This window comes from Oenanthe melanoleuca, chromosome 1 (assembly GCF_029582105.1).
Source record: "Oenanthe melanoleuca isolate GR-GAL-2019-014 chromosome 1, OMel1.0, whole genome shotgun sequence".
NCBI lineage: Eukaryota > Metazoa > Chordata > Aves > Passeriformes > Muscicapidae > Oenanthe > Oenanthe melanoleuca.
The window spans coordinates 81030510-81174688 of record NC_079333.1 but is presented as its reverse complement, the minus strand read 5'-3'; the positions used below and the strand labels follow the sequence as shown (position 1 = coordinate 81174688).

The 144179-nt window shown below is 39.9% G+C and overlaps 2 protein-coding genes across 2 annotated transcripts; both read right to left on the bottom strand.

The window, feature by feature from the left end:
• Positions 1–8678: 8678 nt before the first annotated feature.
• LOC130258513 (phospholipid-transporting ATPase VA-like) lies at positions 8679–17463 on the bottom strand. Its single transcript, XM_056501954.1, has 6 exons — positions 17316–17463; positions 13371–13571; positions 11154–11234; positions 10959–11063; positions 10423–10610; positions 8679–9778 (listed from the first exon to the last, which is right to left on the bottom strand). The coding sequence occupies exons 1-6, from the start codon at positions 17433–17435 to the stop codon at positions 9073–9075; spliced, it is 1401 nt and encodes a 466-aa protein (XP_056357929.1). The 5' UTR covers positions 17436–17463; the 3' UTR covers positions 8679–9072.
• Positions 17464–26387: 8924 nt separating this feature from the next.
• On the bottom strand, positions 26388–134422 carry ATP10A (ATPase phospholipid transporting 10A (putative)). The gene is made up of 21 exons (XM_056497369.1): positions 133793–134422; positions 92947–93151; positions 75633–75718; positions 69208–69314; positions 68972–69103; positions 66519–66652; positions 64684–64936; positions 54167–54384; positions 52507–52701; positions 50552–51113; positions 45218–45321; positions 44924–45050; positions 42549–42733; positions 40879–41200; positions 38492–38568; positions 35024–35149; positions 31079–31279; positions 28863–28943; positions 28668–28772; positions 28132–28319; positions 26388–27487 (listed from the first exon to the last, which is right to left on the bottom strand). The coding sequence occupies exons 1-21, from the start codon at positions 134233–134235 to the stop codon at positions 26782–26784; spliced, it is 4557 nt and encodes a 1518-aa protein (XP_056353344.1). The 5' UTR covers positions 134236–134422; the 3' UTR covers positions 26388–26781.
• Between the last annotated feature and the right edge of the window lie 9757 nt (positions 134423–144179).

Here is a 144179-nt window from a genome sequence, read left to right as displayed (position 1 = left end):
GGTCTGGGACAGTCCCCACTCCCACTGCGACCCCTTCCTGGGGACAGGGAGGGGCAGAGGTGTCCACTGAGCCCTCTCAGCATTTCCTGTGTCCCCAAAACCTCATGGCAGGAGTCACTGCTCGACTCCAGTCCCGGATGAGCAGGAGCCATCTGGCAAGGGGGTGGTGCTGGTGGGCTGCCACAGCAGCCAACTGAATGCAATAAAACCACATGGGGTATTTCTGGAAAAGCTGACATCCTTCTTTCTCTCTTTAGCACTGAATAATCCAAGAGCCTGGCTTCCTTGCACTGTGGGCCTTGCTGAAAGCAGCACTCAATGGGCAGGAAATGCTGCCACCTGTTTTTGATGGTTGCAGACACCACCAGTACATTTGGATATAAATGAATTAATTCACTCTTGATCTTCAAAACTCAGAAAATTTCAGATGAACTGCAGGTCTTGGTACCTAAAACTGATGGGTAATTTCCATGGGCCCTCAGGGGAGAGGAGTCTTTGCTGCAATGTCTCCCATGATGTCATTATTTGCCCTCAGTTTCCTGATGATGCCAACTCAAACTTTCCATCATCTTACAAGGAGCTTTTAGCTATAAGGGTTTTATTGAGTTCTTGAGTGTTAAGCAAAACAATCCAGCTATGAAGTTAATTGTGTCTGCAACATGACAGGGATCTTACAAACTGCAAACACCCAGCCCACTCAGGATAAAAATGGTTCATGCAGCTCTAACAGTACACACGGTTGATTGAGAGTTTGTTGGTAATTTGGGTTTTTAGTAAATATAACCCCCACATTTTCATCAGCAATTTGATTTAAATAAAAAAAAAAAAAAAAAAAAAAAAAAAAAGGAAGAGCTCTGCATTTTCAGGTTTTTAAAGTGAAAAGCTCAATATTCCCCTTCTTGCTCTCAAGTTTTGAAGCATTTGCACATAAAGAATAGGATAAGAGGCAGCACCAGGCCCTTCAGTGGGCAGTCGTGGGGGGTGTGAAGGATGTGTCAGCCAAAATTCTGCTTAAACAAGCGGCATCTCTGCTGTTTTCATTAGCACATTTCTGGTTTGTTTCTAGGCGTGCAAATGGTGAACAAGATCTCTGTTGTGGTTTGGGTTTCTAAAAGTCCAAGCAGATTTTTGTGGGCATTGTGTTTTGGGAAGGAAAGTGAAAAGGTAGGAATGACACCCAAGCAAGTTGGCTGTGGGGACAATTCAGTGCCTTCATGCACGTAAAATGGGTGGTCCAGGAATAAACTGGAGGCTTAAAAACCTGCAGCTTTGGGAAAATGTGGTGAACAAGCACCAGCAATATACCATGGGGAATTTTGGGCCAGGAAATGCTAATTTTAGCTGCAGTGCTGTGTTTAGGAGTTGTGGGGCCCAAGTGGGAGGTCCCTTGGTCCAGCTCTGAGTCAACACTGCCTCTGGAAACCTGCACCCTGTCCTGACAAGGGAAAGTGCCTGGATAATGAGGAGGAATTAAAGCCCCAGCAGCTCTCCCTGCAGGGGGAATGGACACTCCACCTGGTCTGAGCAGCTTTTATTTGCCTTGGCCATCTCTTCCCTGATACTTTTCCAAGTCCCTCAGAAGGCTCTTTTGAGCATTTTGTGTTCACTAACAGATAATTTCCATGCATTGGGTATTTCCATGCTGCAGCAGCAGCAGCCATGATCAAGCTAAATGCTGATGCCTTTCCCCTGCTTATAAGAAGGTTCTTGTTTAGTCATACCTTGCACAGGGCTACATCACAGACAGGCATTGTGCAACATGAACTGATGAAACAGGTCTTTTAGAGCTTTTATTTTTTTTATTGCTTTTTTTTTTTTTTTTGTTAGAGTTAGGATTAACTGTTCAAGAGATGGTATTTTTTGTTTGGACTCAGAGGTTTATTAATTCTTACTTACATTACAGTGAGTTTTACAGCACTTCTGGCTAACAAGCTAAAAATGGAGACATATTTCTCTCTTTACAAGGCCTTTTAAGGCCAAATTAAGAACAGATACTTTTTTTTTTTATTATTTTTAACTTAATAACTAATCACTCGTTACCTGCAATGTGGATTTTTTTATCTAATTGAACAAGATCACCCAAACTCATGAAGAAGATGGTGAAGAAGAAGGACAAAACTTCCATCCCAAAATTTTCATCTTGCTTTTTATATATTGCTATATTCTAAACCCTTAAATTCTCAGGTTTTTGCCATGTGATATTACACACCTTTATTCAAACTACACACTCGTGATCCCAGTTCTACCATTCAATTTTGGGAGCCTTCTCCACAGCCTCAGCTCAAATGCAGTTTTCTCCTGGGGATTAGTGCCCATCAGCACAGAAAGTCTAAAATTCTCAGTGACCAGGGTGCCAACACTGACCCAACTGAAGTCCTCCCAGCAGCAGAGCTGGCTGCAGGACCTGGCTGCCCTGGTGAGGATATGCTACACCTCATCTTGGAAGGGTTTATGTGGCATTGCACTTCAGGAATCAAGGGAGACATTACTGCACAGAGCAAACATCTGTACTTAAAGCTACATGGAAGCTGCTGCTCAGAATAGAGAATTCCTCATGCAGATATATAGGAAAATCTTCCTTAAAAGTCAGTCTTTTATTTTAACTGCTCTTTTTTAATGTAAATAAAGCATAGTCCTCATGGCATTGTTGCCATTTTCAACAGTGGCTTCTAATTCTAGATTTTGAGATTTAGGAATGGCCAGGCTCCCAGGAAACCACAGGAAGTTTTAAAGCACACAAAGCATCATGATCCCTTTGAGTGTGTGACACACTACAGGGTCTCACATCCCAGGACAGGTGGAAAATCCTTGTCTGGATATGGGTGTTCAGATCCAGAGACATTTGTAAATCTTTACCTGTTGAACCTCTTAGGCCAGGGCAAAACATTTTGTTGTTGTGTTTTCCAGCTGAAGATGCATGGGCTGTGACCTAATGGAGTCTTCTTCAGCAGAAAGGACCCTCATGAGAGGCACATGGGGTGACCAGTGGAGCTCTTGCTGCTGGCAAAGGTGCCTGTCATTCCTGGGGCACTGGCCTCAGTGCAGGTGCTTCAGGAGGCAGCAGAGGACTCCCCATAGCATCTTCCATTTCAGGAAAGGCAGCCATCCCATTTCTGATGGCCAGAATCCAAACTGGAGAGCATGGGAGAGAAACATGGAGGCCTTTATGCAATGGCACAGGAGATTCCTCATGAAGCAGGAAGTTTCTCTGACATATCTGTTACTTGCCCTCCTGGTCACTACCAGAACATTGCAGACAGATTTCTGGTCTCAGCCTAATAAGCAGTGGAGGGCTGCTTGCCCTGGGAGGGCACTGGGCTCCCTTTGCTATGGCTCCTGCCCTGGTTTTCAACACAGGGAGGAACAGTGGGACCAGTAGTGGGACCTGCCCTGGTCCTGGTTTGGGAGAGCTCCTGACAGGGCACAGCCAGCACATCCCTGTTTGCAAAGCAAGTGCCAACCTACCTCCAGTTGAGTCAGCATTAGTTCAGTTTCAACCCCTCATCCATTCTCAGCTGCAAGTAACAAACCAAATTCACTTGTGGCACAGCTCCAGTAAAATTTAAGCTTCATGAAGTCAAGTCCACCAGCAGCAATGTGCAGAACCTTTGCAAAGGCAAAAAAAAAGAGGCAGTTGGGAAGCTATGAAGATCCCCTTATGTCTACCAGCCATGGGACATCTGAACAGCATTCAGCAGTGCCTTTCCTTCCCCCACTTTGCTACACCTGCATGCCCTGCTTCCCATGGTTTCTGCAGTGCCTTTGACACTGTGCATGGCTTTATCAGCATTGTTTTCAGAACTGCCATGTGGCTGCACTTAATGCTGGACTGAAAAATGCCCAAGGCATAGATCAGTCTGGATCAAGAACCAGCTGCTACAAAGACATGAGACTTTAAAAAATATATTTATTTAGTTCAAGTTTTGATGCAGACTTATGTTTATGTTTTATAATTTCTCACTCCCAGATGATTCAAGCACACTCAGTTCTGACAGTTTATTTTAAGCTGAACATCTCCATTTACTGAAACCAGTATTCATGCAGAACCCTTTAATATGGGAACTTGAACAAGTAAACCTCCTCAAATCCTCCATATCTTGTGTGTGTGGATTGGGCAGTCAGTATGTTTTGGATGTATAAGCCTGGAGTGGAGCAAGAGGTGAGCATGACACTAGAAATGTGGCTCAGGGCACAACACAGCAGTGCTTGTTGATTAAGTGGGTAGAGCCTTCAGGAGCAAGCACAGACTGCTGCCCTGAGCTGTGAATTGGATGTGAATTAATGATAAGTCAAAGTTCATTGCAAGGTCATTGAGGTAGTCATGTAACAGAAGCAAGAACAGTCTCTGAATAATCTGAAAAGGTCTGAGGAAATCTCAGTCAGGGTGTATGGCTGTGGTTTCACAGCCAGTGCAGGAGGGTAGCAAGTGGATTCATGCTGGGCACACAGAACAGAGATGTACAGCTGAAAAAGCCTGGAAAAAACACTGGAAGGTTGTTTTGTTCCTGTTTTGACATTTATATGCCCAGTTCTAGTGTCCTGGCATATGTGTGAGATATAATTTCTGAGATTAGAGAGCCATCCTGATAGAACACTTCTGGCTGTTTTTAAAAGATCTTTATACATCCAGAAGGACTTTTTGAAATAGATAAATCACTGAGAAGTTGGTTCACATAAACAAGACTAAGAAGTATGGAACACTGTGATACTTAATTCACAACTCTCTTCTTCTCAGTCATTAATTTCATCAGGACTACTTCAGCCAGAAACATCAGACACTGAAGTGCTTGCAGAATTCAGTGCAAACATTTCAAACACTGTACAGGGAGCTGTTGTTGGTAAAAGACCACAAACATGGGTATTGTTTTAATTGCCTTGTGGAATCTTTTCATAAAGAGTTGCATGCTTTTTGTGGATTAGTCTCATGCATTTAAAGCTTTGTTTTGTCTGATATAACAACTGCTCAACTGCACCAACAGGAATAACTTTACAAGTTTATCCTATTTTATTAAAAGCAATTTATACAGCTCCAAAAGGAAATTAGTATTTATTTAGCTAAAATGTTTCAAATATTAATAGCAGCTTCAAAATGTTGACAAGTCCTAAAGCCCAGCAAGTAACATGCTTTGATGTGTTTGTCTTCTGGCAGTGAAGAGAGAACCGATTTAAAATGTAAATAATTAGTTTGCTTAATGTTTTCTTTCCAAATGTGAAATCTGCTTGGGCTTTTTCCCCCCCTCCAAACTGTGGTTTAAATAACACTTTATTGGTATTATTTTACAATGTATCTCCCAAAAGAAAATGGAGACAATTCACTTGCTGACACCCAACTGACTGGCTCTTGCCTTCAGATAACTCCCTGAGCAGGTTTGGCACATGTTGGTACATGTGGCACATCTTCCTTTCTATCTGTAGGCACAGCAGCAACCCTGATGAGGCCACTGCTCCATCCAGGTCAGCAGGATTATTTGGTTTATTTAAGATTAAATTAATACATTTTTGAAGGATTGCTGCCACAATAAAGATATTTTATCTTTTAGTACGAGGGGATTAAGTTACACCTGAGGTATTTAAAAATAAATCTCTAAGTTGTTTTTTTTTTTTTTTCCTGCAACACAATAGAGCAGTTATGGAGACCGGATTCCGAGCTGGGGTAAGTCAGCTTGCAGATATTGGAGATGCTATGATAGTTACAGCAGCTGAGGCTTGAGATCTACAGTCTCCCTAAATATATGATGCAGATGTACAAGTCACACCCCCAGTGGCAATTTAACACATCTATCTGGCAGTGCATGAGCACCTCTCAGTCCCAAAGGAACTCTTCTATCCCTTACCTATGGAAATAATCTTTGAAACACTGAAAGCACAACAACTAAACTGAATCTTATACTGCAGAGGCATGGCCAGAGAGGAATTTAGGTTCTTTTTGAAAAGAGTATAATGAAATGCAGTTCTGAGCCAAAGCCCAGTGTTGCTCCAGTCCTTTTTGCTGCCAGCAAATCCCACAAAGGCCTGTGGGACATCAATCCTGCTGTGAAAAAGAGGTGACTCCTACTGCAGAGGAGGCAATAAGCTCAGGAGATACTCACCTGGCTGTTAGGGCTGCTACTGTAAATGAGAGAGGGCACACACCTGCAACATCCCTGGCAAGCTCCTGCTATGACCCCGTGACACTCTTAGACTGAATTTAAGATCCTGCAAATCTCTAAACTCTACCCACCTGGCATCTGAGACAGTGTCCTTCTGTGAGATCCTGTTTTACGAGCAGATGAAGGTTTCTAACCAGATGGCAACATTTACACATTTCAAAGTGTCATTTGACTTCTCCTCTGACATTAAAAGACACTGCATCTCCACACAGATGAGTTATTTACAAGGGCAATCTCTGCACAGGATGTGTTAAATACAGCCAGCTAACCTTGTGTGCTGGTTTGAAAGCAAAATCAGTAAGAGAGTCCAAGTCAGAAATAAAATTCAGTAGGGAAAAAATAAAATACATGCAATAGTACAAAAGAAAAACCACTGAGAGTCAGAATGATATCCTGCTAGTTAGGGTGGTGGTAGCAGTCCAGATGAAGTGGTCTTGTTGAAGTAGTGATCCTGTAGAAAGGTCTGGTAGCTCTTGTCCTCTGGAAACCAGGGATAAAAGCTGCCTTGGTTTTCCAAATCTGTTTTTATCTAGGTAGGAAATGTTTGGTTCCTCCCCCTGGGTGGAGCATCTCACAACGGGATGATGGAATTTTATCAGTCATGCAGTGGGACTCAATGGCCCATTAACAGAAAATATCTTCCTGGAGGAAGGGTGGGTCTCAGGAAAGGTAAGAACATTGCCCCATCTGGTTTAACAGATGGCCCATTAGCAGAGGATATCTCCCACTGAGATAAGGATCACTGCCCCACCTGGTTTCAACAGTTCATGAAGATGGTGACAGAATACATATTTTTGGGCACATCTTTACATTGTAACCTAAGACTCCTTGCAAAAACCCACCTGCAAAGTCATCCCAACAGTTGCTACTATCAAAACCAAGCAGGCTGGTAGAACAAGCAGAGATACCTGACAGAGAGCTGTGTCCCCCAGCTAGAGATCTTTGCAAAGGAGGTTCCTAGAGCTGAGTCCTGCAGGCTCCCTTGGCAGTGAGTGGAGAGTGCTCTGAGGGCACAGCATCTGCCCTGCCTCAGAGGGGTATGCCAAGAGCCTCACTCCTGGCTCGTGTTGGCACTGACAGGGCAGATGCCCACCTGCCTCTGTGGAAACTGAGTGGCCACTCCAACTGCCCCATTTCTATCACAGTTTATATAGCAGAGGAATGCTAGCACGTTTCCAGCCAGTAACAAATGAGTCAATAGGTGTGCTTTCCTCCACCAAACCTGTACCTATAAACCAACATTCCTCTCTATCTCAAAGGTAAAAGGAAGAAGTTCAGCTTCAGGTGTGTTTTTTTCAAATCAATCATGTGCTAAAAGCTGTTCACAGGAGACTGCAATAGCGAGTCCCTTAGTGCCTTTCCCCTGTCCCTAGTCAATTCTAATCCCCAAATGCAGTTTAGCTACATGTGGATGTGTCATGTTTCATGAGGGTAACATATTTACAGGCTGACTGCTCTTATTTACATTGCTTTCATCTCTTCCTTTCATTGGCATTTTACAGTATCATATTATCAATTCAGCCTTTGGGAAAGAGGCCAGTGTATATAAATCTTTGAAAAAAAAGATCCTGAGTGAATTAGCAAGTGACAGATGGTAGGTAGAGTGTCTTACCACGCTGAGCCAATCCACATGGCAGGCAGGATGCCAGGCACAGAGCATGGCACGAACAAGTTGTGGCCTTAGAAAAACTGATGGCAAGCAATACAAAGGCCATGAAAACCTGTGATGAGGAAAAGAAGTGCAGCAGATAGTTCATATGTGGTCATGGTGACCAGGTGTGAAAGAACCAAGCAATGTGCCAGGCTAAAGCCCCTGGGATTCATCAGGCTGGCACAGGGCAGCTGCACACCCATGTACCAGGGGCAGTATGGGGTTTCAACCATGTGAGGTTGGCTCAGAGATAACCTCAGAAAGCAGTGCAGCTTCCCTTCTGGGGCTGGAGATAGCCTGCTTTACACCAGGCTCAAATCCCTCTGCTCTGCATGTACCCTCACAGCTGATCACTTGGCTTCACCATCCCCAAGGACTTGGTTTACCCTGGCTGAAACAACAGCAAAGGTTTCTCACAAAATTCCACTCTGCCAGTCCTTCACCCCAGTAGCAAGCAGAACAGACCTCTTCAGTAACAGTGGCTGTGGTAATGCTCCAGCACCCAAGATCACAGGCTTCCCAGCTCAAACCCTACAGCAGACATGAGGCACCAGTTCTTTGGCACCAAATCCTTCCTTACAAACAAGCAGCAAGCTTTCTGTACAGCATGGTGTAAGGCAAACACCAGCTCCTCCAAGGGAAGGGCTGAGTTACAATCAATGCCAGACTGGGAAGGCACTTTGCAATATGGATGGTCATTTATTTATTGTTTTATCACGACACATCAAATGCTATGGCTGCAATATCAGAACGTGGTGTCATTTATAAAATACCAGTTATTAATGTGCTGGTAAGATACTCTTAACATTTACAGAGAGGTGTGTAATAATTCCATAGCTTTGCCTCAGTGACAAAATAACTGGCAAGCAGATGATGGATGGAATATAGTGACTCTTTATTATCATGGTTTTTTCTCCTTGATTACTGAATGGCCTATAATGATATCAATAATTGTTGCTGAATCTAATCCTTTCAAATATGGTAGATAGATCCTTTGCTTTTACAGTATGTGTCAGAATAAAAGAGAAGCATTTGAAAAATAAAGAAAAGGCATTTCTTTACAAAATGAGATGAAAAAATAAAACAATATAAATGCAACTTTCAAGTGTTTCTTTTTATATTTAAAGCTCTTATTTCAATAAACTGTATTTAAACATTCTTAAATAATCATTCTGTACCTTTGATTTTCTGTTTCACCTTTGGAAACAAATAGAGCAATCTCACTATAAATGTGTGCAAATATAAAATATATAAATATATTTATGGCCCACGTCATAAAAAGGTGGTCTCAGAATTGTCATTTTTACAATGATCTGCTGGGGTTCCTTTCGTTTTGTCCTGCAAGTTATTTGAACTCTCTTCTTTTAAGCCTTTGAAGTCCACATGCAAAGAAGAGCCAAGCACACACATACTGTCCTGTGTTTCATTTTGTAAACTGCTTGATGACACCTGTAAAACAGTCCCAATGTGGCTGAACAGTGGAGTTGATGTGATCCACTTCAACAAACTGAAGTCTGCTTGGTCGACTGTTGAGCTCCAGGGGAATGTTGCTCCTACAGGCAATGACTCCACCTCTGAAGTGCCACATCGAACTTCATGAAGCCCCATGGACCTTTCCAGACTACTTGCTGACGAGGGGAGCTTGTTTTCCTCATACAACACAGCACCCTGGGGAGAGGCAGCTGCAGTCTGATCTGTTTTATGCTCTGGCTTTGCGTGCTCTCGGAAAAGGGACTCCCTTGTTTGAGGAGAGGTTGGCAAAGGTGTGCTTTGGTTATCAGCCTTGTAAGAATCACTAGCATTTGAGCCAAGGCTCGGGGAGAAGCTGTCTGCAAAGAGCCGTGTCTGACATGCTGTCTCCTTTACATTCAACTTGGTGAGCAGCTGGGAGCGAGTCTCTGGGGACAGTTTACTCAGCTGGCGTCCAAGCTGCAGCTGGGTTGGGAACAGTGTTCCCTGAAGGGTTCTGTACAGGAATCTGCAAGATGAGAATGGGCACGGGAGAAGGAAGGAAAGAAGGAAATACCCAATACGTTATTAAGGGAAAATATCCAAGACAAAAGCACAACATAGAAAAATAATGCTCTACAGAAGAAAGCTTGCAGATGGACAGCTCTGAATGCTGTGCTAATATTTTGATTAATAACTTAATTAGGCAGTGTAATAAATCTGTATCTTTAGCCAGTGATCCACCTTGTGATTACACACAGTCTTTCATCTTTCCTGACGAGGAAAGGCAATGGGGATAAGTCTGCAGGTCAAGCCTCCTACATCTACAAATAGGCAACATACTATCAGAATTTGGGTGCTGTGCATTTTATGTGAGGATGGACTGAATCTGGAAGCATCACAGAAAACCTCACAGGGTAGGAAACCTCTGCATGGTTTGACCAATCTACAATTATCCCATTCCTGTGGTCTTGGCCAGGAGTTTGGTCTGTTCCTGTGGTCAGGAGCACGTAACAGGTTAGACAAATGACTTCAAATGATCAGCTGCTGAAAGAAACCGAGTTGGCTGGCAGGCAAAACAAAAGACAGGGAGTGGGAAATGTTCTTGCTCTCCCAATCATATGCATAAAGTGCCTTTACATATAGGAAAAGATGTGAGAGAAGATACAATACCTGGGCAGCAATGCAACAACTGGTGATATAATGCAAGTGAAATAGAACATAGGGTCTCCCATCAGCCTTTCCATGGTCCAGTAGGGATTGGATGGAGGATGGCAGGCTGGGCAGGAAGCATTGTAAACCAGAGCCACAAAGAAGAATAAAATGATACTGAAGATGCAAGATGACCAGTGGAGAAAAGTCTAGAACAACAATAAAAAAAAAAACAACATAAGTATAATGATTCTTTATATTTCTGAGAAATTTGCTATGACTTAATTAAATCAAAACTTCTTAATTCCTGGAGTCAAATCCATGCACAGCAAAGAATTTAGAGCCTTGTATATTTAAAAATTCTTATTATAAATACAACACTACAAAGCTGTTTGCAGATCATATTTTAAAACCTTTTCCATGCTTTTTTAAAGTGCCTGCTAAAAATAGAATGTGCTGAGGGAAAGAAGCAACCATCTTATGTTTCTGAAAGGTGGCACTAAGAGAAGAATTATGTCTGTGCCAGTGAGTTTCTATGCAGGCTGTGGGTACCTTACCCAAGTTTTGGTTTCAATAGCCAAATGCAGGATGATGGTGAAAAGAGCTATTGTGGTGATGGGAGTTCCCCAAGAGAAGATATCCACCTCTGAATCATAGTAAGTCTGTAAGAAAGAAGACAGAATTTAGCCCAAGCTGTGTTGCCAGTACTCCTCCAAATGCTTGAAATAGAATGGCTTAAACCAAACACTTACAAAATAGGGGATGAAGAAGCAAACCAGGCTTTGATACATAGCATCAATCATGTTCATCCAAAACATGTGTGGTTGGTACTCCTGCGTCATTAAAAAAAAAAAAAAAAAAAAAAAGAAGAAAATCAGATCACAATGAAGATCCTATCTGCCAGGATGAGTATTTTGAGGGGCATATTTCAAGGGCAGTTTTAAGGGCTTGGGAAAATAGCTTAATAATTTTGCCAGTCATTTAGCTACCCTGGGGGGATGAAGCATGAAAAGCCTACCTGCAAGTCACTCTGTTCTGGGATGAAAGTATTTTGCCCTTTTTTTCCCCTGGCAGAGGGTATAATTTGAATCAGGAAACATTTATGAAGGTGCCCTATTTTATGCACTACAGTCAGACCACTAATGAAAATGAATAAATGGGTTCTACACCACATAAGCACAAGCACAGGATATTTATTAGCAGAAGAGAAAACAAAAAATGCACATGTACTTAGAGAAAATCCACAACAAAGGTCTTTAGTGGCAATTCATGCAGCAATATATGCTATAAATATGTATATGAAACATAGATATATATATAGACATATCTGTATGTGCATAAAATTGGTTGCTAAAACCAATATTAAACTAACATTTTGGTTTACAGAAATATACAATTGCAGGGGTATATAAGGTCATATAAGGGACCTAGATATAAGGAAAAATAGTTTATAAATGGCAAAATGTTTATATAATTTTGGTATATGTTCTAGATCTCCAACAACTGGGTTCATCAAGTCTTCTTTTGTGGAAATATCATTGCAGAGTAGAAATGACAATGGAAAGATGCTTAGAAAGAATTATGGTGCTACTTGACCTCCTGAACTAACATGGTTAATTACTGCATCAGGTTGCTTAGAGGGATTGTGGAATCTCCAGTGTTGGAGACATTCAAAACTGGACAAGCTAAAGACCTGAGAAACCTCATCCAGGTTTGAAGCTGTTTTGGCCAGGGGTCTGGATCAGATGGCCTCCAGAGCCATCTAAACTATTCTACAATACTGTGGGCCTTTTTTAAAAGAGATCCCACCTGAAACAGGATTTTACAGTTTTTTAAATGCCTTTTTAGGTAACTATAAAGAGAATACGATCAATAGATTAAAAAAAAACAAAAAACACAACAAAACAACTTAGAATGATCTCTGGGCTTCACTATGAGAAGTAACTGTTCTGTGAACCAGGGAGACTTCTCAGTTTTCCAGCTGAAGACAGGCAGACATAACCTCCCAACAAGCCCTAAGGCATTACAACATTTCTACCACCCTAAAAATGTGCAAGGGAGGAAGGTATTAATAGTACAGATCTTTCAAGTGTGATGCACTAAAACAGAAGAAATGTAGAAAACAGAAAACAACAGATGAAAAGGACAGAGCTTGGACTAATGGACTAAAATAAATTACACTCAAATTCTCCTTTCATCTTTCCAGGAGAGTATCTAGCAATGCCACTACATGTGTGGGGTACCAAATACAGGTGTACACTTGGAGGCAAAAACCACTTACTGTGTCCTCTCAGAGGACAGCTTTGTAAGACACTTTTAAAAAGGCTTTTGCCTTCAAAACATCCCCATATAGGTAATTTTGCCAAACAGCAAGATTTTCCCACAGTACACTGTACCTGCAATTACCAGGAATGGTTTGGCTCAAATTCCTCCTGCAATTCCTTCTGTTTTCATTGTGCAATTCAAGCAGATGGGGACAATGTGTTTTCATCAGATATTTCAGCTGAATCTGTCATCTGTGACTACCTCCCTCAGAGACTAAGTTTATTGTGCTTACTACCAAGGCCATCTTTCTCTTCCTTTTGTAAAAGGCTGGGAACTGAAGTTTTGAATAAGTACTGTGAGGTTGTTCTGTAAATGTCTGCACTAGCTACAAGGTGCAATCTGTTTTATTTTTGTGGTTATTTGTGAGCCTGAGCCATGAAGGAAGGAGATGTTCAGTTTAGGTTGAATTAAATCATCCAGCCTTCTCTCCTGACATGTATTTAAAATATGATCAGTTGGGGATTTGTTTGTTTGTTTGTCTTTTGTTCAGGTGTACTTTTGGCATTTTGACTCAGATAAGAAATATCACAAAGTAGTAACACTGACTTCTCATATAAATGCACTTTTGATGTATTTACCAGTCATCTACCCTTTGAAACTAAAGATGTTCAGGAAAGAAATTGCAGTAATCAAGAATTTTTTACCTCCATATTCTGTCCGCTTTTATAAAGCTGAGGTACAGCAATTAACACTTCAGCTGGTACATCCTTGTCCAGCACACCAGTAATGAGTTGTGGAAGGGAAGAGAAGAATAAATTAAAGAAGATCAGGTACCACTGATCAATCATTGATGAGCCAGAGAACCCACAGTAGAACTGGTACCAGAAGAGAAGGGCCACAAACATCTGAAACAGAACAAGCAATGCTGTAAATATAACAAGATGAGGAGCACCTTCATCCCACTTTGTTCTGAAACCATTCTGATTCCAGCTCTGCAAGGACTTATCTATGAATGCTGAACATGTGAGCAATCCTTGTGAGGATACCTACTCTGTAACTCAGTTCCTGGACCACTTGGCTAAGCTGCAAACATCTGGCACACCTGCAAATCTTTGTGCTGCTGGAACCTCAGATCTTGGGCATGACACAAAATTAACTTTCAGTTCAAGTGAAACACTGAGGTGCAATTTAACTAACTGTAAAAAGCTCTCCCAACCACTACTGACCTCTAGGTAAATGAGTACTGATGCCACAGCACTTACACAGCTACTGAAGCAACAAGAATTTCCACAATAATACCCTTTGCTGGCTGGAGATGTTCTGGGAGATTTTTGTGGTCTGCAACAGATAAATGCAGACCTTTTTTGCAAGACCAACATGAAACCAGCAGCAGTAAGGAAGGTGAAACTGTAAGGTCTAGAAAAGTTGTTTTAACTATCCATTCTTTGTTCTTTGACATCCAGCAAATTAGCAGTGCTGTAAAGATTCCTCAATATCCCTTCTTCAGCTCTATGAAGAAATCAGATGCATACACAGCTGCACAGGGGTTGTTCTTCTACTTGCATTGGAATCACCCAAAAAGAAACAAACCACACAACTCGTTTTTTCTACAATCTCTTCAGCATGGAGAATCCAGAGAGCTCAGGAAAGGTGCTGATTTCAAATGCTGATGAAGGATTTGAGGCCTAGGAAAAAATGGCCAGCTTCCTAGAGAAGGAAATAAATTCCCAGGTTTGGTTCTCCTAAAGTAAAATTTTTATTATTCTTTGTAAAGTGATTAAAACCAGAAAACTGATGAAAACTCTTGAGGATTTTCCTCCTTTTAATGATGAAGATGGGAAATGACATGACCTCTCCTTTCACCTCCTCTTCTTTTTGTATTCTGTTCTCAAAAAGCTTTCAGTCAGATGGAGAATGTTAATCCTTCATGAATTTTAGATATACAGAGGAAAATACAGATCTGTTCTATCTGTATGCCCAAATGTTATTTCTTTTCCACATCCAAAATCAAGCAAAATTTCTTGAGTAATTTCTCAAAAAGAAATTACAATAAATATGTGAATTAATGTACTTTTTTCCTCACTGTTTTAAAACAAAATGGAGTTTATCCTGGACATAGTACATTTTCTGTCTAGAGCCTTGCTAACCTGTCCTGGAAACAGTTTGTCTCTGGCAAAACCAGGTAGTTTGATGAAAATACAGTCAGCTGAAAATCTTCCTACCACCCTACCACCTCTTACTATGGGTCTTAATAGTGCTGCTGAAGAAAGCTATACAAATAAATGAGGCTTAAATCAGATTTTTCTCCTGAAATTTTATTTTGTATTAAACAAGTTTTTAATTTTATTTCAAATATTCTCTCTTGCCTCTGTGTATTATCTCTCTGAAAAAGACAAAACAAATTTACATAAAGATTTTAAATATAAAAGGTTTCCCTTCTTCCCTTGCCAGATGAAACTGTTTTATATGAATGTGGTCCCAGAGAGAATTTCTCGGTGAATGAAGTGTATGTCAAAAATTTTTCAGTGCTGTCTTGCAGAGACAATATATAAATGGGAAGAAGATGTGCAGGTAAAATTTTGTTCACATGAAATCCCTTTTCATCAAGCTCAGATATTTCCAGTCATGCTATGTTTTACTTTATATTTTATTTGTATTTTTATCATCTCCATAAAGCCAAACATCTTCTTGGATAAGTCATTTAAGTTTCCAAATGGCTTTTGCAGTGACGTGTGAAGTTTAAATTTCAAATTAGATAGGTTCTAGTGGAGAATGGAAAATTGCACAGTATGAAAAAATGGGGGACAAAAAACACTTGAGGAAACAGAAAACTTGCAGAACATCTGCAGTGTAGTTATCTTGACTCTGTGGAGAATCATCCAGAATAGTCACCTTGCAAAAGGTTCAGGTTCTCCTATCTTTCCATTTTAACAATCTTTCCTTAAGGGCAGACACTGTGTCAGATATTAATGTCTATATGCTGGATATCCAACTACTTTAGTTCAGAGTCAGAAGCAACAAGTATTTCTCAGAAAGCTTTGAAGGCTGCCAAAACACAGCCAACACAATGAAATCTCTTCAGTTATTTTCTAGCCTTGAGGCAGTAGCTTCTGAAAATGTCTTATTAAAAATGGCATGAGAAATAATACTTGTAATCAAGGGCAGTTGTACCAAAGAAAATTTACCCAAACTGAGCAAAAGGGTCAATATATAAACAGAATCTCTGGCTGCTGATTGCTGGAGTGTCTTATGTGCATTACTTCAGTGTTTATTTTTTTAATTTTTAATATAAGATGGCAATGCATACACCTCTTGGAAGTTCAGATTTGACACTGTCAATGGGTATCTTGGAAACATCCAGCACTGGGGGTGGGAGTACAGATGTTCAGCTTCATTCAGGATCAAGCCTTAAAGCTGATGCATCTGAACACCACCACATATTTCACTGCTGTACTTCAACAGGTGGCTCTCCACTCAGTGCAGCACTACTTAAATCTGCTTGCTATTTCTGACTCAAGCAGCAGCTCAGATCACTAAGTCCCTTCATTCTTCTGTGTCTGAAAGGGCACTGGCATGCAGTCCCTGCTCTGATCCCAGAATCTATTTTAACACACTTGTTTTAACAAAAAGACACTTCATTAATCCTTTAGCACCCTTAGGTATTCTGGTGATATTCAAAATTTTGAACAAATTATCTTTTTCTTCTGATAATAATCAAGGATTAGACTAAAATTGGAAAGCAACTTTTACAAAACTGAAAGACACTTTTTTTCTGATACTGAGGACAAAATCCAGTCTCCTGCACACAATTCATACATTGCCCTCTGAAACAGAGGTATGAGAGCTCTAGCTCTTCTCTTTTTCTTGCTTCTTCATATGCCTTGCTCCCAAGGCAATTTGTAGCTGCTTCAAGTGAGCAAATATATGTGCCTGCCAGTGACTCCCACCCAGCTGGTGGTATTCTTGGTTTCCTTGTTAGGCTGTTTTCAATCAATCATCTTTGTACTCTAAGATCAATGCAAAGGGCCTTTGTTGAGGCCAAGGAGTTGAGCTGCTTCTGGCTCGATGCCCAGTACTGGAGTGAGTCCTGTTTCATACACCAGGGAGGAAACACAGACCCGTCGTCTGTTCTTTACCACCCTGTGCTTCCTTTCAAATGAACTCTTTTGATTAGCTGGAAATCAAATAAATCAAGGAAAAAACCTTCCCAGTCTCCTCATCTGAGACACAGAGAGGACTCAAATTATCTCAAGTCACTAGGAAATATGTACAGTGATTCATAAACAACGATGAGATACAGTCAGGAAGAGAAAACACACCCAACTGCTACTTGGGGCCAATGCTGGATGGCTTTGGCATTGAAGACTCCTGTATCCAGCCAGCTAAATTCTGCAGAACTGCTCTGTAAAGAAACTTTTCTTCAGCAGTGCTTGTTATTTGTGTTACCTAATTTGCACATTCAGCAGCACACTGTAGCTGTTATGGAGTGGGTCCCGTATTTCTGCAAATGGCAGCCAGCTGTCTTTCAGCTCTGCAAATTTCTTTGCAGCTTATTTATAAACCATTTGAAGGCTGACCTAATGCTCACTTAGCACAAAATAAACCCTGGTAACATGTGGTGCCATAAAGCTGCCAAGTTAAACACTTACTGCATTTTTGTAGAAGAAATACAGCACCATGTTGGCGAGCCGGGAATAACACCAGTGGCCATGAACGAGCAAAAGCTTCTCCAAATGCCTGAACCTCGGGATTGCAAAGTCACTTGCCATCACAGCCTTTAATGAAACAAAGGTTGGAATCATTATTGTGAAGCACCACCTTCAACACTAACAATGAATCTAGTCATCTCCTCGACTCCTACAGTGTTGGAAGTTGTACTCATCAAGAATGAAATTCATGACAGCGCTTGTGAAATGCAGCTATTGCTGCATGGATTTGAAACACCCATTTGAAATACCCAAATGAAGCAGCTTGGCAGGACATGCAAGGTCAGAAGGTGCTCCATGCAGGGGAGAAGGTGAAGATTTGCCAGGGGCTGGGAGAGGTCTGGGACAGTCCCCACTCCCACTGCGACCCCTTCCTGGGGACAGGGAGGGGCAGAGGTGTCCACTGAGCCCTCTCAGCATTTCCTGTGTCCCCAAAACCTCATGGCAGGAGTCACTGCTCGACTCCAGTCCCGGATGAGCAGGAGCCATCTGGCAAGGGGGTGGTGCTGGTGGGCTGCCACAGCAGCCAACTGAATGCAATAAAACCACATGGGGTATTTCTGGAAAAGCTGACATCCTTCTTTCTCTCTTTAGCACTGAATAATCCAAGAGCCTGGCTTCCTTGCACTGTGGGCCTTGCTGAAAGCAGCACTCAATGGGCAGGAAATGCTGCCACCTGTTTTTGATGGTTGCAGACACCACCAGTACATTTGGATATAAATGAATTAATTCACTCTTGATCTTCAAAACTCAGAAAATTTCAGATGAACTGCAGGTCTTGGTACCTAAAACTGATGGGTAATTTCCATGGGCCCTCAGGGGAGAGGAGTCTTTGCTGCAATGTCTCCCATGATGTCATTATTTGCCCTCAGTTTCCTGATGATGCCAACTCAAACTTTCCATCATCTTACAAGGAGCTTTTAGCTATAAGGGTTTTATTGAGTTCTTGAGTGTTAAGCAAAACAATCCAGCTATGAAGTTAATTGTGTCTGCAACATGACAGGGATCTTACAAACTGCAAACACCCAGCCCACTCAGGATAAAAATGGTTCATGCAGCTCTAACAGTACACACGGTTGATTGAGAGTTTGTTGGTAATTTGGGTTTTTAGTAAATATAACCCCCACATTTTCATCAGCAATTTGATTTAAATAAAAAAAAAAAAAAAAAAAAAAAAAAAAAGGAAGAGCTCTGCATTTTCAGGTTTTTAAAGTGAAAAGCTCAATATTCCCCTTCTTGCTCTCAAGTTTTGAAGCATTTGCACATAAAGAATAGGATAAGAGGCAGCACCAGGCCCTTCAGTGGGCAGTCGTGGGGGGTGTGAAGGATGTGTCAGCCAAAATTCTGCTTAAACAAGCGGCATCTCTGCTGTTTTCATTAGCACATTTCTGGTTTGTTTCTAGGCGTGCAAATGGTGAACAAGATCTCTGTTGTGGTTTGGGTTTCTAAAAGTCCAAGCAGATTTTTGTGGGCATTGTGTTTTGGGAAGGAAAGTGAAAAGGTAGGAATGACACCCAAGCAAGTTGGCTGTGGGGACAATTCAGTGCCTTCATGCACGTAAAATGGGTGGTCCAGGAATAAACTGGAGGCTTAAAAACCTGCAGCTTTGGGAAAATGTGGTGAACAAGCACCAGCAATATACCATGGGGAATTTTGGGCCAGGAAATGCTAATTTTAGCTGCAGTGCTGTGTTTAGGAGTTGTGGGGCCCAAGTGGGAGGTCCCTTGGTCCAGCTCTGAGTCAACACTGCCTCTGGAAACCTGCACCCTGTCCTGACAAGGGAAAGTGCCTGGATAATGAGGAGGAATTAAAGCCCCAGCAGCTCTCCCTGCAGGGGGAATGGACACTCCACCTGGTCTGAGCAGCTTTTATTTGCCTTGGCCATCTCTTCCCTGATACTTTTCCAAGTCCCTCAGAAGGCTCTTTTGAGCATTTTGTGTTCACTAACAGATAATTTCCATGCATTGGGTATTTCCATGCTGCAGCAGCAGCAGCCATGATCAAGCTAAATGCTGATGCCTTTCCCCTGCTTATAAGAAGGTTCTTGTTTAGTCATACCTTGCACAGGGCTACATCACAGACAGGCATTGTGCAACATGAACTGATGAAACAGGTCTTTTAGAGCTTTTATTTTTTTTATTGCTTTTTTTTTTTTTTTTGTTAGAGTTAGGATTAACTGTTCAAGAGATGGTATTTTTTGTTTGGACTCAGAGGTTTATTAATTCTTACTTACATTACAGTGAGTTTTACAGCACTTCTGGCTAACAAGCTAAAAATGGAGACATATTTCTCTCTTTACAAGGCCTTTTAAGGCCAAATTAAGAACAGATACTTTTTTTTTTTATTATTTTTAACTTAATAACTAATCACTCGTTACCTGCAATGTGGATTTTTTTATCTAATTGAACAAGATCACCCAAACTCATGAAGAAGATGGTGAAGAAGAAGGACAAAACTTCCATCCCAAAATTTTCATCTTGCTTTTTATATATTGCTATATTCTAAACCCTTAAATTCTCAGGTTTTTGCCATGTGATATTACACACCTTTATTCAAACTACACACTCGTGATCCCAGTTCTACCATTCAATTTTGGGAGCCTTCTCCACAGCCTCAGCTCAAATGCAGTTTTCTCCTGGGGATTAGTGCCCATCAGCACAGAAAGTCTAAAATTCTCAGTGACCAGGGTGCCAACACTGACCCAACTGAAGTCCTCCCAGCAGCAGAGCTGGCTGCAGGACCTGGCTGCCCTGGTGAGGATATGCTACACCTCATCTTGGAAGGGTTTATGTGGCATTGCACTTCAGGAATCAAGGGAGACATTACTGCACAGAGCAAACATCTGTACTTAAAGCTACATGGAAGCTGCTGCTCAGAATAGAGAATTCCTCATGCAGATATATAGGAAAATCTTCCTTAAAAGTCAGTCTTTTATTTTAACTGCTCTTTTTTAATGTAAATAAAGCATAGTCCTCATGGCATTGTTGCCATTTTCAACAGTGGCTTCTAATTCTAGATTTTGAGATTTAGGAATGGCCAGGCTCCCAGGAAACCACAGGAAGTTTTAAAGCACACAAAGCATCATGATCCCTTTGAGTGTGTGACACACTACAGGGTCTCACATCCCAGGACAGGTGGAAAATCCTTGTCTGGATATGGGTGTTCAGATCCAGAGACATTTGTAAATCTTTACCTGTTGAACCTCTTAGGCCAGGGCAAAACATTTTGTTGTTGTGTTTTCCAGCTGAAGATGCATGGGCTGTGACCTAATGGAGTCTTCTTCAGCAGAAAGGACCCTCATGAGAGGCACATGGGGTGACCAGTGGAGCTCTTGCTGCTGGCAAAGGTGCCTGTCATTCCTGGGGCACTGGCCTCAGTGCAGGTGCTTCAGGAGGCAGCAGAGGACTCCCCATAGCATCTTCCATTTCAGGAAAGGCAGCCATCCCATTTCTGATGGCCAGAATCCAAACTGGAGAGCATGGGAGAGAAACATGGAGGCCTTTATGCAATGGCACAGGAGATTCCTCATGAAGCAGGAAGTTTCTCTGACATATCTGTTACTTGCCCTCCTGGTCACTACCAGAACATTGCAGACAGATTTCTGGTCTCAGCCTAATAAGCAGTGGAGGGCTGCTTGCCCTGGGAGGGCACTGGGCTCCCTTTGCTATGGCTCCTGCCCTGGTTTTCAACACAGGGAGGAACAGTGGGACCAGTAGTGGGACCTGCCCTGGTCCTGGTTTGGGAGAGCTCCTGACAGGGCACAGCCAGCACATCCCTGTTTGCAAAGCAAGTGCCAACCTACCTCCAGTTGAGTCAGCATTAGTTCAGTTTCAACCCCTCATCCATTCTCAGCTGCAAGTAACAAACCAAATTCACTTGTGGCACAGCTCCAGTAAAATTTAAGCTTCATGAAGTCAAGTCCACCAGCAGCAATGTGCAGAACCTTTGCAAAGGCAAAAAAAAAGAGGCAGTTGGGAAGCTATGAAGATCCCCTTATGTCTACCAGCCATGGGACATCTGAACAGCATTCAGCAGTGCCTTTCCTTCCCCCACTTTGCTACACCTGCATGCCCTGCTTCCCATGGTTTCTGCAGTGCCTTTGACACTGTGCATGGCTTTATCAGCATTGTTTTCAGAACTGCCATGTGGCTGCACTTAATGCTGGACTGAAAAATGCCCAAGGCATAGATCAGTCTGGATCAAGAACCAGCTGCTACAAAGACATGAGACTTTAAAAAATATATTTATTTAGTTCAAGTTTTGATGCAGACTTATGTTTATGTTTTATAATTTCTCACTCCCAGATGATTCAAGCACACTCAGTTCTGACAGTTTATTTTAAGCTGAACATCTCCATTTACTGAAACCAGTATTCATGCAGAACCCTTTAATATGGGAACTTGAACAAGTAAACCTCCTCAAATCCTCCATATCTTGTGTGTGTGGATTGGGCAGTCAGTATGTTTTGGATGTATAAGCCTGGAGTGGAGCAAGAGGTGAGCATGACACTAGAAATGTGGCTCAGGGCACAACACAGCAGTGCTTGTTGATTAAGTGGGTAGAGCCTTCAGGAGCAAGCACAGACTGCTGCCCTGAGCTGTGAATTGGATGTGAATTAATGATAAGTCAAAGTTCATTGCAAGGTCATTGAGGTAGTCATGTAACAGAAGCAAGAACAGTCTCTGAATAATCTGAAAAGGTCTGAGGAAATCTCAGTCAGGGTGTATGGCTGTGGTTTCACAGCCAGTGCAGGAGGGTAGCAAGTGGATTCATGCTGGGCACACAGAACAGAGATGTACAGCTGAAAAAGCCTGGAAAAAACACTGGAAGGTTGTTTTGTTCCTGTTTTGACATTTATATGCCCAGTTCTAGTGTCCTGGCATATGTGTGAGATATAATTTCTGAGATTAGAGAGCCATCCTGATAGAACACTTCTGGCTGTTTTTAAAAGATCTTTATACATCCAGAAGGACTTTTTGAAATAGATAAATCACTGAGAAGTTGGTTCACATAAACAAGACTAAGAAGTATGGAACACTGTGATACTTAATTCACAACTCTCTTCTTCTCAGTCATTAATTTCATCAGGACTACTTCAGCCAGAAACATCAGACACTGAAGTGCTTGCAGAATTCAGTGCAAACATTTCAAACACTGTACAGGGAGCTGTTGTTGGTAAAAGACCACAAACATGGGTATTGTTTTAATTGCCTTGTGGAATCTTTTCATAAAGAGTTGCATGCTTTTTGTGGATTAGTCTCATGCATTTAAAGCTTTGTTTTGTCTGATATAACAACTGCTCAACTGCACCAACAGGAATAACTTTACAAGTTTATCCTATTTTATTAAAAGCAATTTATACAGCTCCAAAAGGAAATTAGTATTTATTTAGCTAAAATGTTTCAAATATTAATAGCAGCTTCAAAATGTTGACAAGTCCTAAAGCCCAGCAAGTAACATGCTTTGATGTGTTTGTCTTCTGGCAGTGAAGAGAGAACCGATTTAAAATGTAAATAATTAGTTTGCTTAATGTTTTCTTTCCAAATGTGAAATCTGCTTGGGCTTTTTCCCCCCCTCCAAACTGTGGTTTAAATAACACTTTATTGGTATTATTTTACAATGTATCTCCCAAAAGAAAATGGAGACAATTCACTTGCTGACACCCAACTGACTGGCTCTTGCCTTCAGATAACTCCCTGAGCAGGTTTGGCACATGTTGGTACATGTGGCACATCTTCCTTTCTATCTGTAGGCACAGCAGCAACCCTGATGAGGCCACTGCTCCATCCAGGTCAGCAGGATTATTTGGTTTATTTAAGATTAAATTAATACATTTTTGAAGGATTGCTGCCACAATAAAGATATTTTATCTTTTAGTACGAGGGGATTAAGTTACACCTGAGGTATTTAAAAATAAATCTCTAAGTTGTTTTTTTTTTTTTTTCCTGCAACACAATAGAGCAGTTATGGAGACCGGATTCCGAGCTGGGGTAAGTCAGCTTGCAGATATTGGAGATGCTATGATAGTTACAGCAGCTGAGGCTTGAGATCTACAGTCTCCCTAAATATATGATGCAGATGTACAAGTCACACCCCCAGTGGCAATTTAACACATCTATCTGGCAGTGCATGAGCACCTCTCAGTCCCAAAGGAACTCTTCTATCCCTTACCTATGGAAATAATCTTTGAAACACTGAAAGCACAACAACTAAACTGAATCTTATACTGCAGAGGCATGGCCAGAGAGGAATTTAGGTTCTTTTTGAAAAGAGTATAATGAAATGCAGTTCTGAGCCAAAGCCCAGTGTTGCTCCAGTCCTTTTTGCTGCCAGCAAATCCCACAAAGGCCTGTGGGACATCAATCCTGCTGTGAAAAAGAGGTGACTCCTACTGCAGAGGAGGCAATAAGCTCAGGAGATACTCACCTGGCTGTTAGGGCTGCTACTGTAAATGAGAGAGGGCACACACCTGCAACATCCCTGGCAAGCTCCTGCTATGACCCCGTGACACTCTTAGACTGAATTTAAGATCCTGCAAATCTCTAAACTCTACCCACCTGGCATCTGAGACAGTGTCCTTCTGTGAGATCCTGTTTTACGAGCAGATGAAGGTTTCTAACCAGATGGCAACATTTACACATTTCAAAGTGTCATTTGACTTCTCCTCTGACATTAAAAGACACTGCATCTCCACACAGATGAGTTATTTACAAGGGCAATCTCTGCACAGGATGTGTTAAATACAGCCAGCTAACCTTGTGTGCTGGTTTGAAAGCAAAATCAGTAAGAGAGTCCAAGTCAGAAATAAAATTCAGTAGGGAAAAAATAAAATACATGCAATAGTACAAAAGAAAAACCACTGAGAGTCAGAATGATATCCTGCTAGTTAGGGTGGTGGTAGCAGTCCAGATGAAGTGGTCTTGTTGAAGTAGTGATCCTGTAGAAAGGTCTGGTAGCTCTTGTCCTCTGGAAACCAGGGATAAAAGCTGCCTTGGTTTTCCAAATCTGTTTTTATCTAGGTAGGAAATGTTTGGTTCCTCCCCCTGGGTGGAGCATCTCACAACGGGATGATGGAATTTTATCAGTCATGCAGTGGGACTCAATGGCCCATTAACAGAAAATATCTTCCTGGAGGAAGGGTGGGTCTCAGGAAAGGTAAGAACATTGCCCCATCTGGTTTAACAGATGGCCCATTAGCAGAGGATATCTCCCACTGAGATAAGGATCACTGCCCCACCTGGTTTCAACAGTTCATGAAGATGGTGACAGAATACATATTTTTGGGCACATCTTTACATTGTAACCTAAGACTCCTTGCAAAAACCCACCTGCAAAGTCATCCCAACAGTTGCTACTATCAAAACCAAGCAGGCTGGTAGAACAAGCAGAGATACCTGACAGAGAGCTGTGTCCCCCAGCTAGAGATCTTTGCAAAGGAGGTTCCTAGAGCTGAGTCCTGCAGGCTCCCTTGGCAGTGAGTGGAGAGTGCTCTGAGGGCACAGCATCTGCCCTGCCTCAGAGGGGTATGCCAAGAGCCTCACTCCTGGCTCGTGTTGGCACTGACAGGGCAGATGCCCACCTGCCTCTGTGGAAACTGAGTGGCCACTCCAACTGCCCCATTTCTATCACAGTTTATATAGCAGAGGAATGCTAGCACGTTTCCAGCCAGTAACAAATGAGTCAATAGGTGTGCTTTCCTCCACCAAACCTGTACCTATAAACCAACATTCCTCTCTATCTCAAAGGTAAAAGGAAGAAGTTCAGCTTCAGGTGTGTTTTTTTCAAATCAATCATGTGCTAAAAGCTGTTCACAGGAGACTGCAATAGCGAGTCCCTTAGTGCCTTTCCCCTGTCCCTAGTCAATTCTAATCCCCAAATGCAGTTTAGCTACATGTGGATGTGTCATGTTTCATGAGGGTAACATATTTACAGGCTGACTGCTCTTATTTACATTGCTTTCATCTCTTCCTTTCATTGGCATTTTACAGTATCATATTATCAATTCAGCCTTTGGGAAAGAGGCCAGTGTATATAAATCTTTGAAAAAAAAGATCCTGAGTGAATTAGCAAGTGACAGATGGTAGGTAGAGTGTCTTACCACGCTGAGCCAATCCACATGGCAGGCAGGATGCCAGGCACAGAGCATGGCACGAACAAGTTGTGGCCTTAGAAAAACTGATGGCAAGCAATACAAAGGCCATGAAAACCTGTGATGAGGAAAAGAAGTGCAGCAGATAGTTCATATGTGGTCATGGTGACCAGGTGTGAAAGAACCAAGCAATGTGCCAGGCTAAAGCCCCTGGGATTCATCAGGCTGGCACAGGGCAGCTGCACACCCATGTACCAGGGGCAGTATGGGGTTTCAACCATGTGAGGTTGGCTCAGAGATAACCTCAGAAAGCAGTGCAGCTTCCCTTCTGGGGCTGGAGATAGCCTGCTTTACACCAGGCTCAAATCCCTCTGCTCTGCATGTACCCTCACAGCTGATCACTTGGCTTCACCATCCCCAAGGACTTGGTTTACCCTGGCTGAAACAACAGCAAAGGTTTCTCACAAAATTCCACTCTGCCAGTCCTTCACCCCAGTAGCAAGCAGAACAGACCTCTTCAGTAACAGTGGCTGTGGTAATGCTCCAGCACCCAAGATCACAGGCTTCCCAGCTCAAACCCTACAGCAGACATGAGGCACCAGTTCTTTGGCACCAAATCCTTCCTTACAAACAAGCAGCAAGCTTTCTGTACAGCATGGTGTAAGGCAAACACCAGCTCCTCCAAGGGAAGGGCTGAGTTACAATCAATGCCAGACTGGGAAGGCACTTTGCAATATGGATGGTCATTTATTTATTGTTTTATCACGACACATCAAATGCTATGGCTGCAATATCAGAACGTGGTGTCATTTATAAAATACCAGTTATTAATGTGCTGGTAAGATACTCTTAACATTTACAGAGAGGTGTGTAATAATTCCATAGCTTTGCCTCAGTGACAAAATAACTGGCAAGCAGATGATGGATGGAATATAGTGACTCTTTATTATCATGGTTTTTTCTCCTTGATTACTGAATGGCCTATAATGATATCAATAATTGTTGCTGAATCTAATCCTTTCAAATATGGTAGATAGATCCTTTGCTTTTACAGTATGTGTCAGAATAAAAGAGAAGCATTTGAAAAATAAAGAAAAGGCATTTCTTTACAAAATGAGATGAAAAAATAAAACAATATAAATGCAACTTTCAAGTGTTTCTTTTTATATTTAAAGCTCTTATTTCAATAAACTGTATTTAAACATTCTTAAATAATCATTCTGTACCTTTGATTTTCTGTTTCACCTTTGGAAACAAATAGAGCAATCTCACTATAAATGTGTGCAAATATAAAATATATAAATATATTTATGGCCCACGTCATAAAAAGGTGGTCTCAGAATTGTCATTTTTACAATGATCTGCTGGGGTTCCTTTCGTTTTGTCCTGCAAGTTATTTGAACTCTCTTCTTTTAAGCCTTTGAAGTCCACATGCAAAGAAGAGCCAAGCACACACATACTGTCCTGTGTTTCATTTTGTAAACTGCTTGATGACACCTGTAAAACAGTCCCAATGTGGCTGAACAGTGGAGTTGATGTGATCCACTTCAACAAACTGAAGTCTGCTTGGTCGACTGTTGAGCTCCAGGGGAATGTTGCTCCTACAGGCAATGACTCCACCTCTGAAGTGCCACATCGAACTTCATGAAGCCCCATGGACCTTTCCAGACTACTTGCTGACGAGGGGAGCTTGTTTTCCTCATACAACACAGCACCCTGGGGAGAGGCAGCTGCAGTCTGATCTGTTTTATGCTCTGGCTTTGCGTGCTCTCGGAAAAGGGACTCCCTTGTTTGAGGAGAGGTTGGCAAAGGTGTGCTTTGGTTATCAGCCTTGTAAGAATCACTAGCATTTGAGCCAAGGCTCGGGGAGAAGCTGTCTGCAAAGAGCCGTGTCTGACATGCTGTCTCCTTTACATTCAACTTGGTGAGCAGCTGGGAGCGAGTCTCTGGGGACAGTTTACTCAGCTGGCGTCCAAGCTGCAGCTGGGTTGGGAACAGTGTTCCCTGAAGGGTTCTGTACAGGAATCTGCAAGATGAGAATGGGCACGGGAGAAGGAAGGAAAGAAGGAAATACCCAATACGTTATTAAGGGAAAATATCCAAGACAAAAGCACAACATAGAAAAATAATGCTCTACAGAAGAAAGCTTGCAGATGGACAGCTCTGAATGCTGTGCTAATATTTTGATTAATAACTTAATTAGGCAGTGTAATAAATCTGTATCTTTAGCCAGTGATCCACCTTGTGATTACACACAGTCTTTCATCTTTCCTGACGAGGAAAGGCAATGGGGATAAGTCTGCAGGTCAAGCCTCCTACATCTACAAATAGGCAACATACTATCAGAATTTGGGTGCTGTGCATTTTATGTGAGGATGGACTGAATCTGGAAGCATCACAGAAAACCTCACAGGGTAGGAAACCTCTGCATGGTTTGACCAATCTACAATTATCCCATTCCTGTGGTCTTGGCCAGGAGTTTGGTCTGTTCCTGTGGTCAGGAGCACGTAACAGGTTAGACAAATGACTTCAAATGATCAGCTGCTGAAAGAAACCGAGTTGGCTGGCAGGCAAAACAAAAGACAGGGAGTGGGAAATGTTCTTGCTCTCCCAATCATATGCATAAAGTGCCTTTACATATAGGAAAAGATGTGAGAGAAGATACAATACCTGGGCAGCAATGCAACAACTGGTGATATAATGCAAGTGAAATAGAACATAGGGTCTCCCATCAGCCTTTCCATGGTCCAGTAGGGATTGGATGGAGGATGGCAGGCTGGGCAGGAAGCATTGTAAACCAGAGCCACAAAGAAGAATAAAATGATACTGAAGATGCAAGATGACCAGTGGAGAAAAGTCTAGAACAACAATAAAAAAAAAAACAACATAAGTATAATGATTCTTTATATTTCTGAGAAATTTGCTATGACTTAATTAAATCAAAACTTCTTAATTCCTGGAGTCAAATCCATGCACAGCAAAGAATTTAGAGCCTTGTATATTTAAAAATTCTTATTATAAATACAACACTACAAAGCTGTTTGCAGATCATATTTTAAAACCTTTTCCATGCTTTTTTAAAGTGCCTGCTAAAAATAGAATGTGCTGAGGGAAAGAAGCAACCATCTTATGTTTCTGAAAGGTGGCACTAAGAGAAGAATTATGTCTGTGCCAGTGAGTTTCTATGCAGGCTGTGGGTACCTTACCCAAGTTTTGGTTTCAATAGCCAAATGCAGGATGATGGTGAAAAGAGCTATTGTGGTGATGGGAGTTCCCCAAGAGAAGATATCCACCTCTGAATCATAGTAAGTCTGTAAGAAAGAAGACAGAATTTAGCCCAAGCTGTGTTGCCAGTACTCCTCCAAATGCTTGAAATAGAATGGCTTAAACCAAACACTTACAAAATAGGGGATGAAGAAGCAAACCAGGCTTTGATACATAGCATCAATCATGTTCATCCAAAACATGTGTGGTTGGTACTCCTGCGTCATTAAAAAAAAAAAAAAAAAAAAAAGAAGAAAATCAGATCACAATGAAGATCCTATCTGCCAGGATGAGTATTTTGAGGGGCATATTTCAAGGGCAGTTTTAAGGGCTTGGGAAAATAGCTTAATAATTTTGCCAGTCATTTAGCTACCCTGGGGGGATGAAGCATGAAAAGCCTACCTGCAAGTCACTCTGTTCTGGGATGAAAGTATTTTGCCCTTTTTTTCCCCTGGCAGAGGGTATAATTTGAATCAGGAAACATTTATGAAGGTGCCCTATTTTATGCACTACAGTCAGACCACTAATGAAAATGAATAAATGGGTTCTACACCACATAAGCACAAGCACAGGATATTTATTAGCAGAAGAGAAAACAAAAAATGCACATGTACTTAGAGAAAATCCACAACAAAGGTCTTTAGTGGCAATTCATGCAGCAATATATGCTATAAATATGTATATGAAACATAGATATATATATAGACATATCTGTATGTGCATAAAATTGGTTGCTAAAACCAATATTAAACTAACATTTTGGTTTACAGAAATATACAATTGCAGGGGTATATAAGGTCATATAAGGGACCTAGATATAAGGAAAAATAGTTTATAAATGGCAAAATGTTTATATAATTTTGGTATATGTTCTAGATCTCCAACAACTGGGTTCATCAAGTCTTCTTTTGTGGAAATATCATTGCAGAGTAGAAATGACAATGGAAAGATGCTTAGAAAGAATTATGGTGCTACTTGACCTCCTGAACTAACATGGTTAATTACTGCATCAGGTTGCTTAGAGGGATTGTGGAATCTCCAGTGTTGGAGACATTCAAAACTGGACAAGCTAAAGACCTGAGAAACCTCATCCAGGTTTGAAGCTGTTTTGGCCAGGGGTCTGGATCAGATGGCCTCCAGAGCCATCTAAACTATTCTACAATACTGTGGGCCTTTTTTAAAAGAGATCCCACCTGAAACAGGATTTTACAGTTTTTTAAATGCCTTTTTAGGTAACTATAAAGAGAATACGATCAATAGATTAAAAAAAAACAAAAAACACAACAAAACAACTTAGAATGATCTCTGGGCTTCACTATGAGAAGTAACTGTTCTGTGAACCAGGGAGACTTCTCAGTTTTCCAGCTGAAGACAGGCAGACATAACCTCCCAACAAGCCCTAAGGCATTACAACATTTCTACCACCCTAAAAATGTGCAAGGGAGGAAGGTATTAATAGTACAGATCTTTCAAGTGTGATGCACTAAAACAGAAGAAATGTAGAAAACAGAAAACAACAGATGAAAAGGACAGAGCTTGGACTAATGGACTAAAATAAATTACACTCAAATTCTCCTTTCATCTTTCCAGGAGAGTATCTAGCAATGCCACTACATGTGTGGGGTACCAAATACAGGTGTACACTTGGAGGCAAAAACCACTTACTGTGTCCTCTCAGAGGACAGCTTTGTAAGACACTTTTAAAAAGGCTTTTGCCTTCAAAACATCCCCATATAGGTAATTTTGCCAAACAGCAAGATTTTCCCACAGTACACTGTACCTGCAATTACCAGGAATGGTTTGGCTCAAATTCCTCCTGCAATTCCTTCTGTTTTCATTGTGCAATTCAAGCAGATGGGGACAATGTGTTTTCATCAGATATTTCAGCTGAATCTGTCATCTGTGACTACCTCCCTCAGAGACTAAGTTTATTGTGCTTACTACCAAGGCCATCTTTCTCTTCCTTTTGTAAAAGGCTGGGAACTGAAGTTTTGAATAAGTACTGTGAGGTTGTTCTGTAAATGTCTGCACTAGCTACAAGGTGCAATCTGTTTTATTTTTGTGGTTATTTGTGAGCCTGAGCCATGAAGGAAGGAGATGTTCAGTTTAGGTTGAATTAAATCATCCAGCCTTCTCTCCTGACATGTATTTAAAATATGATCAGTTGGGGATTTGTTTGTTTGTTTGTCTTTTGTTCAGGTGTACTTTTGGCATTTTGACTCAGATAAGAAATATCACAAAGTAGTAACACTGACTTCTCATATAAATGCACTTTTGATGTATTTACCAGTCATCTACCCTTTGAAACTAAAGATGTTCAGGAAAGAAATTGCAGTAATCAAGAATTTTTTACCTCCATATTCTGTCCGCTTTTATAAAGCTGAGGTACAGCAATTAACACTTCAGCTGGTACATCCTTGTCCAGCACACCAGTAATGAGTTGTGGAAGGGAAGAGAAGAATAAATTAAAGAAGATCAGGTACCACTGATCAATCATTGATGAGCCAGAGAACCCACAGTAGAACTGGTACCAGAAGAGAAGGGCCACAAACATCTGAAACAGAACAAGCAATGCTGTAAATATAACAAGATGAGGAGCACCTTCATCCCACTTTGTTCTGAAACCATTCTGATTCCAGCTCTGCAAGGACTTATCTATGAATGCTGAACATGTGAGCAATCCTTGTGAGGATACCTACTCTGTAACTCAGTTCCTGGACCACTTGGCTAAGCTGCAAACATCTGGCACACCTGCAAATCTTTGTGCTGCTGGAACCTCAGATCTTGGGCATGACACAAAATTAACTTTCAGTTCAAGTGAAACACTGAGGTGCAATTTAACTAACTGTAAAAAGCTCTCCCAACCACTACTGACCTCTAGGTAAATGAGTACTGATGCCACAGCACTTACACAGCTACTGAAGCAACAAGAATTTCCACAATAATACCCTTTGCTGGCTGGAGATGTTCTGGGAGATTTTTGTGGTCTGCAACAGATAAATGCAGACCTTTTTTGCAAGACCAACATGAAACCAGCAGCAGTAAGGAAGGTGAAACTGTAAGGTCTAGAAAAGTTGTTTTAACTATCCATTCTTTGTTCTTTGACATCCAGCAAATTAGCAGTGCTGTAAAGATTCCTCAATATCCCTTCTTCAGCTCTATGAAGAAATCAGATGCATACACAGCTGCACAGGGGTTGTTCTTCTACTTGCATTGGAATCACCCAAAAAGAAACAAACCACACAACTCGTTTTTTCTACAATCTCTTCAGCATGGAGAATCCAGAGAGCTCAGGAAAGGTGCTGATTTCAAATGCTGATGAAGGATTTGAGGCCTAGGAAAAAATGGCCAGCTTCCTAGAGAAGGAAATAAATTCCCAGGTTTGGTTCTCCTAAAGTAAAATTTTTATTATTCTTTGTAAAGTGATTAAAACCAGAAAACTGATGAAAACTCTTGAGGATTTTCCTCCTTTTAATGATGAAGATGGGAAATGACATGACCTCTCCTTTCACCTCCTCTTCTTTTTGTATTCTGTTCTCAAAAAGCTTTCAGTCAGATGGAGAATGTTAATCCTTCATGAATTTTAGATATACAGAGGAAAATACAGATCTGTTCTATCTGTATGCCCAAATGTTATTTCTTTTCCACATCCAAAATCAAGCAAAATTTCTTGAGTAATTTCTCAAAAAGAAATTACAATAAATATGTGAATTAATGTACTTTTTTCCTCACTGTTTTAAAACAAAATGGAGTTTATCCTGGACATAGTACATTTTCTGTCTAGAGCCTTGCTAACCTGTCCTGGAAACAGTTTGTCTCTGGCAAAACCAGGTAGTTTGATGAAAATACAGTCAGCTGAAAATCTTCCTACCACCCTACCACCTCTTACTATGGGTCTTAATAGTGCTGCTGAAGAAAGCTATACAAATAAATGAGGCTTAAATCAGATTTTTCTCCTGAAATTTTATTTTGTATTAAACAAGTTTTTAATTTTATTTCAAATATTCTCTCTTGCCTCTGTGTATTATCTCTCTGAAAAAGACAAAACAAATTTACATAAAGATTTTAAATATAAAAGGTTTCCCTTCTTCCCTTGCCAGATGAAACTGTTTTATATGAATGTGGTCCCAGAGAGAATTTCTCGGTGAATGAAGTGTATGTCAAAAATTTTTCAGTGCTGTCTTGCAGAGACAATATATAAATGGGAAGAAGATGTGCAGGTAAAATTTTGTTCACATGAAATCCCTTTTCATCAAGCTCAGATATTTCCAGTCATGCTATGTTTTACTTTATATTTTATTTGTATTTTTATCATCTCCATAAAGCCAAACATCTTCTTGGATAAGTCATTTAAGTTTCCAAATGGCTTTTGCAGTGACGTGTGAAGTTTAAATTTCAAATTAGATAGGTTCTAGTGGAGAATGGAAAATTGCACAGTATGAAAAAATGGGGGACAAAAAACACTTGAGGAAACAGAAAACTTGCAGAACATCTGCAGTGTAGTTATCTTGACTCTGTGGAGAATCATCCAGAATAGTCACCTTGCAAAAGGTTCAGGTTCTCCTATCTTTCCATTTTAACAATCTTTCCTTAAGGGCAGACACTGTGTCAGATATTAATGTCTATATGCTGGATATCCAACTACTTTAGTTCAGAGTCAGAAGCAACAAGTATTTCTCAGAAAGCTTTGAAGGCTGCCAAAACACAGCCAACACAATGAAATCTCTTCAGTTATTTTCTAGCCTTGAGGCAGTAGCTTCTGAAAATGTCTTATTAAAAATGGCATGAGAAATAATACTTGTAATCAAGGGCAGTTGTACCAAAGAAAATTTACCCAAACTGAGCAAAAGGGTCAATATATAAACAGAATCTCTGGCTGCTGATTGCTGGAGTGTCTTATGTGCATTACTTCAGTGTTTATTTTTTTAATTTTTAATATAAGATGGCAATGCATACACCTCTTGGAAGTTCAGATTTGACACTGTCAATGGGTATCTTGGAAACATCCAGCACTGGGGGTGGGAGTACAGATGTTCAGCTTCATTCAGGATCAAGCCTTAAAGCTGATGCATCTGAACACCACCACATATTTCACTGCTGTACTTCAACAGGTGGCTCTCCACTCAGTGCAGCACTACTTAAATCTGCTTGCTATTTCTGACTCAAGCAGCAGCTCAGATCACTAAGTCCCTTCATTCTTCTGTGTCTGAAAGGGCACTGGCATGCAGTCCCTGCTCTGATCCCAGAATCTATTTTAACACACTTGTTTTAACAAAAAGACACTTCATTAATCCTTTAGCACCCTTAGGTATTCTGGTGATATTCAAAATTTTGAACAAATTATCTTTTTCTTCTGATAATAATCAAGGATTAGACTAAAATTGGAAAGCAACTTTTACAAAACTGAAAGACACTTTTTTTCTGATACTGAGGACAAAATCCAGTCTCCTGCACACAATTCATACATTGCCCTCTGAAACAGAGGTATGAGAGCTCTAGCTCTTCTCTTTTTCTTGCTTCTTCATATGCCTTGCTCCCAAGGCAATTTGTAGCTGCTTCAAGTGAGCAAATATATGTGCCTGCCAGTGACTCCCACCCAGCTGGTGGTATTCTTGGTTTCCTTGTTAGGCTGTTTTCAATCAATCATCTTTGTACTCTAAGATCAATGCAAAGGGCCTTTGTTGAGGCCAAGGAGTTGAGCTGCTTCTGGCTCGATGCCCAGTACTGGAGTGAGTCCTGTTTCATACACCAGGGAGGAAACACAGACCCGTCGTCTGTTCTTTACCACCCTGTGCTTCCTTTCAAATGAACTCTTTTGATTAGCTGGAAATCAAATAAATCAAGGAAAAAACCTTCCCAGTCTCCTCATCTGAGACACAGAGAGGACTCAAATTATCTCAAGTCACTAGGAAATATGTACAGTGATTCATAAACAACGATGAGATACAGTCAGGAAGAGAAAACACACCCAACTGCTACTTGGGGCCAATGCTGGATGGCTTTGGCATTGAAGACTCCTGTATCCAGCCAGCTAAATTCTGCAGAACTGCTCTGTAAAGAAACTTTTCTTCAGCAGTGCTTGTTATTTGTGTTACCTAATTTGCACATTCAGCAGCACACTGTAGCTGTTATGGAGTGGGTCCCGTATTTCTGCAAATGGCAGCCAGCTGTCTTTCAGCTCTGCAAATTTCTTTGCAGCTTATTTATAAACCATTTGAAGGCTGACCTAATGCTCACTTAGCACAAAATAAACCCTGGTAACATGTGGTGCCATAAAGCTGCCAAGTTAAACACTTACTGCATTTTTGTAGAAGAAATACAGCACCATGTTGGCGAGCCGGGAATAACACCAGTGGCCATGAACGAGCAAAAGCTTCTCCAAATGCCTGAACCTCGGGATTGCAAAGTCACTTGCCATCACAGCCTTTAATGAAACAAAGGTTGGAATCATTATTGTGAAGCACCACCTTCAACACTAACAATGAATCTAGTCATCTCCTCGACTCCTACAGTGTTGGAAGTTGTACTCATCAAGAATGAAATTCATGACAGCGCTTGTGAAATGCAGCTATTGCTGCATGGATTTGAAACACCCATTTGAAATACCCAAATGAAGCAGCTTGGCAGGACATGCAAGGCATCCCAGTCCTCACCAAGAAGAGATTACAGCCCACATTGCAGATGGTGACAAACAACAACAAAAAGCAAGAAGTGGGAGAATGGCTGGCAATTGCAGCTGCATGAGCATGAGGGCTCAGACTTCATGGGTGAAGACCTTGGTGGCTGTATCTTTCTCTGCAAAAACTATAGGGCAAAATGAATTTCCAGAGAATAAGATAAGAACAGCACAACTTAAGTGGTTGCATCATAATGATTTGACTTTAAAAGAAAAACCAATAAAAATATTAGCTCTAATTTAATTTGCAGACCTGGTTTATACAGTTTACATGGCTGTTCAGAGGTATCAGTATTTTGAAGGATTTTTAAAATCACACATTTTCTGTAACTGTATGATAAAACAATCACACTAGATGAGAGTCCTCTGGGACTGTGCAGACTGTCAGATAACATTGACAAAATGAATCACAGTTTCTCTCTAATTCTGACTAAATTTCAGGGTACTGTACATCTAGATGAGACCTACTTGTGTTATCATGGTTGTTTTATGATTTTCCTTATCCCTAGGATCACACTAATATTAATTTAAAATTATTTTACATTTCATTTTCAATTTTGGTATCACATTTCTTCTCACAATTCAGTTCAGCAAAATCAGGAGGAAAGGTGAAAACCTCCAAAGGAGTGATATCTTCCTTATACTTTGCTGGGTATATTTTGGCTGTATATTTTAATAAGAGACATATTTCCTTTCAAGTTTTCCTAATTCTCTTTCTTGGTAAAACATCAAAAGGTCTCAGTTTTCCCAAGTAGGTGCTTGTAGAAGCTATTAAAATAAACTCTAAAACAGTATGCAAGAGAAGGTGTAAGAATGCATTGCAATTTAAACAGAAGATATATATATAAGCACCGAAGCACTTTTTAATATGTTGACACATCCTAGGATTTCTCAGGTACTGAGACACACTTGTTATAACCTCCCTGCACAGAAGTCTGATTTGTCTTGCAGACACACAGCTAGCTTGCAGGAGAACACAGCTATGCTATGTCTGCTTCCTTGTCCTCCACCCATCTCAGCCTATTCCAATGTCAAAACAAAACTGTTAGCTTCATTTGTGCTTCTAACATAATACTTCTCAGCAGACTGTGAGAAGTGTCACGATTTTTTCTCTTTTTTATTCCATTTTTACTATGGTGAGGAACACAGAGAGAAAGATATGTTATCCAATTACATTTGCACGTTTACTTAGGCTCAGAATACCCACTTGATTTTCACATTTTATTTTTTTTTCTCCCAGCTCCACATGCTTACACAGAATGTGGAAAGAAAATAAATCAGAAAGTATTGCTGCCTTAGGCATCGAAATGCTCAACGCCTTCTGAGTACCTGCGTGTGTACAATTCTGACAGTTGTTTATAGTGAAGAGATCTGTGTGGTTCCTTGGGACTTGCAGTAAGGGAAGGGATCTATAAACATTTTCCAGTCTGCTGAACTTTCCTTTAGAAATAAAACCAGGTAATGAGTTAATGAGAAAATAGCTCTCAGCCCTGGATGCACTGCAAAAGCCAGGGGGATTTGAGGACTGGTTATTGTAAGTGTATGAGCTCAACTGAAAGTGGTGTAAAGGGGCAAGGAGTCAAAAAACTGCATGAGCAGTCTATGTCTGCATTAGGAAGAAAAGTGAATTAACACATAGATGACAGAGCTTATTGGCAAGGTCATAAGAGGTGGTAAAGAAAAAGGTTTGCAGCAGACGTTTTTGAATTGACAGGTTTGGAAGGGAGCCCACAAACCCAGCCTTCTCTGAGCTGTCTGGAGCTTGGACTGTCTTGCAGAGTGATACTGCAGAAGTTATGCAGGATTTGAAGATGCATTGAAAAGTATATGAAGAATAAGAAAAGCATCTACTGACTTTTCTCCAGTGACCTGTCCTAGCTTCTACTGATCTGGAGTCAGAAAATGCATAAAGTTGATACCCTAGTTCATAGCTCACCTAAATTTTTGTTTCATAAGTTTGTGTGTTGACCCAAATAAATTAGAGCATTCATGAAACCCCATGAAATAAAACTCTGTAGCCAGCTTGAGCACAGTGTGAAGGAGGCCTCTCTTCCCTTTTGAGCAAAACATCCAGCCAATGTTGCAAAAAATGCAATTTGGGTCAGAGAACCACCCACTGGTAACTAAGTTAAGGAGCATGCTCATCTGCTCAGGTCCTCAGGATGGAAACACTTCCCACTTTCCCTGTAGAGCTATTTGACATATACTCAGCTACTCTGTTTTCTCATGCAATCAGTCTGCCCAAATTCAAGGCAGGTTGTGGAAATGAAGTATGCTCCTCATTCTCTGTGTCTTACTGCCACGCCTGGTCCTAATACTGCAAGTGATCTGCACTAGCACTAGAGAGACTGAGATAATATATACATCCTATACATTTACATCCTCTCTTCTGGGGATGAGAGAAGTGCCTCTTACACACTGGTAAATGCAGTAATCATAGGTGGAACACATCCAGAAGACTACAAGGCAAGGACCTTCATCCTTCTATTCCCTGTGACTGGAAATGTGGCCAAACCAAGACTTGCTATAAGGTGTAAAGAGCAGTGGTTCTGCAAAGGGCCACAATTTCTACTTTCTTTACTGTTTTGCTGTCTGAATAAGCTGAGTGAGTGAGATATGTGAGTGGCTGGGCTAAGGGTCTCTACCAGACCACAGAAGTAACCTACAACAGTTGTGCAGCCACTCCATAGAAGAAGTATACCCAAGCAATAGGACAGAGGAGAATAAAAGCCAGAATAAGATAAATCTTTATTTCCTAAAGAATGCATAGCTGAGCATTGGAGCATTTTTTTCCCCTTTAAACAATTATTTAGCTAAGTATTTCTTTAATCATATTGCTTAGAGGGATCTGGTAAGTTCAATTTTCTGAGAAGGCAGAGTGTGTGTAAACTCATCACAAATCTCAGAACAAGTCTGAGCTCAAATTCAAGCTGAAAGAACCCTTAAAAGACACAACTTGCACTCAGCACAACTTGCTGCTTTTTCTTTATTTGTGCTGAATATCCAGAAGCAGTCTGAACAACCTGACCTATAGAAAGTGGCTGTTTCATGCCCTCATGGGAGTGCTTTCCATTGGATGAGCAACATTACCTGCATGCCTTCTTGACCAGAGATCCCCACACCAACATCTGCCACTTGGATCATGCTGACATCATTAGCACCATCACCTAAAGACGACAAAATGCAGTTTTGTTGTCACTAGCAGACCAACAACATCTGACAGCAACAAAACAAAGAAAAAACCAGTTGTTACTGAGTGTTGGTTGAGTATAGTTAAGAGACACATTTACTAAGTGTTGGTTGGGTATAGTAAGGGAAATGTGTGGTAGAAAAAGATATACCTTTAGAATATAAGGTTCAAAGCTTGCAAAGTTTCCAAGACATTCTGATCTTTTTAGACCATTTTATCACAGAAAAGTAACAATAAAACAAATCCATCTCTTTTAAATAATACCTAAAATTCACGTATCAGGCCTGAACTGCACCAATAGTAAAACAGTAGAAGGATGAGAATAAGCATCCTTGATACTTCTGCTTTCTGATTAGGCCATCTTGCACATTTAATTCTCAGTTATACCTGATAGCAGGCAGACCCTTAAAGCCAATTAAAATGCCTACACTGTAAAAATACTTAAGAAAGTTAAAAAGTAGTTGAATGAAAGAAAAAGTCATGAGAGTAGGGTTGACCAGTCTGAGATCTTTAATACACCCAAGACTGGTAGATTTAATTGGAACAGTTGCAGAGCCACCAACCCCTACTCTGCTTCCAATGACAGTACTACAAGTGATAGGTGCCATAGATAAGATACCAGAATGAGATATGTATCTAGTTCTTAACCTCTTAAATTTACAGCCAGTGTACTAAAGGAAAATGACACTGTATTAGCTTATGACAGAACACTTGGTTTTAAACTTCAGTGGCACACCACACATCACCAGTTCCCCTGCTGTTGGCACAGATAAGAGTGGCATCTGCTCACCAGACAGAGCTGGTATCTTTGTGACTGTGTGATACAGAATCACAGAATCACTAGGTTGGAAGACACCTTCAAGATCATCGAGTCCAACCCATGCCCTAACACCTCAAATAATCCATGGCTCCAAGTGCCACATCCAATCTTTTTTTAAACACATCCAGGGATGGTAACTCCATCACCTCCCCAGGCAGACCACTCCAGTACTTTATCACCCTTTCTGTAAAAAATTTTTTCCTAATATCCAACCTATATTTCCCTTGGTGCAGCTGAAGACTGTGTCCTCTCATGCTGTCAGCGGCTGCCTGGAGAAAGAGACCAACCCTCACCTGACTACAGCAAACTTTCAGAAAGCTGTAGAGTGATAAGGTCACCTCTGGGTCTCCTTTTCTCCAGGCTACAACCAAAGTTAGCTCATGTTGGTTAAAAGGGAGGATGCATACAGCTAAGCTTTAAGCCAGAGCAGGAGCTTAAGCTCAACTTGTAGGCTCAAGATGCTCAGAAAGAATGAAATTACAAGCTGCCCAGTCTCCACTAGTGTTTTTAAGCATTCTGGATAATTCAAGTTAATGAGCCAGATGTTTTTTACAAAATATGCAAATGATTATGTCCACAGTCAGTTAGCCAAAGATATAAATACAGTAGGAGGGAGGCGTATTTGAGCAAGATATAATATATTGAGCATGAAGATTGTGATAATCAGCACACACTTGGTGATGTTGATGTCACACAAGTCTGGCAATTATTATATGTACTTAGGATTTCTCATGGGCAGGTCCCACCCACATGTCTTCCAGCTATAATTAACCAATACAGGTAGATGAAAGGAAGCGTTTTTGTGACAGTATATGCTAAAATTGTATCTTCTAATGAAACATGAACCTAAACTTAATATAGGGAAAGAAGAGCTGTTGACTTGTGCAAAAATCACAGAAACATGGAAGATCCAGTCAAACTTAAGACAGACGGACTGTCAAAGTCTCCCCTTTGCCAAGTGAGTGATTAGATGGGAAGAAGTGTAAGTGTTGGCATGACACCAGTTGTAAATCCACTCTCTATAATGACAAGGCCAAGTCATATATGCTGTGCTGTATGGCTGACTTGTGATGATAAACACAGAACCTTGAGTTTAAGCATGATGGGATGAAACAGCACTGAGCATTTTTTTGATTGTAATACAGTGATTGCAAAATACTGTTTTGCACAGCATAAAATAACCCAGTTCTTTACAACTGTGTTCAGACATGTCAAAACCTCTTAACATAACTGGATCCTGATTACCTAACTTCTGTAGCAAGAAATCCCCAATACTATACCAGAGTTCTATCCTGGTTTTGAGTAAATAGGTTAGAATAAATACATTAGAATTGTCCAATATGTTTTCAGACAAAACTGGAAAGCTATTTCAATTCAGCTGAGAGGGTCCTATTGCATGTCAGAAAAATAAAAACTTTCAGGACACACTATACATCAAGGCAGGCTTGTACAGACTGAGGTATTTACCTATTGCCAAGGTCATTGCTTTGAGTTTGTCTCTGACTAGTTTCACTACCATGCTCTTTTGGAGTGGGGTAGAGCGACAACACAGTACTGAACGGCATCGCTTGGCTAGTGCAAGAAATTTGTCTTCCAGAGCAGGTTCCAGGGCATAAGCTAGAGTCCTTCCATCAATGACTAGGCCCAAGCTGGAAAGCACAGAGGAAGAGGGTGGATAGAGAGGGGTGAACCCAACAGTCATGTTTCCAGTAGCTCCGTCTATTGTGTTGTTTGAAAATTTAGACTCTACGCATTGCAGACACTGTTCCAGCAAGACAGCACATGTCTCCTAAAAGAAAATTCAAAATAAAAATGCTTGAGAGAAAAGAACATGTATTCAAAGGCTTCTGTTTGCTGTATGTTTAGGCATAACTAATAAGGGGAACATATTATCTGCTGCACTGCTAAAGTTTTAATTTCTAATAATCTTCTACCTCTTTTGAACACAATTCTTGCAGAAGATATGACAACAGTAAAGAGTAGAAAGGCTTAAAATTGAATTCTTCTTTAACATGCACTTTTGTATGCTAAATTAATTTCTTTTAGCTCCTTCTCAGAATAACAGTACTGGGAAATGATATATAATTGGTACCAAGTTAAGTATGGTGATGAACACCATTATCATGATGAGCACCATGTATACGCCCACAATTCAGATCAAAGAGTTATACATTGTTAAAGGCCAATTAAAGGTTATTTAAACTGAAATCTCTCTCCTAGCCATACTCAACTAGTAGATGTTATTGAGAATATATGAACATTTAAAAGAAATGCTATTGGTCTTACAGCAAAATATAACTAAAAAGAAAAACCATGGAAAATTAATTTACCAGTTCAGTTGATACACCCAAGAATGGAAAATGCTGTTATCTTTTCTTCCTTTTTGAAAGAAATTGGAGCTGAATACTGATGGCCTACCTCTCCTCTGCTGATCTGAAGTCCAATTTTATCACCCCATAAAAGGACTACAGCACTATCAGTCTGGTTCCTTGTATGTTAGACCGTATCAGTAAACTCTTTGTGACTGCTTGCAACAAGTTGAGCACAGAAAGAACAGTAATTCAGAAGGATTAGAAAAGGTCTGTTAGGAAGCAAGGCATTACTGTATATGTGGTTTTCTGCCTCTCACTGTTAGCAACAAAATTTAAATATTGCTTCAATCTCGGAGAAAAAGCCACCTGAGAAAATACGAATGACTGAGTTATCTAAATACTACATTTCAGTGGCATAAAATAAAGCACAAATTCTCAAGAGGTTATCATTTGCTTTCTTTCTCAACATGTATTTAACAACAGGCTGCTTTTTAGATCCATTAGTGCCAATAAACAGAAATAGGAATGTTTTGAGAATGCATACTGAAGAAAGTGATTTATGCTGCTGTGCCTTATTTTCATTCACTACACACAGTTACATTTTTTCAGGAAGGTTATGATGCATGAGGCTATGGTTTAGAAGCACGATTCACTGAAAAGTATTCAAAGACATGTCCTACCTGAAAATTACAGATGAAGCAGGAAAAGAAGCAGAAAAAAAAAAAAAAAGAGGGAAACGAAAAAAGCCATCAAATTTTTAATTATACAAGTTGAAAATACAGCAAAACTAGTTCATTAGTCAACTTGTATACTGGATCTGCTTACTGGTGATTCAGCATTCAAAGTGATGATTTCTTCATCATGATCTAGTAGCTTGCAGGCATATGCAATATTAACAGCTGTTTCTTGCTTGTCTCCAGTAAGAACCCAAATCTGCAACCCAGCTTTGCGCAAACTTGCAATGGTTTCTGGAACACCATCCTGCAAACGGTCCTCTATGCCAGTGGCACCTAAGCACATAAAAAAAGAGCAAAATATCCCATATTAAATGAACACCCAGGGCTGCCCTTAAACTTTAAGCTTAGATTAACAAAACAAAACAAAACAAAACCCAAAACAACCAGCAACCACTTTTACTGGGAGACAGCTGAACTACCAATGGTTGAAAGATTTGGGCAGCATTTTGGGGGTACTGAGGAGGAAGAAAGGAAAGTAGCTGGGGTAAACAGTTGCAGCAACAAGAAACAACAAATCCAGAATTTGAAATGTCAAAAGCAACCAGATGCCAGTCCTAGTCCCAGAGGTTCACAATTGTCTCTATGCTCTATATCTAGATCATTTCTGCTGAATGTTTCTAGAGAAGCTCTTGGTTCTTGGAGATCATTTAAGTTTCTAAAGATCTTAACTGCCTTTTTTTCAGCAAGAAGAGAGTGGATCACTAGAAATTCCTCTTTTGAAGGGCAATAACAGCAGGAGTGCAGCTTGGCAACAACATATTAGACTGCAAGCATACAACTTTTTGTGCCTTGCTGCTGCTCTTTGCTCTTGCAGAAAGACACTGGTGACCAAATGAGATACAGCAGAGAATAAATCATAAATCTGTTGACTGTGATGTGAGAGTAAAATGTGTATTTTCATGCTTTCAATCATCTTTCTACCTGTTATAAGAGACTGGGAATGTTTTATGCTTACATAAATTAATTGACTGAGACAAGATTTTCATATATATGAAAAGTGGCAAAAAAGCCACTCAGGACCAAGCTCAGTGTCACCACTGGTACATCAGTGCTCCACTCAGTGTCAGAGAGATTTCAGTGTGAGGAAATGCAAGCCCTGGCACTAGCAAATGAGGAAGTGACAGACATTCAAGTTATCTGCAACAACAAGAAAAACAAAACAAATTTTTCTCAGCTATTTGTCTCTTCTATGGTTCTTCCTTGAAAAAAAAACCAATTACCAGTAGAAGTCCTCTTAAGTCTGAGCACCAGTCATTTACATGAAAACACATTCTTAGGGCAATCTTGGGAAAGTTATTGCTATCCAATTAAAGAAAAATATATTTCAGACTGAAATTTTATTCCCACAACCTAATGATGACTGATCACTGCAAGATGCAAACCACAGTATGAGATTCTTGGGAAATGACTAAACTGATAGCTTACTGCTGGCCAGAGCTCACTTATTTGTCTAGCAGCTCAATTTCTCTCTCTCTTTCTTTTTTTTTTTTTTTTTTTTTTTGCCTCAGACTGCACCCAGAGCCAACAGGTATTCCCATGGTGGGATCTTGATTACTCTGGTCTGCATTAGGCAACTCATGCCTCCCTTTAAGTCAGGGAAGAGAATTAGACACTTCAAGGACATGATTAATCTAATCATAAAGTAGATATCTAAGTAAGACCAAATGAAGGACACTTGTTTTGTCTCCCCACTGGTTATATGTTGAGCCTTAGAGACCTGTAGTAGATGCATTGAAAGTTGGGTGAGGTGGATCTGTCTCCCAGAGACAGGCATGCTGGCAAACAGTGAAGGTCTTTTTCTCCAACAGTGTTGTGTCTGTCCCAGTTTCTTTGCCAGAGACAGCAGTAGTGTGCATGGAGTACCAGTGTATACAAATACATTTTAGAATCTCAGTGCTTTCAACATCTCAGCTCAAAAGAGCATGACTTAGCTCTTGAAAGACTTTTTACATACACTGATTTTAACTGCACTCCCTTGCCACAGAACACACAGGCCCTGAGTGCATGTGCTGAACCTGATGTATATGAAAGCTGATGCCTCTCAGAGATGCAGTTTGTGAGCTTTGCTTTATGTGTGTTTCTGGTGCCCCTGGAGTCAGGGAAGTCTCTGACATGTTGAAGCAGCACTGAACTAATATAATTCTGTAGACAGCTTGTGCCAAGTCCTCCTCTTGTTTAGAGCAGCAGTTCCCATTTATGATATGGTGTCAAATTCATCCCTGGTATTACTCCACTTATTTCACTAGTGATAAAATGTTGGCAGGAGCAAGGAAAACAGGGTATATCTTTTATGTAATTATATCCTTTTCCTTTGTGGTGCTGCACATGACAGCCATGATAAAGTCCCACAGAAGCCAATTTCTATACTGTCAGAAACAATTTCAGGGAAAGAACGGATTTCATAGCCAAGCTTTCAGAATTTTTATCACATTTTAATTTCATGTCCGGCTCTCATTTCATTACCTAGCAGATGCAGATTCTTCTCTATCCGCAGTGCTGACTGAAACAGCAGTTCTTCACGATTTTCTATAGAGGATTCTGCTTCTAAATGAGTTTTTAACCAACAGCCATACTCTTCCTTGCTGAGAACCTATTACAAAGAGTATGTGAGGGCACAGTCAATGTGATGCAAAGGCATTCATACTTTATTGAATAAAATGAAAAAGAAGTTCTGAATCAAGAACAATAAATAAATACCTTCAGTAATCACTGCCAAGACTCTCCTTAAAAGCAAACTAAAAGCCTGCATTTACTCACTCTTTTTGCAATACAGAGGGTCCGCAGCCCATCTACAGCATAAAGATTAAGGTAATTCTGCGTTTTGCTTCGGATTTTTTTTTGATGTTTGCCCCGAGGATCATCTAGATAAGAATAAAACCATAAATTACTCGTGGAAAAATAGCAGCAGCTGAATTGCCTCAGAGAATACAAGCTTGTATACAGTACTCACTCTACCAGTAGTTTATAATTCATACTTTTAAAGAGGTGTTGACATTTCCTAGGAAATATTCTATTAAAAAAAAAAAAAAAAAAAGTCTTTGTTCTCTTTTCTGTCTTCCTTCTTCAAAAAAAGTCACTGTGAATCTAAGTGACAAAGACCTTTTTTTACTCCTTAAATATTTCTTTCACCTGCATATTTTAAGAAATCATGACAATCTTCACAGCAAACAATACTGTCAGAAATAGAAGTATGATTTCAAATACACTACTAGCAAATGTGTTTCCACTTCTCCACAGTTCATCATGTGCAGAAAAACGAAACTTAAAAATAGCACTCAGTTGTCCACCAAGGCTAATACCTTGAAAGAAGTGGAAATAGTGCTCTGTTTTGTATATCTAAGTGCATGAAGGTTCTTTTGTCTGTTAGTGCTGTACTGATACTTCCCATCAGCCAAACCAAGAAGTTCTGGGTATGGTGATTTCATTTAGAGGAGAATTTGTACTTGCAGACCTCACAGCTAGCTTCGACCTCAGATGCATCAGCAAAACTTCTACTTAGCTTTACCCTTCACTTAAAGCCATGTGTAACTACTCAAAATGAGGACTGAGCATCTGTTTCTTTTCTCTCTTTAGCTGGGACTGGTGCAGTATGCTCACTCTATGATCAACACAGAGTAATAAATATGATGGCAGCACATTTTGTTCCATCTTATTACATGAAATGATGTCTTCAAAAATTAAAAACAAGTGATAATGCGTCTTTTTTATCATCTAGGATCGAGACAAGTTCATGAAAAAGGTACTGCAGTAGAAATCTTTAATATTATGAATTTCAAGGTTAGTACTTAAGTAAATGTACAAGGCTAAAATTTTCAGATTGGAACCATTGAGTGAGAATGACTGGTACCTTATGGCAGGTTTTCCTACTCCCCAGTGTGATATACTTCTTTTTTACCAAAGCCTGAATATTTTCAGGGGATGTAGAATCATTTTGGGATATAATTCTGTACCTGGAGCTGTTCCTAAGTGCAATATTTGAATTACTGGTACCAGCAATTGCACAGTAATCAGTCACTGAGTCAGATGACCACTCCTCACCAGAAGTCTGGGCACCTCAAGAGACCTCCTATGCACTCAGTTGAGCAGAGTGTGCTTCACCTCTCATACTGAGAGCCTGTGGGCACTATGCCATTACATTAAGCACTTGATAAAGGTAAATAAATTAGATGGTATAAGTATCTTACTGTTTATACCTTTCAGTGCCCATTTACCCAATGTTTACTCTTACTGAAATTGATCTTGCTATATGTTGACTGCTTACATATATCTGCATGTCTATAAAGTTACATAGCATTCAGCACTTTCATATTTATACAGCAGCAGAGTGAGAAACTGGGCATTCAGATGCTCCAGCACAAACACACACATGTATTGATTTTGTAGAAATAAGGGAACTCTGAGTTCGGAATCCAAATATTCTGGTTTTTGTTCTGTTTATCTCAACCAGGTATCAGAACATTTTACTCATTGTACAGCTATTTTCTCACCTTTAAAGACTTTTCCACCCTCTCTAGGTCTGCAGAGCTGGGAGTATATGTACACAGTTGTCCCTAAGGGACTCTGTGAAGATTTCTGTGGTATTTCCTGCATATGTTCATTCCAGTTCCATCTGATTAAGGCCATGTAGTGAACACTGACTGGAAGGAATATTTTCATGGGCCTGTCCATCTACCTGTTATACTACCATATACCTGTTATGCTATCACCTGTGATTGCCTCAAAGGGACAGTACAGATATATTATTCCAGAAGGACATCCCAACATGTATTATTTCCAATTGGAAAGCCCTTTCTTATACTATATATGGAACAAGCAGCCTAACATGGTTTTATTTTGCTACCTTTCTATTAGTGCATTATAACCTTTTTGGTACATGTGACTTCTGGGAGAAGTACTGCAGCAAACCTTCTTTGAGGCTTCTTGTATTAGTGAGGTTTTTTTAACTTTAGAACAATAAAGCAGGAAAGAATTTTTCCTAATCTATTGTGATACGTTAACATTCTAGAGAAAAATGTCATATTTTTTGCATATCCCACATGAAATTATCTTATGGGAGTGGCTATTTCAGTGGCTCACTGACTTCAATGATGCAAACTTCAACAGGTGCTTAAACACATCAAAAGCTGTTTCCATTCCTTTAAGGTTAAGTGGTGTTAATCACTTCAGATCTGTCTGAATATACAAATGCTCATACCTCCTTCAGTGAAAAAAGACAGTACAAGTAGAGATGTGTATACTATTTTCTGTGCAAGTTCTCATTTCCCGAATACCAATGACAGCTAAAGCCCCATGTGTCTCATCAGTCCTACCCTGAGACTTATCTTGGCTCAGAAGTTAGAAGGAAGGAAGGAATCTTGTGCAGACAAAACCCAGTCGTGGGGACTTTTATAATTGGGATGCAGTGTCTGCTCTGAGCAGTGTGACCACATGTACCATGTCAGTGAAAAACAGCAAGGAAATCTCCTCCAGAAGAATGATAGAGAGCTAGTGGCCTTCTGCTTCTTCATTTCCTTCCATAATCTCGAGCTGCAGAAAGCCAGCAAAGTCATTGTTTTCTCAATGATTTATGTTCACAGTTCCTGTGTGAGCTGGGTATTGACTCAAACAGTAACTTTCTTATTTATGAACATGGTGACTGTTCAGATAAAGTAAAAACAATACACTCCTGAGAATCATTTCAAGGCTTTTGGAAATATCTGTTTGCTGTCAGAATACACTATATTCCACAGTCTTAACTAGATATACAGGCAGAGCAAATTGAGTCAATTCATAATATTTTTAAATTTTAAAGCTCATGACGATTTATACTTTTCTATAAGATGCAAGGAAGCTAAAACATAATGCCTCTGCTTCTGATTTCAGGCTGTTTCTCTTGACATACTCTAAAATACTCTTCCTCCCAAACAGGAATCTTTGTTTCATGGTGTTTGGGCTGGGAGATTACAGACATGGTGCTGCCTTGGTCATTCAGTCTAAGGGCACAAGTCTCAAGACACACACTTGACTAGTGTACAGTTCACATGTCCCTGAAGCAGTAAGAGAGCAAAGACCAAGCCTGGGATTAGTTGTGGGATTAGTTGTCATGTTCATTCAATTTTTAGTCATTTCCTTAAAATGATAAATGACAGAATTCTTGTAGCATTACAGCTCCTCTCACACACATATTCCACCATCACCAGTGAACTGGATAACACTAAGGAAAAATCCCACAATATAGATAATAGCCACAGCAGAAATCTTTTTAGGCTCCTTCTACATCTATTGACACTAGGATACTGCAGGCAGAGACAGCAAATTATGTTCCAGGAGTGAAAGATACTCAAGAGAAATGTCAAATGTTTTTCAGACAGATCTGCCGAAACATATGGAATTACTGCAGCCAGCAGGGGCTTAAGAGGACTGGAAAAAACAAGGGAACTGCTTATGGTGTTCTAGTGGATGCACTTTACATTGCTGCAAAAGCAAAGCACACCAGAACTCACAGTTCAATTTGGGCTAAAGAAACCTCAAACAAACAAAAAATCCAAACCAAAACAAAAAAACTTCCCGTACAATTTCAGAACCACTTTCAGTTTGCTTGCCTGTAATGATGGTGGAATCTGTATTTGCCCAGCTACAGACATTGCTCATTCCCACAGTGACCTTCAGGAACTCTGCTTCTTCCTCTTCTTCTCTGCCATATATCACTTTCGATAATGTTGCCATTTTCAAATTTTCTATCTGACTTTACTGTTTTTACCTAGGTGGCTCCTAGACCTGCTTGAAATTTCCTTGAAAATTCCTTGATCCATTGAGTCTACTGTGAATGGACATTGCAGCTTTGAACATAGTCAGTTATATGGCGGCAACAAATTTAAGACCTGGCATAAAATATTTTTTTTTCTTTTCTAAATGCTCAGTTCTCATTCTGAGAACACATTTCCAATCATTATTTTCTAGGTATTACAAATTTTCAGTGCTAAAAATTCTCTATTAGTAATTTGGAAGGAAAGAAGTTTCCATAAATGCTCTACTTGCCTTCTATGATATCAGATCTTTGCTAGAAAATTATTCATGAATACTTTGTTGTTAGTTAAGGACAAGTTGTTCTTAATTTTTTTGGCTCAGCTTTAATTTATATGGCTGAAACCAGAAAACTAATGCCAACATTTTTCTGTGTTTCGCTAAACTAAAATTACACAGTATAAGCCTTTCACAATTGTTTACTCCAGCTAATGTCAAAGTAACCACAAAGTCAATGCATTAGTGAAACATGGGAAGTAAATCTAGTACTTTGGGGCTCTGTCCATTCATATTGGGGCAATCTTTAAACATTAGATGAAATTCAGTGTTGAAAATACAGTAAATTAGATGCAACTGATTAATGCAAACTGAAACCCATGAGTCTCCTCTAACTTCTGAAAACTTACAGGATTCTCCTTGAAACCACCTTATTACAATTAGCTATTTAAAGTTGTCCCTTCTTCCTAGGAATCTGGGTGCTGGAGAATTTCCATGCTTTAGGGAAATCCCGCGTTCATTGCTACATGTCTATTCCTTGGTAGTCAACTATGTATTTGAAGCCAAGATTTCTTGTCTGAACAGCATCTCTCTATCTTTTGCCACAAACCTTTCTGTTTTGGTGGCTGATTGATTAACACTGCCCTTTAGCATCATAGTTAAACATGAAAAAATGTGCTGATTAATGCAACGTATTTCAGCAAAAGGATGTAAGGACTTAAAAACCAAGCAGAGAGAAGCAGCAATAAGAAGTTCTTCATTTTCATATAAAATACTCAATTGTCCAAGCACTGCCAGGCAGGTTTTTCTAAAGAAATATGAATTGTTTTGGCTGAGTTGCAAGAAATTCCTTTAAAACAAAGCTTGCTAGTAGGAGATCTACCAAAATTATCTTAACTCCTTCTCCTGAGGTAAAGAACCAGTAATTTGTTACAGAAAATTTGCAATAATTACAAGGTATTATAAAAGAAGGGTAATGGTTGTCATTCTACAAGACGAAAAGCAGGCAAATCTACTTGCTAGACAAGTAAGATACAATGAGATCTTCAGCAACTGCCTCCCAACCCCCCCAAAGGTAAGTAAGAGGTGTACCTGAAGAGCAGGGGAGAAGAAGATCCATAACAACTGAATCTGCTCCTTTAGTGTAAACATTTATTTCATCTGTGAGAGGATGCCTGACCACTACTGACATCCTCTTCCTGATGGAATCAAAGCCCAATGTGTGTAATACTTCAAAGCTTAAGGTTCCCAGGTGAGGTAGCTCCACTGATACCTGGTCAGACAGCCTTCCAACCAGAGAACAGTTATATGCCCTTGCTGCATAGACCAGAGCAGCTTCATCTGGACTCTCTGCTTCATAACGGAGTTCTCCTTCCTCAGGTGCACCCGCCCCAGCTGTCCTGCCCTGCTGGGAGCTGTAGCCATTGTTATTCATCTGTGCAGAGTATGCCAGCTTCTCTTCCAGTTTTAATAAAGTGCTGTCTGTAGATGTAGATGAAAGCATGCTTAAACCAAATCTGTGCATTGATTTGCTTGTAGCTAGACTAGAGGAACTGCTGCTGTTAGATCCAGAGGTCAAGCGACTTGGGGTGAATCTTCGGATGAAGTCTTCAATGGTTTTTACTGGAGATTTCAGTTCAAATCGGTCTCTAACCTTGAGAAGAACAAAACCCACCAATGAACAAAAGCTGTACAAGAATTCTGACACTGAAAGTCGGTTTAAGCATTTCCAACTAGAGTAAAATTTCTTTGAGGGCAAAAGGTAATGCTATTTGTATTTTTGAGAAAGGAAAGTAAATGGACAACACTGACTCAACAACAACAGAAAAACTCCCTAGAACTTCAGAATTATACCTGTATATGAAAGCACATATGTTTGTATTAAAACAGTTTTTTCTTCTTTCACCTCCTCAGATATGACTAATGGATAGTCTATCAATGTTGCACTGCCACCATCAGCAGTGCATACTAAAAGCTACCAGTAGTATGAAACCATGTCATCCTCTGTGCATACTCAGTGAAGGTAGTGAAAAAAAATTAGTGCAGAATTTTTCTTTTGAGAAGGGTGGCATCAGTAAAGTTTAATGAAAATATGCCAATTTTGAAAATACTCTCAAAAGATGCTGCAATAAGTAATTTCCCCCATCTCTTTCAGCATTGAAGCATTTTGCTTCAGACTTATTCTTCATCACAGTTCACACAAATCTGTTCTAAAGATACAGTAGCATTACTAGTAATAGTATATTCATAGTAATATATATTATATTGTTGTGTAACAGTGTAGCATTCCTGAAACAGCAGAACTGAGCATTCTCCAAATGCTTCCTTGGCACAAAACCACATCATTTTGCAGACTAGTTCACTTTTTATTCCAATCTGGAACAGAAGCAAAGTGCAGAATTTTCTCCAGAATGGAAACTGCAGCTGCTGGCGAGCTTTAATATTACATTCCATTATAGTTTTGTCTTACAGATCATCTTGGGATTGCGTTCTTGAAATTCTCATTCATCAGTGAAATGAGTTAAAGGCCAATTTAAGCACTAATGACCATTATTTCTCATAATGAGTCTAAGATGCATATTTTACATAATTTGAAAGTTTTAAGTGATGTTTTTCAAGTGTATTTCTCTTTTTAAACTTCTAAAAAATGTCTCAGCCTTTTCTTAATTTAATCCATACATATGAAGCATTTATTCACTGACAGCTTATATCCCTTTCTACTAAGTTTTGCAAGCTCACAAATTAGTTTCCACACATACTTACATATTTATGCTTATTAAATAAATGAGTTACATTACAAGAAATCAGGAGAGTTTCAGAAGTATCTTGAAATTGTTGATGAAAGACACGGAGGCAAGTGAAATAGCTGACATATTCCATTCAGCTACTGCATTATTAAACTCACAGTCACATGGTGGTTCTTCCAGTCATCTCACAACTCGCTCTAGTTGTTTCTCACTAGAACAGAAGGTTTTCATCTCCCTAGCTTATAAGGTAACTCAGTATCAAGGTGAAAGAAGCCTGAACTCTCCTCTTCTTTAACCTACCTTCTGTCGGGGCTGATTTGGTGCAGTAACCACAACTGTGTTACAAATAGTCAAAGCTATGAAGAAGTCGAAAACGTCACATAGTTCTGGACTCAGGTGGGATAAGGGCTGTTCGTGGCTCCTCATGACCTCCAGATGCTTTGCACATTCATTCACTTTTTCCAACAACCTTGGGTCAGGTGTGATGTCCTTCTCCTAGTAGCAAATACCAGTGATTAACACCTATGTTTCTACACATTTCCAAAGCAGCAACAAACAATTAAAGCATCCAAAGCAGTGTCAATATCTAGAGTTTTGTGGTGGCCTCACACCACAGAGTAGAGGTGGAGAGAACTCTAACACACCCTAACACATTTATTTTAGACAATAAACAGTTAACAATGAGCCTACTGGTAGAAATGATGTGACATATTTATAGCAGCAATATTTATCTGCTTTGGAGGTAGTGGAAAGGAGGAGAGTTACATACTAATTTTCCTCCCTCTTTCCTGTTTAATTCAAGACATTTATTATCTAATACTAAAGTATGGTATACTGCAGAGACTAGAGGTGTGGAAAAAATAGACAGCAATGACATTTAAAGTTTGGTGTTTTATCAGCACAAGGAAATGAAATAGTCTTCAACTGTTTCTTAGAGAATAACAATCATCCACACATTTGAAGTTAATTCATGAGGCTTTTTTCACATTGAAACACTGAGCCCTTTCAACTCTATTTCATTAGTACTTTCCACTTATTTAATATAATTCTTGTCAGAGCAAACTCCAGTATTTTGTAACACAGAGGGAGGCAAGGATACAAAAGATTAAAAGATAAACTGATCTAAGCCTCTTTTCTCAGTAGAATTTTATCTCTTGATGCTCAGCAGCTGATGAATATGGGAAACTACAGAACTCCACGTACAAAAACTGCAGCTTGGAATTTTATCAAAAGAGCTTACTCTCCTTGACTGAAATCAAGAAATTCCAACAGTGCAAACAGCATCTTTCTTTGTCTATATTTGCAATTTGCTCTAAGGGTGAATTTGTGTCAACAGTGCAATAATGCAAAATAGACACGACTTGGCTCCTCTCTCCTCTTATTACCATTTAGCTCATGTAAAACTTACACAGAGTTACTACAGTACAAAATAAACCAAGTGAAGATGTAACGACATAAAGTCACCACCATTTTGAAATGTAAAGATGTTTACTTTTTAAAATACAACACATGCAGTCAACTGATAACCACTGTAAACTATGCTATGGTGCATATCAACATTGTCTAAGAATTGGAATATGTGGTGTCCACCCCAGCACCTGACAGTTTTAAAATCCTCTGACAAAAGAGAAGAGGCATAAGCAGAACAATTCAAATCCTTGAGCTCAATGCTGTTCTCAGTTTCTGTAGATAAAAGGAAGACATACATTTCTTTCCAAAATCTAACTAAAACAAATGTTTCAGATTGTCTTCAGGTTATTCCCACAAAGGCATTTAGATAAGATCTCTGCTAACACTTCTTTGTTTTTGTACAAACAGCTATGACTACAGAAGTAAAAACACCAAGATGAAATCTATAAAGAGTCACACAATGTGCTACAGATTTCTACACCTTTTCCTTTCCAGGACATGGTTCTATTGCAAGATACAGGACACTGTGCATTTAGTTCTCATGACTTACCATTGGGCTACTGAATGCAGTGTGCTTTGAGAGTATGCTTGCTCTTTTTGCCTCAGCTCTGCTACCTGTGCGCCGGTGGGTTTTGGTGCTCTGGCTCCTGTGTATCACTTTGATGCTCTGATGGCTGCAAATGCTGTCACGCTGGGACACAGTTCCTCCTTTTGGGGCTGCCTCTTCTTCTTCAGAATCAGGCTCTTGGTACATTGCTAAGCGTTTGGCTATCAGTAAAAACAGAGGGACAAATGTGTATGTTAAAAGTGGCCTAGAAGAGAGAAAGGGACATGGTGACTTTTTTCAGGTGATCTGATTTTAATATTATTTTGTGCTTTCTCAGCAATAATGAATGATTCCATTACCAGGAGCTTTAGTGTAGTGTTAATTGAGTGGTAGTATCTAATGAAGGATGCAGATAACATAATTAGAAATGTATCACAACCCACTGCCTCCCTTACCATCACATTCTCTCTGAAAGGCAGTTAGACTCTGCAGAAATTCAATGCATCCCTGAAGACTATTCTCCAGCTCTGCTTTATGAAATCAACCAAATAATTTGATCTTCACTTGAAATCTGAGTAGGAAATAAACAATCCAGAAATTTTACTGTCATTTCCAACACAAATTTCAAGTAAACTGTTTTCCTGCAAAAATGTCACATCTACTGAGTACCAGTTACTGACACCTGAAATGTACCCAGAACAACACACCTACATAGCACTACTGCCTTTATTTTACACACAGAGATGAGGTACAGAGAGCATTAAAACCTTGCTTAATATCAAGGCCATTTGCTGCAGAGTGGAGATAGATTCTTGATTGCTAGTCTAGTGTTAAAATCACTGTGGAGCCAGTCCCTTCTTCTCTGGATGGTAGACTGGACAATGCAGCATGCAGTATGAAAAACAGGGCACCCTCACCTACTGCAACACTTGTTCCTATCACCATCTGCTGCAGTGACCAATTCCTGGTTTACACAGAAAGAAAGAGTTTACAAATGATATATTTTACATGAATGCTTCCTCAGTGAAGAATCCAACAAAGCCAATTAATGATAGATAACAAGCCTGGCAATTGTATATTCAGAAATCAAAAAGGAAACAGAAAACAGAGATGTGAAACAGCCGTGGAATCCTGTCCCTCTAATGACAGGCCGTTTAGCTCTAACTGATGTACAACACATGGGCATTTAGTAATCTGGGGATTCATTAGGCAGACAAATACCACTCTTTTATTCCTTCATTATGTATTAATTGAAAAGGTTTCCATTATGCTTTCAAAATAATCCACACTATACAGTGCAAGTTACATACCTGTGGCTCAGTTTGCTTCAGTTCTCCAGTGTAACAAATTAAATTTTCTTAATAGCAAATGATAAATCACTAGCATGTAAGTTAATTATTCAGGCCTTTAACAAACAAAGAAAAAAATATTTCAAAATACTTCCTGAGAAAAATCTTGCATGGTGAGTTTGGCACATGATCACTTTTAATGTAGCTAGTTTTACAAACAAAGAAAAACCCACTCTCACTATCCACTGCAATTTCCAAACATGTTTAAGCTGTCAGAAAGCAGCAGGAGGAGTTGAAACCAGACCACACACAGTACATGGTGATAGCTCTATCACTACAGTATCATGCATGAGAGGTTTTTTCAACTCCATTTGAAACAAATATAGGCTTTGTCTGAAAAGGGGAAAATGGGAGTTTCTCAGTCCTGGCTGTGACTGCACACCTGGTCACTCCTCTAACTCTGTGTCCAAGTATGCAAAGTCCTCCACTGCACTCTGGCTCCTCTTGGTATAAAATACAGACCATGGGTGTAGAAGGGACCACAGCACATGTGGAGACACAAAGACTGCAGGACACACTGCAGTTCAGTTCTGCCCCACAGCTTGAATAGAGCCCTGCAGCCCAGGTCCTGGGGCTGATGCAGACTAATGGTGAATGACTGGACAGTTTCCTTCATAGCATTATTTGGTGGGATACATTTCCTCTGTGTTATGTGGTGGGAAAGAGGTTGAGCAACAGCACAATCGCTGCTGTGTAGGCAGCTGCTCCTTGAGCCACACAGCTTCCAAGAGAACAGACAGCACTGTTACCTTATCCTTGCAGTACCTGCCTAGTTCTTTGATTACAGAACCTACAAGACAGCTCAAAGAATTAGGGAGGTCACTGGTTTCCTTGGTCCTTCTGTTGCATGGTAATGAGCTGCAAGTAAATGAAGTTTATTTCACATCCAAAGGTTGCCTTCTGCAATTTCATGCATTTGGGTCAGTGCAGTTCTCACCTCTCCCATCACTCTTGCCCACTAATTCTGACTTCTGCTCTATCAGCTTCATTGTATTTTCCCAGTGGAAATGCAGATCCCTGTAGTGTGAATTTAATTCAACTGATTATAGGTTTGTCTGTATTAGAAGCAGTCTACACTGAGGGACAAATTGAACTACAGCACCTACTAAGCAGAGATCTTGGATCAAGAGGAGAGCCAGACTGTGCCAGACTGCTCACTGCTCCCCCAGAAAAACAGGTTCTTTGGAAGGAAGGATTCCAGGAAGGAGGGGAAGGGGAAGGGGAAGGGGAAGGGGAAGGGGAAGGGGAAGGGGAAGGGGAAGGGGAAGGGGAAGGGGAAGGGGAAGGGGAAGGGGAAGGGGAAGGGGAAGGGGAAGGGGAAGGGGAAGGGGAAGGGGAAGGGGAAGGGGAAGGGGAAGGGGAAGGGGAAGGGGAAGGGGAAGGGGAAGGGGAAGGGGAAGGGAAGGGAAGGGAAGGGAAGGGAAGGGAAGGGAAGGGAAGGGAAGGGAAGGGAAGGGAAGGGAAGGGAAGGGAAGGGAAGGGAAGGGAAGGGAAGGGAAGGGAAGGAGCAGCACACACTGAAGAGGTTTTGTCCTTCTCTCCACTGGGGAGGCAGAATGGAGTGCCCATCTGGGGAGGTGTGATGGAGTGCACACCCTGGGATGAGGCCTGTGTGAGGGCAGTGCCCAGACAGACCGTGCAGCCTCTGCCCTTCGTTATATTCTGCAGGTCCTTGTTACGTGCTGCTGACCCCAGGCTGAAAGAACATTGCTCAAGATGACACAGCAGTAGGGTTTCTGCACCTTACCAACATTTAAGATTTAAATCAATCATAAGAAAAATATTTTTTTCCTCATTTTCACTAGAGCCCTCAGCAGCAAAACCAGTCTCAAGTAGAGCTGGTGCAGCATGTGGACACAGGCACTCTCAGGAACAGTATAAGAAAAGTCTGGATTTGCTGTAGGGATAATATTTTCACCATAGATGCTGGACATTTGAATGGCAGGCTGACAGAAATCTGTGCTGCTTCTTCTCTTAACAGGTAACATCCCTTGACAGGGAAAGGACTGGCTACAATCACTTCAGTTTTGCAAAACGTGCTTCTCAGTTGGTCCAACTCCCTTCCAAGCAGAGTTTTTTTTTTTTAAAGGATACATTTTCTTTAATAATCATACCTACTTCAGGTTTCTGCTCTGAATATACCTCTTGAGATATAACACCTCAAAGATGCTCAACTGAATATAATTTTATTCCCTGTATAAAAACTCTGTGGTTAAGCAGAGAATGCATTTCATGTACAATACACAGCTATGCCTGTATACCATATCTCTGGATTCCTCACTGCTCTTCTTTCTTGCATTACATCTAAACATATCTTTTTAATTCAACATAGCAAAAGCTGTTTTCTAATGCAGCACTCATTTTGTTTATTAGCTTTACACTGATAGCATGGTTCTTTTTAGTCTATTTAATAATAGCTCTCTCTTGCTCCCCATACAGGTTTTATTGTAGCACATCCATTTAATTGTCCTTGCCACTGAGAAAAAGGAAAGTAGGAACAAGACCAGAATCTCATTTAACCAAATCAAATGCAATTCCTTTGAAACAAATTTCAGTTTATAGCAAGGGAAACTTAACAACAAAAAACAAGCCTGAGCACCTTTCAACGTTTTCTCAAGTGCAGTCTTACACATTATACAGCAAGAATGAAGGACTTCAAAGAAATAATGAAACCCAGTTCAATAGTTATGCTATGGCTAAGGTTCACATTGCTTCAGCTGTGCAGTGCGTGCTTCTCTGGGAACACGCTGTTCTCTCCACCCACTCAGCTCCCTCCAATTGAGAACCTTTTCCTGTGAACATTATAACCTGAAAGACATTGTTGTGGGATACTTTTCAGTTTCAGCACTGAAAATTGATGGCCTTGATCTTTTTTTCAATCCAGTTTCTTATTAAGGGCAAAGACACAAACAACTTTGGTAACACAGCAATGCAATTTATGAAAGTCAGATTTCACTGTGCTGTACTTCACTTTATATTTATGGCACAAAGAAGAAACAAAGTTTAATACTTATTCCATTAACCCTCTTTTATCTTTCAGAAGACAGCAGGAAGCTATAAATAAAACTCCTGTAGTAGCTGACAAGTACTGACAAGATAAATTCTTTATCTTCTTTAAGATAAATTATTTTATTTTAAAAATCCTTTTCTTTAATTTCATTTTGATTCTGGTTTTTTTTTTCTGTTTTACCTTCCATGCTATGACAAGGAGTCCATTTTGCAGGCTGACAGAGACACTGCTGCCACAGAGCCAGATGTTCCACTGACTTGAAAAGTGGGATTAGGAACCTGTAAAGAATTTCCCTTCAAGCAGTATAAAACTGCAGACCCCCTTAATACTTAAGCTGTCAGTGTGAGGGCACTATTTAACCGTGGAAAAAATCCATTTTGCCTCAAACCATTCAGTAAGGCTGCTCCTGAACTGTCACAAAGTAAATCTAGATGTGCAGCACTTACACCATCACACCACCTTATTTTCTTATAATTTTATAAGTGCAAGTTTATTTCACTTTGAAGTGCACTCTAGTGTCTACATAAAGATTCAGTCAAGCAGCTAGAATGCTATAAATTTGTACAAGTGTGTTAGCATAATCTTAATTTACTTTGCAAGAATTTGCCCATAAGAGAAAGTCTTGAGATAAGAAAACACCAAGATTTATTTCCCTTCCTCTATCCTCTTGGCATCCCCAGAGGCTTAATAACCTGAAGTCCTGTATTAAGAACTCTTTACCTAGAAACAGAGGGAATTCCATTTTTCTTGAGATTTTTCAGAGAAATTATCAGTGTAGGTATGTGCTTAGAGGAAAGTAGTGCTTGTCTCTAGGTATGAGTTATTCTGTCTTTTACAGGACCTAAAATGGGGCACTCCCCATGTACTGAGTTGTACACCCACTCATACCGGTTCTCTCCTCAATTACCAATTTAAAATTTTCAAAAGCAGTAGGGAAGGCAAAGAGAAACTACAATAAAAGCTACACAGAATGCCTGAAGCACCGAGTTCTGCTAAAGGTTTTCAGCTTTCCAGGAAAGGCTAGACGGACTATCCTGATTTCTGAAGCTTGTCAGAGTTTAAAGATGGCAGATAAAAAATCCCTTTGGAAGCAACCACTGCATTTACGGAAAAGGTTTTTCAATTTCTTTGACTTAAAAAGAATAAATCTCTAATATGACTGGACTATGCAGGCTATGTTCTCATGACTACACACAGAAAGAGCAAGAAAATTCCACAGCCCCCTAAACTAGGAAAGTTTTTTTTTTTTTAACATAATGTATTTTCCTGTGAAAATTAGTTGCTAGTCGACCTTCATCAAGAAAAACTGGATAGCAGAAAGTCATTCTGTCTCAGATTTAGTGATTAAGAAACTTTGTTAAACAAGAGAAAAATCATTGAGGATTTTACCATCTACCTTCACTTCCATCAACTTCTCTTATTCTTATGTTGTCTATAGTTTTTTTCAGTCATTGGAGAGAAGAGGGAAGAATTCAAAGAATGAAAAATTCAGATTTTTCAGATTTGTGTGGTTGTATTCATGGAGATTTGTGTTTTGTCAACAGCTTCATACAATGGGCAGCTAAAACTAGAAAAACAGAGATCATATCCCATAGGCAAGTGGGTGATTAATGCAGCATTTGGAAAATAAGTATGAAAAATGTCAGGCCAAGACCATCTGGCTGTAGCTAAATCCTGTAAGGACTTTCAGAAGCACAGTCAGCTTTGGGCACCTACTGTCTCTGGATTAGCAGGCAGACTTGGGACATGGCCAGTTCTAAGAACTGTTAGAAGCTGTTTCCTAGCCTGAATGAAGAGCACTGCTAGGGCCATGTGATTTGACATATAGAGAAACAACTTTTTTTTTTTTTTTTTTTTTTTTTTTTTTTTGTTTTGTTTTGTTTTGTTTTGTTTTGTTTTGCTAACACTCCTTTGAGCTAGAAGGTAGTACTGATTGGAAGAATAATTCTGGGATTTAACCAGAGTTTAGTTCCAATAGGTATTCTGTAAATAACCAGGACTTTTATGAATGGGAAAAGCATTTTTCCACATGGAGTGGCCCATGACATACCCTGCTCCTGAATTAACACTCTGCCAGTCAAGAAGAACCTTTGGAAAAGGTAAGTCATACAGACGTGAGGTGGGAATTCTCTTTGTCTATACAGAGAATTCTACACCACAGAGTAACAGGCACATATTAGAGAACCATCATAGATGTCTAAAAAAAACCTGATAAACTGCATCCCACAAATGTTCACTTTTCTCCAGTAACTGTAAACTTACCAGATTACTATCCTCCATGCAAATATCAGCAATTAGGTAACTAGTACCTCATCCTTGTCAGTATAGTCTGCACAGCACCCAAATGTGCAATGCAAATTCCCGTAGTTTGATGCAAATCAGTGCATAATCCACAATCAAAATACTGTAAGTGACCTCAACAGTGATGAGCATTTCATTGTGCTTCCATCATGGAACTATTATTAAGTATGCTCACAATTTTCCCTACATTCCTGGATTCTTCTTTAGTGCTAAGCTTTTGCATAGAAGTACCCATGAGTAATACTTTGTACTAACTCCAGCTGATTCTGTCCCACACAAGTGCAATTTATTGCCTTCTGTTATTCATGTTTTTTTCACTTCTTGTCTAGACTAAAACAATGCAATACTTCTGGGCAAAGAACCATCCCCATCACAAGAAACTTGGAGCTTATAGAGAATTCTGGAGGAAAATGTTTTCTCCAGAGCATTCATGAAAACTTGTTTCCTGTACCTAAAAATGTATTGAGTCTCACTCAGGTTTTCAGTTTTTATATAGAATGTTAATTTAAATGTAATAATTGCTTCAACCCTGCAAGGTCTGCATAAACCTCTGTGATGAAAATCATAATTAACACGTCCATGTCTGATGCAAAACAGAACTCTCCCTCATAATCATAAAGCTCACCTTTCACATGGGAAATTATACAGCTTTGTGTTAGGAATTCCCAAGGGAAAAAAGGATACTACCACCACTGAAGAAAAAGACATACTGCCTCAAATATGCCAAACTGAACACTGCATAGCATACACTTTTAAAGTAGCTCCCCAGCTCCCAAAAATTGTGCACTGCATGTACAGGGAGAGGAAGAAGGGGAAAGACCAATCTACATGTCCCAGAACTCATGTGCATTGCTTAATGCACTCCCTGAGTGCAAGGAACTGAGATATGACAATGTCAAATCCAGTATAATAACAATTCCTTAGAACAGAAAAGAATGGGATAATTTCTCATAACTCTGAATAAATTTTAGGGAGAAGAGCTTATAAAGCAGCATAGAGAAAATTTATGATGGCTATTCACAATCTGTTGGTTGAGTAATTAACAGATATAAAGTAATCCTAGATTAATCAGAAAAATAAAATGCTTTAAAAGAAAATAAAAGTTCAAAAGTTAGGAAATTTCAGACCTCAGTTTGTCAGTGTGGACATAACTCTCCTGCTCTGTTTGTGTGCATGGCTTACCCCAAGAGTACAGGGACTCCAAATTATTTCAGTGGAAAACTTGCCAGCACATCTTGTCATGGGAAAAACAGTCTGCTACATCTTAGCCTTGTTCTTGGTTACGGCTGAGTGGTGCTGTTATAACTGAAATTTCTCTCCTAAAACTTATGCCTGAGGCAAACATCTAGCATGATAAATTTGAACCAAATAGTTAGAAGTTTTTTAGAGCTATCCAAAACTGAAAACAGGATCTTATCATGAGCAGGGTCAAGCAACTGGAATGCCAGGCACTGCTAACCCACCACAGCAGAATACCAAAATTAAGAGCTCGGAGCAAGGTTATTTCCATCCTTAGACATCTACTTTTACAGTGGACAACGACCTGTTATCTGCAGCTTTTGCACCATGACCCATATAAAATAATTTAAAATTAATTTCTTCATATAAAGGGCTATTCAAAGTTTGATTCCAAGTAATAAACCACTATGCATGAAAAAAAAATTTTCTTATGTGAAGATACAGTGTCATCTTTGAAAGAGATCAAAAAAGACAAATGCCTTTTACTTGATTTTCTAGCATATATGGCTGACTCAAATCACCCCCTAAGTGAAAGATTTTAGAATTTTCTGTTTCATGAGATCTTCAACAAATCCTAATATGCAGAACAGGATGGCATCAGTTATAACATATGCAGGAAAATCAGATATTCTGGTATGAGACACAGAAAAGTGGCTGACAAATCATTTGCAAGTAAGCACACAGCAACAAAATGTTGTTGATGCACACCCTAAAACTAGAAAGAGCTGTGTTAGACATTTTATCATATCTAAACAAGAAGGCTTCAGCAGCAGAAAAGATAACAGATGGTTATAAGATCAAACTGCAGAATAGAGCTAACAAAATACTTGATTGAAGAATAGCATTTATTGAGTTATTTATACTGATTATAGAGAACAAACTAAATAGAAATTATCACAATTTATATAAAGAATTACAGAGAAAAACCTATTTTCCCTAGAGAGAAAAACCCAAAATAATAAAATCCTGTGTAAATATTCTGCGTCAGTTTAAAAACTATATTTGTCAGAAATTTTATACCGACTGGAGTTACAACGAAGCCCAAAGCCATAGCTGAAAAGAATGACTGAAAAGAAATATCAGTTTATGTACCTGACACTCTCATTCGTAGTGACATTCACTCTGTTTTCATTAACTTTTATATTATAATATGAAATCATAAGAGGAAACCTGCAAAAAACTTGTATTTCTGTTAAATTCACTACATCTGAAGAATAAAGATCTCAACATTCAACACTCAAACTCAGGGGCCTGAGCTCAGCCAACAGATCATCTGATGATACCAAGCTCATAAAAATACCTTTTCTGCACTGTTTTAATTGGCAATAACATAATTCTTCTGAGGAACAGAATACACTCTGAAATTAGAATAAAGAAGCAAACAATCAGTAGCAGAGAAGAAGCAAAAAATAATGAATAATTAGAGTGTCACAAGCAGATTGAGGAGTCCAGTAACATACTTTAAGTTCTAATCCTTTTCTCTTTCTTACATACTGTACAGAGGTAGGAAGTCACAAGGTCTCTTCCCTTAAGTCCTTTCCAAAACACTTGTAACACTACCCAAAGCTCTGCTTTCTTGAAAAAGAGTGCCTTAAATCTAAGATCTCAGTACTACTTTAAAGTAGGAGAAAAAAAAGAACAATATATTTTCCTGATTTAAGATCTTGTCATCCTTCTAAAGCATGCTTTAGAGTTCCAAGTCTATTTTGATTCTTCATCTTATTTGTAAGCTGAAATTCTGTAGTGTTCTTTCAGAAAACTTCCTAATCAGAGATCTTTATGCGTTGTGTAGAATAAGAAACTAATTTTTTGCAAACAGGAATATTGTAGCTGTCAATATTTGCCTGCATACAGGATGTGATTTGAAGAGTTAAGATCTGTTCTTTCAAAAAAGATAATGACAATATGTTAGAGAAAAATAACACAAACTACAAACATCATAAAATAGGAAATAACTTCATCATTTTAAAAGGATGAAGAAATAATATAGGGAGCACAATTCTGACATTGCCTTGTGAAAAAATTAATTTTTTACTGTTTTAAGAGGCTAGTACTTGTGGATATTCTCTCAACTGAAGTGTTCATAGAGCAAACATACCTGACAGACACTTCACACAGGAGAGCTGAAAAGAATCTGACAAAGGTAACAAAATATGCAATTCTATCAGATTATGTTTCTTGCTAATATGAAAACTGGCCTCTTTGTCTGCATTTACTTCTCAGTACAAAAGGATAATCTCATTGCAGGTGTTCAATCAGACACTAATCTGGCTGTATGCATAAAAGCTTTATCTTACACTATACACTTCAAACACACCAAACAAGTGTGATACCAGCAGCACCATTCAATGTTCTTACTTTGGCCATGCACTCAAGTGGTTTATTACATCAGGAGCTGAAGCCAAAAGCTTTAAATAACTTGACAACACACTGTAGATATTACAGAACTTTGGTAAGATTGTCGTTGCTAGCTGAACACAGCCATTGAATTACATTGATCTGAAAACAGCTCTTAAATTTCTTTTGTTTTCCTTTTTTGATTTAAGATTACAGCAGCTTTTATGACTGCTTCAGTTTGCCTGAAGTACAAGTGTTAGATAGAAAAGAGGCCACGAGCTCACCGTTATCATCATGGGAATACTCTATTCCAGAAACAGTACATCTTCGGAAAACCATCTTGTTTTCAGTAAGTGTCCCAGTCTTGTCTGAAAAGATAAACTGCACCTGACCCAAGTCTTCTGTGATATTTAAAGCTCGGCACTGCAGTTGAGAGTCTGTTTCTTCATCATATAAATCTTTGTCTTGATGAATAAAGTATACTTGGCAGATTTTAACTATTTCAATAGATACATACAAAGAAATTGGAATCAGAACCTAGAATACACAAAAGGAAAGAAAATTAGGAGAAAACAGAAGCAAGGACACAATGAATTATTAAAGCTACTTAGGTTGGTACTAGACTGAAACATAAAGAAAAAACTTTAAACATCTCAAGTTATTATTGTGTTTGAAGAGTTTATTTACTGTGTTAGATGAGGAAAACCTATGCTGAATTTCTGAGCTGCATTATTATGCCTAGAAAACTGATTATCAAAACATGGACAGAAGCAAATATTTCTTAGGCTAATAAGCTGAGCTTCAAACTAGATGGGGAAGGAAAAGAAAAAAAAAAAACCCAACCCAAACCAGACTGTACAATCAGAATACTGTAGATGTGAAAGGACTGAATAAATTTGTTCTGCATAAATTACAGACTGTTTACAAATTTACTTTTCAGGAATACAAGAATACAAGAAGCAAAATAAGAAATGTTAATCTCTCCACAGGAACAATATCTTTGGCCTTGGCTTTTGTACTGCAAATTTATTTGAATGACGATGACATTTTGTAAGTGCTAGGAAGGAGACATGAAAAGACTTTCAACTGTTTCTTGAGGATTGTCAAAACTACATAAAATACTTAATTTGTACCTGAATTTTTCCCTGCAGATATTTTTTTTTTCCAAGATAGAAATTCTTGACTGCATATACTGTTTAATTTTCTGAATTAGATACAAGGGAGAAATTATAGCATGCCTGTAAGTGGCAAATGTGGTCATTTAAACGAAAACTACAGTGAAATGTAGGTGTTTAAAGAATTCTGTGGTGAATTTTCTTAACCAATATCATAACCCAATCCCTCAGAGTAAAAATTATTTTTACAGTCTTTTTCATTCCCTTTTATAAACAAATTGCTGCCTCCAGTAAAGCAACCTCCTCCAGTGTCCCACTAGGCAGACTTCCATGTATCTCAGTGACATGAGGTTCTTTTACTTCTCTGAACTTATCCACCTTCACCATTCAAGATATTCCTCCTTTAACATTGTTTGTTACCTGGCTGACATATGGTTTTACTAAGAGGAATATATCTGAAAAGCTGTTAGAAAATAAAAAAATTATTTTCATACCACAACAGTGTACCCAAAGTGGCATCCTTAGTCCTTGAGGCATTGTTCCTCAGTGAGTAGACAGGAAGAGTACAGGTTGTTTTCTGGCTCATGGGGGTGTTCCTCCCCAGGTGCAGGACCTTGCACTTGCCTTTGTTGAATTTCAGGCAGTCCTCCTCTGAGCATCTCTCCAGCCTGCCAAGGTTCTCCTGAAGGGCTGCACAGCTCTCTGGGGTATTGGCCACTCATCCCAGCTTGGTGTCACTAGAACTTGCAGAGGAGCCATCTGCCCCTTCATACAAGTTATTGGGAATAAGTTAAACAACACTGGCCCACTACTGAACCTTAGGGGACATCACTAGTGACAGGCCTCCAAACAGACCCTGTGCTGCTGCTGACAACCCTCTGGGATCTGTTTAGTGCTTGATCAGCTTCTTACATGCCTCAGTGGTAAAAGAAGTACTGCACATATTGCATATGCATATTGCAGTCAACTAGGAGCAGAGGTGACAGCATGTACAACTTGATTACCTGGAACACTATGATCACGGTTAGAAATAAATACACTGAAGCCAAAACAGGTGACAAATATTTGCCATCGGGCCCTGGAACATCAAAAATTGGTTTCTTCTTCTCACCATATTGCCATACCCATAGACCATGACCTGCAGAAGAATAGGAAGAGAGAAAAAAGTAAATTAACTCCAAGGAAAAATGCTTATGGTATGATTTTGTTCTCAAGAGTTATGTGAGAAATTGGTATTTGTTTTCAAATATTCTGCATGACTTCTGAAAAATGTCCCAAACCCATGTTTTTTTTTCTGCCTTGGAATTGGGGGATTGAGAAAGGAATTTGGCTGTCCTTAAGCCATGTAAGACTCATTTCACATAACTTTATCTAAATAAAGTTAACTGGCTAGTCTAAATTAGTAGTTCAGACTGTTTCTATAATCACCAAAGAAAACTACACTTCTTCAGAAAATTATTAATTTCAATGATATGCTGTTTGTTAAAATGAAAGAACTCCACTGACTGTACTAGATATATCACCAGTCAGCTACCAGTAAAGTAGCTTTAGAAGAGACTTCCATTTTACTGTGTAAATCATATCCACCACATGCACAGAATTAATGAAATAAGAGTATCAACTGAGACAACAGCATCGAAGCTTAGGAATGAAGAACAAAAAAAAATCCAGGTCTTGCTCAAAATGTTTTGGGCTTGATTTTTTTTTTTTTTTTGATTGTGCCAGTAACCAAATAGAGATAAGATTGTTATTGTTTTGGGAAAATTACATTCTTGCTAAAGAGACAGAATGTTGCCTTTTTAAGTACAGTACTAAGATTTAAAACCCCCAAATCCCCAAAATGATCTGCCTGATGTTTTTAAGGCATAAAAAACGAAGAAGAATTATTCTGCAACAAAAAGCATTCACACTATCACAGTATGTTGGAAATCAAAAAAAGGTCTAGTTTAAAAGTAATCTTCTGTAAAACACCTTCGACAAGATCCTTTACATCTTGACACATAAATCCAGCATTGAATGCTTAAAAAATAAAAACACCTAAGTAAGCACATTATTTTGTCCCTATACTACCAATATGAGATCACATGCATGAGGCCTTTATTGATGTATATATTTTTATTCTTGAGAGCAAAAATAGAATGCTCCACGCTGAGAATGACCTACATTAAAGCCTGTTTTATAAATAGAATTAGATTTAGATTTTCGAAAGAATTAAGTGTCATATCTCCAGTTACACTTTATTGCTAGAAGGTGTGAAAATGGCCTGACTTCTACAGAGCAGCAGGCAGCCCAAAGGGCTCGAGCAAATTTCCTTCCAGCTGTTGGTGGCTGCCAGCACCTCGAGCAGTTTGCTCAGCCCTCTGCTGGTGGCTTGCAGCCTTGTAGCAGATGGGACAGAAGGGAAGGCACACCTGTCACCTACTGAGTGCCACCTCCCCTGCTCACATCCACACCTCTAGAGAGCCCCAGGTGCACTGAACCACTCCCAGGGCACCCCCACTGCTGCTGCTGCTCTGGGGACACCAGTGGGGGACACCTCTCCAGTGGCAGAGGGGAGAGCTGCAGGCTGTAGCTCCCTGCTCTGGCGCCTCACCACCTTCAGCCCTGAGGACTGGGCTCCCCAGCACTGAGACACTGCAAAAACGTGTCATGAACTCAGTGGAAACAAATAAGCTGGCTGATTCACAGCTGGAAATACTCACCTTTAAGCATTTAACAATACCTGGAAAAAGGCATGCAGGGATGTATTAAAGTGGCATAAGATTGTTATTAAACTACACCATGGTTGTTAAGAAACATTCTGGTGTTTATGCCATATGACTCACATGCAAACATTACAGAATACACAAATATTAAGGATATGGAACTCACATGCCATATAAAAAAATCACTTTTGGTGCCAAATGTAAAACTCAATTCTTTCTCACAAATGAACACAAAAAGCCTGAAGTGACATAATCTGAACTGCAGAATTTTCTTAAACACTCCCAGAAGTCTAGAGAGTATTCTACTTGGATTTATGCAGACTTTTGCTTATTTCTTCTATGTTGAATCTGCAGCCTTAGGGACAGTGAGTCCATGTTGTGCACTGTGCCCTCGATTTAATAAGCAGTACTGGGGAATACCACTGTGCTGATTATGTTTATTCTCTGCTCATAAATTACTCTACTGACTGATTAACAACATGTTAGACTCTACCACCTGTAATTTTAAGGGGACTACATATAAACCGGGGGCTTTTTTGGGCTTGACATTTTTGGATGCTATCCAGGGTAGTATAATCTAAGCCTTCAGATCTCTGGTACTAATAGCATATATTTGATTGAAATTAAGAAGGTATGTAGATCAGCTTGTGTACCAAGACATTTTGATTTTTGACAAAAATACGTGTTTTGATAAAGTGCATGAATCCCAAGACAGTGTAATACTTAAGTTTCTACTACTAAAGAGCACTTACCAATGGCAGAAAACAGACACATGATCAGAAGTATGAGGACACACCAAAGGACATCAGCATTCATTTGTCTTTCAAGCTTACTGCGTTTGTAACGTGGTCCATTATTATTTAACAAAGCTTTGGTCTCATGCCCTGCAGAAAGAATTGCACCAAATGTGTCATATGGAACTTTGCTATTATTTTAAGAAAACTATAAGAAGATGGTATGCCCTCTAACACAGAAAAACAGCTCTTACCTGCATAGATTACTATTCCTGCAACTTCTTCTGTGTTTCTAATGGTACAGCCACGTAACAAAAGATTCTCTTTGAACAGTCCATCCCTTTTTCCACTTTTATGAATACTACAGAAAATTTAAAAACAACAAAACACAGCATGTCAAAACATTAAGCTTGTTAAATCATACTTGTAAAATAACAAGCCCAGGAAACATCTTCAAAATCTAAGAAGTGTTTTTTTCAATTTGATGGCAAAATATTTCATTAGATCTTCCTCCTGGAAAGGCTCTCTGCTGGATTTTGAAAACTGAGTTTACTTACCCAGGGATCCCCAATGTGCAGCAGCCCAGCTGGAGCAGTACCAGTTGCTGTTGGATACACAAATGTCCTGGACAAATGCTCACTAGAGATACGTGGGCCAAATTGACAGCATGTGTGCAGCCTAGCTAATGCTTGGAAAATGCACTGGACTTCCTGCACATGTGTAAACTGCCTGAGCAATCACAGTTAATCCAGTCCACCTCAAAGCAGCTGTGAAAGTGGATATAATTAACCCACTATTCACATGTGCTTACTAGAGAAATCCTAGAAAGAGATATGGTGAATTTGGGAAATGACTGTTCTTCAGAAGCCATGATACTAAGTAAGGAAGATGTGCCAGGGATAAGACACATCAGATCAGTGAAAAGAAAAGGAGAAATATGCCATGTATTCATCAGTGAGAACAAGAGAAATTATTTTCAGAACTGTCTCACCAACTATCTAAGAATGGCCTGCACACTGAGGATTCTCATTGACTAACACCAAAACACAGGAGAAAAATGGAATGAAGTCACATTTCTACTGCAACTTATTATCTGCTGTGCATGGACTGAGTGAAATTTCAGCTGGCAGAGAAATACAGAAAATAGCCTTATGAGAATTAACAGAGAAATGCTAAACCATAATAGCAATTAAAAATGGTATTAGAATTTTTGTTATGTAAAAAGACAAAACAAATAATGATTTAAAACCACTTTCAGATAAATAAAATTTCATTTGATCAACTGAAGTACCCCAATGCCTCAGAGAAGACTAAAGCAAGACTGGATTGTTTAAGTATTGTCCTCACTTTCAGACCATCAAAATCATCACACTTTCAATATACTACACTAAAATTAGCATTGTGCTGCTGCAACACCAAATTTTATGTCTGTCTGGATTTGAGCACTGAAAATCCTCTGAAATCTGCAAACTGGCTTAAAATTGTTCTTTTTATGTAAAGGTGGAGCTCTTTTTACTTGCTTCTTATTTTCTAAGCTTTCACATCTGGGCGACATATTCCTGCTTTTCCCTGTTTGATTCTTCTCTTTTTATAAGTGAGGACCAAAATTGTAATTTAAGTACATACTTCTGGGATCTCAGGCCTAGGAATTATATCAAATACCCTGAGATTTGTAAGAAGAAAAGGTTCACATTAGTGAGTTTGTTGTACTTGTTCCAGTCTCATAGGACTACTTGCAGATTATTCTGTAATGCTGGTTATGCTACCTACCTTCAACAGACAATGCTTGTAGTGAGCAGAATATATCTGTGCATATATATACACACATATACAGCCTTTTTTAGATCAGCACAATGTACTATACCCATCCTTTGCTCAAAATATATACATATATACTAAAAGTACTGGTGTTTCAACAAGTATGCTTAGCTTTTCTCTGCAGGGATGGAGAAAAAGCACTGGGTTTGACTGCTGAGGTAGCAGCAGCAGTGATAATATCTCACCAGGGACCAGAAATGGAGAAAGAAAGAAGTAGATAACATCAAATTTGCAATTCTGACACGAAAGTCAAAGGTGGTTTTTCAGTCATGAGAGAACTTCCCCTGCTCAGCCCATCCTCCCTACAAGTCTCAGATAGAAGAGCAGAGGCTTTACTTCTGTTCTCTTCTGCAAACCTCCTTAACCCACTCTCATCAACAGCATCAGTTGGGGGGCTGCCCAACATCCCTCTGGCAAAATGTTAGTAACTGTCAATTTGTCTGTGCTTAAACTATGGGAAATAACTTTTAATGATTCTATACTGTTGAAATTACACTGCTACCAGGATTCTGTCATTCCTCTGATTCTTAAGGGTAAATTCTACGTTAGGCTTTCTTATAAATCATGAGAATGTTTGACTTTCCAATAAAATCTCCAAATCATTCCTGTAAATAAATGGGACTTTTTAGAGATAAACCTACTTAACTGGTACTTGCTCTGGCTTCTAGTTTTATAACATTTGTTAATTTTTTACACTTCACAGTAACAGTGAAGTGTGCCAGGTATATTGCACATGGCAAACTCCATATAAAATTACTTGCGTATTTGCTATACAATTATATATTTGTTCTTCCTATCTTAGCTTACAAAACAACTCCAAAACAATTGTGCAACATCTGAAGTTAACCTGTAGGTGTTAAAATCCCAATCTACTGCCCTCACCCACAGGCTGAGCCTTCTTACCACATCTCATCCTTACATGCATTTGGTACTGCTTTTTACTCATGCATCAAGTCAGAGAACTCAACTGTTGCTCACCAGACCTTGAGAAAACACGGATGAAATTAAAACCTGGACAAAAGAAGCCACCAGAGGGTGGAGGAAACTCATTTGCCTCTTGTCTACAGTCACTCCCAGTGACTCAATTACACAACATACACATAAAACAGTTGGGCTCTGATGAAAAAAGGAAGAAAAAGTACAGACATAAAGGTCTGGATTAAAAAATAATGAAAACTAGATTTGGATAAAACTGCTCACTTTGATAGCAAACCTGCCAACTTTGAGTCTGGGCTGAGAGACAGCCTAGCTCCCATTTCTAGCCCTGCAGTTATAAACCTTAAGCTTGTTACAAAGGCTGAACAGTCTGTTTTTCCCCTTTCTGGATTCTGGCCAGTGTAAGTTACAGGCAGAGAAGGAAAATTTTCTCTGTCATTCTTTAAAACAGTGTCTGGCTGGAGCCACTCAAATGCCTGGAATGCAAAGGCTAAGCTGTGAGGAAAGGCACTGGCAAGAGCAGGTGCAATGCTCTTTTTCTCTGCAATTTCTCACATGGATGACACTGCAAAAATGTGGTTATCTTCACATCTAAAATAAAAATGCACCACAAATTAGGAGAAGTGGGCAGATCATTTGCAGTTAACTACTACTATGCTACAGCACTCTGAAAGTGTTTATACAGAAGTAAGCCTCTGGTTTAACACAGCAATGCAAAAATCACCCTGATGGTAGCTCACTTCATCTTTCTATTATGTTTTAACTTGGTATGTGTTTACCAGCATTAAATAACAAGGTAACCCATGATAACTGTATTCAAAAGAGAGTATTTTCTTTCACTTTTTGGTTTATCAAGTGTCTTACACAGGAAATGGTAGAGCTGGCATTACTTTCCAAGGTTTGACACTCCCAAAGAAAATATTCAACAATCTTAAACATGGTTTCAGTGAACATTATCAGTCAGAAACTTCCTGACACTCAATTGATGAAAATTAGTCTAGGTTGTTTTGGTCTTTTAGTCCGGGAGTGGGAGCTGTTACTATAGCACATTAAAGAGACATAACTATAGATTTATAATTGTTTTTTCTTTAAAAAAATTGTAACATGATTTCATATTAATTTGGGTTTGTTACCTTACGACAACCTTAGAAATACAAACATGTATTCATCTCCTTTTTCTTCTTACAATTTCAAGTATACTTATTTTGGTATGATCAGATAAAATTTTATGTTCTTGTCTAAGAATAAAATTATTATTTTCAAAAAGCTGAAAAGACAGAATCCCAATTACTACTTCTCTTTTTCTCTTGCCCATATATACACAAAAAGGTACAAACAAGATTTTAAAGCAAATATTGCTATTTTTGGAACCTGGAATTGGATTTTTGAATGTTTGCCATGCATGCTCTACATAATCTGGATAGACACATACGGGCAGAGGGCATGTTAGGTTTTGTTCTATTCTTCTTACACAGAATAGGTTTATAGGGGAAATACAAGTGAGGGAATGTGCTTGGGTTATATAGGGGTGCAGAAACTGCAAAAGAGAATTAAAGCAAGTACCTGAATACAACTGGTAATCTGCCTGTGCATCTGCAGACCCCAAGTGTGTTCAATGCAGATTGTGGCAACATAGCTGAAGAATTCAGATGCAGTGCAGTGTACAATTTTTCAGATATAGGATAGGGCTAGGCCCATCTCAATTTTGCATTTTGAATTTTGTAGTGTTTTTTTTTTTGTTTTTGTTTTTTTTTTTTTAATATCATGTCTCCTTTTATCCTGGCCTGCCTGTGCTACATTGGCTACCTATAGTAATTTTGTTTCAGGAAAACTGTGGGGAACAGAACTTTTTACATGTTGACAGCATATATACACAAATATTTCTTTCTATTTCCTGAAAGATTTGTCAGCAAAGACATTAAAACCAAAGACTACATTTCATACAGGAAAAAAAGTCAGAATCAAACCTGGAAACCTACTAAGTGGTCAAAATGCCTAGGAAACTTTGGTAGTAATGTTTCATTACTTTTACATATGGATCTGTTGAAAGTCTATTATTTCATGGGATTCTTATTTAAATATTTTGGTATAATTTCTTTTCAGTTGAGCTATTATTGGCTGGTAGCTATCTGATCCATTATTTCCAGAAGCAACTTGAAAAATTTTGAGCAAGAATTAAGATGTGAATTTGATCTGACAATGACATGTTTCAATGCAGATGTGTTAATTGCTATTCATCTTGTTAATGTGTGATTTAAAATAGACTCCTGATTCCATTATACTAATGAAGGAACTCTGAAAAGTGTGGGGGAAAAGCCTTCTTCTGTGATTAATTAGGGGACTGAGAATTTATTTGTTGAGGGGTTGGTCCCCACTCTCTAATTCTAATGGCCCATGTCCTTTAGCTGCAAATCTCTTGGAAAATAGCTGATGAGAGCTGGAAATCACCTGATGCTTTCTGCCAGATTCAAAATTTGTGTCAAAACATAGTCACATAATTTGTGTCACTATAAAATGTAAAAAAGGTTAAATATAATCAGTACTAAACAACAGCCACCAAAAAGATATTACCATATTTTATGCCATGTAATTCAAACGGTTCTGCAGCTTTCATGCCACAGGCCTTTTCCACATGGAGTAAATAAGTAAAAATATAATGGAAGAAAAATTTATGCATATTTTCTATCTTTCTGTTCAACTTTTTGGGGACTAAGATTCACACATAAAGTGTGCTGGAAAAGCTGCCAAGCTTTCCATTTCCATATCTGGAAATGGCATGTCTGCAGTAGAGCAGGCTCTCTATTACACACCCTCATGCAGCAATGTCTAATACTAAACTTTTTTCTTCACATGAACTGTAGGGCTTTGTGCTGCTAAATAAAGGAGCACATTTTCCCACACTACAACTTGATGTAGTTTCAAAGAAACTGTCCTGATTTACACCAGTTGACAGTACATCCTACACAATCTCTGACATCTGAGAGTAGTAACTCTGGTGGTAAATGGCATCACTATAAAAAACTCCCCGAGCTCCAGTAATTTACCTTGTGACATTTACACAATTTAATACTGCTTATCACTCCTAATCAACATGGGTGGTAAATCATTGTATTTGAAACAGAATTAGTGTCAGTTTAACTCTCGTCATTAAAAGTTAGGTAAAAATTATGTATCCTGGGCTCTCACTCTCCACGTGGTTAACAGACTGTAGAAAAATAAATCATGCAAGAGTGCATGTCCTAAGCCACTAGAATCAACATACCTTTACACTACAGAACAGGCTACATAAGAAGCAAAGTGCTTTGCACACCCTAATTTGTTTGTGATTGGCCAGAGATGACCCTGTTAATGTAGTTCTGTTTGTTTAGAGTTAAGTCATGTGTGCATAGGTGATGTGGTAATGCACAAGCATACCCATAGTGTGAGCCAATAATTTCATTTTATCTTAATGAGAAGAAAGGAACAGTGCCATAGCTGGAGAAATATCAGTTTTACCTTCTGATTTTCTTCAATGACACATATATTAAAAGAAACATCCTACAGACCCATCTTCATGAAAGTGTACAACAGATTGTGTTTGTTTGTTGCCTCTCTTGGACTTATTTTCTATTTCTTCCCATTTCCAGATGGGGTTTTTTGATCCATGGAGGAAAAGAAGAGTGCCTGTAACTGCAGTGCTTCATACATTCATTTCTGTAGTGTAAGGTGATTGAAGGTAGCAAATAAATCCATCCTAAGGAACGGAACATGAGGTTCCCATCTCACCCTGAAGTGAGGATCTCTAAAAGAACCTTAAATATGCAGCCCTGTTTAGCTGTGATGATGATGCAACTTAGAGAAGACAGCCCAAAGCAAACAAGCATTTATTTTATTCCATGTTAGAGAAAATGAGTGTATACTGAAGGATACTATATGAAATACTCACATGTAACCTCGAAACCTACTTAAGTCATTGTTTGGCTTCTCACATTCAATCACACTGGTGAACTTCAAAGGGTCAAATTCTGAGTCCTGGAATAATAAGAATAGAGCAAAGACTTGAAAATTACATCCAAAATAGTTTCTTTTCTAGTTTTTGTAATGTAATAAAGTCTAGTTTTTTCCAAAGGCAATGAAAGCAAAGATGCAGACCACTGGTACTGAAAATCAAAAGCATCTGGGAAAAAAAATCCAAAGATGCCTCCCAAAATCTCTCTTACAAGGGTGGCTTCTGTTCTGCAACTGGAAGATTCCAAATGAATTTAATCTGCACTGGAAAAATGAAATTTACCTAGAAAATATCAAAATCTTAAATATTATCATTACCCTTCACATTCAGTGAAGTCAGCGAAAATTTAGGAGAATATAAGTCAATATACTGACAATTAGCAAAAAGCTAATATGAGCTTTTGAAATATTAGCAAGACTTCTTAATTGCTTTATGCCAACAGAGATAAATTAATCTAACACAGTAAATTACACACATATAGCAGAATAATTTTTTCTTAATTATCACTTAAAAACCTTCTTGATTGTCTAGCTCATTACTCAGAAAGTGGTATTTATGCTGACTATTTAAGTTTACCTTGTGTATGAGAAAAACATTGTACCACAGCAGAATTGCTTTATTTTGTTAAATAAAAATCAAGGATTTCTTGTCTTTGCTAGATCAAATTACACACTAAGAGCAGACGTATCGCATCCTGGTGCTGCTGAGAAGGCTGCTTATCTCCATCAATGAGGACTACTTTTACAAAGCTGCTTTGAATGCCATTTGAATAAAAGAACTAATTGTGAATTATCATATTACTAAGCTTTTAATAGTGACAGCACTTCGTATGTTCTGTTTTATAATGGTTTTGCTGAGCTGCTGGAGAACACAACCACTGCTTTTTAGAGTAAACTTGTGAGAATGGTTGACTGAGAACAGGACAGACATGATCTTATTGCCAGTTTCTCTGAAACACACAGGTGTCTCTGGGATTTTTTTGATGTTGCCTCTACCAGATTTTGAGTACGAGATAAAAGAAACTAGAGGATATGTCAGCATGAAAACCAACACTCTCCATTTTTCTACTGGTTACACCTGGAAATGAAGACAGACTTACACTATATAGGTGGCAATTCAAACCACCCACGCCTGAGACTTTTGAAAACCTTTTCTGTATTTTCAAGAAACATGAGATGATAAAGAGAACTGTGAAAATGGGCTGTCACTTGGAGACAGCTACAGCCCACTGGAGGAAAGAAAAATTTCTACGTGCAGAATTCAGCTTGTAAACAAAGGGGGGAAAATGGAATAAAAACAAAGGACAGCTCTGAACAGAGAATGCTTTGCTGAGAATCAGACTCCCCAAATTACATCAATGTTGGCAGTCAAGAACCTGAGCCTTAGCAAGAAATAACACCTGCTGTGCTGTCCCAGAAAATGATCTTTTCCTTCCTTGCCCCAGTATGTTCCTTGGCAGAAGGAAAAAAAAATAAAAAGTATAGGAAAAAATTATCTACAAACAATTACCACTGTAGCTTAAACTATTTGTAAATTGGATGGAATGGGAAACATTTATTTTCTCCTTATTATAACAAAATATATATAATACATTTAATTTAGCACAAATTTTCATTCAGTGGTCTTAAAAAAGAAAAGAAATAAATCCTAACATCTTTAATGAATGTGAGGAAATCCTAGAGACACCTAATAATAAAACCCAATGTAACCAAATGCAGATTTTGTATGGCTGCTGAACTGCAGAGAGAGTGTGGTTGGACACAATATTTTCTAGAGCAGTTGGACAGCTGAATTCCCTTTCTGGTAAGAAAACCTGCCACCAAGGTTTGTATTTCACAAATAAAGATAAAAAAAGGTACTTAGATCTAGAGGCTTCTAAAGTCTTCACAAAAAAAGAAAGATCTTGTCAAACTCAGAGAGGACTAAATGTACCCGATCTCCCCATCAGTACCATGCAATATTGTCCTTCTCCCTCCTTTGTTTGTTGATTTCTTTTCATTTATGACTCAGTTTTGGAACTAAAAGTCCTTTATCATTAAATCTGTCTGTGTATTTGTGTTCTGTTACAATTAACTTGAAATATGTGGTTATGGTCTTTACTCAGATAATATCTGGGAGTGAAAACCCAATTAGAATAATAGTTTATGTAAGGAAAAAAAGCTGATGAGTTCTGACTTATGGCAAAATCACTTTGGTTTATTAATAAATCAAACTGCTCCATCTCTTCCCTGTGAAATGGAAAGGCAGATATACACGGTATATTACAGCTAATGACACTGTTTTGATGTGAAAATACCTTCTGGTAAATGAAAGAACAAATATGTAAACACTGTGTGTGACTGCTTTCAGTGGTTACAAAGAAGCACAAATTTAATGTAAGATTTCACAATGATCAAAGTTTTGCTCTTTTCAGTGCTGATATTCACACTTTGGCAGCAATTGAAACAAACTGTGATGATGTTCTCATGTATTAGCAGCTAAGAGAAGCTGCAGCTAGACAGAAGTTAAAGCCAACACTGTTGCTTTTACAGTGCACAGATTTGCTCTTTTTTTCTTGGTAAAAATCCATGAAAAAAAAAATCACCACCACTACTTTTAATTTTTCTTTTACACTGAATTTCTGCATCACTGTTAAGACACAAGAAACAAGATGAAAATATGGTCAAACATTGAACTGGCCCAGACCTTTGTGCAGAAGTTATCTGATGTGCCTGATTTTGTGTTCCTTTCTTCCCACCTTGAGAACTGCTGGGCATTAAAGCTGTCCCAGGACCAAGAGGGATGAAAAGCTCCATGCCTAGGCAGACTGCAATCTGAGATGAGGCTTTTCAGTGCCTAATCTCCCTGAAATCTTGACTTCTGTGGTGGTGTCATCATCCCTCTGTGCACATCTACAAGGCTGGGTCATACACAAAAAACAGCTATGGGGATTTTTAAAATTTTCTGAAGGCATACATAAAAATGTATAATTTTCTATCTGGTACCTCAGGAAGTGTCTCAAACTTGCACCTTGTGCACCACTGATCCAGACAACTGACTCTGGCTGATAAAAACTGGGGAGAGATTCACTGATTGCACATAAATTCCCCAGAGTATTTTACAAAACTGTTGGGTAGCAAAGGCCAGGGCTAAATTCCATTCATGTCAGCCACATTATTTCTGTTGAACAACCAGTTCTACTTTTTCTACAATGCACATTTTACTTTCCATGGCTATTTCTAAGGATAAGCCCCCATAAAATAAAGAAAAACTTACTGCTTTCACTCAAGGCAGATGACTTGCTACCAGGTAGTGCTTAACCTGGAGCCCAGACCCATGCTCTAATAATTTACTATGCTTCAGAGAGTATTAAATTATGCTTCTACCTCTTGCTCAACTCTTCTGCCATTTTATGTCATATCAAAATGGAAAAACAAAACCCAACAAAAAAAAAAAAAAAAAAAAAAAAAAAAAAAAAAGGGCTTTGATTCAATAAGAAACTGACTTGCATCAAATCCCTGACTTCACTTTTTGGTTTTGCCAAGATAGCTTTAGTTCACTGCTTTTCTTGGGAAAAAACTGCTGACTTCTTCTTAGGAAGTCAAAATACCCTCATAGGTCTTTCTGAAAGTTTGAAACTTGTCAAGAGGACACATGGTGATACTTGGGTATTTTATATACCCATGGATTCTATGGAATGTATCTCATTTCTTCAGGACTCCTCCTGCTAGCAAGATTTTTAACATCCTATACATAAATTCTATTTCTCCCACTTTCTTAAAACCTCAGGAAATTCATTCTTAGTCTAAATGCAGCAATGGAAAAGGTTGTTTTCCTTACATAAGCAGACCTAGTCAAACTGCAAAAGCCTGCTAAATATTGATTCAGTCAAAGCTGAATTTCAAATTAAATTGCAGATGCAAAGGGGTTTGTGACTAGCCTTTTAACAATGCACTAGCCACTAAATCTGAAAAAAGGTTCCATTTAAGGTTCCATTATCTCAGGTCTGAAATAATTGGGCTATGTCTTATACCCTAAAAAGACGAAGTGTTGAGAGGGAGAAAATGTTACAATACCTTTAGAGAGTGGGAAACCAACAGGTAGACAGATGAAGACAGTATAAAGATTTGTCACAAAAAAGCAAACTGAATTTAGCTGTCTCCAACATGACTTTGTAGCTTCAGCTGTAAGATGAGTCTGAATCTCCATAGTGAAATGCCAACCTTTTCAGTTCTGCTGGCAACCTCACGAAACTGTCATAGCTCAAGAAGCAAAGCATGCCAGATGAGTCAGTTTGACAATTACACAATGTTCAAACAACATATTTCCCTTCATTAAATGCCTGTTGTATGGGTGATTTAATAGCCTGCTAGTGATATTAATAATGCATAGTTATTAAAATGTTTTCCTTTATTCATCTGCCCTACTTCACTGCTGCAGAAACCTGACTTTGGTGCTGAGTCCTTCCTTCCAATGGGACAGCACTGGGTACCCAGGATGGCCTTGGGTGACAGTGACAGTAACCTGCTATTCACATTGGGTTTACTGGCTATGCTGGGGATCTTACCCAGACTTCTCCCTGCAGTGCAGGGCTGATGAGGGCTCTGAGATTTGTTTTGGCCTGTATGTCTGGAGGAAACAAAAAAAGGAGAAATGGAGTCATGGGGACAACTCTAAGAAAATATTTAATAGACAAAAATCTGCCTCAGCCAGAAAAACAGCTTTTCCAGTTTATAAGCTTTTAAGTGCACTAAGAACTCATCCTGTTAATGCACTGGTCCATCCTGTTACTGCTTTTTACAGCAGTACTCTGCCTTTACCATATAAAATTAATCTGACCTTTTATTAATGTGCAACTGGAATTACATACTGATGTTATGTATTCAAAGCATATGAACTATTTATATACTGAAGGAGTGAAATGTTTTCATGTCTAAACTGCATTAGTTTCTATGGCACAATTTATCTGTGCCACTAATTCACAAGAAACGGAAGAAACAGTTGAATCTATGCTGTTTAGGAACTAAGAAGATCCAGCTGTACACCAGAATTCAACTATTCTGGTTTTCACACTTAAAACCACTACTATAATTAGAGTTTTTTCAGTATTGTTTGTTTAAAAGTAACACATATTCAGAAACACTGGAACAACTGAGCAAGCCAAGTACATTTTAGGAGGCAGATCTTCCTCTGGGTGACCAAAGTTTTCCACTTTGTAGAAAATAATATGAGGGAATAGTGCAATATCCAGGCTGCAGGGGAAAAAAAAAAAAAAAGAAAAAAAAAAGTATTGTTTGAAAGGCCTAGGAAGATCTCAATAATTCTGTAACAGCCAGCTGAAGAAAATGCTGTTAGTCAACCAGGGAACAGAAACACCAAAAAATACATCAACACTGAAAATACACACATGCAAGTTTTAATGTCCCTCAGGATGATGGCCATCCTTAGCACTGCACTGAAAATTATGGTGGTGTGAATAAATTAATTTATGGACTATAGCAGTGCTGGAGAGTGAAAGGGAACAGTGTATGTCAAGGCTGAAGTACAGACCTCGACCTGGACAATTAAGAAAGTGGTATCTGCCTGTTCCAAAAGCCACTCACTGAAATAAATGAATGGGTGCACAGTCTGTAAAAGCCAACCTCAGTATTAGCTCAGTGCTTCAACTAAACCACAAATAAAGCCTCTCAAGGACTCCCAAAACTCTGTGTACTACCCTGCTCCTGCAGAGACTTTTTGCTTCACGCTCACAGACAAATGTAAACTCTCCCCACTCTCCAGGTCTTTCTCCCTTCTGTAAAGATTTCTAGCAGTCTTTCTGCTCCAGTTCTTAAGTGCTGGAAGACAACTCCGGTTGATTAGTGGCAAAAACATTGCACAGTCATTTTAAAGTAGTAGCACAACAGCTTAGGTCAGCTTCTGAATATACCTTGTCCTGCTCCTGCTCTAGTTCAGACTGCTGGACAGTCTGACTTCTTGTGGAATGATGTTCTGCCGGAAGAAATGATGATGGGAAGGACTAAGATTCTTCACCCAGAAGAGAGAAATGCCAAGCACTGCTCTTACATCACTCCACAAATAAAACCCAAAACAACAGAGTCCTGACAGGAAAGAGAGTGGTTAGCAATGCAGGGATATTCTTGTGAACAGTAAAACTTAACAGTAGCAGCTACAGTGCCAGGATGCAGTTAAACACACCAAAGCTCAATGATCCTACCTCAGCCTGAAGACAGGGAATCTGGGTAAAAGCAGCTTTACCTTACAAAGCATCATGTTTAAGAAATGTCTCTAGGATGTGGGGGAAACCCGTAACATACAGCAACTGCCTAAGAAACTGAGAGACTACAGCCCCAATGAAAAGACACCTTTTATTCCAAATATTACAGGGCAGCATTTTTATCAGCACTACCACAGTTCTGTCAGCCTTTCCATGAAAATCTCCAATGTGAGAAGGTGTCACAATCGAGTCAAAACTCCCCAAGCTGGACACTGGCATGCTGTCTTCACTTGGATTCATATTTTTTATCAACATTTACCATCATATGTCTGCCCTACTGAAAACATGGCATTCAGAGTGAACCTTATCTGCTGAATTCCAGCTGTTTTTGTTCTTGCCTCTTAGCTCTGTGGAGGGGCCAGAGGTGCAGCTGTGAAGATTTAACAGTCTGAGGCCAGCAGGCTGTGGTTGGCACACACAGAACAGGAGGGAAGTTGGGATGGCTGCAGAACACTTTGGTTAGCAGCTTCCCCTCTGGTCCATTTTCATCTGCTATCAAATCTACTGAACAAGCTCCTTTGCAATCAACATGCTAAAGCCACCACTAGCAAAATGAAGAACACCTTCTCAAGGAATTAGAGAGTTTTATTTTTCAGACACCAGCTGATTGCATGAGTCTTATGAAAGGAAACTCACAATGGCCTTATTGGTTACAAAACCAGCAAATGAGCTGAGAGAAATGAAAATGTATCGTTATGGCAGGGGCTGTGCTTTGCTTCCCTTTTTAGCTCTCTAGGCAGCCTCATACTTCAGGCAAGCACAACAATGGCTACAGAGTTCCTGCACAGTCTTGTCTTCAGCTTTGTTCAGATAAGTGTGGAAATCAAACATGTATATGTATATGTATATGTATATGTATATGTATATGTATATGTATATGTATATGTATATGTATATGTATATGATGTATATGATTATGACATGTTGAATTAGATCCCAGCAGTGCAGCAGAGTCTATTACTCCGTCTAGGCTTTCCTCACCACCTGTCTTACCCTCTGTGTAGAAGTCAAATACTTGGATTTCTGCTTTGATATGGTCTTCTGCTTTGATTTGGCCTGTTAGATGGGTAAGGAGTTGGCTGGATGGCCATGTCCAAAGAGTTACAGTCAATATTTTGGTGTCCAGATGGAAACCAGTACTATTTATTCATCAGTGACACAGACAGTGGGATGGGAACTCTCAGAAGTTTGCAGATGACACCAAGCTGTGTGGTGTGACACGCTGGAAGAAGGGATGCCATGCAGAGAGAACTTAACAGGATTGAGAGGTGGGTCTATACAAATCTCATGAAGTTCAGCAAGGCCATGTGCATGTGGGTTGGGGCAATATCAGTAGACTGGCGGATGAATGGATTGACAGCAGCCCTGGGGAATAGTGCTGGAGATACCAGTGGATGAAAAATTGGATGAGCTGGAATTGTGTGCTGGCAAACCCAGAAAGCAGCTGTATCTTGGGTTGCATATATAAATATATAAAAGTGTGGCCAGCAAGTTGAGGGAGGTGATTCTTCCCCACTACCCCACTCTCATGAGACCCCCTGGAGTGCTGTGTCCAGCTCTGGGATAAGTAAGACATGTAACAGGTCAGAGTGGTTTCAGAGGAGAGCCCCAAAAAGGATCCAAGGGCTGGAACACTTCTCCTACGAAGGAAGCTGAGAGAGTTGTGGCTGAGTCTGGAGAAGGCTCCAGGGAGACCTCACTGAGACATTTCAATATATAAAAGCAGCTTATAAGAAAGACCAACAGAGACTTTTTACTAAGGCTTGAAGTGACAGGACAAGGGGCAACATTTTTAAACTGAGAGTAAATTTAGATTAGACAAAAATATACATATTTTACTCAAAGGATGGTTAGATACTGGAACAGGTTGCCTAGAGAAGCTTTGGATATGCCACCACTGAAGTGTCCAGGTTCAAGTTAAACAGGGCTTTGAGAACACTGATCTAATGAAAGATGTCCTGCCTTTGGCAGGAGTGTTGGATTAAATGGTCTTTAAAGGCTCCCTTAGAACCCAAATTACTCCATGATTATGATTCTCATGCATATATTCATTATTATAAGCATTCAAAAAATGTGTGATGTTGAAGGGCAACCAGTGAGAACAAATGTCAGACAAAAGACCAACAGGGAGAACATCAATTGATGAAACAGTTTGTTTCATTTTTCTTCCATGTCATTATCAGTTATCTAACCTAGAGAAAACAAGCTTCCTATGAGGTACCAGGAGACAGTCCATTGCTTTTTGGTTCTTAGTAGGTGACATGACACACCTCCATGCAGTTAATAGCAGGACTAAGTCATTTTTCCCCTCCCTTTTACACTGCAGCAGCCTGTAATTCAGATCCCCATGATCTCAGCCACACAGGCCACATTGTTGTACAGGTATATGAGACCATTTGGGGTATAGTTTTCAACCTGGTATTAAATCAAGTCATACCAAAAACACAGTAAGTAGAGAAACTTGGAAAAGTTAATTAGAGGAAGGGAAAATGCTTAAGACAATTTACATGCATTTTTGAACCATGCTGCATGTTAATCAAATTCTCTTTCTCTGGGAAGCCAAAAGGCTGTGTTCCCTGTTTTGATGTAAACTAGTTTATCTTCTGCACCATTAAGAAAGCTGAATTAGGGTATTAGCACTGCTGTCTATAAATCTCCATGCACTACAGATGGTTTTAATTCAACACCAAATAGAAGTGTAAGCATTATAGTGCTGTGTGGAGAGCAGTACCTTGGCTAGCCACGTACCTGCAGGACAACCACTCTCTATCATGGGCACACACATGTAATGGAAAATATATGACCATCAAAGAGTCATAGCAGAGCTTGAGAGTACAAACCCAAGTATAACCAATGAACAGAAATGTTCATGATTTCATTGAAATAGAAGTTTTGAGACATACAGCCAGCCACTTCCCATGTAAGTAACATTTCAATGCAAATGTCTGATGACCACCATGGCTTATCAACACCAAACTGTGTAAAAGACTTGGAGGATAGTGGACAAAAGAGAAGTGGGATGAGCATCCTTGATGCTGAAATAAATACAATTCCTCACACTGTTCCTCTGCCTTTCCTGGCAGAAAAGGAGACCCCTTCTCCACCTCAGTACTTTCAAAGGAAAGTGAGACCATACCAATGTACCTGGGGTAATATATGGCTCAATACTGTGAACCCTTCTGCTCTGGAAAAGAAGGTCTTTCCATCCTTTCCTAACCACTGATACTGCCATCCGGGGCTGTGGTTTCAGAGACGTGTTTCCAGCTCGAAAATCCTGGCCCTGAACTCATGACTTCTCAGTGTTATATTACAAAAACTCATTTCCAAAAACATATATTCCAGGTATTTCCTGTTCTCAGGCCAATGAATAGCTAAGGAATAAACAGTTCTAGAAATTCAGTACAATTGAATTAGGCTGTATCAGAAAAGTCAAGACAAAAAAAAAAAAAAAAAAAAAAGGAAAATCTCTCCATAATTTGCTTTAAATATGATTGTTTATTTTTCTGTAACAGGAAAGCAGTATAGCATTTTATTTTCTCTGTGGACCTGAAATGCCCTTTTGTTTTCTAATACTTTTTCAGAGAAACAGCAAAATGGAGAAATCCTGTGTTAATGATACAGAGGATGAAATTTCCTGCCTCTACAGAGCTTTGATGCAGCACAAGCACTGGCATAATACATTTCTTACATGGATTTACCACTGTTCCACCAGTGCTGGAAGGATTACCCTAGGGTTGAGAGGTCCTTCACAGCCATGACACTCCAGCTTAGATTCATCAATTTAGCCCCTTTAACCCATATTTAAACACAAAACCAAACAACTAATGCCAATGGCAAAAGTCAACTACTCAGCACTCCTCAGACTCTCAGGACTCTTCCTCTATTCTCCCCCTCCCTGCTATTGCTTCCATTACTGTATACAAAATTTTCTCTTACAGTTATTCAAATTATTTGTCTCTCTAATAAAGCTCTCTCAAAATGAGAACTCGTGGCCTGCACACCTGTGCAATGGAAACTAGGAGGAGATGATAACCATGCCCAAAGCTGACCAAGGAGGAAGTGAACCATCATCCTTGAGTTTTTTTACTTCCCTATGCCTCCCAGTGTGGAACTGCTAACTATGTGCCATGGTTAGGTGTGGAGTGAAAAATTGCTCTAAGCCTTCCTTTAGCACATTTAGCTCAGACAGTTTGCCACAGCACCAGCTTGGGTCATTCTCTGCATCAGGTCACTCTGCATGCATCTGTTCTATGCCTGTTTCTCTGCTAGAGAGACAGCAGTTGCTTCCTCTTTAACTAGACATGTCCACAGTTTCCACACAAGTCATCTCTGAACAAGATACTATCCAAAAAAAAGATAAAACAATATAGGTGTCGAGGTTTTCAGAACAATTCACCCCATCAAAGAAACCTACTGAATGTTCAAGGTATTACCTCAGACAAAAGTCCTTCTCAGGGTGTGACAAGCTTTCATTTTGCACTGACAAATGCAAGTCTTTTTAGAAGCCTTTTTTTCTCTAAAATCTTCAGCTAAAGTATAAAACTAAAAAACAATAGGCTTTAATTTAATGTTCTAGTAGTGCGTAGAAAAACCATTGTTTACTTTTGCTTGCTTGGTTCGTTTTTTAAACTTTCTTTTCCCTTGGGAAAATTAATTTTGGCAACATCCGTGGGATGGAGCACTAATCTATGTTTTAACATGTGCATATCTGGTATTTTCAAGCCAGTTTTCATCACCTTCTGAACCTTCTCAAAATACTGCAAAAAATAAATGGACAAGGGATAACTCCCAAAAAATGCCAGAGAGGCAGTTGCTGTTATTGTAGCATGATTCTACCTTATTAAAGTACTCACAGTCAAAACAACACTGAGTCAAACTACAGTGAGTATGCTGATTAATTCCCATCTACTTGATTATAATAGTGTATTATTCCCACTAATTGCTAGTGGATGATTGCCTGAGGATACTAGTAAGACAAGAAGCAACAGGGAGAATATAGCTATCCCTCTTGTTTTGCTCTAGAAGACTCATTCAGGCTCTTTGAGATAAGAAGCTCTTATCAACAGGTAAGCTGAGCTGGTTTAACTTCAACTGTTCACTCAAACTAGGCTAGTTTAGACAACACAGATTGCTGCACAAGAAATCTTAGCTCAGTTTAGGCTAAACCAACACTTCAAAATTGTTCTATTTTCTCATTTTTTACATTTTTTTTTTTCTTTGAGTGAGTAAAAACTGAACGCAGAAGCAACATCTACACTGGGATACCAAGGCTGCCCTGGGAGCTGTTTACACACAATCAGCATGGGCTGCCCTTGCCAAAGTACCTCATACACAGAGCACTCTGGAGGCACTAAGTCAGGCTTACAGTGCAGCCCTACTAGAAAAACATCTTCTCTTCTGGGCCAGCTTCTGCCTGGGACTCACAGGCAAAAAAAAAAGAAATTGTTTAAATGGCTTAATGCTTGGAACAGGGAGCTGTAGGACTGTTTCTCTAAGTCCAGCTGTATCCAATGTATTTCCAGCACACTGCAGGACCAGGAAGGGCTGGAATGAAAGCTGGCTCTGTCAATTTAGCCCAACTTCTAGGCTGGGATTGATGAAAAAATATGCCTGCAGTAAGCACAGGCTCTGCATTTATACATATTCCAGAAGTGTTCACAAACTGACTTGTGAGGAAATCAGATTCATCAGTTATTTTGGTGCTAGTCTGCATGCAAATGAACCTCCCAAACAGGCAGACCAAATTCAGATGTGCTTTTCAGATGAAGTAAATAAGCAGTCACAAAGTAATTTGCAAGGCTTATCTAAACCTGTTTAATCATGCTAGTAATAAGTTTGTTTTGAAAGAAGTTCTACTTTTAGGAGAAAATGAGAAGGAGCAAATTGCATCTCCTAACCCCAGCAGCCCCCACAGGGATACATGCACCTTCTCACAGGGATGGCAGCTACATTTAGCTTAGCTTTCAGCTGAACTGAAGCTTTCCACACAAACATCCAGGACAGGGGCAGTGGTGAATAAACCATAAGCTGCTCCAGAATCCACAGTGAGTCTTTGTGGATTTTGTTAAAAGGCATACTGAGTAAAAACAGTGGAGCACGGAAATGTCAATGTTTTTCATGAGTCTAGATGCATACTATCAAAATATCCTAAATCAAGTTCATGAAACCTGAAAGGGAGTTTTGAGCTCTCGCAGCCCGAGCTGTATCTGCCTATCCACTCTCTGAAGAGTGGCTGACATGACGTCTCAGATGGATGGAAAACATTCCATAAGCAACTGCAGAGGGTGTGGTGGCACGGCAGCTTGCAGAGCAGCACAGAAACACATTGATTCCTCCTGCCTGCCCCGTCTCCTCTTAGACCCAGTGCACCAGAAATGGCTGCTGTGACTTGGCAGCAGCGAGGGTGGGCTGGAAATTAGAAGGAAACGGGCAGAATACCTACAAAGAGCAGGTTTGGGTTTGTTTGGTTTTTTTCCCAAGAGATGTTCACTGGTCATGGCTAACACTGCACTTGCCAGTGAGTCATGCTGCACACGTGAACCTGATCAGTATTTCAGGGTGAAGAAAGTCCACTATCCTGTTCATTTTAGAGCATGCAGAAGTACGTTTCTGGCTATTTTAAACATTTTTAACACATCCTGTTGCTGTAGTAGCAGAATAACAAGAACACAGTATTTAAAGTCTTGGAGGAAAAAATGTCAAGGCCTTTGTAAAATCTCCTGGTTTTTTTAAATTCTTTTTTTTAATCACTCACTGAGTGATTTTCTTTTTTCTTGACTATTTTGAGTCTACAACAACAAGGTATAATTCAAACTGGTGTCCTCAGACATGGAAGCCAGAGGAATATATCAGTGACTCTTCTCACTCCTTGTGCATCAATAAGGTGTAGAATCACGTACACAAAGTACAGGCTTATGTCTGACAGATTGCATTCATTAACAAACATGCAAATCTAACAAGCAGCATGTTCCCAGTCTACTATAAATTACTGAGACAATTCAAAGCAGCACTAAAATAAGCAGTATTTATGGTCACTTGCACTATAAAGGAAAACAGTTTCCTGGAATTCACAAGTGGGGAGATGCAATCCAAGCACTAAAATGCTGATCCTGGACCTTCTGAGCATATGTTCAGAGTAAAATAATGCCTGCAAAGCACCAGAGACAAGGATACAGAAAAACTTCTATAATTTCTTATGCTTTCTTCAAGAGTCAGGCTAAAAAGGTATCAGAATGCTATTTTCTGAGCAAAGGTTTGGAAGAGGGAGAGAGACTATAAAGCCCTTTCCTCTCAGAGACTATGGACCTGATATGCTGCTATTGCTGAAAAGAAACACACAAAGATCCTTCAGAGGATGCTGGAGGGACAGCAGCCTTTCCAGAGGACTGTTGTACCAAACATAACAGTGCTGGCCTTGCTGACCTTAGGAGAAAATGCAGTGGCCAGCACACATGCCACTTCAGTGACCCCAAATTGGCAATCAGGCTCTCTCTGAGAGCTCAGCACAGACCTGTGGGGCTGTAAATTGTGTGGGTGCACACAGGGCAGGAACAGAATCAAGAAAGCATTATCTTAAAACAACAGTTCCTGCTGCCACCCCCACTCCATTCCCATGCCCAGCTGAGTGACAGGTATAGAAATAGCTATCCTTCACTGACCTGCTCCTCAGGCATGTGCCCTGAAGTTATCAGTTAGCTCATATATGAAGCACAGACAAGCCAACCTTTGTAAAAGTTTCTTTTGCAAACTTGAGATAGTGATACAGAGACATTATTATTCAAAGACAGCTATTAAGAGCTGATACTTTGAAAATAAACTTCCAAAAAATCTGTTTTTATCCTGTGATAAGCCACATGACAAGGCACGTCATTCTGTATGGGAGGTGGGGAAAGTGTTTAGCAGTGTGGGAAAGAGAGGGTCAGGACTACATAATTTATTTGTTTGTTTTCCTGCTTGAACAACAGGGCTGCAGAATGACACAGAACCAAACAGCTATAAAAATAACAGAGTTGTTCTGAGCAGAGTGTTAATACAAAAACATAAAAGCATTCTCAGCCAATGCATGAACAGGCTGGGATGCAGGTCTTGTAAGAGACTTGGGAATAAGCTTCTCTGAGGCTTGGCAAAAGGAGGGTTAACACTAGGTACAAGAAAATGTTTGCCATCTGAAGTATTTGATGAGATGTAACAATAAGCTCTCTCCAGTTGTGACAACTTAAGACATATCCAGATAGGAACTGAACTTCAGTCCAACAGACAGGCATCACCTTCTTATTCCATGCTACTTGGCTGTGGCCCCACTGTTCATCCAACATTTTCCAAGCACATCCCTCTATCCCAGTGCTGAGTGTCTCTCAGCAAGGCAATACCTTCAAGAATCAGTAAGAGCCTATCCCTACTAGTATGGAGTGTGAAAGCTAATGCTGCTGCATGAATTAACAGTATGCTTAGAGAGGTTTTGGCCAGGATTTTCATGAGGATGGCAAGTATTCTGCTGGATAACATATGGGGTGCTGTTACAGAGAGGTTCTGTGATGCTACAGCTTCTGAAGACTTCTTACTTGCAAGTGTGCACTTTGACTTCAACTTAGTTGATGTAGGAACCCAGGCTTGAATACTTCCTGCTTTCTCAGCTATTTTAAGAGAGGAGAGGTAATCACATGTGGTTTTCTTACAAGTTCTCTTTCAATACTTGACTCCTTGAGGACCAGTCCTGTTTTCATTGTAATGAATGAGCTTTTTGTCACTGACCTCAGTTTAACCCCTGACAATTTACTATGGACCTCATAGCTACTGTAGCTTGACACCTTGTGATCTGAAATTTATTTTTAAAAAATATTTTTTCACATTTTTCTGAGCACACTTCTGAAACAGAGAAGTTCCATAGTCATCTTATGATACAGAGAGCTAAGATAAGGAAGGAGGATGGGCTGGAAATACAAAGTGTGCTAGGGGCCTACAAAGCTGACTGCAAGTATGATAACTAATGATAACTAATTTCCTCAGTAAAGCAGGGTATGCTGAGCTAGCCATGCCACATATACTGTGATATGCTTGGCACACATGCTTCCCCAGGCAGGAGCTCTTTCCTCAGCCTTCTTCTTCAATGAGCCCCAATTCAGTCTGATAATTTTTGACCTGCTTGAAGAGGAAACGAAACTGCCACTCACTTCCACACAACAATCTAAAGGTTACAGGTCTTGCCAAACTGTACAAACCCCAGAACTGAAGTCTTTAGCTGCCTAGTTTGGATCACCAATTTAAACCTCATTGGGTATGCCAAACATAATGCTGCTGGGGTACTCCCTCTGGGTTTTCCTGCTCTGTTAATGCATGCATGGGAATGCTGGTTGAAGACACAGAAGTGACTCCACAACTAATGGGCTCAGGCACATGTCTAGGTGCCACAGCTCACAGGAGCAGGGCAGTCTGTAGGGCTGGCAGGTGTCCTCAGCCTGACAGCCTCCAGGAATGCTGAATCACTTCTCTGCTGCAGGGAGCTGGGGATTCCAAGACAGTATAAGGAACTCCTTTGGGCAGCAAGGGTCTTGAAAGCCAGTTTTCTGATAATTTGTAGTTGGACATATTGATTCCTTTCACCATGTTTACTAACACCTAATGATGTGTGTCCAGTGGTCTCGGATCACAGAAATCCAACCATCTGCTGTGGATGAGTGGAGGACCTGGTGCCTTCCCTTTGAGATAAAACTGGAATGTGCTCTTAGCTTATAAATGTATTCACAAATGCAAAAGCACACCTATGTTCAGTTACCTAAATGAAATCTACAGTTTTTGTCCTATATAATGTACCTGAAGTCACGTAAGAAATCTGTGTTGGCAGAAAACTGTGATACATCATCTGAGCACCTCCCTGAAGCTCTATCCACTGGGAGAGATTTCCTCTCAGCAGGAACAGGATGGGAGGTTTGAGCAGCAATTCAATTAACTTTGAAACAATAAGAGTATTTGAAACGTTTGGCCTATAGCTGATTGAACTTTTTGCTACAGTGGTAGGTGCTATGTCATGCCTAAATACTGTGTGGAAATCACTAATCATTAAACAAGTCCTTATCTCACATTTTTACAAGCTGTTTAGAGAGAAGGTCTACCTACCATAAACATTTGGAATGCACACTGACTTTTATCCTGTTGGTTGGTTAACAACTTCATTAATGCTGATCTTTCTCAGTACAACCATGGGCTTCTGTAGCTACCTTTGATGGCAGAGGTGAGAGCAACAGCTCCTTGTTTGCAAAATCCCTCAAATTAGAAGTGCTACTAGGAGAACCAATGTAGCTGACTTCTAAAAAAATAGGGTTTTGTCCTGACAAATACAGGAAGCTGAAGTTAGCTGCTAAGAGGGATGGGAGAGGAGGGCATACAAATAAATACTATTTCAATAACATCATTAAAGCAAGTAAAACTTCAGGTAATTTCCTCTAATTCTGCTGACAGTAACTGATCTGGATTATGTTTTGTTTCAAAATAGTGCTGTCGGGGAGAGATAAGCACAGTGAGAGAGCAGTTTTTGAGTGCAAATACCTCCAGAACAAATGCTTGTTGTTCTTTTAAATCTTACAAGCTTTAATGCTCCAAGTGCTGGAGGGATATTCTGCAACATAGAGTTTAGGCAGATTCCTAATTGAAACTGATCTGGAAAAGTACATGTTTATATTTAAGTATCTCCTCCTTGGGCAGTTAAAATATGTTTTCAAGAATCGAGCTACAATAGAAGCCATTAAAATCCTCCAACATTTTCCAATCACACACAATGCCCCAAATAATTCCTATTCAGATTCAGGGAAAAATGATGGTAAAACTTCTGATACTATGATGAGGTTGTTGGCAAGTGATAGCATTTTAATGACAACCATAATGGTAGTTCATTAGCACTATTAGATCAAGCAGATTTAGCTGGTGTGGAGTGTATTGGTAACCAGCTACTTACTTGGAAGAAATTCTTATCTTAAATGTGAGTTAGGAATGGAGACTTACCAGCTCTAAGAACCTCCTCACCACCTGTCTTTGTTTTAAGTTAGTTTCACCATCCAGGTTGGCTGTTTCTATGTGGCACAGCCCATCAGGATCACTTGAGGAGAGCAGCAATATGTCAGCAGGTATAATCTCATTACAGCGAAGCTGCACGAAGTCTCCAACCTTCACTTCTTTCCAGTATCTGCTTATATATTTCTTCTCATTTCTGTAAAAAGAAAAAAAAAAGGACATATTCAAGACTTTTAATGAAAAAAGCTGAAGAGACTGAGATTCTTCTGATAAATGTGGTTTGATTTGTAACAGGAGTATCTTTGGAAGGTACTCAGGAACTCTCAAGTTACTCTGAGAAAACTCAGTGCAGAGTGCCAAGAGGCAATTTCCCAGTGACTCAGAAACAGGTCTGAGCTACCAAGACCCTGTTAAGAACCAGAGGAAAACACACCGATGTCAGACTTGACTAAGCAGGGTAAACAGGAGCTTCACACCTTCTTCTTTCTCTGCCTCTATGTTCTGAGTCACCCATATGACCCAAGAAGGAGAGAGGGCTGGTGCCCATACTTTGTGAAAAGAAGTCACTTTCAGGGCAAGAGAGAAAATAAGAACAGGTCTGGGCACAGGAAACCTGCTTGGAATGGCTCCTGAATGTTCTCCCTCATGTGCCACCCTCTGATGCACCCTCACACAGCTTCCCCTTGTTCCCTCTTCCAACAGGGAGAAACTCTGTACACTGCATGTCATGCTAGACAGAGATCCCTAACTGGGAGGAATTTCCATTATTCATCACTAAACCTACAAGGACATGCTGTGTGGTAAAATGCAATCCTAACTACTCTACTGGGAAAGGACACTCTAATTTCTTTCAAGTATTTCTATGCTATTCCCATTCTAGCTGAAGTGCTGCTACATAGCTGACTCCTGCTTAGTTACCCTGAACCTTTCATTTGGGAGTATAAGCACTAAACCTCTCCAGTTTTAAAGTCAATGCTCATTCCCTACTTTTTTAGTTTTTACCTTAAAAAAACTTAACTGACTGCTTAACCAATTTTAGCTAAAATTCCAAATTTTAGTTTTAGAGCAGGCACAGACTTACATGCTTTCTTGGTGTTTGTGGAGATTTATTCTGTTGTGATTTTGAAATAAATCAATTTCAAAACAGCCCAAATATTGACTTGTTAAAATACTTCCTGAAAATGGGAAGCTAACATGCTGACAGTTTTCTAAGCCATTAGAAGGTCTCTTGCTCTGTGGGGACTGAGACAATTGTCAATGCTGCCACTGTCACCAGAGACCATCTCCTGGGACAGCACTTTAACTGGCAGAATGGGATTCTGATGAGGGGTGGAGAGAGGTAGTGGCAGCTGTTTTATGTTGTTTAAAGTATATTATTTTTAAAAAAAAAAATCACTTTCAGCAGTAATGTGAATAAATCAATAACAAAGTGGAAATGGGGAAGTCCTGATAATGTTGTTACTTTGGAGCTACTGATAGTTATGCCTTCACTGGTGTTAGAGGAATTACTAATTTAATTGGTATTTATTCATGTATTTAGCCAAAATGCTGAACAATAAAGCTCAGGTATCAGATCAGGTTTTATCCCCCAGAACTGCTTCATTGTCTTTTCATAACATCCAGTTTATAAGGGGAAGAATGAAAAATATGGCTGTGATTTCTATTTGGATAAAACTTGAAAAGGATTAGTATGAACCAAGAGTAAATTATGACAATTTAGCAGAGGCAGGTAATACACCTACTAAGTGCTGAAATTACACATTTTCTCCATAATCAGCCTGAAACAAACATTTAGCTTTCTCTGCTAATGAGTAGGAATTGCTTTGAAACCCAGTGTGCCATAATACAGAACAAATTACTGCACTGCAGATCTGAAGGGTTTGTTAGCTCTGCAATCTGTAACTCCAAATCCCTTTATATGTGGCTGCTGTTTTCCATCCTTTTAAATTTAACTGTGAAACTGGGAGATGTACAAATGCGTGCACAAGAAGCAGCAGTACAAAGCACAACCAGGATAAAAATAGCAAGTAGTCCCATACTATGCTATAAGCTCTACTATTTTTTATTTAATTTCTATTGTTTGAAAAGCATTGCTATTTTAGCATTTCCTCATCCCTCACATGCTTAGCAACTGCCACAACTATATACACTGGGGCAGGAAGGGTGGATAACAAGCAACACAAGGCCAAATGGCTCTGCTGGAAGAAATGAAGTTGTTCAGCATGGAAAAGAGAAGGCTGCAGGGAGACCTTATTGTGGTCTTTCAATATATGAAGGGGATTAGTAAAAAAGACAATTATTACCAGTGCTGATAGCCACAGGACAAGGGGTAATGGTTTTAAACTAAAAAAAGATAGGTTTAGATGAAACATAAGAGAGAAATTTCTTATGGTGAGGCTGCTGGGACACTGGAACAGTGAAGCTATGGATGCCCCATCCCTGGAAGTGTTCAAAATGGGGCTTTGAGCAATTTTGATATATTGAAGAATGTCCCTGCTCCTGGCAGAAGTACTGCACTAAGCAATCTTTAAAGGTCCTTACCAAGCCAAACCATACTATGAGTCAATAAATCTATGAATGTAAGACCTCCTGGACATGCACCAGGGCCCAGGGCACAGCCCCCTTCATTAGGCACACGGGAACAATTTGGCCCCATATCCTACTTGATCAGCTCTTTGCTAACAAGGGTCAATAATGGATGAAAAATTACTGTCTCCATGGAAAATTACTTCCTAATCCTCTTTATATTGGGCTGCTCTGTGTCCTCTAGCAGTGCTCTGAACTGAGACTTGTCTCACTGCAGCCAGTGAGTGGTCACTGCAAGCCTTCTCTGCAGAATATGGCATGATACTGTCTTCACATGAGGTGGTTCAGAAGCCATTTGGGCCATAAAAACACCAGGCCCTATGAAGCTTTCCTTTAAAATGCTCAGCCTAGTCCTCTGAACATGCAGGTTAGCTCACCTCCAGACAGCCATCATATTCTGCAGACAGTACAAACACACCAAGTAACCCCACTGATAAGGTTAAGCTTTTTCCATTGATTCTGCAGAGAGAGGACTTTGTTGTCCAAGTTTTATATTACCTATTAAATGTTTATTCTTGCTGTTATCTTGTGCCAGTGAAGTTATATAATATAGAGAGTTAGAAAAACCAGACTTTCTGTAAGAGAAGGAGCTCAAAAGAATGGCAGTCCTCTGCAGTCTCAGTACAGGGCTTCTGTGGTGGTGCATTCCCAACCCCTCCTGGGGTCTGCTCTACTCCTCAAGCCTGTTCTACAATTTCAGTAATTCCCATTGGCTTTTGTGCAATGAGTTGGGCAGTGAAATGGCCCTTGATCATACCAGGAACCCACGCATGGCTAAGGTGGAGTGGCACTGTTTATATCAGGGAAACGTGCTGTCTGACCAAGGAAGGCAATGAGAAATAATCAGCCATCCCCTAATACCCTTGGGACAATACTCACCTGAATTATAACCCCAGTGAAACTGGACTTTTGCATAATTTCAGTAATTATCAACTTGGGTTATAGTCAGGATGGAAATGGACTAATGTAAAAAATGCCAGTCATCTTGTGACCCTATAAGGAGTGGTCCTAAGTGAGGCCCTTTGAGTTCTACCACACCAGGGTAGGCTGTACCAGCATGTTCCTCAGAGTGGGCTGCCACTCAGAGCCTGCAAACTATCAAGTTGCAGTACTCAGAGGACTGTCACCAAAAGCTGATGAGCTGGCCTGGGCCAACACCCCCAGTCCTTGACACACAAGCCTCTCCCATTGAGAAATGCCAAGACATTCAACGTGAGTAATTCACTGACACTGCAGTGAAACAAAGTGGAACTTTGTGCATTTATATAAATATAGACACACACACATCTTTGTGTCTGTGTACGTGCATGTGTGAATTGATTTAAACACCCTACAGATAACTGAGTTACTATTTTGATTTAAGATTAATCCTATTTAATAATTTTGTAAATATTAAATTAGTCAATTACTGAGTGCTGCTAAATCCTACAGACATGAACCATTGCCCAGGTCTGAAGCTAAGACTGGGCTCAGCCACACCTAGGCTGCATCTGAAGTTTAGAAAGCAATGGAGTCCATCCTGAATTCCGTGATACAACAGCAAGATTTCCCTATTAAATCCTTTAAATATCTCATGGATGAAGGCTGAGATTTGGATTGAGTTGCACTTAGGCTCCAACAGAAGTTTAGGAATCAAGGGGGTCCATTCCATAACTCATGACTCAACAGGGAAATCTCCCTTACTCCATGTACCCTTATCCTGACCCTCATACAAATCATGCAAAATTCATAATTCTGCTTTTCTGTCTGCTTCATCCCTGTAATAGAGTCAATGTTGCCATCAAACTCTTTTAAGCCATGCTTTCATAAATTTATATTAAAACCTGCTTTTGGTAATACCTTTGATTGTTACTCTTGAAGCTGCCTAAACCACTCATTTGTGGCAGCTGCAGGCAGTTTGCAAGGGATTTGTTAACAAAAGCTTTTGGCTTTTGGCAAACATCATCAAACCTCCTGGAAGGTATTGCTGAAAGGCTCAAAGAGTTCTAGCAAGAACACAGGAATGGGAGGCAGCATCTCAGTGACTCCAGTTCCCTACAATGGTCACAGGAAACTGTGACATGGATATCTAGCCCAGAAGCTAACTCCCCACAGCTCCAGTTCTACCTGCCCTCATTTATCACGAGCCTGAAGATACCTTTTTTACCTACAATACACTTAAGGCTAATGCTACAAGAAATGAATGCAGCAAACCATCAGGAACCACAGGAAGAGGTCAGAGATGCTAAATCTTTCAAGCTTGGAGAGTTACATAAATGCCCAACAAATCAATATGGTGCCATGAACTAGTGCCATTCTGCAGAAGGAATAGGTATTGTTGTTATTCTCTAGTTAAATCATAATGATGCACTAATTATGCCCAGCTACCATAATATGTTATGTTGAGCTCAAGTATTAAAAATGTGCATCCTCCTGCACACAACCTAATTTTTATCAAAACACTTGCATGCAAAGAATGTATCTGTCAGCTGTGGTTTAAACCCACAGTCACGTAAATCTTCATGCTCATCTGCCAAATTAAAAGAAGAACTTTCCAGTGCTTTCATTTTTCTGAGCATATTGTTACAGGTAAACCTTGAGAAATCTAAAGATGAATAGCTAAAATGTCAGCTAATACAGCTGCATTGACATCAAAATTTTTGTTAGTCAACAGCAAATGTGGCCCTGGCAGGAGTTGAATTGCAAGGATAAAGTGCCATTATCCTGCCATATCTGCTCTTGAATATACATACAAAAAGTCTGAAACATCCTTTCAAGTGCATGAACACAGAGAAAAATACTTTCTTTGCTACTAAAAATTTGTATTAGTCTACCATTAGTCTTATTTGGCCAATGCTCTGTTTTGAAGCAGAACAGCCTGCAGGTAAGTGCCAAATTTGAGTGCCAATTGACTTTGGTTAGCAGAAAAACTGCTACTTTGTTCAGCAAAAACTAAACAAACCAAAACTACTGATGACTAAAAAAACCAAAAAAGTCAGTTTCTAATTCAGAAACACAGAAACTCATAAATGACATTTTCTTCTTCTGGTCTCCTTTGCAACACAAGCTGATAAAGATCACGCTCCTAATTTTGCTTTCTGGACATGTGGACACCACTCGATATCTACAAAAGGCTGAAGATTTTCAGACTGTCTCCATTCAGTAATTACAAAAATAATTGTTTACTTCTTTTGAGTGTATATTTTGGCACAATAATAAATTATTAAAAATTACTTAAGATAACATATTTGCATGTAGATAACAACAAATTAAGACAAAATATGTCTTGCCTTTTCTCTAGAATTTCTTTTTTTAAGTTTGGGAAAATTATCACAAGCAATAGTTGGCAAAGAAATATGAAGGCCATGCATCTGTAATCTGTTCCACTTGTGTAAGGTCTGCACTAGAAATTTTATACATTAAATTGAGAGGATTGGGACTACTAGGAAATAATTTCTTATTTCCTGTACTTCTCCACTGATAATCAGTTAATGAGTGGCAATGGCTGGTGCAGGTTTGCTCCATCAGATCCAGTGGCTGGGGCACCTGTGGTTCTCTGTAGTGCTGCCCTAGCTTAGTCCCAGCACAGACTCCCACATTCACCTCAGCAGGGCTTGTACAACACTGTAGCAGAAGACTGGAAGATGTTCCCTTGCACTTTTTGGGGTGTTCAGCCTGTTTGACCTGGCTTATAGAGCACACCCCTTCCTACATACATTTCATCTGCAACCCAGAGGTTTTCAAGCCTCTCAGAACATCCAGATAAAATGTTTCCCAGCCCAAGCCCATCCGCTGACCTGCTTCTGAAGGAACAATCGTCTTCACTTCAAAAGAAATCTGACTCCTTTGCCTTCCCTGCCAGCTGAGGCTGGCCAGTAGGATTTTAAAGAAACAGCAAGAAATTAAGTCTGCAGAAGAGGAAAAGCCCTCCACAAAAGACAGTTAAAGAGCTGCTGTAAATGCACAAAGCCTATTTTGTATCTGTTCTTGATGTCAGCCAGGTCCTTCCTTTTCATCTCAGGAGGCAGAAATAGATTGGGGTAGCACAAAAGAATGATTCAGGTACATCTCTGCTCCCAGTGATTTAAAATATGTTCCAATCAATTGCCTACAAGTGCTGTGACAAATCTTCTGGTTAGGTATAAGCTAACTAAAAAAAACTTGTTAGCTAATTAGCAGGGCACAAACAGAGCAGCAATTTCTGAAGGAGAACCTCAAAACACAGAAGTGTCACATCAGACCAGACTATCTTCAGGGAGGCTCCAGCATCTAGTTATTTCTCCACAATCCTTTATGCTCAGACAGTTTTCCCAAATAATCTGTCCTTTCTGGAGATCTGTTCTTTTGCCTGGTCTGGAGCCTTCACCTTCAGTCCCCCACCTCTGTTCCCAAGATGTGCTGGTGTGGAGAGGGGTTCCCACTAAGGGAGCCCAGAGCACTCTATGAACACTTCAGTGACAAGCAGAGATGTTGCAAAAATTCATCACAAGCTACAAAATAAAAGCTGGTGGACAGCACTAACTATGTGAACAAAACTGCTGTGTTACAACCAGTATCGATTATGACTCGAAAACTCTGGGTGCAGCAGATCTCAGAGTTTAAAAACAAGAGCTATCTGTGAGACCAAGGCATACATCGCTCAAAGCCTGAACATGTCAAGTATCTATGGAAACATGTTGAGAACCATTTGGGCACAATTACAGTGTTACAGCAAAATGAAGGGAAAACATGTAGCGTAAGTTAATGCCAAAGGAGGTTACATAACGCCCAGAGTATGTCTCCATTCCACCACAAATGATAACATCTGTTTCTATGAAAATAAATCATGAAGAGACTCTGAATCTGATACTGATCAGACAAAACAGATTAGTATAGGGTATTTTTGAGACACACTGAGGAGAATGAATTCTCTCCATTACTGAAGTTTCTAAATAGACTCCATAATCTTCACATTATTTTAGGGGCATTATTTTCATGCACTTCAAATATCCTTTTTTTCTTTTTTGGAGGATTAGCACGTGCAAATGTATGTTACCACTGCTAGAAGAAAATCTGCATATATAGTGATGATGAGGGCATAAAGGTGCTGTTTATCAAAATCATAATTTCTAAAAACTGCTATTTTTTCTGTTACTAGTGAAACTTGCTATGAAAAGCTACCCAGGAAACCTCAACGATTCAGGCTTATAATGTGGTAGTAGTAATTTAACTTCTTTTGGCAGTGTTATCTTCATTATACCTCATGTTGAAAGGAACCTCACTATTGTTAATTACAATGAAACATTTACTACCCGGAATAAATGATTTTTCAGCCAAGAAGCTTGTTGTGGTGACAACATGAAACACAAAAGCAGAACATGTAATGAAACTTTATACAAACTGAAGAAAGAAAAAGCTGTCTTCTAAGACTTGATTTTAAAACAAGACTGTTGCAGAGAGATATTTAGTATTAAGGTTTCTGTAAGTGGTATGATTGTCAACCTCTTACGTTTGCTGCCAAAAATGCTAAAAAAGTCCTATCACTCTTCCAGTAAACATATTTATTGGGAGAGAAGAGTATCAGTTGCTTTATATATAGCAGGACAGATACATCATGGTTAGTATTGAGGCTTTCTAAATGGTATCACACAAGGAGGTGGAAGTGGAAGAACAGCCTGGATGTGACCTGGCTCACAGCCAGGTAAGATTCTCATCCTGATTTTCAGAGCCATCACACATATTAACATTGAATATTTCCATTAAAGTGCTGCTCCAAGCCACTGCAAAAAGATTCAGCAGAGCTCGGTGCTCTGAAAACACAGAAGAAGAATGTCCTGCTGAAGGGAACCCACACTAATAATAAATACCTAATGACACAAACCTCCTGAATCTGTGCCTGCTGCCTAAACAATTGAAGAAAAAGCAAGAATTCTTCTTAGGGAGAACTTAGGTGCCAAATTTTGGTAAGACACGAGCTCCATGCAGGAGCTTTCCAGGGTCCTTGTCTTCTAAATGAATAGTGAATGGCTTGAGGACACTTAGGAATACTGTCTTAGTGCCTAAAATTCAGCTGTGAGATAGATGAACAAATCTGGTGGACTAAATCCTCTTTCTGGTGCTCCCCCACTACATTTAAGGCAATGCAATCAGATGACTATTCTAAGGGAGCTCTTCAGATCTTAAAGGTACATTTTAAAAGGTAAACTAGGCATGGCTCTGCACAGTTATTGAGGAAAATCCCATTCTTTAAAAGTTTCAGACACTTGAATGGAAATTTTATTCTTTCTCATTCCTCTTGTTCTGTACATCTGCCTCATTTGATCTCAGGGCAGCTTGACCCAGGAAATTAAAAAAAGCATTGATATACTCACTAGGTATAAACAAAAAGCCATTTGTAAAGAGTTTCTAAAGACAAGTACTTCTTAAGAAGTGCAACTGTTTTTATTTGAAAAAAATATTCCAGTTCTTTTAAATAAACATGTAAAAACTGAAAGGTTTTTTTATCAATGCTAATTATGTGCACAGTCCTGATGGAGTTGCTTCACTGATATTCAGCTGGGGAGACTATTTTTCTGTATGTAACTGTGCCATACATCTCCTTTAAAACTCTAAAGGCCACACTTTATCTAATCACTGCAATAAAGCACTCTAGAAGTTAATACAGTTTGGCTATTTAATGTTAACAAGAAGATTAATAATTCATAATTTTCACATTTAATAGGCAAAACCAACATCTCAGACTTACATAAGTGTTCAACCTTTTCCGGGTCCTCCTAAAACTATTAAGTCCTACATCTTCCTTCCAGTTCTGTTCTTGTCTGGGCAACATCCATCCATGACATCCATCTCATTTGGATGTTTTTACCTGTTTTCATCTGGACAATCTAAAGTACAGGTTGAGGGCAAGAAAAATACTGAGTACCAGCTGAGATCTCAGTGGGTTCCAGGATGCAATGCTTACATTCAGAACAACTGAGATTATGTTTTCCATACTGGTGCCTCAGAGCTTCCTCTGCCAGCAGTTCCAGAAATTAACTTTAGCCCATACACCAGACCTTGCCATTAAGTGCCACACAAAATTAAACTGCTTAAAGAACTGGTATTGTTTAAAAAAAAAAAAAAAGGGAAAAAGAAAGAAAGAAACTCTTGGCTGTAATATTATTAGAAGAATCTTGCAGAAGAAAACTCTGGATGCTATATATATGCAGAACAGTTTTTTCTGCTGTGAGGTGAGACTCATAGCAGAAAGGTGTGAGACTGTAATATGTGGGTTACTGATTTTCAAGGATATTAGAAGCATGTATTGGTGCACTTATTTTTCAATTCATATGAATTATATTTAACTGCAGAGTTACTAAGGAATTCCTTTCCACTGTCTGATGAGGATGTACATTCAATGTAGACTGAATAAACAGGAAAACCTCAAACTCAGGCACACTCAGGAACACTTATGTTGACATCAAAGTGTACAAAGGGAGATTTAAGGTGCTCTCCTGGATAAAATTGTGCTCTGTCTCCACACCCATTCAGTTAGAGACCTGCACCAACACCTCCAGGTAGGTACAACAAAGGGGGCAGTTTAACCAGGCAGCTGGGGATGCCTACTGGCTATCAGGACAAGCAGACTGGGACACTTCTAATGGTGATGGAGGAAAGGTTTGGCAGGACGTGTAGGCAACGTTGACCTTACCTTGAAAGTCAACTTGCAAATGGAGAGGCCCCAGAATAGTCAGAAGTCAGCCAAAATGTATCACAACAGCATCTGGGGAACTTTTGTTGATCAGATGCTGTACGCTGCTCTTGGAGCTCTGGCACTGGTATGGCTGGCTGTCCTACACCCCAGGATGAATTCCCAGTGGGGTGAGGTAAAACTTTGCTTGTGAGCCACTGCTCTTGCCCCATCCTACTAATGTCCTCCTAACTGGCTATGGCTCAGCAGAAAGCAAAGTAGCAAGTCTGTGGTAACTGAGCTCTCAGAAGTCTCCTCCTAATCTGGAGAAACAGAACAGATGGCTAAGGACCTGAAATATGAACATAAAGATCTTTCATTCAAAGCTTTATTTTTATTATTTACTATTATTATCTCTTCTTTGCAGCTATTTTTCCATGCAGTTTCTTACACACAAGAGCTATGAATGAGACTTCTCAGAAGAGACATTTCTATCATGCTGACTGAACCAAACATGGAAGAGCAGTAGGTTCCTGCAGTGCTCTCACTAGTGCTCACACTGGCACATAAGAGAGCTACCTGACATTTTAAATTCAGCTCTATGAAGTCATTGTGTGAGAATAAAGACACTGAGGTTCTGGAGTGTGTCCAGAGAAGTGCAAGGGAGCTGGTAAGGGCTCTGGAGCACAGGCAGGATGAGAGCAGGCTGAGAGAGCTGGGGTTGTGTAGTCTAAAGAAAACAAAGCTCAAGGGGGACTAATAGCTCTCTATAACCCCCTAAAGGAGGCTGTAGCCAGGTGAGGGTTGTCCTCTTCTCCCAGGCAGCCAGAGACAGGACAAGAGGAAATGGCCTCAAGCTGCCAGGGAAGTCTTAGGCTGGCTGTTCAACAAGACTGGTTCACTGAAAGGGTGGTTGGGCATTGGAACAGGCTGCTCAGGGAAGTGTGGAGCCACCATCCCTGGAGGAGTTTAAGACATGCAGATGTGGCACTTGGGGACATGGTTTAGTGATGGACTTGGCAGTGCTACAGTCTTAGAGGTCCTTTCCAACCTAAATGATTCTATGATGAATCCCTGGTCAGATGTATAAACACCATGATCCCCTCATCTGAAGCAGAAACATCTCCAGCACCAGTACACTCACAAGAGGGAAGGAGGAGTAAAAACTACAAATCAGAAGAATCCTAATTTGTCCATGTAGCTGGCAGAGAATAGGTCTTAACTTGTACTTCAGACTGATCTGAGAAGCACAGTTGAAGTTTTAAATGTAGTGACTTATCTTAGGCTGTATCTGGCCAATTTTTCTGTGTTCAGCTGCTCTCATAGGTTATACAGCCTGTCTTTACATTTCTGGATCACTGCTTGCCCCAACAAGACAAGAATACAAATGCAAGGAAAAGCAAACAGCCTCAGGCTCTATCATAGCACTAAGATATGTTTAAATTAGCATACTGCTCTCAAAACAAAATTTAGAAATCTGAAAGTCTCTAAAATTCTGGTATAAAATAATAACAAGGTATTTCCCAAAAATGTTTTCTTAAGGATGATCATGAAAGTCCCATCTAAACTAGGTCCTGGGAGCACTTCCCAACAGTCCTACCTGAGTACACAGACTGGCTTGGATCCTACATTAGATTGAAATCTGGGTGTGTTGAATGAAATGGAGTTGCTATGCTAAGTCCTAATGCAATGTGAAGCCAGCCTTATATAAGGCCATCTTACAGAAATTCACAGAATATAAAAATGTTCTTCACTTCCATCAAAGAAGAATTAGAAGACCAAACTCCATGCAAATCATATGCAGTGATATGAATCTTTGAAGGTTTGAGTCAAAACAAGTATGCCTAGAGATGCAAATTTTATATTCGAAATCCTTGGTGAAAGTAAATAATAGAGATATTGAAGAAGTGAGAACCAGGAAATGTAAAAGCCTACTATTTAAAGGAAATGTAGGTTGTCTTTAGTAACATTTGAGTAGGTCAGGTTCAAATAGACTGATACTGCAGGTATCTACATATAAAAAAATCAGGATAAAAATTCATTTAAAGCTTTTAATGTCAACTTGACTATGTTTCCATACTACCTGCTGCTTCCTCTGAATTAAAGATGATGGTCTTCATTTCATTAATATTCCAAACTTACTGTAGCCAGTCAGTGAGTGTAGTTGAATATGAAATACTAAGCTAGAATAATACTTTTCACAATAATGTTTTCACAGAAAGAAATGTAGTCCTTTCCTGTCCCACTGATTTACAATCAAATGACCATGAATTATGGATCTCATAATTCCAATGGCATCATGAGATACAGTCAGCTCACGCAGACAGTACATCTCAACCTGTTAACATAGCTCTTCAGAGACCTTGTAATTATAGAGTTCTGCAGGGAAGCACGTCATCTTTGCCACTTGTCCACAACCACTGAACTATCATCAATAAAAAAGCTAATTTATAAAGGACAACACACCATCAATACAAATTTTGATATCCTGTTTCCATCACTTTATCAGACAATACATTTTCAAAATGAAGTGTATATGACCATAATAATTCCCACAGTAGTTATCCACACTTCTAAAAAAATCATTGTCAGTTATAACTCAGATATTTTCAAGTTGTTGACAGATCTGTACATATTTGTACACATTTAAACAAAAAGCTTATAAATATAAACTTTTCTTCACTATTGCCCTATTGCAAAGAAATAGTGTCATTTGTGAACACTGTTTCACAGGAACTCTTTTTTAATTAATTTTGAAGAATTTGAAATCTAAGCAGGCCATCTAATAGGAATGGATATTGTTCTTTGTTTCTTTTTACACTAAAGCTCATCAAGCTCAGTCTTTCTTGGAAATGACTGAATAATTTATTGGCAAATATTGTTCCCACATTTAGAGAAACATTTAAAAAACCAATTTTCATGCATGATTTTCACTTATTGTTCACTGAACTCCAAAACCAGGCTACAAATCTTGGCCCAAATTCAGAAACGTAACTAAACAGATGTCTAAACTCAGGCAGAAAAGCACTCTGTCTGGCCAAACTCCAGAATGACAACTTCTCTGTAGTTCACATTCATACCTTCCTTGGGGGAAAAATGATAAAACACTAAAATTCAATATCCTAGGAAAAAAAATAAATTAAACTTCAAGGTCTTTACTGCAGCCAGAAGAAGGAAATTACTAACTTTTGAAACACCCAGAAACTGAGCTTAGAGCAAGCAATTTCAAAGAGACTGTTTATTGAAAGGGTTTGAATCATGGAAGGGAAACAAGCAGCCTAAAAGAGGTGCTAAAAGAGCTCCAGAGATTTGAAGCACCACAGCAAGTGGCAGCCACCCTGTTCACAGACAGAAAAAAACAGTATTTGGCACCCAAAACGTTTGTGTCACAACCTCTAAGCAGAAGCTAGTTTAAAGATGAGAATACTAGTTTTAAAACTGATCTTCAATCTAATCTACAATATGGTATTCCAAATTAAACCAGTCTAGTCCTGCAGATAAAAGTTGTGGACCTAATGAAATAAATTTTTACCCACAACCCTTCCTCACCAGTCTGAAAGAAATTCAAAAGAAATTAAAATATTTGAATGTCAGCTTTTTAGAGCTGGCATATGACCATTTTCATCTCTGTTACACAAAGCTGCAACTGAGGATTATTTTCCACTCCTAATCCCATCCTAAAAAAACCCACAACTTAAATGTGTGGCTTTCTTTCTCTCCCTAAAGCAAACTTATCAAGACATTCACTTCCAGTATTTTCTCCACCCTTTTTCCATAATTGTTTCTTTTGCTCCTTCTTTATCTGCATCAATTAATGGCTTTGAACACAATGACTCCTCATTGCTACATCCAGTTGAGTGCTAAATCCTCTCCAAAACATCTTCCTCCCTCCTTATCTAGTGTTTGCTATATCTCTGCAGACAGTGATCTTATCTTGTTAGCACTTTTTGATTGACTATGTATCTTTTTTTAGGAGTTCTCTAGTGGATAAAACACTTTTCAAGACATTAAGTGGATTGCATTGAGCTCCACAACTGTGAGGTTAACTAAGGAGAAGCCTTTGTAAGGAAGATACCCCAGCTTGTAAAATTCCTAAAACTAAAAGTCATGGTTGCAATCCCCTTGTGATGTGGATGTTACTCATCAGAGGAAAGTAATTTTTATCTGCAGGCACTAATTCAGAGCAAGCTACTTTATAAACGCACAGCACAAATTCTGAAAATGCTTTCCCAACTACCCTCAACACAATCCATTTCTTGTGTAAACATATGTCAAGAGTTACTTCTGCCACCAGGACAGAAATCCAGTCTAGACATGTTCCAAAACACATCAGGTCACTCTTTCAGCATGCTACTGGCTTGTGTGCTGCCTACAGCTTGGTCTGTCTAGGGAGGCAAAAGTCACACAGCACCTTCAGAAACCCCTGACTTAATGTAAGCTGTGACATCAGAGCAAGAGCATGGTATGAGAAAGATGCATAAATTCTTCAGGGTTAAGCTACCTAAATTTTTTTAATGTAATCAAAACAAGTGTGTTTCCTTGACATTTTTAGACTTATTTATTCTGCATAAAAATAAGCAGAATGCTTTATGAAGCGCTTGAAAGAATCCTTAGTTATTTTTTGCTCAAGATGAGGAAAAAAGATTTCTGTTGGCCCAAAACCTTGTTTGAGGGTTCTACATACAAAGCATCATTTTCCTTCATCTTTTCAAACAAGACACAGCAGAAACAGTGACACGATCTTAATCCGGGTGGAAAATGCTGTAGGTGGCTCCAAATTCCTCCTGTGACTACAGAGCATGCCTTCAAAAAATCCAACCTGATAAATTCTAAAAACAAAAGCACACCACTGAGTTCTGAAAGGGTTAAAGGACTTTTTGCATACATATTAATTTCTAACATACAGTATGTTAGAGCATATTAATGACAGGAATCTTTAGATTCTGGAGACTATCAAATGGACCACTAGAAAGGGAGGCATTCTCTGGCAAAGAGGCTTTACAGCTGGTGCTACTGCCCATATGCTGCTCCACTGCAGCTGGCAACCCACTGGAGAAGAGCAGACCATTGTTTGTAATGCAGGGTTAGTCTGAGCACCAAATGGGAGTCCTGCAAGAAACTCCACTTGATACTTAGTGAAATGAAGCCACCTTGGGGAAAGGTACCTGTGAATTCAGACTAAAAGAGGCCTCTAATTCTACCTTTAGCCCTTGACTAGGAAGAATGAAGAATTTCTCTCCTTTCTTACCATCTCTGCATCAATAAGCAGATCCCTTCCAGGATAGATCAATATCTTTCTAGGAGAACTCTGATTTTACACATGTCTCAGACACTGATGAGGAGACAGACAGCAGAAGAGTCTGCTAGATGGGAACAGAGAAAAGAGAAGTGTATGAGAACTGAGAAGAGGCAATGAGATACATGCAGAAGAGAAAAGTGTGAGGTATACAGGGAGGGAAGTGTAAAGAAGATTAAAATCAGAGAAAGGAAACTACTGGCCACTTGAAAACGTAGAGGAAGGGTTATTAAGGAAATCATTTAACTTAAGATCACAGAAATTCTGGTTTAGGAAAAACTCAGTCCAGTTTGAAAGTGGGGAGAAACTAAGGCTGGTTAGTAATAAAATATTATCTCTGTGACTACTTTTGCTGGGGACTTCTGAGCTATATTGCTAAGCCTGCAGAACAGGGCAGTACTGTGCAACTCTGTTTTCTGGATCTGTTGTTAGTTTTTGAGACCCTACCAGTTTGTGGGCCACAATGGTCTTTGGAGATGTAGACTGTGAAATGTATTTACATGCTGAACATATGTTGAGGGCCACTCTTTTGAAGTGACTTTCATCCAAGCCAACAGGAGACATCAAAGACAATCTCAATGGACTATTCACATTCAGTTTCATATACAGGGCACACTAGTTTTCAGAGAGGCTAAAGCAAGATGTACTTTACTGTCAATGTTGCAAAGATCCACCTTGGAGCAGAGAGATTTGTGCAGTTACTACTGAGAAACACAGGAAGGTGAAAGAGATTTCTCTCTTTGTGTCTTTCACAGCCAGCCTTAGTTCACTCAGTAAAGCATTTAGTTCTGCACATTTAATGATATATAAGAGTAAAGGAAACAGGAATAATTGTGCCCAGTATGTACAGTAAATCCTAATACACTTTGTTATCAATCACACTTTACTTCCACATCAGTTCAATTGGGAAACATTACAGAAAATTTATAGATCCAGTTTTCCTGCTTTGATTTAGAATGAATTTGAATGTATTTTTAATCAATCTGGAAACTGAGGATAATGAGAAAAAGTCTTACCAAAGGATAGAGGTAAAATTATATAATCCATAGACTGGGTTTTTATCATTAATATGGTTTATTAGTAGACTACTTCTTCTCAGAGTGAATTTTTTGTAAAGAAATCCAGTAATCAGAACCAAGATGAGACTGTATCATTCTAGTTGATCAGCCCAGATACAGTAGTCTCTGTGCCTCCTTTAATCCTTAACAGAGATGTAAGTAAATCATGGCAGCCTATGGAAAAGCAGGAATCCAGCAGGATCCCATTCTTTGGAGAAAATAATTTGTCTTTTCACATGTGCATACTGATAGTTATCTTTGAGTTAGAAAGCCTCAATTGATTTAACTTTGCACTGGAGTGAATGTTCTCTACTCAGCTTAACCCCTCAAGCTTCAGTGCTGAGCTCAGCAGAGCTCTATCAACTGACAGCTACTCATAAAGTCACCCAGTATACAGCTGGACTCAGGAACCTGGCACTCAGGCTGGACTCAGGAACTCCCCAGCAAAGCATTACAAGACATTTCAAGCCCCACAAGTCCAGACTGGACTGCAAAACTTGCTTGTACTGTGTTAATTTATTTGAGGTAGCATGCACTTAAACTGCTTAAGAATGAAAGGTTTTAAATATGGGTGTGGGACTCTGGCAGTCCTATGTTTATCACAGACTGAGTCTGTCCAGCAGAGCTCTAAAACTGAGAGAGCCTTAGCCAAATTCCAGCATCTACCAGCTACAGAAGTGTCAAAGTACTGACAGACTGTGGTTGGAACTGACTGGTTACCCTAAACCAGAACAAGTTGTGTTTGGCACAAGGTTAAAACCATCATCATCTGAAATCCAGAGAAAATGACCAAAGATGACACCTTGTTTTCTAAAACCAAGAAGCACATAAAATAGTAGAAAATAATCAAAGTTGCCAGATCATAAAACACTGGAACAAAGTATTTTAAAATCATATAATCTCACAAATCTGAATGAGTAGGTTTGCATGTTCTCTTTAGGTGGCAGATCTCCCTGTACAAAAAACCTGGGACATTTTAATGATCTTGCTGTCATTTTGCTTTTAATGGAAACTTGTCTCACAGGCTTCCTGATAGACACAATGTCTGTATTTCAACAGAGGATGGAATATCATCTCTAAGTATCACTAGATCTATTATCCTACTCTAACAAAACCTATTCCATAGAGCTCAGAAAATACAAAAAGGTTTTCCTCTGAGGTTGATCAATTACTTTGACCAAATCTAAGAAATTAGCCAAAATTCAATAATAATGTCTACAACCTATGGAGGTAAATTCTCTGATTTCTTCACACTAAAAACCTATGGCTCCTTTTTATATAAAGATATTCAACCCTTTCTTCAAGCAGAATCATATGCTATTTTTTTAAAAATAGCTTAGTGGAAAAATGAGAAAAGATGCAATTGTCTGCAGACTGTGACTATTTTAACTATTAACATCTCTCATTCAACTCTGTGCCAAAAGTAGATGACTTAGGAAGGTTACCATGTATGTCGTTGGCTAGACTAATAAATCCCTCTGAATAAAACTACTGATTGTCTTGTACTGATTATTATTTGATAGTGTCTGGCCAATTTTTTACTAAAAAAATTTTGTTGCAGTCTTTGAGAAACTGGAGCTTATGCAAAGGTGTGAACTATTATGGTGGTCAAAGTGACATGTGTTAACTGAAGTGACTTGATGAGAAATGTGAGTCTAGATTTTGTTACCAGTAATAGAGTAAACAGATATACTCAAATCTTCACTTTTTTCATTTTGGGTTTGGCTGGGGTTTTTTTAGTTTAAAAAAGACTTGGGTACTATGAGTTTCAAAACTTGCAATCATATTTTTAGGGTGACGGTATAACACATGAAGAAGTACATTAAATGTCAGAATGAATAACAACATCAAAAGAATCATAGACTTCTCAAAGAGTTTCATGTTAAAATTCTCACTGATGACAACTGCAGATTTTTGGCTGACCTCTCTGGCATTAAAACAACTGCAGAAAAACACCTGCAAGGACGTAATTGTAAATGTGATTGCATTTCCAAAAGCTTAGAAGTACAAAAAGAAAAGACAGCACATAAAAGTCTGACTAAGTGCTGTCATCAATATAGTATTTCACAAAAGCTTTCTGAAAATGTTACTTTTAATAGCATCAGGTGTAAAGAGCAATGTAATATGGCTTATAAATTACTGGAAGGGCTGTTGACACAGGTTAATAATAAATGACAGCATATGCAGCAGAAAGAGAGAGAGTCACAGAGGAATGCCTGCTAACTCCATTTTTAGTCACCATTAAAGCTAATGATCTGTAGGCAGTGCATGCATCATGGTAAACTAGACCTATCAAATACAAAGTACAGGACCTACTGAGGTAAGTTATCTTCTATCTGCTTTATTACACAGGCATAGCTATGTTAAATTAAACTGATGGTTTTATTAGCACTAGGCTGTATTGAGTCTGGTTTTAAGACAGCTCCCTCATTTCATCTCTCTCATTTCAGAGGGAATCTTAATTCAGTGCTTGCAGAAAGATGCAAGATGCTCAGGTTAAGTATTAGACTTCTGATTACTTTAATCAGTTCTGAAGATCCCCTCTCCTGAAAACCCTCTGAAAATTATGCATGTGAAGAAGAAATTTAAAAAGCTCCTAAATGCAACACATAAGCATGGACTTGAAGACTACAAGGGCTGTGATAGCCACTGGTCATGTCACAGAAGTAGATGACACAGAGATTAGGATATGAGAACACACCAAGGCACGAGTCCCACTCACACAAGATGAGGGTGTGGATGGCAACGCTACCTTTAAACACAGCAGTTGAAGGTCAGCACAATCTGCAGCTAAACACAGAGATTATTCCATCATAGCAGGGATTTCTATTCCTCTGACTGCTCTGCAGTTTGAAATATTGCCAGGGACCTCAGCAGTCCCTGGAATGAAAAGGATGAGAATCTGGGCAGAGTTCAGAGAACACAAACATGGAAAGATCTTTATTAGGAAATATAAAAATAACTAAGTATGTTGCACAGTGCATTCAAATCATTTGTAGAGGTGTGATAGCCTTACAAATACTGGGAGCTGTTAAGTGAAAGAGGGAAAGCATTTTAAATGTGGTAAAAGAGGCATAGACAGAGCAAAAGAAGGAAAATCCATTCAGAAGACCATCTGCTGCACCTGGGCAGCAAATACACAAGTATAAACTACTAGACTGAGGCTACTAAATCAGGATTGCTATTGTGCCCAAGCAGCACTACACCCACACATGCTGATAAACTTACTTTGTTCACACTTGGGAAAGGGGAAGGCTGGACAGCCCCATGGCTCATCCCAAGCACTAGCACAACAGAGGCAGTGGAACTTCATGCTTGCCTTGTGCTGCTTTAGAAACACAGGACTCTGCCTGCTCTGAGTACAGCTGGGGCAAACTGAATGGCTCTGCAGCTCACCGCAGACAGCTCACCACTGCCTTCCTGTAAGATGGGACTGATCATCACTGCAATTGCTAGAACAACTGCTGCTTCTCAGGTCAGGTCAGGCAGGAAAAAAAACCAAACCCACTATTAGAAGTGCTGGAGTTCTTCTGGATCATTTTGACTGAACTATGCTGGGAAGAAACCTTAAAAGCAGCTAAATTGAGCAGCTGAGACAGAGTGGAAAGGGGTCCTGGGGTCAACCAGATCTGCAGCATTCAGCTGCACCAGAACAGGATGTGTAACCACACTGCTGTCCCCTGCTTTATGTCACAGAGGATGTTTCTGCTGGAGGCAAGCAATTCTTACTTCAAGCCTGTGCAAGCCCTTTTGGCTGAGAAAACACAAGTTTCCAGTAATTGTGGTGGCCTGTCCACTGCTCACTAAGCTAGGACCACAAACTATCCAACACCTCAATTACTACCAGCAAATAAGGAATGCTCCTTCTTGTCACTAGACTGCACAGGATTAAAAAAACCTCTAAACCAAAACCAAACAATCAGCCTCAAATAAGAAACTCTACCCTGTTTATGATACTCTGCCTCATCTATTATTTTACCTTAAGTGAATATGACATGAGGAAAACAAAAACAACCTCCCTGACCCCTCCACATTCTCCAAGACCTATTTTTCTGGAGGTTTACTTGGCACGTAGCTCAAAAATGAGGTGTTGAACAGAAATGCTAAATGAAGATGTCTGTCATGGACAAGCATTTCTGAAACTGTTAGTACAAACCCAACTCTGACCAGAGTGACTTCCACTACAGCTACTGGCTTTGAGAGCTGTGACCTTTCAGTGATCCAGCTTTGTCTCTAATGCACTGCAACACACTCAGAATGCTCTGTTAGGAGGATAAATAAGTTTAATGAGTAGTTCCATTCTGGGAGACTGCCCCTGCCAGTATATTCTGGGTTGTGTGGTTCATTTCTTAAACTAAAATATTCCCCAGGGAAAAAAAAAAATCCAGAACGAAAAGGACAATTCTTGGCTGCAGGGTGGATACAGAAAGGTGGTTTTCCTAAATAATAAATTAGGTCAGTCTTTAAATAAGTCACCTCCTTCTGCCTGGATAAATATTTACTCCTTCCAAACTAATATTAGGTTTATGTGTCCCCCAAAAACTTAATTCTTTTCTGGTTTTCATTAGGAGTTCTGGAGTCAGCCACAACAGAAATGAACTAGATAGCTTCAGGGGATTAAAAAGAAGGAACACCAAAATAACAAAAAAAACCCCACTTGGGCTTCTAGTTTTCAATAAAACCAGCCACTGTTCATTCAGAACACAGATAAGTTATTTCCCCAAGAAAAATTACAGCTGGATCAAATTAAACCCAAAATTCTCCAAATTGAGCTTTAACACTGGAAGAGAGGAATCTGCATTCTCAAAAACAATTGATAACTTACTACAAATTGAATATTAGAGAGGCCTTATCCTTCCAAAGCCTAGTGCTGCAAAAGCTGTTGTGCTGAAGACAGGTAGAGAAACAATATTTTGAGGGTACAAGGTCCTGCTGTATATACACAGGGCCCAGGGGGAGAAAGGAGGCCAGCAAAAAATTAGCATTAGAGAGTCCAGAGGAAAGGCATGGAATTATCAGAGAATAAAAACAGTGATTATCTTAAAACCAAAAATTCAAGAGAAGGCTATTTCACAGTGCACTGTGAATCTTAAAGATGCTTGATGGCAGACAATTTATCATTTTCACAAGGTGGATGCTTTTCTGGTTTACACCATTTTTGTTCCCTAATGAATCAGAGGATGGTTTGGATTGGAAGGGACCTTAAAGACCATCTCATTCCAAGCCCCCTGCCATGGGCAGGGATGCCATTCCTTAAATCATATTGCTCAGGGACCCATCCAACCTGGCCTTGAATGAACCTGGCCTTCACCCAGAATGAAGAACAACTAAGTTTTTTAGTGATCATTCTGTGCTCATTAGAAAGCTTCTGGTTTCATTTTGACCTTTTAAAATTATCTAAAAGTAAATCAAAGAAACATTTCTTTTCCACTAACTACGGTTTTCTCGGGGAACAAAACAAAGCCAAGCGAGTCGCTCGATTACTCCCAGCAGAGTAAACTTGAGAGGAAAAGAATGGGTGTTTAACCACAAGGGGGAAAATCCTTGGATAAGACCAAGAATAGAAGTGTCCATGGAAAAACTAAGGCTGCAAATGGGATTTCTGAGGACTGGAGGATGGTACAGGGGGCACCCTTCTCATAGCAGTGGGTGCACAAGCACTTCAATTGAGGCAAATAACCTCACAAAGGAGGTTATTTGGACAGGGAGCCATCAGCCACAAGTCATCTCAACCACACAGAAACAGTCTGTGAAAAGGAAGACCCTGACATTATAGTGAACCCTAGACAGCCCTGGGCTTCCACTGGCAGGCAAGTTTCTGTCCTTATTGACCTCAGTAAGGCACTGACACCTATGTATTTCCAGTACCTTATTTTCCAATATGCTGGGCACCAGCAATTTTAAAATGCTCAGCTAAAAGAGCACGCAGGAGCTTATCATCAGGCATTGCTGCAATTCACAGCTCCTCCCTCTACAGAACAAAGCCTAACAAAAACTTGAGGAATGTAAACTTGATCACTTACCCTTGAATTTTAGGACAAACAAGAGAATTTACTAATCTCTATATATTCTTCTCTAAAACTGAGAATTATAAGAGCAAACAGTCCTGGTCTCAGAAAGCCTTACGTGCAAGGAAAGCAAAGCAAGAGCAACCTAAGACAGGTTAAGTTCTCAGTGACTTTCATGAAAAGAGTTTTGAATGCAGGTTTTCTTGTTCTGGAACAAGTACAAAGTTGCACTTGTTTATTCTTTCTGCTATAGAGTGTGTGCATAGCTAAGCAGAACAATCAGCTTGAGGAAACATTCCTAAAAAAAAAGGTCTAATTTTTTTTATTATTCAAAAGAGGGGAGAAAAACAAACATGTAATATCAGTATACGCCCAAGAGCTTTTTTCCAAAAACATTTGTATTTGTTATTAGATCAGTAAGTATGCTTTGCTGGCCACATCAAAGCTCTTTAATTTATCTGTGATCAATCAGGGGTAAGCTTGTAAGAGAATTTTTTTCCCATCAACTAAAAAGAGTAGGCAGGAAAAAAATATCCTAGACATCAAACTAATCAAATTATACATGTTCTTGGTCTCTAGAAGCTCCTTAAAAGTAATTTTGGAGAACAAAGTGGTCTGCTTTAAAATTACTTACAATTAGAAATATTTGCCATTTATTTTCCTTTCAGGAAATTCCAGTGCTTTATCCCAAACTCACTGATGTCAGTGAGGTTTTTCACAGTGATTTCTGTGTGCTTTGGAGCAGATCTCTGCTGCATTCAGACTTCTCTCAAGCAAAAATCTCTGACCTAACCCCTATGCTCTTATGCTGGGATGGGTGGCAATGTGCTCAGAATATCTTGCACAATATCTGACACTGCAAATTTCCCCCTTCATTAATAGATGACTGGCTATTAGGTAAAATATAGTAGTGAAAAGTGCAAAGTAATGTGTAATCTATGGTCTTAAAACATAACAAATAGAATAATTCACTTTAAGTGCTCGTATTACTTCTGATGCTTAGAATTTTACAATGCAAAAAGAAGTCCATTAGGAACACTGAGATTTGTGCTATTCAGTCCAAGCAGGACAAGCTTCTATATTCTTTTGGGACTATTCATAATTTGTGTTTTCAAGAATAGTTTAACAGTTGAATTAAGAACTTTACTTTGTAATCTCAACAGATAATGTGCAACTACGTAGGAAGAAAATCTAACTACATCTTGACCTTGTGCATAATGGGGATTATACCAAGTTTCTATATCAGAACAAGGTCCACTGGATAAGACCTAAACCTAAACAAAGTTCAGACAGAAAACAATGTGCAAGTTTTTCATCGCACCATCCGGATGATTTCAAAATGATTTGCATTCAGTGGTAATATTTATGACAAAATTTTCCACTTCAAACAGTAAATAATGCAGAAATTTTTTTTTAAAGTTGCATCCTGTGTCTTGAAAACAATATAACTATCAGACAACAATTATCTTGATATCAGTAACTGTAATCTGTTTTCCATGCTGCACTGCCTTTATATTTTTTTGGCTTTGATCAAAACATAGATTTTTGTTCCTGGTGTGCCCATCAATGGTAGCAACATGCTATGCTCCACCATGGAGGTCTTCAAACTACATATAAATGGCTTTATTTCTAGTGACAGACCAGAAATAGGAAACTGCTAATTTGTAGGAGAATATCTTTCAAAATTCAGGTTCCTTACACCATTTTCCCTCTTAATTAGGAAAGCAGTAGTGAAATTAGGCATTTGTTAATTGTGATTCTTAGAATTACTGGGATGCCTCTGCAATCTGAAAGGTTAGAGCAGCTTTCTTTCAAAACACCTGCTGTGTTATTACTGGAAATAGTGCTTTTCTCCAGCAATTCACACTCTAATCACTTCCCATCCGAGGAATGCCTGACTACCAATATTACTCCTCAAAAATTGTAATGAGATTGAAGCACAGTGTGAAAACAAAACTTTTACAGATAGTTGGAACACTTCCATTTTCTGTTTATTTGTTTGTTTGTCAATTTTTTTCCCCCAAGAGAGAGCAATTAAGTACTCTCTGGAGTAAAGAGGCTTAAGTCATGACCCTTACCTGTTGAGTAAAGATCTCTCTATTTGAGGCATGCCACACAGCCCTCCTTAAAGAAAATGTGTAAGTCAGCTTATGTTGTATTTATAGAATAAACTTACAGCTTCTCACCCCAAAGAAACACCAAACACCTTTTTTGTTCAACACTGCCCTGTCTGGAAATAAACAACGGCATGACAGTAGTAGGTGTGATAACAGAATAATTGAGTACAGGTTGGGTTTTTTCCAGTAGAATGCACTAAATTAGATTCTATCCACTTGTTATGTTTGCAATGTTCCAAAATTTGTGCAAAAGGGTGCTGGGGCAGCAACTTAGCTGAGATGAATCAAAATAGCTGAACTGGATAGGATCAAATAAGGCGACTGTCTCGTAATCTTTGCAGTGTTCAGTCCCCAGTTGCAGTCTCAAACACAAGACAGCAGGAAATTTACCCTCTTACTTGGCATAAGTGAGAGCAGAGGTTTTTGTGATTTCTCTTATTTTTTTTGTGCAAGCATTTTTCTTGTGAAGCACACATCCAGCACCTAGAGCCTACTGATAATAAGCTTGTTTTTCTCTTTCACGGAACCTATGCGTAATGCCTCCCGCATCTCCTGGGACCTGTGTAGATGCAGGTGGAAAATTACTGCTGGGTGTATCTCAGGAGATGTCCAAGAGCACACAGGCTGACTGTCAGAGCTGGGAAAAGGAACAGACTCTAACACTGCTGAGTCCCAGCAATCAAGTACTTCCATACCTGCACTGCTATGGTCCAAAGCCCTTCTACAGGTGTGGCAGGACTCAGACATGCTCACAGCTTTTGAAAGCCTGTGTTTTTTGAGTGAGAATGGTGGCAGAGTTGCACAGGCAGAAAGGCTTCATCCACTGGTAACATGAGGTTGACATTGGAGGGCTCCCTTGGCACCATAGTGATGCAGGCTGGGTCTGGATTTGCTGCTCGGTTTGCTAGCTTCATTCACACTTGATGGGAAAAGTAAGGTCTCTCTAGTGAAAAATGGAGCATGACAATTGCTGGAAAAACTGGTGCACTAACAAAATTACAGGAGTTTTTGACAAAATTTGGCCTGTAATGGAGCGCAGGATTTAGTACTAAAAAGCATCTTAGTGATAATTGCAGCTACTTGAGAAGACCTGCATATCCCAGCTTGTATAAAGCAATAGAACAGCACTATTTAGGCCTAAAACTTGCTAATATTTAGGTTAAAGCTGGTAACAAAGTTTGATATTTACAACAAATGGCATGGGTCTGTTAGTAGGATACAATATTCCATTAATCAGTATAAAGGTAAAATACCATCCTGTTAAGACCACCTTTATGCACATCCACATCTAACCCCCTGGTGACACAAGGTTTTCATTCCACCTTATTCAAGCTGTCCAGATGTGAGGGAGCTCATCTGTCCTACTTGCTCAGATGTCTCCAAAGCAGATGGCAGGAGAGGGGAAGACACCTTTTGGTGGGTGGTTCTTCTTAGCAGAGGATGGATAGGACCAACAGCACTCTGGAGATGCCAATGTTTTTGCCCAGGATAGTGTGCAAATGGCCTAAGACTTGCAAGAGAAATCTCATGTTGATATAGGTGGTTTTAGAGAACACCAAGCAATTCGACACTATCAACAAAGTTTGGCTGATGAATACATAGGCTCATTTATGCCTTAATCTCACCCTTTCTGAGAACCCCAGCTTTCCCTCTGAGCAGATATTCATGTGCAAGTCCTTTATTTTGCTGCATATAATTAGAGAATGGTTCAAAGTGAAAGGGATCTTCAAAGATGATCTAGTCCAACCTCCCAGCTGTGGGCAGGGACGCCTTCAGCTGAACCAGGTTGCTCAGAGCCCCATCCCACCTGGTTAGAAAACTTCCAGGGATGGGGCATCCACACCTTCTCTGGGCAGCCTGTTCCTCACCACCCTTAAAGAATCTCTTCTCAATGTCCAATCTAATTTTTGAGTTTAAAACTCTTGCATAACCCAATCCTAGGGAAGCAAACACTGAATTTGGCTTAACGCTTCCCTCACTTATCAGCATCTTCTTCAAACAAGTTCTCCAAAACCAACCTTTCAGTCTGATGACATCAATTATCCTCATGCCCAGGTGTTTGCAGAACTCCTCATTACCTAGAGTTAAAACCTGTAACTAGGTTAAAGACTATTGCATGAGAAAAGTTTCTCAACTCCTGAAATATTTTCATAATAAATGTTCTAGAGACAGTTTCAGTATTACCCTTTGTGCTTTGAAGTCTTTTTTTATTTGACCTTTGGAACAAATATTTCACAGGATTATTTGTAGCTAAGGAACATGATGGAGAACTTGAAATATTCTCTTTTTCTGCCTGTAATTTGTTACTATACATATGTTTTTATTCTGAATTGCACCTCTACTTTCAAAGTGTTCCATCTCTACCAGCTGGCAACTGTTATTGTGCAGTAACATTTCTTCAGTAAAGAGGCATTTCTGAAGTGGTTATTTCTGCACATGGCACCTCCAAATGTTTTGCTTTGTCTTAACTAAATGCCCAACTTTTTTTTTCTGGGGTGCCTGACAATGACCTTTTAATTTTTCTTTTTATTTTAGAGTTTCTCTGAGGATTGTGGGAGAAGTACAATAATGATAATCCATTTACCACAGCAGTGTTGGGACTCATGCCCTTACAGATGGTAGATACAAATTTCTTTATAACCAAAACTGTAATTTTCCCATAACCTATTTGCTACTCCATTTGAAAAAGTTGTGAAATCAGATCAGTAATAACTCAAAAGTCAGAAAAAAAATAGACATTTTCACATAAGATAGCTGATTTGAATATTGCTGAAATGAGAAAATCAAAACACTGAACTCCCATTCAGCTTTAAGGGGAATCAAATCACATTTTTTTAAAATTTAAAAATTCCTGTCTCAAACTGCAAAAACTCTATGAAATAAATCATGGTTTTCCCATTTTGAGGACTAAGACCTTGACACACAGAAAAGGTCATGCAACTTGCATTTTCAAGACCTGAGTGGAGACCTGGGGACTCCCCGTGAGTGGCTTAAAGATTCGACACTGTCCTCCTTCCCATAATGATTGCCAAATCCTTTCAGCAATTCAGCAAGACACTAGGCCAAACAAGAGAAAGAAAAAAGGAGCAGGAGGGAACACATCCCTTGCACAAATGGGTTATTTAAAAGTATTCTGGGTGAACAGGAAGAAAATAGTGAGTGCATCCTCATTTACTGATGCTCTTGAAGCTCTTACTTGAGGGGAGGATACAGCTTGCCTTGAAACTGATTATTTTGACATACAGATGATGTTCCCACCTTGCTGCAAGGAAAGTTCACATGCTTTTGAGGTGAAATTAATTTGTGATGCAATAGAAATGTGTCTATCAAAAAAGAAACCAAAGATTGAATGTAAATCAAAACCCCAGAGCCCTACTTTACTCCAAGGACTCATTTCAAGACCCAGTTATAAAGCAATAAGAATTAGTTTTACTGATATTAGAGGCTGGAACCACATTTGTCTTTTCCTTATTTTTTAACTTAACATCATTTTTAAGTGGCCTTATAATAATCAAATTTTGCATATTTTCTTCAACTTCCATAGCTGATCTTCACAGTACTGACAAAAAAACCACTGTTTTTTCAATCTTGCAGACACAATGTTTTGTCCACAGCAGCTGGGAAGAAACACTCTGTTTGTGAAAACATGTAAGCAGAAAATAAACTCAAGAATTCTGAAGCAAAAAATAACTTGTTTTGGCAAGTTCAAGGATTTTGTGTGTGTGTATCTGCAAGGTGTTGGTAGCAAAGCTAATTTCTATTTCATCCTAAATGCTGTAGAAGAATAACCAAAACAAAATACAAAACTCCCAAATACCAGTGCTTGCCAAGTGGTGGAAAAACAAAACAAACCTACTGGTTGCAAAAAATATTTACTTCCCAGCATCTAAAATTGTTATGGGCATCAAAAAATATTTAGGAAAATGCCTTTTAAAAACTCACTGAAGTGTTATTTTAATAACTTGAAACAGGAGACAGAGTCAGTGCTACTGATGCATGACGTTTGGCTCTGTTCTTCCTTCTCCTAGCTGGTTGATTTAAGGACTGCCTGTACCACCCCTGCAGACTGATCTCTTTGTTAACCATCAGCCCTCTCTGTGCCAAGAGAGTTCAAAACACAGCTTCAGAAGTAAGGTGCCTCTCTTGGAAATGTAAAACCAGGACCAAAAGTTTCAGCTGGCCAAAGAATAATCCCAGGACATGACAAAATAACGGATTTCCAATTTCTTGGCCACTGTGTGTTGCCTATTTTTAGTACCATGAAAACACTGGTTATTTCATCAGCCTGCTGAAAAAGACCAAACTCTGCTATTTTAACATGGCTCCCCAAAAATGGTTGTTTGCTGTCCACTGCCCAGAGATTTATTGATACAGCACAGCTATGCAAAAAGACAGCTGTCCCAGCATGCAGACTACTAACTTGCTATGTGTGAAGCCACATTTTCTCTTGACAAGACAGCAAAACTGTCACCCTAGCCATTTTCTCTTGTACCTACCCTGTTGTAAAGCACCTGACTGATGTTTACAAAATACCCTCTGCTTCTTACAGAAAAACAGCTATGACTCCACTTATATTCATTTAAAGACTTATTAAACTCCCAATCATATTTTTAATACTTTCTCAGTCCAAGAACTGTTGATTTCATGGTGTATACACATATACAGCTGTAAACACTGTAACCTCAGTATTTCTTCTTGATTGGTGTATGTAAACCAGACTGAGAGAGTCTTCTGATGTGCAAAATAATCTGGAAACTGGAGTTGGAGACTTCTGAACCAAGTGCTGTACAGTGATCTTTCCAAGCAGTGTGACTGTGCCAGGGTGCTCTGTGCCTCACTCTGGCTGTCAATCCTTGCTGAGCAGCTCAGAGATGCTCCTCAGAGGCATTCTGGGCAGGGCTGTGCCCACACCAACACAGCAGCCCCTGCAGGGTGGAAGGAATGTGCCCCTGAGCTCCCCACACAATCACCAGGGACTGCCCTACAACAGAGACAGATGCACACAGACATCAAGTATGAAAGCCAGTGATATTTAAGGACATGGGAGGTGATCCTGTAAATCATAAGGAAGGTCTGATTTGCAAGAAGTGTCTTATTTCTGAAAGGCAGGTGAAAATTCAAGGCTCAAATAGAGTTCCCCTGCAGACTTCTTGCAAGGTAAACATTACTCTGGAACATGAACTGCCTATGCTGCTCTGAGACATGCAGGCTACTTCTCTGAAGCTTTGTAAAATTCCTAAGAATGTTGTGTACCCTTCCTAAGAATTTAACAGCAGTTTTTCCACTTAAGTTTTCACTAAAAATTAACTGAGATGGCAGAAATATGATAGAAGAATAACAACTTGCAGTAGCATTTGCTTGCATCTGATTCACTTGAATATCTTTAAGCTTATATCCAGCTTGTTTCACTTCCTTTTCAACTCTTAATCGTGAGTCTCCTGATAATTTGATCTGTGCTGATGTAACAAATCACACTTATTATCTATAGGTATCTTTGAAAAAAAAGGAGTGTTTTGACAGGATTTTATGTCATACAATTTCCTTTCTGATCCAAAGTTATTAAGGAAACAGTGCTGCATTAACTGCTAGAATCATGGTTTATAATCCATTTGGTCACAGTTAAACTGAAATAAACCCCCAAATTAAGCAGAGTCATGTAATTTGTATATGCATTTACTGAACATTTTTTTCTTACTGGGTTTTATCAGTCTAAGGACAATAAATGAGGAAGGTGCAGGGATGCCCCCTCCAGCTGTGCCCCATCCACACAGAGAAAAATGTTAGTCATGTAAACTTGGCTGTGTTTGAGCTGACAAACCCTGCTAAGAAACAGGACAGCAGTAATGACCCAAATTGCTTCCAGAGCAGCAAGCACCTCTGCATGGGGCTCTGAGGGTGTTGAGATGCAGCAGCTGGGACAGCTGTGATTTGTGCTGAGTGTGTGCTGCATAAACACACCTTTCACAGCTGAGAGCTCTAAGAACTGACATTCATGTAACCAACTGCATAGGAAGCCACACTTAAAAAAACCAAACAAACCTCTTCTTCTGGCTTTTGCCTCTTATTTGAGTTGGACTTGGGCAAAGAGATGCAAAGACTAAGCTTTCTAAATACCAGGTGCAGATTGCATACCACCTTAGAGCTCCCATTAACCATGTACAGGTGTGTGGCACAGTAATAAAAGTTACAGAAAACACTGACTGGGAACTTCTCCTTCACAGACTGTATTTTCATATTGTCTATGCTCTTGGTGGAATGAACTGCTGTGGAATCTAACTGGAATTCATGAGTTACAAGAACAGGTCAGAAAGGAGCTAAACATCAGAGGACACATCCCCAAGACATCCTGGGCATCTGGGATGTATGTTCAGTAAGTGTAAAGAATGAGAACTGTGCTCCCAAATGCTCAGCAATCATGTTTGCATCTAATTTGAATACTGCTCAACTAGCAGGGACGATGGATCACAGGTCTTAACCACTTCTGTGTCTACATCTGGCTGTCCTGCTATACCAGTGGTAAACAGTATGCCTTGTAGTTTTCTTGCTTAAAACTTTTTGGTAGGTTGCAGCACCATCACCTCAGACATGCTTTCTGCAAATGCAAATCGTAGTTAAAAAACAAAGCAAAACAAAAAAACCATTCAAACTTGAAAATCTTTCTAGAAGTTGCCAGATTGGACAGCTGAAGGGAATGTTATTATGACTAAGAGGCTGGATTCCATGCACAAAACAGCTATTTCTAGTGATAAAGCATAAAGGTTAAACAACTGAGGACAAGACTGCCAGATGTAAAATGGAAAGTTTCCAATTTAGGAGCAGCAGAGGAAGAACATGAATTAATATGGAAGGACCAAATTAGCATTATAAAAATCCTCCGAGCCAAACCAAATGCCATTGAAAATAAACTCAGGAACTCTCCCCCTTTTCTGCTCCCTGCATTCCAAGGAGGATTGAATTTAGAATAACCATAGGGAATTTTAGAGGAATCTTACACTTAAATGCAGAGCAAAGGCTTTAAAAGTTAGAGACTGTATGTGCTTCAAAAACACTATTAATCATGCTAGATTCTTCTTCAGTACTGCTGTTTAAAAGGAAGTAAGTATTTTGGACATAAATATGCTCATTAGTTTTATCTTTAGGGAAATTGGTAAAGATCAGGCTGATTCTTCAACAGTTTTGAAACTGGGGTAATAAATTATAATTTCTGCCTTTTTATTAACTGGAAGAAAAAACAAATACAGACACACACACAAAACCAGCAAAATAAAAACCACATTAACAACCAAACACTTTGAAAATACAAAAAAAAAATCCACTGGTTATTGGGTTTCCAATCTAGACTATGTTTCAGGGCTAGCTTCATTAGCTTAACATGCAAAGATACAGTCAGACTGGGGGTCCTACACTGCAATATTTTTTGCAGATGGCTCTTACTGGTCTCACACACATTTTTCTGGCATGTGCTGGCAGATATCAGTCCACTGTGGTATTCCTCAAATTGAAGATACATCATGGATTGTTCAGTCCATAAAAGACTATTACAGACTTTAAACTGGATTCTTGGAACTTGGGTGTAGCAGATTATTCATCAGCACTCCTAGACTGATGGTTGGCTCAGCTGTGGTACACCTTTTCTGTTAAACCTAAATTTAAGAAAGCTCCCACAGGATCTGACAGCAAGAGGAGCTTCCATGCAGGGAACTATACTGAAAATAAATGAGAGATAATGTAAGAAAAACCTGACAGGATTCAGTAGATTTAAGCCTGAAAGGATCAGGAAGAGCAGAGTGTCAAAGGCTGCAATTAGATGAACAGATTTCAGGATTCTGAGGATAGCATACAGTGGCATGATGGCTTATGCTGCTGCTCCTCTAATATGGCTATATGATGTAGCTACAAGAGTCTATGCTCTCATAGGGATGGACACTAAAATTCCAGCATAGAAATTGGTAACCACAAGTAAATCAGCAACACTCAAAATTTGCAGAAAAATTTCACCACTGATCCTTCTGATTTTCAATCCCTGATCACCTACCAGTATCCCCTGCAAGTCTGAACATTTGAACCTACTGGGCAAAACCCAGAAGCCCTATCTGATATTTATGAGACACCTGACAGTGAAGCCCTTCTTTCATTCTTGTAACACCCATAATTGTGTCAAACACACAACCACCCTCTGCATTTCAGATACACAGCTTGCAAAGTGGTTTTAGTTGACCTAATATTTAGGTACCTCCAGGCAAACAGAAGAAAGAATGAAGAACCTCTTAGCTTATGTTTCAACATCCATCTCCAAAAGCTGCAAGTGAAGTTAAAGAACTAATAAGATCCCCAAAATACCAAGATTCCCTATATTACGAGGACAGCCTGCAAAACTCCACAGAAATGCAAATGCAATCATTCAAAGAAGAAAATTATTTATTGACAACTAATCTCTTATATTGTTTCTCAACACTGCAATAGATGATATAAATACATTTCACATTATTGTACGAACAATAAGTTAATGGCTATTGCTGAAGGCAGAACATGGCAGGAGCTGTGAGACCCAGAGAAAGCCCAGGAAGCATAAGATAATACACAAAGATAAAAGATCTCTGCTTACAAAAGATGTCACTTCACAGTGGACCTTCTCTTTTTATTCAAAAAGTCAAAACTAAAACCTCCATGGGAAATACAGAACTATTAAATATTCTGCAATAGCGTTCACACTCAGTGTTGATGTAGCAGCACAGACATATAAGAACTGAAGTCAGTTGTCAGTCAAGGAGTTAAACTCTTCCTTGAAGTAGGTCAGTATTGCCAGACAACCAGAACATAAAAACAAAACAAGTGACCTCCATGCCTGTTAAAACAAATCTCCAGCAGAGTTTGGGTTTATGAGATGACTGGGCATGATGCAAATGTTGGCTACTGAACTGAAGACCGTGGCCTACTTGTCACTCTTGAGAAATTGTGGTCAGACAAGAATAAAACTGTAACAAACCACTACTGGAGATGGAAGAAGTTTCCCACCCTTGAAAATGCATGCCTTGTCAGTTCAGGACTGTCCCTTAACCAATGTGGCCTGAAGGATGGGGGCTGACCATGGCAGAGATGTTCACCTGCAAAACAGTTAAAATATTGCTCCTGTTGGAGCAAAGAACTACATGGTAGTTTGCCAGCTCCAAAGGGTTAGATTATCCCCAGCAGCCCACAGGACAGAACACCCTGTTAGCTGGGTGGCTAGCCTGTTGTGGACAGGCTGTGTGTCCCTGAGTAAAAAAGAGAAAGATGTTCCTCTCAGCTCACATGTGACAGGCACTGTAAGCTCTCACTTTGAAGCCCCCTCACTTCCACTTCCTGTACACACAGCAGAAATCAAACCAATTTGCTCAGAAACATGCAGGTCTCATCTCCAACTAAACCTGAGGTTTGCTTTATCTGCCTTTTCAGAATCAAAGCTATATTTGGAAATGTAAATTTTCTCAGTTGATCTCAATATTAGGGCTATTAAAGCTCCTCCTTTGCATTTCTTCTCCCCTGCACACCACCACTAGCACCTGCTCAGGAGAAGCTATAAGCTAGCATCTTTCACAAGCATGCATTGTGGCTGAATTTTGGCAGCAATTCAACTTTTGTGCTTGATGTGCAACAGAGGAAGCTGCTGCCCATAACTACACACATTTACCCACGAGAGGCAAGTGTCCTGGTTTTCAGCAGGCTCTTCACTTTGTGCCATTCACTGAAATGCACTCTCCCTGGCCCAGTGCATGGAGAATCTGTCTTGCTTCCACATTTTGCTGAGACAAAGTGCTGGAGGGTACAAAGCAAGTTTCTGCTGTGGATCTCTTCTGGGTACAAACATGACTGGCTGCTCCCACAGCCACATTAGTGACAATTCCCAAAGTGAGAACACTAAGGCTGAAGGTAAGCCATGGAAACTCGTTCACCTCCACAACTATGTGAAGTGAAACAAACTGTTCTGCTTTTCATGACCTTAATTGCTTTCAGTATATGCAATTGCTAAAACCAAGCCTGCACAGCACAAATCCTGCAAACTGTGCATTTGGCTTCCCAGTTGCACTGGCCTTACTGCATCCATACATAAAAGCACCACATTCCCAAAAGGTCTGGTGCTGCAGGGAAAGAGCAAAGGTACCCCTGAGACTGCTCTTGCACAGAGCACGTATCCCACAAATTGGAAGCATGCTGGATTACACACCAGGGAGATGCAGCACTTGGACTTCTCCTGGTGCTGTGTCAAGGCAAGCAACCTGCCCATCTGTTAGGGTTGTATAAACCTGGAGGAGGTACCTGCAAAAGTCCTGCCCAGTGACAGGGACCCTTCTTTCTCTAATTAGTACTTCTGGAAGACTGATCTGCTTGTGAGAGGAATGTCCTAGCTAAGTTATGCCATGCTAGCTAGTAACCAGTTCCATAAATATTGATTTTTGCATGGCTGTCATGGGTTTCAATTCTGGTTTTCAGTTCTGCCTGACTACGTGACACAGGGAAGGTGGAATCACAACACCAAGCAGAGCTGAACAGTACATGCAATTCTTTTCTCTTGTGTATTTTCTTTGGAAATGCACTCTGACAGGATCAAATAGAGCTGTTGTTCTTTTGGCCACCTCTAACAATAATCGTGGTCTCAAGTTAATAAAGACACACAACAGCAAGGAGATCTGCACACAAGGTGGCCACCTATAATTCTGGGCTATGGTCTGCTTAGCACAAGAGATTATGGTGTCTCTCTGGAGGGCAGTGTGTAACAGCAAAAATTGATTTGGGGACATCACCAGGTCTTTCAGTGGAGATTAACAGCATCTTCTTTGGCAGTCAGCCAGAGGCATGTGAAACAGCCTACAACGGCTCTCATGACATCCAATACAAATGAAAGAGCTTAGTAACAAGTCAAGCATTTTTCTTTTCCAATAAAGGAGCTCAGGCACTTAGAAAATTTACCCTACACTGAATAGCAAATAAACTGCATACATACAGTTGGACAGAGAGATGGGTTCACCTGTGCATTCCAGCTCGCTACATCTCAGCAGATTAGCACAGACATCCCTTGCTACTTGGATAAGCTCTGCTGCAGAAGAAAACTGCTCCCTGTCAGTCTAACTGAGGAGCCTCATCTACTTTGCTGACTGAGTTTACTCACTGCCATCCTGGCTCAACTGAAGTGAAGGACAGAGACAGTAAGATGAAGAAAGATGCATCTTTCTGAAACTCAAGGAAGGAACACCGACCTCACCAACAGATTCAGACCACAACTTCCTGCTTTCAGCTCTTTGTGCACCAAATCACTCACAGTGGAAACTGAGTAATCCCAGGTAGTTTCCTTTTTAATCACCTCCAGTGACATTTGTGTTCTGGAAGGGAGACAAGCTTGTTTCTTCTAGTGAGAAATGTCTCACCTACCAGCACGTTTTGGGACAAGAAGCTGCTCTTGACTATGGTAGCAGTGGGAGATACTCACAACCTCAGACACTGGTGTTGCCAACAAAACCAGGCACCTAAGAAGTGAAGTGGCTGTAAGCAAGTGATCATCTGGCTATTTTTGAGGCCATGAGTGGGATCTACTGTGCCTTTGTGAGGATTTGGTAATACTGCTGTATCTTTTTCCTCCAAGGCTGGAATTGCTTTCACAGGTGGGTAGACAAAGGGAAGAAGGGAGCTTATTTTTGAAATTATAGGAAATGTTGCCCACATCAAACTCTCTTCTCTTTAGCCCTTCAGTTTTGCAGAAAGAAATCAACATTTAATGTAAACCAGTCTGCTTTGATAGCTGAGTGCCCCATTAAACATTTTCCACACCTCAGGGGTGACAAGTATCCGGTCGTATTTTGCAATTTGTTATGGAATTTCTAAGTCACAGGTTGACACAAGAAGCAGTTATCACTCTCTGATCAGTATGCACAGGCATTACACTCTTAAGCACCACTCTTGGACACAGCAAGAGTTAAGAGAGTAGATTTAAATAGTGAAGCCCTTCGGTTTTGAACATATGGCTCCTAGAAAAATGTTAGCAGAGATTATTTCACCAGCACAGCCTTGAGACAGCAATAAAATGTAATTCCCTGATGGACAAGTACCATTATTTCTTGTGATTGTAGTTATCATTATTCATTTTCTATTTACATGTCATGTAAACATATATTGTATTTCAGCACACCGAAATCAAAGCTTCTGCCCCAGTGACAAATTTAGCTCTATCAAATATTTAACAGTGGACATTTACATGTGCCATCCACAACTCCAATGAGAGCTGGTGAGCACTGGAGGACACTAATTGCAAAGAAAAAGTCACCCCTCCATTCTCCCAAGTCCAAGACAGTAACACAGATTTCACTGTCAGGATTGCAAATTTGTAATCTCCAGTCTTCAGCCTCAATCCCTGGGTGATAGAAATGAGGAAGAGGAACAAAGAGAGGAGACTAAGGTAATCACAGGTATGCACAAACAATTTTCTGCAGGCTAGGCTCTAATGCCTTTGTAACGTTCCTCCACTTAAATCAGCTATGAGTTTTGGCTGTCATCCAGCATTCCCATCTTAAGCACCTGTACAGAATTGAAATTCTAGGTGACCTGTGAAGCTGTCCTCCTAAAGTAAGTGCCTCATTTCCTCTGTATTGCCATATGAGAGAGGTGCACTAAAGGCCTCTGCAGAGAGGCCCTATCAGCTCCTCTTGGCTAAGAAATCTTCCTCAAGACTCTGCCTGCTCTTATAGACAGACCTGCAAAGTCCATCACAGAGCAACACAAGTCTGCAATTCTCCTGTGTGCTTCACTCCTCGACATAAGCTGCCAATTCAAACTCAACAGCTTCTTTCAATTTATTCTAAAAGTGAGGTCTTTTCCCTTTCCATCTGACTCTAGAAAGCAATAATCTCTGGAGGTACTTTCCACTCCCCACAACATCCAGGACTTCTAAATGAAAACTGTCTTCTTTCTGTCAAAACAAGCTGCATCTCTTCAAGTTCTTACTTTAGGTTGCATCATCCTTTGCTGTTTTTTTTTGTCTCATAAGTGTTGCCAACTCTGAGCCACAGAGTCATTGATTCCGCAGTGGCTGTATGAGAATGGGTCATCTGAGTCCACTGAGCAGGCAGGAGGAAAAAGGCCAGCCCATCAAACTGCCAGCATAGCAGAAGAATATTATTTTCCCCCAGTTCTTGACATGATCTGCCTGTGTAGGCTGTGCCAGAGCACCAGGCAGTGGACACTGCAGGAGGTGTGTAGAACCTCCTCCTGATGAGCCCCACTAAGCTCTGCCTACTCCTGCATTCTCTCTGTCCTGTAGCTTCTGCATCACTAAATGCTGCTTGTATCTTACAGAGGACAGGTACTTCAGCAGCCAGGAAAGCATGTATGGATTATGGATAAAAAAGATACATGACAGAACACACAATATCCAGCTTGAATCTTTACTTGGTCACTAAACAACATGGAACATGAGACAGAGGGCATTTCTCTACTACTGAAGCAAAAGTCCCTGTCTCCTGTTGCTGTTATAATTCAATTTCACTGTAGTGTGTTTGAACACTGTATCTGTGTTTGAGGTGACTAGCAGCTGTGTGGAAGGCTGGCAGGAAAGGGAGTCCTGGAACTCAGATACATCCTATCTTGCAGAAGGCTCTTTCCAAGCTATGAACAACTGAGCAGCAAGAGAAGAGCTACTGCTCCCTGATAGCCCTAGGGGAACAAAGGACTGCAGCAATGTTCATTAACCTACAGCAGCATTTCTATCGAGGACAACATTTGCATCAAAGTCTGCCCCTACCATAGGGAAGTGGCAAGTAGGGGGAGGGAGAGACTGGTTTGCACAAAAGGTAGTAAAACTGATAAGGCATCAGCATTAAATCCATGTGAGGAGAAAGCTGTCATTTATTACTTCCTTATGTGACATGCTTCAACATTTTACCAGAAACATAGACTAAGGAAACAAAGTAAAAGTCAGGATCAATCCTTTGTGTTTCTCCTGGCATGACACCTCTCTAAGAAAACAGCTTTTCTGCACTCACGCCCAGCAACTTCAATGACCTTGATACAAATCTCTCAATCTTGGTACCCCGTCACTCGAGTTAGCAAGAATCTTAGCTCTTATCTGCAGAAGTAGCAAGTTTCTAGTCCCATCTTGCTTACTGGAGCTGGAGGGTGTTTAAAAAGGTGACTTGGTGAAGTTTAAAAAAAGCTACAAGAGAAGAAAAACTGCGCAGATTAAAAACATGTGAGCAAATTACTTTAACTGCATGTTTTGATTGTATTTTTTAATTGTGGGAGGGAAGCTTTCCCTAGGGACTGCTGGAAGGTGAAAAGGTGCTGTTGCTGGGGACCACATTTCTGTTGTGGGCTGCAGGCACACATCGTTCAGCTCTGCATCTGTATCTGAATAGGTGACAGAGTTCTCACACTTCCATGTTTGCTGCCCCACAGGGATTTGGCTGACATGTGCCTTTGATGCCAATGCAAAGGAAAACCACTCCCAAATTAATCTCTGTAAGTGTCACTCAGCAGCCATCTAAACTCTGCAGTAAAAGGAACAATTCTGACTTTGCCTGTGACAAGCACAGGCATGACAAAGGGTAGTGCACTTAGCTGGGACTTACAAAAGACCACAAGTGAGAGTAACAACAAAGGTACACCTTTTCTCATGGTCATGTCTACTATTTTTGGCAGCAGAGAGGGATATGGAAAATTGCTGGGGGAAAAGCATTCCAGAATTAATATCCCATTACTGGTATTTGCTAATATTTTTAACATCTTCTGCACTGGGCACTTAGTGCTTTTCAACCTAGGAGACACAAGTGCTTATTTCTAAACTGATTTTGTCTGGAAAAGGATGCTTAGATTAACGATCCTTATCAGCACTGTTTTACTTTCTGCATGAATAGCCCCTTACAAGACGTCCTGTGATCCACCTTCCTCAAGAAGTGGTCAGAGTCCTACAGGCAAGCAAGGCACTAGGCACAGCCACAGTGAGCAGTAACTACATGTGTGACTTGATTGGGTCATTTTTTGTTTAGTTTACAGAAAAAAGGCAGTTTTACTTATGTTCTCATGCATGCATATCTACTGGTGGAGGAATATATCCCTCAGTGAGATTTCTTACATGATACCAGTTTGTGAAATAACAAGCTGAGCCTGCTGATGTTGGAAATGCAGCCTTTTCTGAGTTCTTTTTTCAGTGTATTTTCTTTCTCATGCCTTTCTTGCAATAGGAGAGTTGCTCTGTCACATGCTTACGTCAGCCCAGGAGACCCTCCCAGTCCGTCTGTGGAATCAGACTGTAAGTTTGTTGGCACGTGTTTCATTTCTTTTAGACTTACAAGCATCAGAAATGAAACTAAAATCTGCTTTCTCAGAAAATACATTCTTCTCTCATTCCCAAGGAAACCTTAGCCTTAGACTACTAGGAGATGACTGGCACTCTGAGAAAAGCAAAACAAAAGTTTTGTATAGCTGGCGTCTGAGCACATAAATGTCGATGCAAAAGTCATTTCAGTCTGATTTACAAACACCAAGGCATTACTCTAAATGTATTGCCCAGATCATTAGAAAAACTAATTCTGAGAGCCATAAATGACCTAATGCTCCAACACAAGCACTGGGAAATAGCAAAGTCACAGGGAATGATGACGCTTGAGATGATAAATAAAAAACATTCACTTAAAAGTAAACATTTAATGGAAAGACTGGCTCATTCTTTAGAAAGGCAAAGTTTGGGCTCGCTAATTTCACATCATGAAGCGTCACATAACAGAAATTCAGAAACCTCTGGCCTCTATCCTTCCTTCACTCATTGAAGATTAATAGCAGACTGCGTGAGTTCTCATATTATTACAACGAAATTATAATGAATGCCCGAAACGATACACGAGTGTAATTTACTGAACACACTGGGAAGTGTCTGCATGAAGTGATTTACTGCGGGACCCCACCCGTCAGAGCGAATTCACTTTCACCTGCAGGTACAGGACTGTGTGAACTCCCGCAGTTCTGAGCTGAGACTTGGGAGACACCAGTTCCACGGGCAACTGGAAGTTTCTTTGCACTTGAAGTGGGAACGAAAGCCCTCCGCGATGGAGCTGCCCACTGCCCTGTCCTCACCTGCGCTGTCCTGAGCGCTGTGTGCCACCAGTCCCCTCCCTGAGCCTCACCTGCTGTACACCAGGCACTCCATGTGGTTGATCTCCTGGTCCGAGCGGTAGCGGCTGTAATCCTCCCACAGGTCCTTGATGGCCGTGACCGCCAAGATGAAGAGCACGGGGGCCAAGGCCAGCTCCGGCTGGAAGGCATTGACGGCTGGCACGAAGTTGAGGAGGGCGATGAACACAAAGTAGACGTTGGCCAGGCGGTGGAACTGCTCAAAGAGGTTCTTGGGCAGGAAGGACAACGCCGTGTACTTGGTGGTCTTGAGCTGGTTGCAGGCCAGCACCGTCCTCTTGGACTTCTCCGGCTCGGCCTCAGGTAACAGCAGGCTGGAGCGCACCAGCCGCGTCTTACTCTCCTTCTTCTTCCTTCGCCTCCCCCTCCTCTGCCTCTCCTTCCCCTCCGGCAGCACCTGAGGCGCTCCCGGTCCCCCTGCCGTGCCCTGGGACATCGCTGCCGCCCCGGTTCCTGGCCGGGCAGCGCGGGCAGCTCCCCGGGGCAGCACGGCCCTAAGTTATCATCCTCCGCCGCCCGCCACGGCTCCTTTCCTCTTCCCCTCCGGGGGCGGGCGGGGGAGGAGGGCTCTCCGAACCCGCTCCCAGCCGCTCTGCCGGGACCTCTCTGCCTTTCTCCTCCTCCTGCCGGCCGGGGAGGGGACGTGGGCAGGCGGGGAGCCGAGCCCTCCTTCCGCGGGCCTCTCCCCGTGGCCGGCGCGGGGGATGCGGGCGGCCGGCCCGGGGCACGGGGAGCGGGGAACGGGGCACGGGGAGCGGGGAACGGGACACGGGGAATGGGGAACGGGGCACGGGAGCGGCCCTTCCGCGCACAGCCTGCCCCAGCCCCAGCCCCGGGCCGCCTGCGGACCCGGCACACTTCACTTTTCACTCCGAGCGGGGAAAGGGAGAATTCCCGCTGAAGCGTCGGCGCTGCGCACTGGCCTTTATCCACGCTGCCCGGGAGCAGCTGGTGGGAGTTTTGCAGCTGACTCACAGCGAAACACTCCGCTTTCCGCCTGAATCCGTGTGCCACGTTTATACCATCCCCGTGCTCAGCCTGGGAGCTGGAGCACAACATCTCCCGGCTCCTCACGTCTGTCTGCTGGTGGCAGCCATGGTGCCTGGGACAGCCCCAAAGGTGGGAAGCACAAAAAGGAGGTTTCCGATGGAAAGCATTAGGCACTGCCACCCCCGCACACGCGGTGTGCTTTAACGCACGTTCGCCTCTCTGGATTTTTCTATTTCCTTGTAGGTTTTACCAGCAAGGGTTGGAAAATGCCAGTCTCTTGCTCTGCGGTTTACGCTCTGCACTTTCTGGAGAAAGATACAGTTGTGGGTCACGATGGATAATTTAGATTGAACGTTTAGTCTGAAATCACAAGTAAACAAATGTAGTAAATAAATGCTGAGATTTAAAGAACAAATAATAAGATAATAATTAAATTATTGCTACTAGGTGTAACGTGAATCCTTACAGCATCGTTTTAGGTTGGGATTTAAGAGCAGACCCTTTGGATACGGGATTCTGCAGCAGCATGAAAGGCTGCCACAGGTCACTCCTGTGTCTAACCTGTAGCACAGATACATTTTGTGGTGGGACCCTTGGTTCCTGATCCTGTGATATCCCAAGGGGACATCATATTGAGTACAAAAGCAAACCCTTCATACCTGACAGCATGTTTCTTGTCATCACAGAAAACAGCCATAGAGTACAAACATCTAGTCTTGATACAAGGTCAGGACAGGACTGGGGCATTTTCTAGGAAAGTACTTGGTCCCACAGCTCAGATGCTGCCATGGCAAATTCTATGAAGACCAAGAAATGAAAGCCATTACCCAGTCCTCCTGGATTGTATCATGCTGCTGTGTTTTCATCCTTCCTTCTTCCATTTGCAGTATGTTTGTAATTGCTCTTTAAAGTACTTGGTTAATTATGAGCCATTTTCAGCTCTGCGGCACTATGTGAGTGCTAGTTCAGCACATGATGTGATACTGGTACTGTGTGAAGCCACAAACCCTTTACCAATCCTGCTGTCTACTATTCTGATGCTACTTCAAACTTAGCAGGGATTTCCTGGGTTTCTCAGCTCTTGGAATATAGAAACAACAAGGTTTTAGTTAGTGCAAGGGGAAAGGGGAAAATCTGCTCTTTTTTTTTTTTTTTAAGAGAAAACTACAAAATGTTAAGAGAAAAAAATAAAAAAGACAAAATTTAAAATCCCGCCAAGTTTCAATTTTCTGTGGGTATTTGTTTTGTTTTGTTTGTTTGTTTGCTTATACTTGGGGTTAACTTAAAGGGGAAGCTGGAATGAAGAAATATCCCTTTTCTGTACTTTGGAAACGCTGAAATGGGATGAGGACATTTTATCATTGTGCAATATTCTGTAAACTGAGCTTCACCCATCCAAGGGCTCCTTACAGGCAGCAGCAGATACTCCAAAAAATGAGTTTCAGGGCTTTCTGCCACTGGCCTGGCAGCCTCTGCTACCCACTATTTTGTGGGGTTCTGGTTCAGCCCAGGCCTCCTCTACACATCCCTCCAACTTATTTACACAGATTAGAGGAGAAGCAACAGTAATATTTGTTCCTTTCTCATGTCAAAGCACATCACCTATTAGAATAAACTGTTCATATCAATGCCAGGTGACTCACAAATGGCTTGAATATAGCACATCTGAGTGGAAAGATGGTGCACACACCAGTGTTGTGGAGTAGTGAGAGCCTGTGTTGGGAGGAGAAATAAGCCAATTGCTCAGTCACTGAGTCCACCACATAAAAATGGTGTGTAAATCATCAAAAAATGGTGTCCAGATCAGGTTTAGCACTGCATATTCAGCAAACTTTCAATAACTGAAAGCAAATTAAGGGTTAGATATATAGTGACATTAAACTTTCAGAGTGCTCAAGGCAAGGTAAGAAAAACAATTTTCACATTCCCCTTCAGCTACTTGTTTAAGGAAAACACCTGTGCAAGTTTGAAGAGCCTAACCTGGGATGAATTCTGCTTACACCTAATGGTATTGGCCAAACCTGTGACACCAAATATCCCAAAATTGTCAGTTACAATCCCACAATTATTAGAAATGGTCTATAAATCAGTATGCTACACTTTAAAACCTGTTTTACTTGCATAGTTTTGGAGTGCTCAGGATTCACATTAATGAGATTTCTTCTGCAATTGTGCAACAGAAGAGAAACTTAAAGATATTGAACAGAAGCTGAAAGTTTTTGTGCAATTCCCATGAGCTGAGTTGTACAAACAGATACAGCAGCAGAAAGATAACAAACAGTTGGGTGGAAGCCTCTGAAGAGTTATTCATTTGTTTGCTAAATTGTTTATTTAAAAGCAGTTTAAAGCCTTTGTATTTGAGTATGTATTGGCAGAATTAAGTGCCACCCTTGGAAAGTTTCACTCTAAAAAAATGTAGAAAGTATGCCACACCCCACTGGTAAAGAGCTAAAAAACTCTTCTTGCATCATTGACTGTGACTTTCTCTGTTGTTAATAAACTGCTATTTAACTGATACAGGCAAGCTAAAGTATTGCAAGGCAGTGCCGTGAGGAAAGGATGTGGCACCCCTCTGCTTTCTGTGCAGTTGCAGAATATCCAAATAAATATCCAAAATTCTGGATATTTATACTAAAACCTGGCAAAATGTAATCCATGATAAATAAAAACAAGAGTTAATCTTACTTTAAAAAGCCTTTAAAACCTAGTGTTTGTTAGGGTTTTCTAGCCAAATATTTTGTCAGTGTAGACACTCCCAAGAATTTAGTCCTTCCTTTCCATTTGCAAATAAAACTGTGCACAAAGGGTTTGAGAAATCATGAATATTTGTATCTAAACTCATATCTGACCTCTCCCTGCCCACACAGTCCAAGTATGCAAGGTTGGAAATAAGAGGAAAACACAGAAAATTCAGCTTTCAACTGGTACAAAATATACATGCACAAGTCTGTCTCTAGCTTTTGAGTACAAAAGGACAAGTATGTTGCTTTTGTTGCCAACTGCAGTACACTTTCATCTCCTTTTTATGGAGTCTTTTGGAGGAAAGGAGGAAATTTGCTTTAAATCACCCTGGATGGTGCATGGATCCTACAAAGTATCACCCTCAAGAAACAGAAGCCAACTGTTTTGAAAAGAGGAACCTAAAGCCAAAGACTCGATTTACTGGATAACCTGAACTAAAATTTGGACTCTTTACTGTTTTTCAGGGTGATTGGAGTGAAGCATAAACCCAGGTGATGTCTAAGGATTACTCTATGCTCTATTTGCTCCCTGCACCCATTGATGTCTCCTTCCCATCCAGAGCTCTTCCTTTGTTGTCACATGGCTTTTTCTGAGCATCCTTCATCTCACTGCATTTTGCTTGGTATCTGCTCTCTTATTTCTCCTATTTTATTCAGGCTATTAGCCTGAATCCAGCCTCTGATGCCCAATATCTCTTGAATTTCATGCTCTCTTCAGAGCCTTTCCCAGTGCCTGATTCTTTTTTTCTAGCTGTGCACATTTTATTCAGATCAAAGACTAAAATTGAAAAAGGAGAGATGCTCTAAGCATCACTTATGTTGATAATATACCTAGTGAGCTCTTTGATAGCCTGGGCCACTAAAAGCTGAGCCTTAAGCTATGACACTACCTTTAAGGCTCAAAGGAACTACAGGATTTTCTGGTTCAAGATACTGTATTAACTTGGCCTTTTAAAAGCCATACATGCTAGAGCTTGAAATTATTATTGAACTGTTATGTGAACAGGCTGGTTGCTTAGAGATCAGATAAACAGTTTCATCCCTCTTCTTAAGGTCATCAGCCCTGATTATGTTTGAAATATTTTTTGTGGCATTGGGTTTTGTCAGTATGTAAGAATGGTAACATCAACCGAAAAATGCCTTTAGCCTGATGGTTGTGAAAAACATTTGGAAATTGGCATCCACCTGAATGCTAAGGATGAAAACATCATAGACATAAGATTGCATATACATTACTGATATAATAACTCCTGATTTGATTTGTCATGGGTTTTGAAAGCTTGGAGTTACCATTATTCCATTTAAACAATTAGCTTCTTTCTATCATAAGAAAGTGAAGCAAACATAATTTTAACATAGTGTAATTTACTAGGCTACTTTTGTAATATTTATATGATCTTAAAATAAAGATTTCCCATGTTGGATATTGCCAAAAACATCTGTCAAATTACTTGTTATTCTCCTTTGGTCCACAAGACTTATTTTAATATTAACATGCTTAATATTATGGAACCACCCAGAGGCCTTAGTCGGAATCTAGGACTTTGAGAACTACAAAAATAACTGTAAAGACATGGTACCACACATCAGACAAAATCTGTTCTGCCCTTTGCAGATGAGACGTATCCCATCTGGCTTCCTGTAAAGGGGGCAGGCATACATGTTTTGAGCAAGCAGAAAGGAGGCAAGAGGCTTTCAGTGTGAACAGCCTGCTGAAAATGCCAGAATTTGATGAGGCAAGACAGCAGCCAAAATGGCATTATTCCTCATTTCCTTCTAGTCTGCCAGAGGTACACACAGACACACATGCACATGCACATACAGAAACATATATATGTGTGTGTGTGTTTATGTACATATACACCACAAGAAATCTTATAGAATCATAGAATGGCTTGGGTGGGAAGGGACCTTAAAGATCATCTAGTTCTAATCTCACTGTCATGGGCAGGGATGCCACCCACAAGAAGAGGTTGCTCAAGACCCCGTCCAAATTGGTCTTGAGCATCCTGCCAGGGATGGGGCATCCACAGCTTCTCTGGGCAACCTGTCCCAGTGCCTCTAAGTAAAGAATTTCTTCCTAACACCTCTCTTGTTTTTAGTTTAAAACCATTACCCTGTATCTTTCAATATCTGCCAATGTAAAAAGTTACTGTCCCTCTATTTTATAAACCCCCTTTAAGTACTAGAAGGATCCAGTGAGGTGTCCCCAGAGCATTCTCTTCTCCAGGCTGATCAACCCCAGCTGTCTCATCCTGACTTTTTAGAAGCCCTCTGATCATCTTCATGCCCCTCCTCTTCTCCTGTTCAAACAGGTCCATGTCTTTCTTGTGCTGGACTCACTCCAGAGATGGACACAGTCCTCCAGGTCGGGTCTCAGTGGAGTAGAGGGGCAGAATCAGCTCCCTTGATCTGCTGGCCACACCTCCTTTGGTTCAGCCCAGAATGTGGTTGACTTTCTGGGCTCCAGGTGCAATTGAGAGGTCATGTCCAGTTTTTCCTCCACTAGAGCCCCCAAGTTGTTCTCTGCAGGGCTGCTTTCAATAAGTTCTCCCAGTCTGTACTCATCTCTGGGATTGCTCTGACCCTGATGCAGCACATTTCACTTGGCCTTGTTGAACCTCGTGAGGTTCTTGTGGGCCCACTTCTCAAGGTTTTCCAGGTCTCTCAGGGTGCCATCCCCTCCTTCAGTCATGTCAACTGTACCACTCAACTTTATGTCATTTTGGTGGCTCAATCTCACTATTCATGTAATTGATGAAGATACTGAAGAGCACTGGTCCCAATACCTCCCATCACTGACCTCCACCTGGACACAGAGCCATTGAGCACAACTCTGTCTACATTCAGAGAACTCCCAGTCCTTAGTTTCTCAACAGCCAGAGAGGGGGATTTTGTGTCCCAAGGTGAGCAGGAGCCATGTGAGAAAGAGGTGTGTTCAGTGTTGCAGCACTATGGGAAGTCAGTCTTGTTCAGGGCCTGAGCAGCCTGCTGGACCTTTTCAGTGCAATGGTAAGACATTGTTGAGGAACAACTTCTACCTTTTGGAAGTGAGAGCAGTGCTACCTAGCAAGCCTCTCACATTCTGCCTACATTTCACTGAAATGTTTTTACCATCTACCATGCCCCAAGGGCACCTGCATCTCACATCCTGCCAGGTACATGTTGCAGGATCTGCTCCACCTCTCCCAGCTGTTCAGACTGATGAGGGATTCATAGAGGCTGTCTGGTGTGTAAGGGGCTGGAGAAGGAAGGAGGCTACAACACTGTGCAATGCATACCATTGACTGGTGTCTTGTGTGGGAAGAAGTCTATGTAGAGAGTAGAGGGCTGCCATGTCCTTTCCTCCACCATCTGAACAGCCATATCCATTCTATGACCCTGTTTGCTTGCAGACTCCTGGCAAATAAGCCAACTGGCCTGTTAAGCATCAGGAATGGCAGATTTGGAAAATGGTAATACTGTGTGATAAACTAGATAAAAAAACTAGTCAAGGTGTAGGACAGCTGTAAATTAAAGACACAAAGCATTCAGGTATCTGTAGTTAGCATGTAAGGATGGTACTAGTGAAAAATACCAATTTGCAAATGCTTAATAACTAACAATATTTGAGATGTAAGGAATAGCCACACAGAGCTATTGATCAGCATTTAGAGATTAGAGATCTGAAAGTTTCCTCTAGTAAACTCAAGTAACTAAAAAGGTGCTGCCACAGTTGGTGGAGAAAAACTGCCACTTCTAGGACACCAGGAGCATCCCAAAATGTCAGTAGGTAAATGGATCAGTGAAGCCCATGCTCAAAAAAACACTTCATTTTCCACTGACTGTAGAAGTCATAAGTGACTAGTGCAGAGGAGGGGTTTTTCCTTGGTGGTTTCCAAAGCCAGGCAAAGTGAACTTGCTCCTTAATATCTTGCCCAAGCCAGTCCACAGCAGAACAACCAACACTTCACTGTAAGAGACAAGGCTGAATTGGATGGGGCACTCACAATAGGAGTGCAGGAGAAACCCCAGCCATGTAAGAATCCTGTGGCCACTCAGCTGTGCCTGTCACACCAGCCAAAAATTATAATACACAGTGGCAAGTTGTCCCCTTAAGCAGTAGGAAATCAGAGACAGCTCTTTACCTACTTAACTTCCCCACTCACAGAAATACCTTTTTTTTTTAATATCCAAGGCATTTACAGGAGGAAATCCATAAGCATTACTTCAGTCCATCAACTAACATACACAGGGACACTGCAGAAGAGGAAATGCAGGAAAACCTATGTAATTAACTGCAGGAGTAGAATAGAGATGCTATTTATAGAAACTGCAGTTTGTGAGGGAAATGAAAGTTAATATCCTTACTGCAGTGCTGCCAAGTCTTGCTATTTCATGGTGAGTCTCACAGTATTTGTTGCTGTTCTTAAAGCTGAATATCCTTGCATAATAGGATCTTGCAACAATCTCAGCTTGCTAAGGCAAAAAAAACATGGCTGGAAAAGACTTGAATGTGGGAACCCCAGAAGCAGAAAATAAAGAGGAAAATATGAAAAGATTTAAATTAATGTTTTTTGAAAACACTGTGATTCTTAAAGCAATTCTATGACTTTTTAAAATCCTGGAAGTTTTCAACACCAAGCACTTGGAAGTGATTCTATTTGTACAGGAGCTGCTGTGAGATTTCCTGTATGCATGGAGTCAAAACATATTTCACATCTCTCTAATAGGAAAATACTGTCTCAGGATATTGTTCCTGAATGCCAAATTGGGTGTCTCTTCAAATTAAAAGATATTTAATGACTCATTATGGTTATATTTTGCTGTATCTAGATTTCTTAAAAAACTTTGCTCAAAAGGCTAATTAAAGATGTTTGAATGAATTTTTACAAGAATTTGTCTGAGAAGAGCTAGTTATGCCTTCACAGGAGAATTAATAAAGGGAAGCTGGGGTTTTTTGCTTTTTGGTTGTTAGGATTGCTTGAGGAGAAAGTTGTGCAAATCAATGTTTTCTTGCTGGCTAGTCACTAAATTCAGATTTGCCTCTGGATTCTGTGACTCTGCACAGCAAAACAAGACTTCCATTCAGTTCAGATGCTGGATATGCAGAGGGAAGATGCAGCTTCAGGCTCTTACTCCTTGTGGGAAGGCAGTGCTGCTCTCAGTCTGCTGCAGGTCTAGGGCAGCACTGATTGATGGTCTCTTTCCTAGAGCTGGCTCAGAATGGCCAGGCTTAGTACAATGGGATGTAAACAGTGAGATTTGAAAAGTAAAGGAACAAAAAGCCTCAACAGCAGAGAGTGAAAGGGTGACTTTCCTGCCTTTGGGGAACTCATCTGTAAGTAGAACTGATGGGAAAAAAAACCTGATTCATTGAGCCTGACTGCTTTGTTGGAAATCTGGTAGCCTGGAGAGCTTTTGCTGAAATTAAGGCAGCATTTTCAGTGGTACCTGCTGGGTTTGTCAGGAGTCTTGTGATGCTGCTTCAAGGTCGGTTTGCCCAGTCTGCATTCTCACTTGCCCTGGCAGCAAGGAATGCCCCAGTGTATGGGATCCCTGACTCTGCAGCACTCATCTTGGTAGCTGGGGCCATTCTGGCTGCTCTGGAAGCTTGCAGGCTTCTTAATGTGGCTGCTAGTATCACCAGAGAAACTGGCAAATGTAGTATTTTAGTAACTGACATCCTGAGAAACATTTCAAGTATGGCAGTGCTTTGGGACTTGTTTACCTATCTATAAAATAATATAGTCCTGAGTAGAAAATTACTCATAATAGAGCAATGGAAGCTTCTGACTAGTCCTGTTTTTAATCTTTGTATCCAGATTCATGACTGAATGCCAAGATTCAAACATACACTTGTTTGCTACATGCTTTAACAACACTGATGTATGTCAAGCTTACTGTCTTGGTTTATATGTCACTGACCACAAGAATAACTCATAATTTTGGCTGTCTAAAATTAATAAACTTCAGTGGAGACTTGCTTTTAACAACTGTCTAACCAGGTGTTTCTGCAATGCTAGAATAGATCTGATCTGACTTCTACTGAAGTGGGTAGAGAAACCAACTCCAATTGACAAATTCCCTATAATCTCTCAACAGATTGAAAACCTATAAGGATTCAGAAAGTCTCATTATTTGGGTTTTGGTGGTTTGTTTGGTCTTTTTGCTGGTGTAATGCTCTGTGTGTAGTGACTGTTCTGTACCTCTCCATGATGTAGCAATAGCTAGTCAAGGCTGTATTACAGTAGAGTGTACATAAGCATCAGTTATATCAGGGAATGTATTCACAGAAATAGCTGAAACATGACTTCTAATCCAGCATTCACTAATGCAGTAAATATTAAGACTGTATAAGACTTGCGTATAAGACTTGTATATTAAAATGAGAGGGGAGGCATTTTATAATTAACTAGGTTTTGCTGTGTTTGGAAAAACAGAGGATTAGTGCTGGCTCTCTTGTGATCTGGAAGTAACTGCCAGTGGTAGAAAAATTGATATTCCTTCCACTGTGTTGTCCAGAAAGTTCCAACCAGCTCCCCATAACAGTACTTCCATGGAGCTGTGCTGGTTTATTGACTTGGGAAATTGCTGCTTTTGCTTTGTCAGCTGTGTCAGTGATCCATGTTTATTTCCTTTCCCTACTTACTCTTCTCTGCTGGGCTTA

What these genes read in the sequence shown, in the direction of transcription:
- ATP10A (XM_056497369.1), bottom strand. Translation starts at nt 134,235, where the DNA reads ATGTCCCAGGGCACGGCAGGGGGACCGGGAGCGCCTCAGGTGCTGCCG. An exon ending in TGAGGAGGTTCTTAGAGCTG is followed by an intron (nt 75,719 to 92,946) that starts GTAAGTCTCCAT and finishes TTATTATTCCAG; the next exon opens with GACTCAGAATTTGACCCTTT. An exon ending in AAAGCGGACAGAATATGGAG is followed by an intron (nt 28,944 to 31,078) that starts GTAAAAAATTCT and finishes TTAATGACGCAG; the next exon opens with GAGTACCAACCACACATGTT.
- LOC130258513 (XM_056501954.1), bottom strand. Translation starts at nt 17,435, where the DNA reads ATGGCAAGTGACTTTGCAATCCCGAGGTTCAGGCATTTGGAGAAGCTT. An exon ending in AAAGCGGACAGAATATGGAG is followed by an intron (nt 11,235 to 13,370) that starts GTAAAAAATTCT and finishes TTAATGACGCAG; the next exon opens with GAGTACCAACCACACATGTT. An exon ending in CTATTGAAACCAAAACTTGG is followed by an intron (nt 10,611 to 10,958) that starts GTAAGGTACCCA and finishes TTGTTGTTCTAG; the next exon opens with ACTTTTCTCCACTGGTCATC.